Source organism: Nerophis lumbriciformis, linkage group LG01, assembly GCF_033978685.3.
Source record: "Nerophis lumbriciformis linkage group LG01, RoL_Nlum_v2.1, whole genome shotgun sequence".
Classification (NCBI taxonomy): domain Eukaryota; kingdom Metazoa; phylum Chordata; class Actinopteri; order Syngnathiformes; family Syngnathidae; genus Nerophis; species Nerophis lumbriciformis.
This window is the reverse complement of record NC_084548.2, coordinates 36,289,108-36,417,895: the sequence shown is the minus strand read 5'-3', so window position 1 is coordinate 36,417,895 and position 128,788 is coordinate 36,289,108. Positions and strand designations below refer to the sequence as shown.

Sequence of the window (128,788 nt, the reverse complement as noted above, 5' to 3'; positions counted from 1 at the left end):
TAGGTTGATTGGCAACACTAAATTGGCCCTAGTGTGTGAATGTGAGTGTGAATGTTGTCTGTCTATCTGTGTTGGCCCTGTCATGAGGTGGCAACTTGTCCAGCTGCCTTCCGCCTAAATGCAGCTGAGATAGGCTGCAGCACCCCCCGCGACCCCGAAAGGGACAAGCGATATAAAATGGAAGGATGGATGGATGTTTTATATTCTAGTTTCTTCAAAATTGTCACCCTTTGCTCTGATTACTGCTTTGCACACTCTTGGCATTCTCTCAATGAGCTTCAAGAGGGGGTGATAGGGTTTTCACTTCACAGGAGTCATAGTTTTGATGCCTTCAGTGACAATCTACAATCAATCAATTAATCATTCAATGTTTATTTATATAGCCCTGAATCACAAGTGTCTCAAAGGGCTGCACAAGCCACAACGACACCCTCGGTACAGAGCCCACATAAGGGCAAGGAAAAACTCACCCCAGTGGGACGTCGATGTGAATGACTATGAGAAACTTTGGAGAGGACCACATATGTGGGTAACCCCCCCCCCCCCCTCTAGGGGAGACCGAATGCAATGGATGTCGAGCGGGTCTGACATAATATTGTGAGAGTCCAGTCCATAGTGGATCCAACATAATAGTGAGAGTCCAGTCCATAGTGGGGCCAGCAGGAAACCATCCCGAGCGGAGACGGGTCAGCAGCGCAGAGATGTTCCCAACCGATGCACAGGCGAGCGGTCCACCCCAGGTCCCGACTCTGGACAGTCAGCACTTCATCCATGGCCACTGGACCTGTGTCTCCCCCTCCACAGGGGAGAGGGGAGCAGAGGAGAAAAGAAAAGAAACGGCAGATCAACTGGTCTAAAAAAGGGGGGCTATTTAAAGGCTAGAGTATACAAATGAGTTTTAAGATTGGACTTAAATGCTTCTACTGAGGTAAAATCTCTAACTGTTACCGGGAGAGCATTCCATAGTACTGGAGCCCGAATAGAAAACGCTCTATAGCCCGCAGACTTTTTTTGGGCTCTGGGAATCACTAATCACAATGTAAATAGTCATGAAAATAAAGACAACGCATTGAAATGAGAAGGTGTGTCCACTTTTAGCCTGTACTGTGTGTATGTATATATATATATATATATATATATATATATAGGAGTCTTTGCTTGGCTGATAGAAGACTTTTCTTTAACAATAGTATTGATCGAGGCTCGAACCAAACAAACTAACATGAACAGAACACCAACCAGATTTATAGTGTCAAAGATGAAAGCTCTGAGAAAAGAAGGAGCTAAGAAATGAACTAAAGTAGCCACTTCCTTCACAGTGAGGCATGCTTGGAACAAAGAAGTAGAGGGGAATGTTATAGTGGCTCCCCCCAGTGCCGCTACAATATTGATTCTGTGCGCAGAGAAAAATATCTTGATGATCCATTTATTACATCCCAAATAATTGTGATGATTATAAGATCACATTAAGTATCTCATAATTATTTGTCATTCTGAATATGTTTAAGTATCAAAGTATTTGTTCAACACTCTCTTTCTGAAAAAAACTCCCAAAATAATATATTTTTAAGAACATTCCGATTTATTGAGATGCATCTGTGAAAACAGCCACATTTAGTTATTTATTTGCATGTTTCAATGTTTATTGTGACCATTTCTGTTTGCATATGTTTGTAAATTTGGTGTACAGTTATATGTGTGTGTTTTTTCTGCCATATGTTGATTTTTAACAAACACTTGCAGATTTCCACAATACTGGAGTTGGTAATAGAAAAAAAGTGCATGTATTTGCATCTGTCAAAATAATGCTCTTATAGAATACGATCAGGTATTAACCATGAGGCAATCTGTAGACATAAAGTCGCAAACTAGTCTGAAGTGATTACATAACATTTTTGTCAATACTAGTACCATACCATACCATACCAACTTTATTTATAAAGTCCATTAAAAACAACCACAGTTGAAGAACAAAGGGCTGTACACCACAAAGAAATACAGGCAAAGGACAGACTAAAAATAAAATCTAAAGCAGAGGTAAAATACACATTGAAAAAGCAAATACAAATTATCTTAAGAACAATTTGTTATATAAAAACAGTTTAAAAAAAAGTTAAAAACAGTTTAAAGTCTACTGTATGTTCCTATAAACTTCAGAACAACTTGTACAACATTTGTCATTGTCATATATAAATAATTTAATATCGTGGTAATATTGTGGCACATAAAGAAACAAGCATGATACTGTAATTAGTCCAAAGTGTGGAAAGATTTTGTCAGATCTAATTCTAATGACATCTGTGTGCTTGTGGTCAAACTAAATTGTAAAGGGTCTTGCATTGGATCAGCAAACGCGTACGTACTTCTTGCATAAAATGTTTTAATGTTCTTTAACTAGTATACAGTATTTAATTTGTAAGTGTTTGAACTTTATCTGATCATTAGCCTACATTTGCTGTATTGTCAGAATCTCTGAAACTTTGTCTTGATTATAAATGAAAACCCAAGCATTGACTGTACTAAGAGACTCTATTAGGTATATAAAAATTTAAAATTATCGCTTTCACGTGATTCCAAGTATCAAGACCTTTTACCTTATTTTTTCTGGGATAGTATTTTTTTCGACACCTTGTACAAATACACAGGAAGATGGTAGAGCTAATATTTTATTCTGAAAACTGCAATCGTGGAAAAAATAATGCATTTAAGCCGTCGTCATAAATGATTAAAGAGCAATAAATGTTATTGTCCTTTTACATTTACTGGACAGCTCCAGATCCCTCTTCAGGAATGACTAAAAAAAAACAGTTTTCAAATAAGTGCTGTAGTATTTTGAAGTAACTGCAGGGAGCAGTCCATCTTTTGTTCAATGAAAATTATAAACCCACATAATGTGCATATTAAGATCCATAAAGAGATGTTTGTTCAGGATTTCAAACACTTTTTTTAAACACTGCACCAATACAGTAGGTACATCCCTTGAATAAAACATCATAAAGCATCAGAACATATGCCTTTCTGTCTTCTAAATATAGATTGCTTCGCTTTCTATTCTTCACAGTCATCAAACTGAGGTTAATTCAATCTAACTACTGGGAGTGTAAATCCAACTACCATAATTTGCATTCTTTTATTAGACAAAATGGCTCAATTAAATAATAATCCAATTATATACAGAAGCTCAATCCAATCATATACAGAAGCCCATGGGCATACCCCGAACAAAAACAAAACAAAAAACAAAATAGTTTATCGTTTAGCGTAATAGGTTCTTGAAGTTTACAAAGTGACCAAACTTGACTGCAACACTGCTGTCCACTCCACAGTAGCCAACAGAGTTATTACTCCTCTGTTGTCCTCTGTGTTTTTAAAATTTTGATTTCTATTTACTGTTTTATTTGGTTTTACCCTTTAAAATCGTTTTTAATCATATTTATTTTATATTGGTTTTTATATTGGTTTTATATGTATTTATTTTTTGTTTTTATTCAGTCATTGGTGGAGCTAAGGATAACATTTGAATATTGTTTTTAATATTGTTGTGCAGCACTTTGGTAACATTTTGTTGTTTAAATGTGCTATATAAAAAAAGTGGATTGGATTGATTGGATTACTTGTGGAGGTTGCCCTCCAGGGGGTTCTTCGGACCACCGATCATCATCATGAGAGCCCGGATCAGGGTTATAATACAATTTTATTTTTCTAGTTCAGCGGGTTGCTTTTCAGCAATTGTCTTTTGTCCGGGGTCCGTCACGCTCTCACTCCAGCTCCAACAACGTTTCTCCTCCCGGTTGCTGCTTATACAGAGCGACAGGTGATTAGATAACAAGGCCCAGGTGGACCATCTACGCACCTGTCACTGACTTCGAGGCCGGTCCTGGCTCACCCCGCTTCACTGCAGGCCCCCAGGCCAAGCCCCCCCCCACATTACTATACACAAAGTATATGTACTATACTATAGATAGTACATGTCAACATGAACACACAGGCCTTGCAAGAGTCAAGTCAGTGTCTTCTAAACGCTTTTATTTTGATTCACACACGTTCAGATAGATTGTACGCCAGGTTCCCATGCACCTCCCTGAAAAAACCTTACAACCAGGCAAAACATAAAACATTCCTTTATCCATTGTGCCGGAGGATGAGACTCTCCATAAAAAGCAGTGGGTTATGGGTTAGGGAGGGTGGGTCACCTTTTCTAAATACCCCGGCCATGCAAGAAGCCAACACAGCTCTACACTGACTTCCACATGAAGGAAAGGGTGCCGTAATGCTCCCTGGCTCCAGAAACACTCCATTGTTTCTCATGCACACATGCATTCTTTTACTTTATTTTTCCTTTGGCAGAGGTTACCTTCTTAGAATAGTTCCTGCCTTTGTCACCCAGGTAGATGTCACACACTAGTGAAAGTTGGAATATTAAACAGCATACTTGCCAACCCTCCCGGATTTTCCGGGAGACTCCCGAAATTCAGCGCCTCTCCCGAAAACCCCCCGGGACAAATTTTCTCCCGAAAATCTCCCAAAATTCAGGCGGAGCTGGAGTCCACGCCCCCTCCAGCTCCATGCGGACCTGAGTGACGTGTCGACAGCCTGTTTTCACGTCCGCTTTCCCACAATATAAACAGCGTGCCTGCCCAATCACGTTATAACTGTAGAATGATCGAGGGCGAGTTATTGGTTTCTTATGTGAGTTTATTGTTAGGCAGTTTCATTAACGTCCTCCCAGCGCAATAACAACACACAACAACAGCAGTCACGTTTTCGTCTACCATAAAGCAGTTCGTCTGCCGTAAACAGCAATGTTGTGACACTCTTAAACGGGACAATACTGCCATCTACTGTACATGCATATGTGACAATAACATCTACGGCTTTTAGAGAGTGCAGTGCACAACTGCGCACACAACAAGGAGACGAAGCAGAAGAACGAGGAAGATACAGCCGTGGCGACGACGAGTAAGATGAAGAAATACGCTTGTAAGTTCCAAGCCGCAGCTGCGATTGGACCTGGATAGCCTCCGGGAAGAAGTAGTGGACTACCAAGTGCTTGGCAGTGAAGATCTTCCTCAGGAAGCAAAGATTGACCGGTTTTGGGCCATGCTAGGGAGAGATGGAAGATTCCAGACTCTAGGGCATTTGATGAAAGCACTTTTGTGCGTGCCACACCGCAATGCATCATCAGAGAGGGTGTTCAGCATGGTTAGAAAAATAGTGACAGAGAATAGAACAAGGATGGACAATTCAACCCTTAACTCAACAATGAGTAGATGAGTGTTATGTGAGTGTATATGTGTAAATAAATGAACACTGAAATTCAAGTATTTCTCTTATTTATACATATATATATATATATATATATATATATATATATATATATATACACATATATATACATACACACACACATATACACACACATATATATATATATATATATATATATATATATATGTGAAATACTTGACTTGGTGAATTCTAGCTGGAAATATACTCCTCTCCAAGGTCAATACCGCACATTATTAGTGCATTACTTCATGAAACTACCATAGTTGTTTATACCAGATGGTGAAGCCATGATTCCCACTTCCATGTGTTGCCATGCTGTGGTGTACTCGGCTGTTGTCATGCAGAGCTGGATGTCCTGGAAGTAGGCCTTGACCAGGGTTGGGAGAGCTGCTGGGACCCTGAAGTAGTCGAAGGCTGTCCACAGGAGGTTGTGAGGGACTGAGCCAAAGGCATTGGCGAGATCCAGGAAAACCACGTAAAGGTCTGTTCTCTCCTTCTTGGTAACCTGGATCTGATGCCAGTTGACGCTCGCATGTTCCATGCAACCGGGGAAGTCTGAGATGCCTGCTTTCTGGATTGATGTGTCAATTAGGTTGTTTCTTTGTAGGTATCTTGCCAGCCTGTGAGCAACCACGCTGAAGAAGATTTTTCCCTCGACATTTAGAAGGCTGATCTGGCGGAATTGGCCGATTTCTGATGAGTCCTTTCCCTTAGGGATAAGGATTCCACCGGCTCTTCGCCAGGAAGTTGGTATCTCCTTCTTTTGCCACACGACTCTCATCAGCTTCCAGAGGAAGCGCAGGACATTTGGTGCGTTTTTGTAGAGCCTGTATGGAACTCCGTTGGGACCTGGAGCTGGGTTTAATATATAAATTCAGCCCATTTTTGGATGGTCCCCTCGCCCACGAAAGTGGTGATGCAGTACCGGTATTCCTGCAGGATCCCTTTTATTCTGTTCTTTGATATTCTACAACGCATTTGAGCAATAAGCTAATGGTTTGCTTAGTTTAGTGAGTTTTGTTTTCTCTACTCATGTCATTTCCTGAAATAAATGATCAATTTTATGTACAGTGGTACCTCAATTTAAGAATGCCCCAAAGTAAGAGTGTTTTAATATAAGGGCTGTCTCTCGGCAAACTACTGTGCTTTACGTTGCTAGCAACATTTGAGATACAAGCATACCCGCCATTAGTTGGCATAGCAAATGCCACAATTGAAACGAAAAAAATATTGGTAATATAACTTTGTTTTTCAACCACTGGAACGAAGAGAGTGAGTGTGAAGGGCAGTGCTGGGAAGAAGAAAAAGTGGATGATCTTCATTGAATCAAAGAAAGAAATCATCTAAAACAAACCTGAGTGTTTAGTGGACTTGACAAAGCACTACTGCACCGTACTGATGCAGGAGAAGTTTAATGCAAGCCAGGGACGTTAAAATAATATCCAAACGGCTGACATTTATTCATGACAATGTCAAGAAGCTGCTGATGGTGTGTTTGACAGAGAAACAGCTCGAAGGAACTACCATAGAAGTCCACTCTCCAAGGTAAATGTTTTACATTGTCATTACATTATTCTATAAAACTACTGTGGTTGTTTCTAGTTCATTCCATTGTATTGTTTTTCATTAAATATGTATTATCTTAAAGTAAGGTTTTATTCTTGGAAGGCATGTTAAATTATGCTGTTTACCAAAGACTGATTAAATTCATTAATTAATTTCGGTAGGCGAGGTTGATTGGAGATACAAGCGTTTTGAGTTAAGAGCTCTGTCACAAAACAAGTAACGGTTGTAAGTTGAGGTACTTGTGTGCATATTTTTCTTTTTTCTTTCCTCCTGACCTTGAATATGCTTATCAGGCTGACCTCCTTTGTGGCATATTCATGAGCCAACATTTCAGCAGAGAAGGTAGCTACTTCCCCAGCAAGGGCATTAAGCCTAATTGCTTTATTGTGTTTATTGGTCCAGCGCCCCTGGCAGTGAAACTTTATATTGCACCTGAAGTTTGGATGCAGTGCACGCCACACATAATAAAATATACTTCCAGAGAGCTCTTAAAATCTATTCTGATGGCTTCAATTGAGACACATAGAAACATCCATTGAGATGTGGAGAAAAATACTGTCCAAAAATCTAAATGCACATCATTGTCTCATGATTGCTTGAGTGGAAGAGAAGAAGAGTCCGACTACGGCCCACAAATATAATGTTTAGTATATCAATTGATTCGATTGGGTTTTCCACAATTAATATTAAACTGTCAGCTGCCACGCTCCCACTTGCAAATGCATGCACACAAAGAAATACCAACAGGTGTGTAAGCCAATCCTGACACGAAACATGTGTACTAAACAGAACTACTGCTCACTAGTGTTACCATATCTGAGTTATTTTGCAGAAATATGGGGAAATAACTACGAGTGTGTACTTCAGTCACTAACTGTGTTACACAAAAACAATTAAAATAATACATAATGTTGGATATAGAGAACATACAAACCCTTTATTTATTGAATAAAAAATATTGAAACTCAACGACTTGGTGCCTTTGCAAACAGTTAAAATTATGTACAATGCAAACTATAACTTGCTACACAACAATGTTCAACAATTCTTCTCAACAAAAAGAGGAGAAATATAACCTTAGGGGAAATTCTAATTTAAAACATTTGTATGCTCGTACAACACTTAAAATATTCAGCATATGAGTATGGGGAATTAAATCATGGAATGGATTAAGCAAAGAAATCTAACAAAGCACCAATATGATTCAGTTTAAGAGACTGTTCAAACTACAAGTGTTCACAAAGTATAAAGAAGAATTATGACAAACATCTTGAACCTTTAAAAAAAGAGTGATAATGATTGTTTATGTACAAAACCCAAAAGTAGTGAAGTTGGCACGTTATGTAAACCGTAAATAAAACCAGAATACAATTATTTGCAAATCCTTTTCAACCTATATTCAATTGAATGGACTGCAAAGACAAGATACTTAAAGTTCGAACTGGTAAACTTGGTAATTTTTTGCAAATATTTGCTCATTTGGAATTTGATGCCTGCAACATGATTCAATAAAGCTGGCACAAGTGGCAAAAAAGACTGAGAAACTTATTTGGAACATCCCACAGGTGAACAGGCTAATTGGGAACAGGTGGGTGCCATGATTGGGTATAAAAGCAGCTTCCATGAAATGCTCAGTCATTCACAAACAAGGATGGGGCGAGGGTCACCACTTTGTCAACAAATGCGTGAGCAAATTGTCAAACAGTTTAAGAACAACATTTCTCAACGAGCTATTACAAGGAATTTAGGGATTTCACCATCTACGGTCTGTAATATCATCAAAAGGTTCAGAGAATCTGGAGAAATCACTGCACGTAAGCAACAAGGCTGAAAACCAACATTGAATGCCTGTGACCTTCAATTCCTCAGGCGGTACTGCATCAAAAACTAACATCATTGTGTAAAGGATATCACCACATGGGCTCAGGAACACTTCAGAAAACCACTGTCAGTAACTACAGTTCATTGCTACATCTGTAAGTGCAAGTTAAAACTCTACTGTGCAAAGCGAAAGCCATTTATCAACAACAACCTGAAACGCCGCCGGCTTCGCTGGGCCCGAGCTCATCTAAGCTAGACTGATGCAATGTGGAAAAGTGTTCTGTGGTCTGACGAGTCCACATTTCTAATTGTTTTTGGTAACTGTGGACGTGGTGTCCTTTGGACCAAAGAGGAAAAGAACCATCCGGACTGTTCTAGACGCAAAGTTCAAAAGCCAGCATCTGTGATGGTATGGGGGTGTATTAGTGCCCAAGGCATGGGTAACTTACACATCTGTGAAGGCACCATTAATGCTGAACGGTACACATATGTTGCCATCCAAGCTACGTCTTTTTCATGGACGCCCCTGCTTATTTCAGCAAGATAATGCCAAGCCACATTCTGCACGTGTTACAACAGTGCGATTTTGTAGTAAAAGAGTGCGGGTACTAGACTGGCCTGCCTGTAGTCCAGACCTGTCTCCCATTGAAAATGTGTGGCGTATTATGAAGCGTAAAATACGACAACGTAGACCCCGGACTGTTGAACAACTTAAGCTGTACATCAAGCAAGAATGGGAAAGAATTCCACTTGAAAAGCTTCAAAAATTGGTCTCCTCAGTTCCCAAACGTTTACTGAGTGTTGTTAAAAGGAAAGGCCATGTAACACAGTGGTAAAAATGCCCCTGTACCAACTTTTTTGCAATGTGTTGCTGCCATTAAATTCAAAGTTAATGATTTGCAAAAAAATTACGTTTCTCAGTTCAAACGTTAAATATCTTGTCTTTGCAGTCTATTCAATTGGATAGAAGTTGAAAAAGATTTGCAAATCATTGTATTCTGTTTTTATTTACGATTTACACAATGTGCCAACTTCACTGGTTTTGGGTTTGGTATTTAATATTTGTTTACTAACTTATGGTATATTTATTTATATTTTATTTATTTATTCACTGTTCTGTTACAAACCGCGAACAAAGAAATGGGATAAAATTGCTATTATATGAAAAGGGGTAGGATTAAATAAGCTCTGCTTCTTCCTACTCCTTTTCACACGTGCTGTAATGAAACCACTGGAAATGTGTAATTGTATGCATGTTCGTCTATTTGGGATCATTTCATCCAGTGGAACAACGGAAACAGCTTTACTTAAGCTTTACTTTGCTGAAAATAATCATCAATACAACCATGGGAACACAATTCAGGATGTAAAAACCTGCCTGAAAAGTACACCCTTTACAGTTGTCAGCATAAATATCCAAGATGAATATGGTGCTTATTTTTTTCTACAGCATCATACACTGACGACCAGATGCCGGGTGCAGGTGGAGCATCTTACCCGTTTCTGTGCATGACTTTCTCCCATTCCTTGTCTTTCTTGAAGGACGTGTTTCTAAGTGCCTTTAAAAAACCATGGCTGAATCTATTTCAAGCCTTTCTAAAAGTAATGCAAATAACTATTACATTTTGTTTATCAATTTATTTCACATTAATGGCTGTTGTAATGTATAGCAGTACCTCAACTTACGCGCTTAATTGGCTATGTGACAGAGATCCTAACTTAAACTCAAATAAACATCTCCCGTTGAAATGAATCGAAATCAATTTAATCGGTGCTTGCCCCCCTGGCCCCAAAACAGCACAATTATAACATGCAACACCCATTCAACCATTTTCTACCGCTTGTCCCTTTCAGGGTCGCAGGGTGAGCTGAAGCCTATACTCAGCTGCATTCGGGTGGAAGTCGGGGTACACCCTGGACAAGTCGCCACCTCATCACGTTTTTAAAAAAGAAATTAACTTTTAGATGTGAAATATAGCAAAAAAAACAATAATATTTATTACTAACAACTACAGTAGTTTTATGAAGGAATGTAATAATAATGTAGAGCATTTACCTTGGGGAGGGGACTTCTGCGGTATTTCCTTCAAGCTGCTTCTCTGTCAAACACACAATCGGCAGCTTTTCCATATTTTTGTGGATATATGTCCTCCATTTAGTTGTTATTTTAACATTGTTGGCTGAGGTTACACTTATTCTGCTTCTGTATGGTGCATACTAGGTGAATACAGAAAGAGCCCTTGCAGCAAGTGCTGGATGGTGAAATTAAATCAGTTAGAACAGTGGTTCTCAAAACTTTTTTCTTAACAAAGTACCACCTCAGAAAACTTGTCTTTCTAAGTACCACCAATAAAATACAGTACCGTAGTAGCCCTAAGTATTCATTAAAACAAGGCAGTGGTTTTATTTAACAAGTATATTAAATATTTTTACACAGTTTTTGTACAGTAAAACTGTGTTTGAATATAGGAAAATAAAACACTATACTTGAATGAAGTGATTATTTGGCTTAGCATACCACTAGTGGTATCCCGTACCAGTTTGAAAAAACACTGAGTTAGGACTTTAAAAAGCACAGGGGAGGACATACCACTACCTTTAGATGAAGAGTTGACCTGTAAATTGTGGGAAGTTTTATTAGAATTTGTCAAATGCCAGTTGAAGTTTGTAATTGCATACATGCATTACAGATTGTTACTCTCATAAAAATGTCTCAGAAGAAGCAAGATTGCTACTTAAATTGCACTAACTATTTTTTTTGGCAAATAAAACGTTTAAGTAATTCCTTGCCGTTATGCCCAGACAACTCCCTGGATGGTATATTATCAAACAAGGTGTACTTGTGTTTCTCGGTTCATGGTCTGCTGTGTTGTAGTATGTATGAAATGTGTCTGTGTGCAAACAGTTGTGCAGGATGTAACCACCAAGCTGCAATGTCCCAACTGCCACTGACCAGTCACATGACACTGTGTTGCACTTTCAAAATGAAACCATGTCAAATAAAATATTTTTCTCCTCTGCAGTATCATTTTTGGGTGGGACAAATGTGTCTGTCTCCCAGTGACGTGCGGTCACTGGAGGCAGGTGAGGCAGGGCCTCACCTGCCATCATGGAAAGAAAAAAAATGTAAAAAGAAAAAAAAAGTATTAAATTGTTATATGTATTCAGTGATTATACTATAAAGTTATTTTCCATTTAACTTCACCAGTTTTAGATTATTTTTATTCAAAATCGCTGAATTTTCACATTTGCCGTTCAAATACTGAGAAGATCAGCAGCCAGTTGAGGCACGTCACTCAGTTGTGCCTCAACATGGATTGCGGACTCGGCTAACTGCTGGCCTGCTGTGCAGTGAGACCGTATTGCTATATGAATTATATTATACATTTCCATAGTTTAGTTAGCTGAGGTATATAATGTACAGTGTATTTTGTCAACAACTGTATGTGTGTAAGTATTTCTTGTGCTGAGCAATCATAAAACTGCTGCGAAGACGCACTGGCTGAGGCTCGCAGTAATCCTGCAACTGGTGGAAAATGCACCCCCCGACGGGAGCGCCACACCAACCAAAGCCCACACCCAAACTCTCCACGTGCAAGACCGAATCCACCCAAAAAAAGTCACTTAACAAGAAGCCAAAAAGTGCAAAAACAACAATGCTCGCGCCGGAGGAGCCGTGAACGACTGCAGGGACATAACATTAGGTACACCTGCAGACTGCAGCACGGATTTCATATTTCATTCATTCACAACTCCTCCAACACGAACACCACTGTTCCCGCACTTATAAGTAAAGGTAAGACCATAATAACCTTTTTTTTAATTAAATGTGCTTTTTTGTGTACTACAGTTTGTATGTGTAAAGTTAAAGTTAAGTTAAAGTACCAATGATTGTCTCACACACACTAGGTGTGGTGAAATTTGTCCTCTGCATTTGACCCATCCCCTTGATCACTCCCTGGGAAGTGAGGGGAGCAGTGGGCAGCAGCGGCGCCGCGCCCGGGAATCATTTTTGGTGATTTAACCCCCAATTCCAAACCTTGATGCTGAGTGCCAAGCAGGGAAGAATGCTGGTATGAGCTTTTAAACATAACCCGTTAACTGCTGCCTATCAAATGGTGAATAAGATAATCTTCAGGGTTCATATGTTTGTAAATCTGACTGTGATGAAGTCAGTGCCTCACCAGCCATGAACCTCACCGCACGTCACTGCTGTCTCCAATATGTGTAATGGACCCACAGACAGCAACGAATGTAGTTATAAAATATTCATGCTTTACGGACCAACATCATTCTGTATAATCGTGCACTACTCTTATCCAGTCTTGATCTTTGCACCTATTTGTATTTGAGATCTTTTTGAACTAAGGGACACTTTTCTAAATAAGCTCCATTCATGGTGCGAGTTGGCTGTGATTTGAAAACAGAGTTAATGTTCACATTTTCCTCACCAGTGTGGCATTCAGTTTAGGTTTTCTACTGTAAATCAAACTGCTGCCGATAGTAGTCTAAACACAGTCTCTAACAAGTTGCAGTAAACACCATAATGGGACTGAAGCAGTAGAAAATTTTATTCAGTATTACAACATGACAAGCTCCATTATCAGTCTAAACATGATTAATCCAGCATGTTACAAAAAAAAGCACATCCATACGAGCACAATTGATATCCACACATTTTAACTACAATCTCACAGTATTTGATGGACATTACTCTTTTTAAAACTATCTGTACATGATTTCTTCCTCCAGTGAAAAATCATAACCCGGGACAGAGAATCAAGTGTTTCACAGCGGCAAAATAAAAACATAACCATATAGTTCACACCTTGTCAAAAGAGTCATTTGCTCCTATTTCGACTTCCTTCGTTTGGCCTGTGTGGGGCTGGCTCCAGTTTCTGTTGGAGTTTAGATAATACACGTGTGTTGACCATCATACGAATGTAGCAGTCCCCATTCAGATGGCCGTTTATTTATTACAGTATATGGTACCTTTTACAGCAGCATTTGTCCCTGGCCGGGCTGATCTCTTCCGAACACCGCTGTCGGCAATTGGCTCCTCCTCCACTTCTTTCTCTGCGCGGGAGCTGCGTCTGCTCGGCCCCTTGGGTTTCTCCACAGCAGCTCTAGGAATAGCAGGTACAAGAAATGCAAACAAGAGAAAGAAAGCAATAAAACACAGCATTATTAAAGAGGAGGCCAGTTCAACTCAGCGCTACTCAGGAAGATAAAAATACCGCGCAGGACTCTGCTGTTTTTCCTCATCTACCACAGATATTGTCCATCTTCATCCTGACAGTACCACTACGTCAACATGAACACTGCTTGTGTCTTTGCAGCGCAAACATGTTCAAATACATACCTTGGTACTAAGTTGATGGGCGTCTTTCTTTTCTTTGCCCATCTGTGATATAAGTGGAAAAACAGCTGTAAACTATCAACTGTGCTGAACAAACATGGCTTCACTTCCAAACCATATTAAAACAATTTCCAGAAAAAGAGATGAGGCCATGAAAGTCAGTGGAGTTGTACACTTTCTTGATAATAGGCTGAAATGATACTTAACCTGAGACATGCATTAGTATGAGTCGTTTGTCGCATGCTAATCATACATACCATGTGCTGAAGCCACGAGGCTCATTGATTTCACCATGTACACCCTTGGCCAACCACATAGTCTCCCCCAGTTTCAGTAGTTCGAAATGTCTAAGCATTTCTTCTTCAAGAGCGCAAGTCTTAAGGACAGGCCAACGTTTAAGATATCAATAATAAGGAACACCTCAATAAATCCCTTTTGTAGTTAAATCCAGCTAGTTGTAAAACAGTAAAACAACAATACTTAAGGTATAATAAATCTTACCCCTGATCAGGACCTGTCAAGGCCTCTTCACCTGAACAAGACAGAAAAGATGTCCGTGTCAACTCGTATTAACAGTAGATCTTGAGAAAGTTTTATTTTAGGAGCGTAATGACACACTCACTTGTCTTCTCACTGACAACAGGCTCTTCTGAAGCTTCTGGATGGATAGAATCTAAGGGAAGAAAGGAGTCAATACACATTCAGCTAGAATAAACAGAAAATAACCTATTACTCAGCTTGTGATACAAATAAATCAATGCCCATTATAAAACAATGTACAAAGGAACAGAACACAACATACATGAGTTAACATTTTACAGTGGGTACAGAAAGTATTCAATTAAAGTATTTACATTTTTCACAGTTTCATTGCAGCCATTTGCTAAAATCCAAAAGGTTAATTTTATTTCTCATTAATATACACTCAGCACACCATCTTGACAGAAAAAAACAAATGTAAAATTTTAGGAAAAACCCCTCAAAAATCACATGTACATAAGTATTCAGACCCTTTGCTCAATACTTTGTTGATGCACCTTTAGCATGTTCTCCCTGTGACTGCGTGGGTTCCCTCCGGGTACTCCGGCTTCCTCCCACCTCCAAAGACATGCACCTGGGGATAGGCTGATTGGCAACACTAAATTGTCCCTAGTGTGTGAATGTTGTCTGTCTATCTGTGTTGGCCCTGTGATGAGGTGGCGACTTGTCCAGGGTGTACCCCGCCTTCCGCCCAAATGCAGCTGAGATAGGCTCCAGCACCCCCCGTGACCCCGAAAGGGACAAGCGGTAGAAAATGGATGGATCTCAGTCTAGTCAGGGAAGTGACCAAGAACCCGATGGTCACTCTGTCAGAGCTACAGCATTCCTCTTTGGAGAGAGGAAGACCTTCAAGAAGGACAACCATCTCTGCAGCAATCAAGCCTGTATGGTAGAGTGGCCAGACAGAAGCCAGTTCTCAGTAAAGAAGTTTACCAAAATGCACCTGCAAGACTCTCAGACCATGAGAAACAAACTAATTTGGTCTGATGAGACAAAGATTGAACTCTTTAGCGTAAATGCCAGGCATCATGTTTGGAGGGAACCAGGCACCGCTCATCACCAGGACAATACCATCCATACAGTGAAGCATGGTGGTGGTAGCATCATGCTGTGGGGATGGTTTTCAGCGGCAGGAACTGGCAACTGCAGCAATGTACAGAGACATCCTGAATGAAAACCAACACTTCTCATCCAATCTGATGTAGCTTGAGAGGTGCTGCAAAGATAGGTTTGGGAAGTTTGTGGCATCGTATTAAAAAAGACTTGAGGCTGTAATTGCTTGTAAAGGTGCATCAAAAAAGTATTGAGCAAAGAGTTTGAATACTTATGTGCAGGTGATTTGAGTTTTTTTTTATTTTTAATGATTTGCAAAAAATTCTGTCAAAATGGGGTGCTGAGTGTACATTGAGAAAAAAAATTAACTTTTTTAATTTTAGCAAATGGTTGCAATTAAATAAAGAGTGAAAAATTTAAAGGGATCTGAGTACTTTCCTTATCCACTGTATATACTATTATTTAGGGATTCTTAACCTTTTTGACTTCGGGGACCAACTTTTCTACTGCAGAGGGGCATAGGGCTCACTTAAATGATGAATCAGTCATCTAATTCTTGATTTTCAATAATTATATCTAACCTACATACAGTTAACCTTTACGAATTATATGAAACAATGTGTTAATCACAAATATTATTTAATTTAACACATAAACCTTGGGCTTAAGTCAGGCTAGTTAGAAAAATAAGTACTAACCAAATATAGTGCATAAGAAGGGACTCCTATATAACTGGCGAAAAATTAATATACCGTATTTTCCGGGCTACAGAGCACACCAGTGTATAAGCTGCACCCACACAATTCCACAATAACATTTATTTTTCTATATATTAGCCGCACCGTTTTTTGTATAATTAGTTATTTACTCAGAAATGTTTGTAAATCTTTATTTACATACCATAATTGTTTCCAAACGGTGCCTGTAACACGGCAGTAAAACAAACAGAAGTCATCGTCATGGACCCACAAGCTGCGGAAGCTAGCTCTCCATACAGCTAAACAGACACAATAACTCCACGGTGACATTTTGGTGAAATTACAAAACTGGAACAATACAAACAGAATGCCTTTGTAAGTTAATAATACTAACACAGACACTCATAAACGTGTTAGCATATTAGCTAATGCTACGACGTTAGTTTCATTACTTTACGATAGCACGTACAAGTATGCAATAAAAAACTCCTACAGACATCACACATGCAACGGTTTAAAATATGAAAAGTTTTAGTTGTATTGTAAAACTTAAAAACGTTGCTTGAGTGATGAATGAAGAATCCATACCAGTAGAACGCTATGGATGACTATAAGACAGAATGGCACTTGTACTTCCGGTTTAAAAGGACTAAACAGAAGGAAATACTGTAGAAGTTCAACCCGCAGCACCTGCAGTGAGCAAACTCCTCCAAAAGATGGCGCCATAGCCGAAACAATAACACACCTTTATCGTGTCTGTTGAAAACTATCTGTTGAATTTAAAACAAAAAAAATCCATAAACCCGCTGAACCGTTTTATAAACCTCAGGGATCAAAGCATAAGAAAAAAGTAGCGGCTTACACATCCGGAATGAACGGTATATACAATTATGTTGAGCTAAAATGGACTAAGTGAATAATTAATGTTTCTTAACTAAAATGTCAATAACATTTTAGTGCAGATGAAAATACAGCTTCACCACTTTAGTCATATTTATTTTGCTAAAGAAACTTCTCTATGACTATGTTTACAATGCAGGCCAAAATGGCCACAATCAGATTTTTCAAAATCTGATTTTTTTCCAGCAGGTTCAGAGAATCTGGAGAAATCACTGCACATAAGCAGCAAGGCTGAAAACCAACATTGAATGCCCGTGACCTTCGGTCCCTCAGGCGGTACTGCATTAAAAACAGACATCAGTGTGTAAAGGATATCACCACATGGGCTCAGGAACACTTCAGAAAACCACTGTCAGTAACTACAGTTTGTCGCTACATCTGTAAGTGCAAGTTAAAACTCTACTATGCAAAGCAAAAGCCATTTATCAACAACACCCAGAAACGCTGCCGGCTTCGCTGGAAGTGTAAAAGTGTTCTGTGGTCTGACGAGTCCACATTTCAAATTGTTTTTTGGAAACTGTGGACATTGTGTCCTCCGGACCAAAGATGAAAAGAACCATCCGGATTGTTATAGGCACAAAGTTCAAAAGCCAGCATCTGTGATGGTGTGGGGGTGTATTAGTGCCCAAGGGCGTGGGTAACTTACACATCTGTGAAGGCACCATTGATGCAACATATGTTGCCATCCAAGCAACGTTATCATGGACACTCCTGCTTATTTCAGCAAGACAATGCCAAGCCATGTGTTACAACAGCGTGGCTTCATAGTAAAAGAGTGTAGGTACTAGACTGGCCTGCCTGTAGTCCATACCTATCTCCCATTGAAAAAGTGTGGCGCAATATGATGCCTAAAATACACAACGAAGACCCCGGACTGTTGAACAACTTAAGCTGTACATCAAGCAAGAATGGGAAAGAATTCCAACTGAAAAGCTTCAAAAATTGGTCTTCTCAGTTCCCAAACGTTTACTGAGTGTTGTTAAAAGGAAAGGCCATGCAACACAGTGGTAAAAATGCCCCTGTGCCAACTTTTTTGCACTGTGTTGCTGCCATTAAATTCTAAGTTAATGATTATTTGCAAAATAAAATTAAGTTAGTTAAGTCTATTCAATTGAATATAAGTTGAAAAGGATGTGCAAATCATTGTATTCTGTTTTTATTTAAGAATTACACAACTTGCCAACTTTACTGGTTTTGGGTTTTGTATTTTTTGGCGGCACTATATTTAGGAAACACTGCTGTAAATGGCCCTAATTGGACCAAAATGTACACCAAATTGTAAGGATTAAGAGAGGTTTACCTGGTATGGTATTTATAGTTTCAGCAGGAGTCACCACTTGTGTAATGGTAGGCTCAAAAGACAGAGGTCCAGCCTGAGAAAGAGGAACTCCACTGACACTAGCAAGAGGAGATGAATTTGTAGGTGGGGCATCCTGAATAGATCCAGGCACAGCAACAATTGGAGCAACAGATGGTACTGGATTTTGAACAGGGGTGACTGTAGAGAGTAAGGTGGCTGAGGAGACTGCAGTGGTCACACCAACTACAGTGACAAGGGGATTCTGAGAAGTCACAGCGTGTGTGAGATTTGAGACCGAAGCTGAAGTACTAGGCAAGGAAGCCTGGGTAGGAACAGAAATCTGACCAGGAACTGTCATATAGGAGGAGACTGCTTGTGTAGTAATGTTTGGCCCAGCAACAGTGGTGTGAGCCACTACAGGCATGACATGGGGTGGAGCTGCCACAACGGAGGACTGGGCAGGTATCTGGGAATCAGCTGTTGTAGAGAGAGCTGTGGTTACCTGTGTCAGCTTACTTTTCAATTGGGCAGTGAAAGAATGAGACATGGGGCCCTTTCTAAGTGTGCTTGGACTTGAGCAGGGAGGAGGAGAGACAATGGTAGGCTGAAAGGATGATGATGCTGAAGGGCTCGAATATGATTGCTGACTGGCTGGGGGACTTGACTTCTGAGCAGAAGTTGCTTCACTTCGATTCTCTATTTTAAGAGTCCCATGAGTGATTTGCTGAGGAACTGAGGGGGCACCAATTGGGGTGGATGAGGACACACTAGTTGGAAGCTGTCCAACAGTGCTTCGGGCAAGAGGAGAGGTGGTTATGTTCCCTCCTAAAGACTGTGAGGCGCTTGGGGCAGTAGAAAGTTGGATATTAGTAGTAGACATTTGGATAGGTCCCACCATGGTGACTGACTGAGATACTACTGTGGAATTGGATGACACAGTCGGTACTTGAAAAATCGGGTTAATAAAAACAGGGGTAGTGGTGATAAACTGAGGTGGTCGAGGGACAGGTGCCTGATGCCGGATATCCTGTGGCCGAATATTCTTGTTTGGGAGTGCTACCATTGTGGGGACCTTAGATGCAGCAACTTGAGATGTTGTGGCAGAAGTGATGGGGTTAGGTGTAACAAATACAGTGATCTGGTTTGGAGAAATAGAACTAGACGAAGCAGGAATTTGTATAACCGAGTGAACACTTGTTATAGGTTTAGGGCCCATGCCAGGTTTGAGAGTCACACTGGTTTGGCTAAGGCTAGAATTGACGTTCGAACTGGCACTAACTGCTAAAGAAAGATTGGTGTGAGTTGAAGTAATTGGGCTGGTGCTTACACTCTGGGCAACATTAGTGTTACTAAAGTTTGGAGAAAGGGTGGTATTTACATTTAGATTGGAAGTGACACCAGGAGAGGACAAAGGGTTTGGCGTACGACTGTGAGTGCTATTGAAAGTCATGTTTGTACTCGGATTCATGTTGTGACTGTGAAAAGGGGTTGAAACAGCAGGTTTAAGTTTAGCTTCCGATTCATTAAGAGGTGCAGAAGGAGCAGAGGCTTGCATGTCTGCACTCTGAATATTACTGTGAAGTTGTCTATCTGAATTCACAGACAACTTGGAACTGTCTTTTCCAAGAACATCCCTAACTGTACTGCCATGCACAGGCCGGTGGAGCATACTGTTGTCCAATAGCTGGTTGAGGGAAGTAGGAGCAGATCTGACAGAAATTGATCCCTCAGAGTCTTGCAAAGGTGCTTTGTGTGTTGGCTGTCTATCTACTGCCCCAGCCTGCAGCTCCAAGTCAGATTTAGGCTGCTGAACAGTGGGGAGACGAGGACTTGTCATTCTAGGAGCTGATAGATCCCTCACAGGCTGAGACTGAGACATTGGACGTTGGTCTGCTGTTGTCGTTAAGTTACTTTCTCTGACTCCCTCAGGTAAACCATGGAAGGTACTCTGAGTCTGATGTGTCTCCATGCTACCACTCAATTGTGAAGCTAAAGATACTGCATTTGGGGTTACTGAGGTAGGGCTTAGCATCATAGTTTGCCCCTGAGGGCTGACCAGTTGTTGAGGTTGTGGAGGGCAGGTGATGGTTACTTTTGTCCCCTTTTGTCTTCCAGGACTTGGTGTAGCTGACTTACGACTAGAAGCTGGACTTGACCTACGACTGTTGCTTGGACTTGCCCTTTTACTTTGTCCTCCAGACTGTTTGTCCTGTTTAGTGCCTCCTCCAGTACCAGTAAGAAAAGGCTGAGTACTGTTAGCGTTGTTTCCACCACTTACATTGTTGCTGTTGTTGCCTGGTAAATTTAAGTTTGGAGGTGCCTGTCCAATGGCTTTCAAAGTTGTTGGGTTAAGCCCTTGCTGATCAAACCCTCTGTTTAAGTTAGACTGCCTAGGAGGCAGAGGAATGTTTATTTTAGGCGGAAATAGCCCAGCAATTGAAGCATTGAGCCTTTCTGGGGAAAGATTGATTTCAGAGGGCTCAGTGCTAGGGGGACGATTAGTTGGGGTGAGGGGGTGATGGTATGGTCTGGGGCTGGCCCTGTTGGGAGTTTTTGGTCTGGAACTTTGGGAAGTTGTGGGGACATTGGGGAAATGAATGCCAGACATAGGTCCTCCTTGTTGAGGCTGAGTCGGTAACTGTTGTTGGGGACTGGCCCCAGTGTGCTGGGCCACTGACGGTGCAACAGGGCCTTGCTTCGTCACATGTGAGGTGGGACCCTGGTTAGCAATCATCTGTTGGGCCCCATTTCCAGGCTGCATGCCAATTTCGGGACCACTTGGCCTGTCCGGTTTTTGGTGGATCCCAGAAGCGGTCTCCTCAGAACCTGTTCCTTGGGGGCCCTGTGCTGAATCAGGAAGTGACATTCTCCGTGCAGCACTCGCAAGCTAAAAGACAATACACAGTACAACCGATTCAACAAAAAAAAGTCAGTAAACTCAAAATACAATTTAAGTAGCTCAAAATACAAAGTCGATTAAAAAAATCCATCCTACTAGATAGCGTTTTTTACAGATTATCTAGTAACTGTGGTCAAGCAGGCATACATCGTGGGAAGATACCCAATCACAGACTACTCCTTTGTGGGATTTATTTTATCCTAGCAGTTTTTGGTACCCACACAAGCACAGAGAGAAAATCTCATTTTGATGGCAATGCATATTGTAACATGTTTAGAGTTACTATATTATTTCCCAGAACTAAAACATTATTAAAATGTTTCATATAGTCAGCACACGCCCTTACCTGAGGATTTATGATCAGGGGCATCCCTCTAGCTTTATCAGGCGATTGTGCTAATCCTGCATGTCCTTGAAGGCTGATCATTGCAGGCAAGTTCCCTTGCTGTGACACAGGAAGTCTCTGCGCGTCAGGTTGATTGCCAATGCCACGAGGAGGGAGCTGACCTCCTGGGGCGATGGACATGCGATTTTTCTGCTCTTGCTGCATCTTAAGCATCATCAGCATCTGCTGTTGTAGTTTGTGGTTTAAATTCAGTAGAATATTGTAAAGTCTTGCGTCACTTCAAATAAATGTAATTAAGGTAAAGTATTGTGACACAATAAAATTACCTGTTGTTGCAGATGTTGTTGCTGACCTTGCTGCTGCGGCTGCAGCTGATGAGGGTGTATTTGGGGTTGGCCTTGACCTGTAGCTTGAGGTCCTGTCATCCCTTGAGCATTCTGAAGGCCTTGCATCTGCAACTGTTGCATCTGCTGTTGCATCTGCTGCTGCTGTTGTAGTTGCTGCTGCTGTTGCTGTTGTAATTGCTGCTGCTGTTGAAATTGCTGCTGCTGTTGTTGTTGCATTTGTTGTTGTTGCATGTGCTGCATTTGTTGTTGCTGCTGCTGCTGTTGCAGCTGCTGTTGATGTTGTTGTTGTTGTTGTTGCAGCTGCTGTTGCATAAACTGCATTGGTACCTGCTGTAATACTCTTTGATCACCAGGTTGGCCAGGAAAACCTTGAATCAAACACATACCAAATAGAAGCATGTTAACATTAAAAATACAAGCAATGTTGCTACAAAATTAAGACAACTGCCTACATAATCAGTAAAAATATTTCTATTGTCCCTAACTTTTGTTTGCCTGACACTCACTTTCATCCCAAAAATGTGGTATTACAACTGCCTACATGATCAGTAAAAATCTTACTATTGTCCCTAACTTTCATTTCCCTGACACTCTCACCCCAAAAATGTGGAATTACTGTAATGGCCATTTTTTGACAACTTTTGACATTTGCAATCAAGCCATTTACTATCGTATTACTTCAAGATGTCTAGGGCTTCTCGGTTTAGGCTTCTTCCCCGGGACTCAACCCCAGATAAGTGGAAGAAGATGGATGGATGACTACTTCAATATGCTGCAAAAATTCTGATATCATCCAAGCGTGATTCATCTAGAGCTGCAGCTATCGAATATTTTAGTAATCGAGTATTCTATCAAATATCCCGATCGATTAATGGAGTAATCAAATAAATCATATTTTTGCGTAATTTTTTTATTTTTTTGTCCAGTCCAGCTTTTCAGACAAATCATATTGTTGATGTAGATGCCCATATCGGTTGTACAGATGTACCTTACAAAAGAGAAGTGTGGGATACTTCTCTTGTTGCCTTATTTGTATTTTGACTTTATTAAATGGATTTATATTATTATTGGTGCAGCCGGGCCGCAGCAATATTTTTGCTTAATTAAGGTTTAATTATACATGTTAAGATGTGCCCTCAATTATTGGGTTTGGCCTAATTGTCCTTTATTTCCTAAACGCCTGTTTTCATTATTGAAGGCTGACACGCACGGCTGAAATGCGTCCGTCGTTGATTGTGCCAATTTGTGTGTGCTAATAAAAACAGGTGCGCTCACAGCCCTATGTGCAGTGTGGTGTGACCGCATAAACGAAGTTCTTGTCTCTCGTGCGTTTTTAATTGATTTCTCCACGCAAATCCGCAGAGCTGTTTTCAACCTGCCAACAATACATAAACAATATAAAAAGACAAACCGCTTAATAATGACGACAACAGTTTTAAATTTTAAGAATGCAATACAGTTCATTGCATTCTTTGCATGCAAAATAGTAACCAATGCTCATTTTGCCATCATAATCTGTTTGAGATGAAAACACATATATATAAAATTAGTTCAAAATGAATATTCCGAGAAAGTTAAAATAAAACTATATTCTCAGTATCAAAAATAAAGCAATAAGAACAGTTTTCATTATATCAATCATAAAAAGTGGATTAGGTAGTGCCTTTAATACTGCATTTGAAATGTGCAACCAGTGATGAGTCACCACCAAGCAAAAACCGCACATGCTCAGAAAAGTAGCGTCAGATTTACTGCCTGTACGATCACTCACTGGCAGAAATGTTGATAATGTTATTTATGGGCGTATGTCCGTGTGTAACCTGTGAGTGAAGGTGCACAGCGACAAGTGATGCCGATTATCCCAGAGACGCTAAAAAGAGAAAAGTTGATGACGAATGCCGTGTTTTAAACAAGACATAGACTGCCAAGTATTTCTTTACAGAAATTAAAGGTAAAGCTGTGTGCTTAATTTGTGGTACACAGGTTGCTGTGTTTAAAGAATATAGTGTAACGACCTGCTGAAGTTGATGTTGTGTTCTTGAGTGAGTGATATTCAGAATTCCCATTGTTGTGAACGTAGCACGCCTGTAAGGTGATTGGCAAAGAAGGAGGAAGCGTTGTTGCGGAAATGAGGAGTGAGGATAGACGTGCGTGTGGAAGGATAGAGATAAGTTGAACTGTGTAAGTACAGGTTGCTCAATAAAAGTTTAAAAAGAGCGTCAGACTTGGTGTGCACTTCTTCTGGACGCTACAATTGGTGTCAGAAGTAAAACTTTGTGGATACTGCCGCTGCTTGTGTGCGCATACTGCCGCTGCTTGTGTGCACATACTGCCGCTGCTTGTGTGCACATACTGCCGCTGCTTGTGTGCTCAGCCTGCTACGTCATCGGGAGGTACGTGCCATAATGTTTCCTGGCGACTTTTTCAAGATTGAACGGGAGGGGAAGGACACTGAGTGGGGACTTAAGGTGCCGGCAGCGACTGCAGATGTCTGTGTGAAAGAGAAAGAGAAAAAGAAAGAAAGAGAAAAAGAAAGAAAGAGAAAAAGACAGACAGAGAGAGAGAGAGAGAGAGGAAGGAAAGAGGCAGCGTCGGCATGGGGGAATTCCGCCCTCAATGAAGACTCCCAGGTTTGATGGCAAGGCGAACTGGGAGGCATTTCATCCCACTTCTGACACCAAATGTAGCGTCCAGAAGAAGTGCACACCAAGTCTGACGCTCTTTTTAAACTTTTATTGTGCAACATATACTACCATGAATTGATTTACGTGGACCCCGACTTAAACAAGTTAAAAAACTTATTCGGGTGTTACCATTTAGTGGTCAATTGTACGGAATATGTACTGTACTGTGCAATCTACTAATAAAAGTTTAAATCAATCAATCAATCAATCAAAAACACAGCTCAACTTATCTCTTCTGACACCAATTGTAGCGTCCAGAAGAAGTGCACACCAAGTCTGACGCTCTTTTTAAACTTTTATTGAGCAACCTACACTAACACAGCTCAACTTATCTTGTTCCTTCCACACGCAAATCTATCCTCACTCCTCATTTCCGCAACAACAACGCTTCCTCCTTCTTCGCCAATCACCTTACAGGCGTGCTACGTTCACAACAATGGGAATTCTGAATATCACTCACTCAAGAACACAACATCAACTTCAGCAAGTCGTTACAATAATTTTAATCGCCACTACACGACGAAGCACGAGGAAAAATACCGGAATCTGTCTGATGAAGCGTGCGCAAGGGAGGCTGATGCGTTGATGGTAAAAGTGCAAACCCAACAAGGACTTTTTGCCAAATTTCACCCCCCCAGAGATGCAGCCATCAGGACAAGTTTCGTCATTTCTCACAAAATCGCCAGAAAAAGTAAGAGGTTTTCTGACGGAGAGTTTATTAAGGAGTGCTTATTGGACTCTGTTGCGCTGATATGCCCGGAGAAGAGGGGCGCATTTGAGAACGTGTCACTCTCCCGACGCACTGTAACGAGGCGGGTTGAGACCATCGCTGGAAACTTGGAGCTTCAGCTGAAGAACAGAACTTTAACTGTTTTTCGCTGGCTTTGGATGACATCTGCAATGTACGTAACACCGCCCAGCTGCTCATCTTCTTATGTGGGGTAACTGCAGACTTTCAAATCAAGGAGGAGCTGGCAGCCATGCAGTCAATTATAGACACAACCACAGGTAATGACTTGTTCACATAGGTAAATGCGTGTTTGGACATGTTAGGACTGAAAAGGGACAAGCTGGCAGGTGTGACAACAGATGGTTGTCCAAATCTGACGGGGAAAAATGTTGGACTTTTAAAGAGAATGCAGGATAAAGTGACAGAAATTGACATTTTTGCATTGTATTATACATCAGGAAGTGTTGTGTAAGACAGTGTTAAAAATAAAACCATCAAAAGCAATCTGCTTTTGTATAAAGTTAAGTTAGGTTAAATTAAATTATTATTATTTATCTTACGGTATATCAAAAATAATTTGAGCATAATTTAATTGAAATATTGTCGGTGTGGCCCTCCAGCAGTGCTCAGGTTGCTCATGCGGCCCCCGGTAAAAATTAATTGCCCACCCCTGCTATAGTGGGTGCAAGTGCAAGCCATTCAAGTAGCATGTGGTTGCATGACTTGAATAACCCGTATAACTTTGCACAAATACTTTCGCGTGGTTACTAATTGAACACGACAGCTTGGATAGGGTTGTTAGTTTTCAACACCTTTTAGCAGCATTTAATGACATCGTGAAAGAACACATCCTGGTTATCATAATGAATAACATTTATTTTACTAACACAACTTTGGACGTCCCTCAAATCGGATGCTTTCTTGACAGGTGCTACAGCATCAAACTTGTGCTATTGTGGTATGCGAGCTCCACTTTGTAATGTTTGCATACTACTGCGTTTTCCTTCGATTTTAGTGTGAAGAGTTCCCACATTTTAAGAAGCGACAAAAGTTGTTTAATTCCCTCGTTTTGCTATGGCTCTTGTCCTCTGCTTTCTGCGGCGTCTGCCATTACGAGTTATGAGGGCGAAAAGGTTTTCTAAACTCATGCGTATTTAAAAGAGCGGTGTTGTGCAGTGCAGGGGGCGTATGATCTGTGACGTGAACACGCTGTGCAATACCTAAACAGTCCGTGCAAAACGTGAGCTTTGACTATTGTTTACTAAACGAGGCACAATGCCGTAAAAAAAACTTAACGACGCCTCGAGGCAGCAAAAATTCCTCGAATACATTTTGTAATCGAATTAGTCGAGGAAACGTTTCAGCTGTAGATTCATCTGTGCATCTACAATTATGCAGCAGAGATTGGCTCACGTTACATGTAAAATCTTATTCAAATGAACCTTTAATAATTGTATTTAAAAGTGTAACATTTTATAATCGTTATTATATTGTATATAGCAGAACAAACGAACAAAGCAATTTTTAAATACCTGCAGGCCTATTGTGGCCCGAGTTATCCAGGCCCAAACTCTGTTCACCACCTAAATTTTGCAGTTCAGAATCCTCCATAGTACCAGTCACATCAAGACCACTGGAAAATAAAGGGAATAAATTTAATATTTTTTTAATTTAGTTATAATGTTAGCATACATTGATCTGGTTCTGCAAAAATGCAACTAGGAAAGCACATACAATTAGCAAATGCTTACCCTAGCGCCTCTCCTTGCTGGGGTCCTTCTCCATCTTTGGGCTTCTTCTTTCGTGCAGGTTTCTTCTTTTTCGGTTTGACCTGGTTACCCCCACCTGCTTTTCCACCTGGTCCAAACTGGCTGGCTGAGATATCACTCTGCAGTAGATTTACCAACAGCGGGCTTGTCAATGTTACATCTTTACTGACAGGAAAACCACCTGTCTGTGCACAAGGTCCCCCCAATGGAACCTGACCCGGGAATTGTGAGTTAAAGTTCATGCCATGACCTGCAAAGTGTCCATTTCCCATTTGCATTTGCTGTGGGCCCCCCATCATGCCTTGTGGCTGCTGTACCTGCATATCAGGGACCATCTGTTGGACCCCCAAATCGCCAGTTCCGCTATTGGGATCTCCCAACGGATGTGGTTGAGAAGCCTGTTGCTGCTGCTGCATCACCACTTGCTGCTGCTGTTTTTGCTGCTGCTGTAACTGCTGCTGTTGCAACTGCTGTTGAATAAGAGGGTGACCAGCAGGGAGCCTCATTTGTTGTCCATGCATGCCCATTACTTGATTAGGATTGCCAGTAAGTGGCACCTGCTGAGGCTGCTGCTGGTTCATCTGCTGGTGGTGGTGGTGTTGCTGCTGAATCTGTTGCTGATGTTGTAATTGATGCTGCTGTTGCTGTTGTAACTGCTGCTGTTGAAGATGAGCCATTTGCTGCTGCTGTTGTGGAGTCATCTGCTGCGGGCCAACCTGGCCCTGAAACTGAGCCATGTTTCCTGGAACATTTGGTGAGGGACCACGCATCATCTGGCCAGGCATGACCCCAGGAGGCATTTTCCCTACAAACGCCTGTTTGTTGCCTTGCATTTGACTTGCAACCATTTGTTCCATCATGGAATTTTGCTGTTGCTGCTGCTGTTGTTGCTGCTGATGCAGGACCATTGCCTGATGCCCTTGACCTCCAACCATCTGACCCTGCCCATGAATCACCCCCTGGCCTTGCTGAGGCATCATTTGCTTGGGTGGGGTCATCCCTCCCCTCTGCCCTTGACTGAGAGGCCTTGAGAGGACAGTCTGACCTCCACCCTGGCCTTGAACCACCTGGCTGGGGGACGAGGACACGGGTTGGGCCTGATGCTGGAGGCCCATCATTTGATTCTGAAGGCCTGGCTGCTGCTGCTGGGTCATGCTAGGCCCAGTAGCTGTGCCAGGGGACTGACCTGCCATGCCACTTTGTACGCCCATAACATTGGGTTGGACATGTGGTGGGCCTTGCATTGAATTTGGTGTCGAAGAGGACTGCTGAACTCCTGATGCAAACAGACAGGGAAAATGGGCAGTTTACACATATGAAGTTAACATAAGTGACATTGCTACCTTCAGCTACTTGACTGTGTGTATTATAATTAGGCTGAATCATGAACAAAGTTGAACTCGATAAAACAAGTGAAAGTATGTGTATCACAAAGTGTGTAAACACTTGAATTACATTGTCATAACCCAAAGCTAAATTTGACACTAAATGTTATTGTGAACATGGATACAGTCTTCACTCACCACATCATGCTTCAAATATTGCGGTTTCACTTCATCACAGATTTTTTAAAGCATATTCTACATATCTTTGGCCTAAATTAAGTGCTAAATTGAGTCTTAATACGTCTTATATGTCTTACAGTGCCCACAGTCCTAGGGAGGATAAGCGGCATAGAAAATCGATGGATGGATGTATCACAGCGCAGTCTTATTTTGTAATATTGGCGATCGATAAAGATAGTCACCAAGTGCGACTTTCGTTACTGGTAAAGGGTGACATATGGAACACGGCAGCGATTAGACGCCATCTTTTCCACGACAATCAACTTGAATAACTTTTTGATGCACTTTATCTTCGACTCCTGGTTCATCAAAACACATCTCCATATTGGTGAGCCTTTGAGGTGAGCAACAGCGGGACGTAGCAAGACTCAATGGGATTTGGCACACCACTTAATGCTAAAAATACTTCTATCAGCAGTTGTCCAAGCTATGTTAAGTTGAGATGATCTTTGCTGATTAAGGATGCACTTCACCTTCGACAGCAATAACCACATGACATTGGTGAGCCTTGTGAGCAATGTGGAATGACAAAGCACGACACGTAATGCTAACAACACAGCTAATGGACGAGGCTATCTTAGGTGCAACTGTCAAGTTGACTAAGTTTTTGCAGAACAACACAGCTATAGTTTCACCATAACAAATCCCAATTATGAAAGTAATATTGTAGCAAGATTATTTGCAAATGCATATCTCAATCTGTGCGTTTATAATCCAATTCACGTGTCTGTGTACTTATGTGTGTGTCTGTATGTCAGAGTGTGTGCGTGATCAGAGCTGTGTGTTTTAAGTTTTTTGTCTGTATTGTTTTGTCGGTGCATGGGTAAAAAAAATCAGTTACAGACAAACAACTCTTTTTACAAGTTTGGATAGCTGCACGGCCGGACAACTCTTACACGGCAGAAGTGTCGCAAAAGTCACGTGTAAAAAGACGGCCAGTCAGGGTTCCTGCTTCACACAAATCTGATTACAGACACACAAATATTTTTATGCGCACACAACTCTTAGACTCAGATTGCATTGCACATACACACATCTGAATACGCGCACACGATTATGATTACGCACACACAACTCTTTCACGGCAGAAATGTAGCAAAAAGTCACGTGTAAAAAGACAGCCAAACGGGGAATTACCGGAATAATTTTTTTTTTACCCACAAAAATCAATACGGACAGACAACTTAAAACACGCACAAGCGGATCTGATTACACACACACACACACACACACACGCACGCACGCACGGACGCAGGCAGAGATACAGACACAAACAATACAGACACGTGAATTGGATTACAGACACACATATTGAGATACCCATTTGCAAGTCATTTTGCCAGAATAATACTTTGATACTCAATTCAAACTTAGAGAATGTGACAAAGTACTTCCACGTACTGGCCGTGTTGGTTATAGCAATGATACTTGGAGGATCATTGGGCTACTGGTAAGTACTGTAATCTACAGTAGAACGCACCCAATAATGTTAAAAAAACATTTTTAGAAGGTTGTAAACCGTTCATATACTCCAACTATGAAAATATTCGACTTATTAATAATAATCATACTTTGTGGAAATTTGTTTACCATTGTCAGGCCTGGAACCAATTACCAGTTAATAACCGATGGACAATTGTAACACACAATGTCAATGATTACATTTAAGACGCCAATCATTAATTCAAACTTAAAAATATGGTTTGGTGACAGAATCCGTGTATCATTTGTTTTTCCACGTGAAACCAACACTAAACAGAAATCTACATGTTTCTCATAAGTCATTTTGCAAGTAAAACAATGTGTCATGTTTTTTTGTACATATATTGATTAAATCAAATATTAAAAAAATATTAAGTCCATAAACGTAATTTTTTTAAATCCATTTAAAACGCTGAGTTCACCAGGAAGCGGTTTGACATGGTAAATTTGGAGGCTTTTGCTGACATAATTACACTTTTGGAAAGCGACAAAACACAATCCGAAATATAGACCACTTTGACGTAAAGGTGTCGGTGAACGCGTCTATCAAACAGATTCGCAAATATTGAATTTTTAACGCCTGTTATCATTTGCTCAATTTTCAATTTGATAGATGATGAATTCGTAAAAACGAGAAGATATACATTTTTAGTCTTTGTTTAAAAAGTGAAAGTGAAAAAGTGATGTTTTTGTTTTTCTAATGTTGGTTTAAAAAAAACAAAAAAAAAAACAAGAGCTACTAAGGGCATTTTACCTGTGTGTGTCAATGTTTGGCTACTCTGTAGCTGCTGACTGGATCCTTGACTGGGGGTTCCTGGAGTATTAGCGCTCACCTGACCTTGAGAAAAGTTTGGGTTTGGGAAGCCCATAGGCCGCTTTGGCATACCTGTAATTAGTACTCATTGACTTAGTCATGTAAGCTATCAAGTGTTTTCTCATAAATAACATGTTGTATATAGGGTTTGGTTATTTTAAGTGTGCAATGTCATTCACAACAAAAAAATGTTACTGACCAGGATGAACTTGTGTTCCAGGTTGTCCATGTTGGGGCATTCCTATAAATCCTTGTTGCATGGTACCTTGTTGGTTGAGGGCTGCTCTTCCTGGTGAGCCAATACCCTGAGGAAAACCCTGTGGTGTTGTAGGCCTCTGAGCCATCATGGGGGGAGTACCAGGAGAACTCTGCTGAAAAGGAGATGATGAGGACCCTGGGGACTTGGCAGTGAGATTTCCCTGTTGGCCAGATGTCGGTGGAAGGGTTGGAGGAGGTCGAGGTGGCCCAACAATACCTCCAGGGCCAACCTGTGGTACTTTAGGCTGGGGGGCAGCAAACTGACCCATTCCTGCCTGCTGTTGCTGCTGCAACTGCCCCTGTCCAATTGCATTAAATACCTGACCTGCCTGCTGGCTACCAAATGGATAAGGTGGTGGAGGGTGACTGGGCGTCTGAACTGTGACAAGAGAAGGAGGTCTTTGAACCATCTGGGCTTGAGGTGGAGGCTTCCTCCAGCCAGGGCCTCCTTGGGCAGCTGGTGTCTGAAGCATTCCAGAGGGGGTCCAACCAGGAGGCATTGCCATCTGGCCCGATGGATTGAATGGATGTCTGGGTCCAAGTTGAGAGAGCTGTGCTTGCTGTTGAGCTTGTTGCTGTTGATGATGTTGTTGCTGAAGCTGTTGCAAAGCAGCAGGGTTGATTGGTCTTCCAGCCTGCATATGATGGGCAGCCTGGGGAGGAATGGGACCAAGGGGACCAGCCTGTTGGTGTTGAAGTTGTTGCTGCTGAACTGACATGCCTGGCATCATTGGATCCATGACATCTAAATTAGAATGTAAATTTGATGATATGATACAGTTCTTTGGAGTACACAACAGTAAAATATCTATAAGGGCTGTCAAAGTTGTGAGTTATCACCGGAGTTCGTAGCTGCTAGCAGCCATAGTGTTGCAAAGTTTTCCTTAAAGGGGAACTGCACTTTTTTCGGGAAATTTGCCTATCATTCACAATTCTTATGTGAGACAAGCAAATATTTTTTTATAATGCATTCAAAAAATATGTACCGCATTCTGATAAACATTGACAAAAGTCAGCTAACAATGGCAGTCATGGGATTTGTTCTATCCGCCTATTAAGCGCTCTAAAAAAGCTATCACATGTAATATTTACAAATGTTGGTCATTTCAAGCATACAACGGCGTATTAATTTCAAGAATGCATCCCATCCAACGTTCGATATTTCTTTCAACAACAACTACTAATCATTGCAGACTTCATGAGAGCCAACAACGACTACTTTGGGACAACTGATAACCCAGAGACTTATATTTTTGAGCCAGAATATATGGAAGATGAGCTACAAGTTTTAGAAGTTAAGTGATAAGCAGATCCAGCAAGTAGGACAATTGCTGAAAGTTAAACAAGAAATACAAGCTACGAACATAATAAAACAATGTCTGCTCTGAGTGGGATGCCGACTGATGGGATGTTTATATCTTCCTGTTTAGATGAAGAATTAATCATAATTCTCAAGAAGGTAAAAGAAAAAAGAAAAATAAATGAGTGTCTTTTTGTATCTTTCTCATCACCTCTGGGTCTAAGTAAAATGTCAAAATTGACCAACTTCTCAGTGTATAGCCACAACCTTCTAATATACAAGTGAGAGGCATGATTTATAATCTAGAATTAACGTTTACCAACTCAGAGGCGATGCAGCAGCTCACCAGCTCAGTATGTCAATAGCTGCATAAGCTACTTACCTCTCTGATCACGGCGCCGCTAAAAGTAGTTTTTGTTTTTTTTAACAATATCGCTAAAACTTGGTTAATATTCAGGTTACCAGATGTACATGGAGTATTGTTGGCGGTTTTTGGATGATTTTTAGAGGGCTTTATGGGCGCAACACTGTATATTACTTCCATTAGCTGCATTGTTAGCCTCCTCTGTAGATTACGAATTACAATGCATAAAAAAAGAAAAACATATGTGTTCTTGTTGAACATAAGGATTGTGAATGATAGGCAAAATTCCCAAAAAGTGCAGTTCCCCTTTAAGTCTCTTGCAAAGTTTCTGAGTTGCGGGTTGTGACTTTTGGCGGCTTGTTTTTTAATGTGTGGTTGCTTATATAGACTCTCTTTTCTGTCCTCACAATAAAGCAAACCTTGAGTGTAGGGCTGGGCGATATATCGATATACTCGATATATCGATATACTCGATATATCGCGGGTTTGTCTCTGTGCGATATAGAAAATTACTATATCCTGATATTCGAGTATACGTTCTTACGCAGTTGCTTTTAGCTGCAGGCATTACACTACAGGCTCTTCTCACTCTTTGTCTGTCCTTCTCACAGACAACAAGCGCACCTTCTTACATACGTCACATACGTATACGCCCTCGCAGAGCAGAGAGGTAGCAGCATGGCTAAAGTTAGCTGTGGTGCGAGTGGTAATACGAGAGAAAGAAGGTGCGAATCTGGTAACAAATGAAGGGAGAATTAATTCCCAAGAAAAACAGCAGGTTTGGCGGTGGTTTGGCTTCAAGAGGAAATATGTCGAACAGACAACCGGAATTTGTGGGGAAAAAGCATTGCTACAAAAAGTAGCATTACTGCTAATATGTAGCATCATTTGAAAAGTCACCTGCTAGAGAATGAAGAGTGCTTACTCCGCATGTCAACATCTCCATTCGGTGCCACACGCCCACACCATCAAAATTCCAGATCAACACCGTATGTACCGGTAGATTAACTACGATCAAAGTATTGGACAGGACGTCGAAAATGTGTAATAAAGTTGTACTTTATATAAGAAAAAAATGGCATACAAAATGATCCTTATATCTGGTTATCTGTCATTCATTCACCCGAAGGCTTGTAATCCTCAATCTCAACAACCACAATGCACCTGCTCCCGGTCTTTTTAACATCCGGTTTGCCGCAATGAATTGTGGAACATGCAGTATTTTAGTTAACCCTTTGTTAAGCTATGAAGTAGAAAACAACTCAATTCAATGTCAGTTTTTCTCAAATAATCAATATCAAATACATGTATAAATCAAATAAATTCTCTATTAACTCTTTTTAGCTGTAAATAATAATAGATCAATTTATCAGCAATTAAATCAAGCATGCAAATTATGAATGATCATCACACATGAACTACAGTATATAACCCATAAGTTACAACACCGTATGAAAAAACAGTCAACAAAAGGAGACAACGTCCGCAGGAACCTACCACATAGCGAAGGACGTACAGTCGTACACAATTTGATTTCCTATTATGCAGCTAATTTTTATTTGACAGTTATTGAAATATCTTGTGTGACATCATGCACAAACGTGCACTTTATTTGTTTTAAACTATTGTAGTGGTGTTCTGTACAAAAAGTGCACTTTAATTTAGTGTTGTTATACGTCATCTTAGTGACATCATGCACAAAAGTGCACTAATAGCTTGTTTTAAAATGTCTCTGACAATTTTGCACTTTCTGTTTTGGAAATGCCACTGCTTAATAACTGTTTAATAAATACTGTGTTGGTCAATTTACTTAGTTGTGATTTCCCTCTCTGCCTGAAAGTTTAAAATGAGCATATATTAATGCAGTATGAACAAGAATGTTTTAATGTAGACACATAGAAACATCATACTGCTGTGATTATATGTATGAAGTGTTCATTCAAGGCTAAGGCAAAATATCGAGATATATATCGTGTATCGCGATATGGCCTAAAAAGATCGAGATATTAAAAAAAGGCCATATCGCCGAGCCCTACTTGAGTGTATTAGTAGTGAACCCTAATCCTACACAACTTTTCCTGGTTGTGGTGCCCCCAGTCACTTTGGCCTGCCCCCAAAATGTACCAACATGTCAGATTACAACCTCGCCCTTCAGCTATCGAGGTGAGAGGCATGATTTATGATCTGCAATAAACTTTCACGAGCAAAGGAAGCAGCTTACCACCCCATGATGTAAACATAGACAAATATGCAAGTGGTCACGGTGCCGCTATGAATTGTTTGTGTGCGTTCGCGTTTATAATAACAATACCACTAATACTTGATTAATATTCAAATCACAAAATGTAAATTGAGTATTGTTGGTACTTTTTGGATGTTTTTATACTTTTATTTATGAGTTACAATTCAATAAAAAAATACATCTGTCCTTATGTTTTTCATATTGATTGTGAACAATAGGCAAAATTCCCCCCAAAAAGTGCAGTTCCCCTAGACTGGATTAGACCTCATGTTAAAAGATTCTTATGTCTGTTCTGTGTGCATCTGTGTCTGTGTCCATTTTGTTAAAAAAACAATTAATGAACAAACATTTGCATAAATTAAACAAATTGTCCAGTCTAAGGTTGGATGTACATTTAAATAAGGTGCACCTATTAAAAATGAAAAACTATTATATGCGATTATTCGCAATTAAATATTTTAATCGTTTGACAGCCCTAATATATATATAAGTACTGTACTTGTTTAAAGTATTTACCTGTTTGTGATGACGGTCTTGAAAGACGTGGATGCATCTGTCCACTGCCACCTGGTACTAGTGCCTGACCTGGCATCGCTGGGCTTGGGGGGACCATCGAAGGATTGGTCATCCTCATTCCTATTTGTGGAAAAATGCATTATTCATTTATGTTGCCAAACAATAAAAAATTATTGTGATTATCTTGAGGTGGGCAATTCCATTACTGAGTACTCCTGTACCAACGGAAACAAATAGATATTCAAGCATTGTTTCATTGTAGCAGTGAAAGACCAAATATACCTGGACCAGGCTGTCCTGGAAAACCAACATCCATTCTCATCTGGCCAGGTGCTCCAATTGGTCCGTTAACTCTAACTTCTTGCCCACGATTTGGTCCCCCTGCAACATTGATGGCCCCCTCTCCTAAAGAATAGTGGGACCAGTGCAAGTTACATCAAGAGCCATTCTCATCTTTGGTTTGTGGTTTGTTAAAATTGTTTTAAATGGAATCATCATATACAACAAATGACTACGGCAACAAAATTGCAATGACATGCCATGAAGATATAATACACCATATGTTAAAGGCCTACTGAAACCCACTACTACCGACCACGCAGTCTGATAGTTTATATATCAATGATGAAATCTTAACATTGCAACACATGCCAATACGGCCGGGTTAGCTTACTAAAGTGCAATTTTAAACTTCGTGCAAAATATCCTGCTGAAAACATCTCGGTATAATGACGTCAGCGCGTGACGTCACGGATTGTGGAGGACATTTTGGGACAGCATGGTGGCCAGCTATTAAGTCGTCGGTTTTCATCGCAAAATTCCACAGTATTCTGGACATCTGTGTTGATGAATCTTTTGCAATTTGTTCAATGAACAATGGAGACAGCAAAGAAGAAAGCTATAGGTGGGAAGCGGTAAATTGCGGCCGACTGCAGCAACACAAACACAGCCGGTGTTTCATTGTTTACATTCCCGGAAGATGACAGTCAAGCTTTACCATTGGCCTGTGGAGAACTGGGACAAGAGAGACTCTTACCAGGAGGACTTTGAGTTGGATGCGCAGACGCGGTACCGTGAGTACGCATGCAGCTGCGGCTTCCAAACATTTGATCGCTTGCCCGTACGTGCGTGCCGCTATGTGCATGTCACGTACGTAACTTTGGGGACTTTGGGGAAATATATGTGCTGTATGAACTTTGGGGAGGTGAACGGTACTTTGGACTGTGGGATTGAGTGTGTTGTGCAGGTGTTTGAGTTGTATTGGCGGGTTATATGGACGGGAGGGGGGAGGTGTTTGTTATGCCGGATTAATTAGTGGCATATTAAATATAAGCCTGGTTGTGTTGTGGCTAATAGAGTATATATATGTCTTGTGTTTATTTACTGTTTTAGTCATTCCCAGCTGAATATCAGGTCCCACTAGCCTCTCACAGCATCTTCCCTATCTGAATCGCTCCCACTGCCCTCTAGTCCTTCACTCTCACTTTCCTCATCCACGAATCTTTCATCCTCGCTCAAATTAATGGGGAAATCGTCGCTTTCTCGGTCCGAATCGCTCTCGCTGCTGGTGGCCATGATTGTAAACAATGTGCAGATGTGAGGAGCTCCACAACCTGTGACGTCACGCGCATATCGTCTGCTACTTCCGGTACAGGCAAGGCTTTTTTTATCAGCGACCAAAAGTTGCGAACTTTATCGTCGATGTTCTCTACTAAATCCTTTCAGCAAAAATATGGCAATATCGCGAAATGATCAAGTATGACACATAGAATGGACCTGCTATCCCCGTTTAAATAAGAAAATCGCATTTCAGTAGGCCTTTAAGTGGTCACAGAATTAAATAAAATTCAAAACTGTATCCACCTTCAATCTGCACAGAAAGAATCCCCAGGTCTCTGAGCTGCTGCTGGTTGTTCTGAGCCAGCAGCCTAAGTCTTTCAGCAGCATCCCGTGGAATGTTGAAAGTAACGCGCACACTGTTCCACGGCTCCACGTGCTGTGGATGCAATTTATTGGATTCTAAAAAAGAGCAGAATTTACAATTTCAGTGTACAGGTAAAACTAAATTAAAAAAAATAAATTTTGTGCAAAAGCTTATGGTCATCAATTCAACTTGAAATGTGAAACTAAAATATGGAATAAATTCATTACATGTCAAGTGTGAGATATGTCAAGCCTTTATTTCTTATGATTATCATGGCTTGCAGTTTTTTAAAACCCAAGTTTAAAAAAAAAAAAATTCACTTTGAGGTTTTCATAAGCTATAAACCATAATCATCAAAATTATATAAAATGAAGGCTTGAAATATCTTGAGTTGGATTTTATTATTCTATGCGTTTTATAAGCCTAACAAACACACTGATCTGTGGTGTCCATGTTTTCTCGTGTAGTAGCGACTTACTTTCATTTACGTAATCCGGTATTCTGTTGACATGAGCTGCTTCATCGAAAAAAGCTACCACCGGTGTCAACTAATTTACACTGCAGTCGCATCAAAAAATTATACCGCAGGTTTTGAAACTCTGATTTATATATCAAATAAAATATATACTAAAATAATCACTTACTTGAAGCGCCAGTGACAAGTCAACTCTTCATCTACAAGAGGGAGCTCAATTCGACAGATCACAGACACATTTTTTGTTTACACTTAATCCAACTGCTCAAAGAAGTGACGTCACGGCCACATTGGAGCCACATTGGGGCCTGAGCACAGCCAATCCCTGAGGACCTGTTCAGAGATGCCTGGTTGGCAGGATCCTGGAAGCAGTCGTAGGAGACGGCTTGGCCTTCCCATATCCAACAATAAATCTGGGACCCAGGAGGCAGGGTAAAAGGAGAAGACTTGCCACGCCAACTATGCCCTGCTGAACCGCTTGCGCACTTGATTCAAGTAATCTCTGAAGAAGTGGTGCCTTTCAGCGAGTGCGGCATGCGAGTGTGGCGAGCCTGAGCAGACTGCCGAACACGTCATCACCAGCTGCCCCCTAAGCAGCCTACCCTCAGAAGCCGACATTTTCCCACTTAGAACCAGAGACGAGGGCGTAGCTACATGACACTGAGTAGGCCATCTGATGGTATACGGAAACAAAAGGGGCCTATGCGCGTTTATACTGGAGTCTGTTAAAGATCACATTTTACTTGCAGTGTAAACAGACAGCTGGGAAAAATCGGATTTTGAAAAATTCGGATTTGGTCTACTTTGGCCTGCAGTGTAAACGTAGTCTATTTCATTAATAAATTCCACCTTGTAAATCTAATTGCTGGAATAAAAGAACTTTGCATGTTATGCACATTTTTTTGAGTTTCATCTATATACAAAATAGAAATCCGATTAAAAGAATGTTAATAAATCACACAGTCATGTAATACTGAGATCAATGATGATGCTATGGTGAAAATACAAATGTACTTCCAGACATACAGTTAACATGTTGCAAGGCCATTCATACCAATAATGTGTTTATAATGCAAGGACAGAATGGTGTATGGTTAACATACTAACCCATATCAAGCATGTTAGGTAGACCGCTTAAAACCGTGTCCAGCTTATTCATGAAGTCTTCATCTTCCATATTCCCTTGAAAGGCAACAAAAACGGTAAAGTCTTCTTCCCCCCGATGTCTTTCTTCCGTGTCATATTGATGGCTGTCTCCATCCTGGACATTCACAGGGCTTCCATGGCAACTCTCAGCATCATCACCAACACCAGAATCCCTGTCGGAGTCATCATCTTGCTCCGGGTCCTCCGTCCTGTGGGACAGCTGAGGGGAAGTGCCTCTGTGCGCCATGCTCCTCTTTCTAGGAGAGGCGTTGGGAGCCGTTTTATGCTAAAATTGCGCACAGAAACACAGGAGATCATGTCTGATGTGGATCACTGTCATTGTCAGGAGTGATGGCTGTGTCTCGCCATCACACTAACAACACATCACATGGTAATTATTCTCACAAATATAAGAAAGTGTACACTGTGCAGGATTCAAGCATAGAAAGTCTGCAATTCAATTCAATTACGTCAAAACGCGAACGTCACTTGGACGTTATGCCTTGGGTTAGTCACACTAAACCCAAAATAATGCGTACAACAAATGTCTTGTTTTGGCACCGAATGGGGTGCAGGTGATGTCTTAACTACAAAAAGGATGACATTATTGTTTCATAATAGGAGTTAAATATTATATCTCCATGTAGCGTGGATGACATGGCCCAGCAGTAGCGGGCCTAAACGCAAGCGTCTGTACAAGTTAAACAGCCAGTCTAGTAAAAACAACACATGTATTCAGCATTAAAAACATATGTGCGTTTTGCATTGCTTACTAAAATGCTTATTATTTAATGTACTTAGAGAATGGACAAAATCCGTGACCAGGCGGATCCTTAGCATCTACGCAAGCGTCAATTAGCAAGCGCTAGCGACATGCAGGTAATTCACCGCGGATGTATTAAAACGACAAATGATAGCGTCTCAGTTTCTAAAGGTTAACATGTGAGCTGCATATTATTTACGGTCGGTTACAATGTGATTTGAAAACGTCTTACCGCACATATTCCTCTGAAAATGTAAGCGACCTATCGACATCTGCTAGCTAAATTGGCTAACAAACACGGATCACGAACTAGCCAGCTAAGCACTTCCGGTGAGGCTTTTAAAAATAAAACAAGCAGCATGAAGTATTCAGTACAGTAAACTTTTACAATTCAAATGTACTTAATGTTTATCTTTTATACATTATGCAATTATATTTTAATGTCATGATAAATAAAGTGTTCTAATGTTATCTCATCATTATTATATTAATCCAACTGTATTCTGGAATACCAATTAGCACGGTGGAATAGGGGTTAGTGCATGTGCCTCATGGGCTCGGGATCTTTCTGTGTGGAGTTTGCATGTTCTCCCCGTGACTGCGTGGGTTCCCTCCGGGTACTGCGGCTTCCTCCCACCTCCAAAAACATGCACCTGGGGATAGATTAATTGGCAACACTCAATGGTGAATATTGTCTGTCTATCTGTGTTGGCCCTGCGATGAGATGGTGACTTGTCCAGGGTGTACCCCGCCTTCCGCCCGAATGCAGCTGCGATAGGCTCCAGCACCCCCTGCAACCCCGAAAGGGACAAGCGGTAGAATATGGATGGATGGATGGGCAATTAATAATCTAAGAACATAAAACAGTTGGTTGCTAAAATTAACATTCAAAATAATAGTACAGCAGACTCACATTGTACTATTTGTGGAAGAGTTGATTATGTTTATTTTCAAAACAATAACAATCACATGAAATCAAACATCAAATATTGTGCAAATGTGCGCATGACCATCTACAGAACACACAACCAGCATAAAAATCTATATTGCATCCTCACTCACAAGAAGAAGAAGTTCATTTTGGATTAGGAGCAGTCTGGAATAACATAAAACCACTTTAGAAAACTTCACAATCTATATTGGTTTTACATAACTTCACAAAGTTCACAAAAACAGTATGGTATGGTGTATTTGTTTCTGACGTCTCTTAACAGGTCACATTGAGGTGCATCACCTTTACGCTCCCACAAATCAACACGTCCAAAAAGAAATGTACAACTTTTCTACAAACTTGTGGTGATAGAAAACTTAATGTCAACAACCATATATTTATTATAAAAATAGACAGATTGTAGTAAATTCACAAATAATGCTTCAATGCCAGTTACAAAACACCCCCAGCAACTGTAAACACAAGAAGTATACAGTATCTCTGAAATTACTGTACATCTACATATATACACACACAATCAGTGTTGGGACTACAGCTTTACCTATGTTTCAAGAAAGATGATGTGCCTTCTTACATTGCACTTAAGTTGTTTTTTATTAATGGTCATTGGTCCAAGTTTAAAGAAAGGAGAATGCCTTTTTATGTTGCACTGTTTTTCAATAATTATGTTAAAAGAAGATAAAAATGCATGTCAAGTTGATCAACAGATTGTATTATTCTCCAGTGCAATAACAGTATTGAAACGAAGGCTAAAAGGGCATTAATGGGAGCTTTAAAAAAAAAGAAGAAAAAAATAAGTAACTAAAAAGTTACTTTTCACAGTAACGTATTACTTTTTGGTGTAAGTAACTGAGCTAGTACCTGAGTTACTTTTGAAATAAAGTAACTAGTAACTGTAACTAGTTACTGGTTTTCAGTAACTAACCCAACACTGCACACAATTGACCATTAACATTCCATTTTCATCTATATTTCTCCACTCGTTTGTGTGAATGACATGTCAATATTTCACAGCAAATACGTACTTTTGTAAGTGGGACAATTATCATCTAACCATTTTAAATATCAGTTTGATTTTTATGAACAGTTACGAGTGCAACAATAATAAATCACTTGCATGAATAGTATCTTCTTAAAATGCTCAACATGCCACAAAGCATTGTACAGCATGGATGCTGGCTATACATTAACTTTTTATATCAGCACAAACATACCCATAATTACATTTTTATTTAAAAAAATAATTTCAGCTGAACTGGAATGCACCAGATCTGAATTGGAAAATCAATTTTGTGGCTTTATATACCTGTTAATATGCTCAACAAACAATGATGAATGACATTGTGTGGGGAAGAGTATAGTATTTTAACTACTATATACCTTAGAAGCTGAACTATCATAAATAAATAAAAATCTGTCAGTCTCAGCAACAGATAATAATTATTTAAAATTGCACATAGTTGTGAGAACAGACTATCGCTATTTGTTCAGTGCCCAAATTATTAAGTGGTATTTTAAGACTACAGTACTAAGTCTTGTACATGGTCAGGGCTGAGGCATCAGCACTACGGGGGTCCGTCACACCAATGATGATATCATTAGTTCTCCGGGTGCCTTCCACCAATGACAAAACTTCTATCCTTTCAACTTTGTGACCCTTGGCCTGAAGCAGCTCAACATCTTCATCTAGAAATTCAGCTGTAAAAGAGGATGAGTAAGTCAGAGAGGGATTTGTTGAAATAATCAATTAATATAGTCTTGTCTGACTTATATATGTTGTTACAATGGTGGATACTCATGTTAAACAATGTGAGATCATAAAATTTTGGCGTGAGCTCCCACGCTGTTTTTGATGCCTCGCTATCCTGCCTCAGTCTGGATACCCTGTGACGTCACCGTAAAGTGGAAGAACTTATTTCGACATTAAGTCAAGCTCTCAGCCAGAGGTGAAAGACCTCTTTGCCCTGTACTTTAGGCCATGAGGAAATACAAAAAAGGTAAACTAAAGTACCGTATTTTTCGGACTATAAGTCGCAGTTTTTTTCATAGTTTGGCCGGGGGTGCGACTTATACTCAGGAGCGACTTATGTGTGAAATTATTAACACATTACCGTAAAATATCAAATAATATTATTTAGCTCATTCACATAAGAGACTAGACCAGTGGTTCTTAACCTGGGTTCGATGGAACCCTAGGGGTTCGGTGAGTCAGGCTCAGGGGTTCGGCGGAGGTCAAAACACACCCGACTCATCGTGTAAATACAAACTTCTACTTATCAGCGTATTACGGATATGGCAACAGCTGACTGATTTGCAGGTGTGTAATTTGTTGTGAGTTTATGCACTGTGTTGGTTTTGTTGTTTGAACAAGGTGATGTTCATGCACACTTCATTTTGTGCACCAGTAAAAAAAAACATGGTAACACTTTAGTATGGGGAACATATTCACCATTAATTAGTTGCTTATTAACATACAAATTAGTAACATATTGGCTCTTAACTAGTCATTATTAAGTACTTATTAATGCCTTATTCGGCATTAGAGGGTTATAACCCTAACCCTCTAACCCTGACCCTAACCCTAACCAAATAACTCTAAATTAATTCTTTATTACTTAGAATATGTTTCCCTAGTGTCCAAAAAACTCTAAATTAAGTCTTTGTTACGGTACTTAGAATATGTTCCCCATACTAAAGTGCTACCAACAACATATAACTTTGTCTTGAATTTGAAAAAAAAAAACATTTTATTTTTCACTAAAGAAGGGTTCGGTGAATGCGCATATGAAACTGGTGGGGTTCGGTACCTCCAACAAGGTTAAGAATCACTGGACTAGACGTATAAGATTTCATTGGATAGGAGTGACATATTGTTTGGTAAATGTATAGCATGTTCTATATGTTATAGTTATTTGAATGACTCTTACCATAATATGTTACGTTAACATACCACGCACGTTCTCAGTTGGTTATTTATGCCTCATATAACGTACACTTATTCAGCCTGTTGTTCACTATTCTTTATTTATTTTAAATTGCCTTTCAAATAAATTTCCCCCAAAAATGCGACTTATACTCCAGTGCGACTTATATATGTTTTTTCCCTTCTTTACTATGCATTTTCGGCCGGTGCGACTTATACTCCGAAGAATACGGTACTACTTTCATCTAATCGTGGCATGCACAAAATAACAGACATGCAAATTTGCAGTCTGATAAATGCTCGTAAAATAATTTTTTTTATGGATATCCAATTGTATTTACAATCCACAAAGTATATGAAAATACCTTCTAAACATCACAAAATGTCACAAATTCGGTCAGCCATCTTAAACATCACGCTCTGAATATCTTTGGCAATTTCCGTAGATTGTACATCACCTGAGTAACGCTTCTGCACTCTGACCATGTATATCAGATCAGTCATACTAGATATATGCAAACATTATAAAGAGATGTGCTGTCTATCATTCACAATCCTGATGTAAGACAAGAACACATACGTTTGGCTTTTTTTATTCATTCAAATCGTAAATAAATACCGTAGTTAACAATTGAGTCAACAGATCGAGCGTCCTCTGTTGCGCTCATTATAACCTCTCTAAAAACATCCAGAAACCGCCAACAATACGCCATTATCATGTCATGACCTGAAAATGAACCAAATATGAGCGATATTGTTATTATAAGTGCCAACGCAGCGGCACAATGATAGCAGTGAGCTAATGCTTACGCTGCTATTGTTGACACACTGCTTCTGCTTAATTTCAAACTTACTAAAAGTTAATTCTAGATTATAATTATTGCATCTCTCATCTGGTAGTAGACAGATGTGGCCATGGACCTAGAGGTTGGTCGACTTTCACATCCGACGAGGTGATGGAAAAGACGCTTGTTGCTGAAACGTTTTTTAACCCTTAGTGAAGATTGTGATTGAATCTTCATCTAAACTGAATTTTGTGAGCGTCCTGTCGGTTGGCATCCCAGCAAAAGTTTAAATATTACAGTAAGTCTTTTATTTATTATGGTTTATTATCGTTAGTGTGTACGTTTAGCACCTAGCCAGCTGTTGGTGCTAGAGTTTTTCAATAAAGCTGCATCTGTTTAGCACTCGGCTTCTAAAACTTATTACCCATCCTCTTTGTGTTTGGGCTCAAAAATATAAGATTCTGGATCATCATTTTACCCAAAGTAATCGTTGGCTCTCACAAAGTCTGCTTGATTAGCATTGTTGTTGTTGTTGTGGTTGCTACTTCCACGACACGGGTCACGTGACTAGCTTGCTCATTATCTCTCAAAATGGCTAGGGAATCTCTGTGAGATTAATACTATTTTGATCATATTTTACTTTTGCTGTCATAAATCAGATATTTATTTGATAATAGCTTCCATATAGAGGCAACTTGTTTTTCCACTTTACTGGTAATTTAAAGGCGCCATATGCAAGAATTGCATGTCAAGTCATCATTAAATGGCCCTGATATGTCAAAAGGCAAGAATAAATCATGTTCTTTTCGAATACCTCTATACTTCATAACAGTAGTTCAGCCGGGATATGCTCATTTCAAAATTAGATTTACAGCCCCGAAATCTTATTATTGTTTTCATTTCGATGTACTGCCCTCCACCGTTTTAACCAATTAGAAAGTCTGTGAATGTGTTACATCCAGGTTGCCAGTTACGTACTGCCATCATTCGTCTAGCTACTGCCACTGGTAAAGTTACTAAACATGTCAGACCTTAGTACATCTAAAAGGCCTCATTACGATTCTCAAGTTATTCATGACAAAGCCAGGAACGAAACAGGGATTTGTATCGGGGATGCCTTTGAAAGTAGGAGACGATTGAAGGCGGAGAAGAGATTTTCATCTGATGCCAAACTTGCTCATTTCCTCCTTGATAGGTAAGTAAGGCGTTTACATTTTCTTATTACTTGTAATAAATGGAAATGGACATTTTGTATGTAAACTATATTGTCCAATACAGTCTATAAACTTGTCTAACAGAGCTAGTATGTTCGTGCAACGAATGCTTAGCATGCTAGCCCGGTCGATGGGAGCATACGTATAGCCCAGTTCGATGACCCATCGACATATAGGTTAACAGGGGAAATAAATGCCCGTTAGCCTGTATGTCGATGTGTAATCGAACTGACAGGGCAAAATATTTTTCAACAAAAAAAACAACTATGTGGATATGGGTAGTGTCAGTGCCTATTTTGTTGTCAATATGCTGATACGCTGAGGAAATGGGTTCCAACATTAGCACGGCTGTCATGGCAATGTGAAACGTTCGGAGACAGCCAAATCACATAATAAAGTAATTCCTCATTCGTGTTTGCATATTGTGGACTACATGTACCAAATTATAATGCAATCTGCAACGTTTGAAACAGTAGCCTATAGGCATACCTTGGTGAAATGTCTCCTCTTTAGTTTTGGGCGTACATAAGGCTGCTAAGCATGTTCTACTTATTTTCACCAGTATAACCATTGCTAGCGTTGGTTGTAGTTCGTTTTAGTCTTTGTTTTCTGATGGTATTGACAATCGCTTGCCATTTGAAGTTCCTTGGAGTAGCCCAGTCGATCGAGCTGGGTTCGGCTGCGTATCTGGCAACCTACGTCCGGGAGAGGCGGAGGGGACTACAGAAATTTGACCGTGATTGCAGTACCATTTCTGGCCAGATCCTTTCAAATTTCCACCAAAGCATATCCAGTACATTTTATCTACAACACATGGGAGTGTTTTAAATGTAGATTAAAATAATCAATTGTCCCCTTTAAATGAAATAAAAACACCAATTCAAGCAGCAAATGTGAAAACCAGGTCATAAAATATGGCTTAACTTGAGTCCAAAATAGTGATTGTTAAGGGAGAAAGACTTACAGTCCACTAGAAGAGTTTCTTGCTGCAGCTGTGGGTGGAGTCTACCATACGCTAAACTGTCGCTCATGTTTTTACGTGAGGAGAGAACATTTAGCAGCACCTGTGAAGAAGAAAGGATCAATGTGATTACATGAACAAAAGCACAACATCTGTCTGCAGGAACATTTATTTCCTCCCTGGTTTAAATACCACCATTAATCATAAAACCTTAAAACCTTCTTATGCAAGCTAATGACCTGTGTGATGCCACTAAGAGCTTTTGCTCCATTGGAGGATCCAACCGCAACGTAGGTACCGCACAACCCGATGGCTGGCCTCACTGCTGTGGGCATCAGGAAGGACAATGGCCTCTTCCCAGGCTGGAGGCTGTTATGCTAATGACAAAATCATGACAAGGAATAAAAAAAACAACATTGTAAAACACAACTTACTAACAAAATGAATACTCACAGGGTTAGGTTTGGGGCTTTGGGTTTTATTAGGCCAAGAAAAGGCCAATATTTGGCTGTTGAAAATGATCCCAGAAGGAGTCACTATCCCACTTCCAAATGGTTTATTCAGGGAGCTAATACACCAAAATCAAAACATAGTATGTAAGAATTGTATCTTAACTGCCACGCAAACAAACGGTTGCGTGAAAGCATACCTTACGAAGGAGACAATGTGGTCATCTGGGCCCATGACCATGACCTGGGCAGCTACTGCACCTTCCTCCAAACTAAATGATGGCACGTAATGGCTGGCAGGAAACGCCTGAGAGTCATTGATCATTTGGCGGAGTAAGGACGCCTGTGGCTTGCTTTGACATAGCAAAAGGCATCGCTCAAGCAAAAACACAACATTGTAATGCAGTAAATGTGATTTGTATATACCTCAACATCTTGTTGACCGTCTCTGAGACTGAAGTGTCAAACATGGGGTCTCCCAGGCCACTCACCAGTGCCAGAGCTATCTTCACAGACTAGAGGACAACAGAACATCAATTACTGTTCTTTGAACATTCTTTTAAATTTAGGGTGTGTGGATCCCTATACTACCTCTGCAGTCCAATGATAAGTGCTGTTTCTGGGCACCTGGTTGGTGATGTTGTAACCTTCCAGGATGTTAAGGGCAGTGATCAGGCCGATACCTGCATGAGGGGCTGGAGCCACCATCACATGGTGTCCTTCAAAAAGATCCACAAAGAACACGTCAATAATTTTTGCGTGTTTGTGTGGTTAAAAAAATAACCTGTTAAAATGTTTATTTTGAATAATTACACTACTTAATATCATTGAGACAATTTACTGTAACTGCAGAGCTTCCATTTTACAATTAATAACAATAAAGTTACAACTAAATGCTATAACTTCACAGTTTGAATTGTATAGTTAATTTCAATAAAATTACACCTAAATGTTATAACTTCAGAATTGTGGTTTTATTGTTTATTACTCTCTCGGTTTAACAGCATACTGCCACCTCTTGTACAAGAGTGTGCAATGTAGTCTACGGAACGCCTGAAAGTACCAGTAGAATGGAAAAACAAGTTGCCTCTATATTGAAGCTATTTTCAAATATAAATCTCACAGAGATTCCTGAGACATTAAAAACTAATTTGTATACTCTAGCCTTTAAATAGACCGCTTTTTAGACGAGTCTCTCTTTTCTGCTCTGCCCCCTTGTCCTGCCCTGATAAGTTATCAGGTGACCACTTATCAGCCTCCACGGATGATATGCTAGCTGTTCCAAGTCGAGACCCAGGATGGACCACTCCTCTTTGCATCAGTTGGTGACGTCTATATAAGGGCTATATAAATAAACTTTGATTGATTGATTGATTGATTTTGAGAGATAATGAGCCCGCCAGTCACATGATCTATGACGCAGCGGTCGGAACCACAGATCCCTTCATCACCAACAACAATGAAAATCATGCAGACTTTGTGAGAGCCAACAACAATTACTTTGGGACAAATGATGATCTAGAAAATTATATTTTTGATCCTGAATATAAGGAAGGTGAGCTACAAGTTTTAAAAGCTGTGTGCTAAACAAATCCAGCTTTCATTAAACATTTAACATCATGTTATAGCAGTATTGCTAAGTGCTAAACAAGAAATACGAACTACAAACATAATAAAACAATAAAACGATCAGTCACTCTGGTCTCGCTGCGATGACAACTGACAGGATGTCCATATCTTCCCGTTTAGATGAAGAATTAATCATAATCTACACGAAGGGTTAGCAAGGAAAAGTTGCTCCCTGCAGACACCATCTTCGGTTGTGTGTGTTTGTCTCCATGTCCGAGTATAAATTGAATGTCACAGATGAACAACTTCTAGATATATGGCTAAATCCTCTTATTATCCACATGAGACACTTGTTTTATAAGAATAGAATAACAAGAATAACTTTGACGAGCCGAGACGCGATGATGCAGTAGCAAAACATCGGCCAGCTCAAAGTAAAGCAGCAGACGGCATTTAGCTGTCTGTTATCGATGTGCCACTAAAAATGTTTGTCTGTGTTAGCACTTATAATAACAACATTGCTAATATTTGGTTACTAGTCTGGTCACAATATGCATATAGACTATTGCTGGTGGGTTTTGGATGGTTATTTAGAAGGTTTTGTAGTTGAAATAGAAAATTCGCTGACTTTTTATCTATTTATTTATTTACAACTTAGAGTACATAAAAAAAGAAAAAATATATATCTAGAGCAGGGGTCCCCAAACTACGGACCCCAGCGTCCAAAATCAGGCCCGCGGGAAGTCCCAAGTATTAAAAAAAAAAAAATTCTGTCTTTTCTTATCCTCTTTGTACCGCTTGCTACTCACGGTGTCTCCTAGCCGCTCAGGCAAATCATATTGTCTAAAATGCATTTTCTCATCGATAACGTGACATCATATATACATATAAATATATATATATATATATATATATATATATATATATATATGTATGTGTGGGGGAAAAAAATCACAAGACTATTTCATCTCTCTGAGATGAAATAGTCTTGTGATTTATTTTTTTCCCCACACATACATATATTGCGCTCTACTACGGTATCGAGCACTATTTTTTGGATAACCTTATTAAGACATATATATATATATATATATATATATATATGCGGCCCCCGAGTCAAAAAGTTTGGGGACCCCTGATCTAGAGGTTGTGAATGATAGACAGCACATCTCATTCAAATGTTTGCATATCTGATAATATGGTCAGAGTGCAGTAGCGCTCCCATCGTGACGTCAATCTACGGAAATTGCCGAAGACATTCGGAGCGGAATATTTAAAATGGCCGCCTAAAATTGTGGTATTTTGTGATGTTTAAACGGTATTTTAACATACTCTGTGGCTTGTAAATACAATTGGATATAGTTTAATGGATACAATGAAACACAATTAGGCATTTAATGTCAACTTATTTTCCCCCTCTACTGGTACTTTAAAAGACAAATTAGTTTGGTTTTACAGTAATTTATTGTGAAATAAACAGTTAATTGCAGTTAAATATAACGTATCATAATTTTTACCGTCATTTGATGTAATGTTACAGTACATTTTGATTGTAGTATTTTACTTTAAAACATACTGTTAAATGCTGTGAAATCCTGGTCAGTACAGTGTACAAAATGGAGAATGAAAGGTGTGTTTACCCTGATAGTTGATGTGGGCTGGTTGCTGTAGGACAGTGCTGTAGTTACCAAAGTCATCTTCTGTGAGCACTCCACCACTTGCTTGCACCTTTGAAAAATTAGTAGTAATAACTATGCAATATACTATCACCAACAACCGAGAAATGTAATAAACATTACTAAATCAGGTCTCTCAATTTAATGTACCGGTAATCACCTATTAGCGCTAAAAAAAACTTTTACCGGTACATCAAAAAACGACGTGTTTTAAACTTTAGATAACTTTAGTTGATATGTTATATCAAACATTTTATTACAAAATCTTAAGGTTTTTTTGGTCTAATGTCTTATGACCATTAACGTGAATCCTTATGCAATCATCTTTAATCTTCATAATCATATTTCAGAGATGGATGAAATCCTTCTTACCGCAGCAGCCATTTCCTGCGTCAAGTTCCCACTGTAGAATTCCGATATCCCTCTGACTGCAACAGCATCTAAGATGCTCGCTAAATCAGGGCGTCTGCTCAGCAACCCAGAGAGTGGAGCCTGGCCATTAGGGAGGAAGAGATCCCGAAATGCAGCCGAAATGTTCTGGTCTTTAATATTAGCGAGCGCTTCAGCTAGAGATACATAATGAAAGCACATGTCAACCCTAATTTCCAACAGCGACTTAAATGCGCCACACCTTACCTAAGTCATGTGTGATATTGAATCCATTTCTGGCCACATCCGCTGCCATGGTAACCACGTCTTTCCACTGTAATCTGGGAAAGAAACGTTGACAAACATTGATATTTTTAATACACATTTTGTAAATGTCTTTTAGCTCTTTTGTCATGCAAACATAGGTTTTTGTCCTCAAAAACAGAGCTTCTGCAAGAGTAAATATTTTTTTAAACTGGCTTGACTAATTTATATATAAAACTGAGCTTTTTGGCATGTGCCATAAAAAAACGTGACATTATCACATAGGTGAAACTCAAAAAATCTGAATATTGTGTAAAAGTCCATTTATTTTTAGTAATTCAATTTCAAATGGGAAACTAATGTGTATTAAAATACAGTAGTGTAGTAGGCCTACATATTCATTAAAAACAAGTCAGCATATTTTTTAACAAGTGTATTTAATATTTATGGCCACTGTAACATTACCCACAGTTTGAACAGTAACACTGTGTTTGAATATTTAATTAAGTGAATGTTGGCATACCACTAGTTGGAGCCCGCGTACCACCACAAATTGAGAATCACTGGTCGAGAACATATTTTGCTTTATTCATAATTTAAGTATTTCTTGCCACCCTATGTTGTATATTTTTATATGAGATTTCAAGTTCATACTATCATCTATTATTACACCTAGCAATTGAGTTTATTTGACCCTTTTAATGTCTACGCTGCTATTTGTATTTGTGTTTGACTTCTGTTTATTTCAAACATGTAGACAATGTCAGCATGTTACATCACATATTATACATTTTCATTCCTTCTCTCTTACTGTTACAAAATAGCAGTATTTTAGTTTTTCTGAGATTCAAGGATAGTCTGTTTTCATCAAACCATCTCGATAAATTGTTATTTCTTCTGTTATCATTTTTATTAGCTTCTTTTTTGTGTTCTCTCTTGAACGTACGGTCTACAAATAGTACTAACTTTAAGTCCTTTGTAACTTTGAAAATGTCATTAATATAGAGATGGAACAATTTTGGTCCCAGTATTGATCCCTGGGGTACACCCAGTGTTGGGACTAACGCGTTACAAAGTAACGTGTTACTGTAACGCCATTAGTTTCGGCGGTAACTAGTAATCTAACGCGTTATTTTTTATATTCAGTAACTCAGTTACCGTTACTACATGATGCGTTACTGCGTTATTTTACGTTATTTTTTATGTAGTATCGGCTAGAAACTGAGGATCTGAGTGTGTTCTATTGCAGCGAAGCAGAGACGTGCTTCTGATTCTTCCTCTGCGCTCTCTGTGTGTGTGTGTGTGTGTCTGGGTGTGGGAAGGGGAGGGGAGGGGGGTGCGCAATACAACGTAAACCGTTGGCCAACCAAAAAGTAACCACAGAACACTATACGACTATACGGTATAGTGTTCTGCGGTTACTTTTTGGTTGGCCAAGCGGATGTGACGACAGGCTGTCCCCACTCAGATCCGCACGGACCGGGAGGGGGCGTGCCTTAAGTCCGGCTGGAAATCGGGAGAAATTTGGAGAATGGTTGTCCCAGGGAGAGGCACTGAAATTCGGGAGGGTTGGCAAGTATGAGATATTCTCACTTCTTTTCTTTTGTCGAGCACAAAGAAAAGAACATTTTAGTTAAATGTAAGTTGTGTCTTGGATCAAAGATCCCGTCTCCTGCCCAAAACAACAATTCAAATATGCCTGGTTAGGCTTTGTGTATGTCACATGTGCCTTCCTTAGGTGAAGCCAGGTTTAGAGCTATGTTGTTGATTGATTGATTGATTGAAACTTTTGTTAGTAGATTCCGTACAATTGACCACTAAATGGTAACACCCAAATAAGTTTTTTTACTTGTTTAAGTCGGGGTCCACTTAAATTGATTCATGATACAGATATATACTATCATCATAATACAGTCATCACACAAGATAATCATCAGGGTATATACATTGAATTATTTACATTATTTACAATCCGGGGTGTGGGATATGGAGGGAGGGTGGGAGGGGGTTAGGTTTGGTTGGTATCAACACTTCAGTCATCAACAATTGCATCATCAGAGAAATGGACATTGAAACAGTGTAGGACTGACTTGGTATGATATGTACAGCAAGTAGTGGACACAGAGAGAGAGATCAGAAAGTATAAGAAAAAGTGTCTACATTTGATTATTTACAATCCGAAGAGGTATTATGTGGAAGGGAGGGTGTTAGTTTAGGGTTGTAGTTGCCTGGAGGTGTTCTTTTAGTGCGGTTTTGAAGGAGGATAGAGATGCCCTTTCTTTTACACCTGTTGGGAGTGCATTCCATATTGAAGTGGCATAGAAAGAGAATGAGTTAAGACCTTTGTTAGTTCGGAATCTGGGTTTAACGTGGTTAGTGTTAGTGTTAGTGTTATTATGCTGTTTGTTACTTATGTATGTTATGTTGCAGCTATTTAAAATAGTTTTGTCAATTTGTTCTGGCCTGAAATAAATTGGCCCTTTGAAACATATCTTTGTGTGTTGTATGTAGAGCACATTGCTTAGCAGAGTTCAGTGATGCAAATGTATGTCAAGTTGATCAACAGATTGTATTATTCTCCAGTGCAATAACAATACTGAAATGAAGGCTAAAAGGGCATTAATGGGAGCTTTAAAAAAAAAAAGTAGAAGAAGTAACTAAATAGTTACTTTTCACAGTAACGCATTACTTTTTGGTGTAAGTAACTGAGTTAGTAACTGAGTTACTTTTGAAATAAAGTAACTAGTAACTGTAACTAGTTACTGGTTTTCAGTAACTAACCCAACACTGGGTACACCGTAAGATACAGTATATTTAGAGCTGCAGACGTGTTTTCGCCTAGCTGCACGTATTGCTTCCTATTGGTAAAAAACTCTCTGATGCCATTCTGTTCTAATGTGTTAATTAAGATATTATGGCTAATTGTGTCAGATGCTTTTGTTAGGTCCACAAAACCTCCAGCTGCCCACTGTTTACGATGAATTGCATTGGTGATTTCCTCCATTATTTAGATCAGTGCCATCAATGTCGAAATGCTATCTCTGTATCCATGGTTGTGGGCAAGCATTAAATGTTTGTTCATGAATGTGTCCAACCTTTTGTGAAATAATTTAATAATTTTTCAATGACTTTAGAAAATTGTCTAGGTAAGGAAACAGGTCTGTAGTTTATAAACTTGTGTTTGTCAACAGTCTTATAAATTAGTACTACCAGTACTTTGTTATTTTAATTTTGTTTGGGAATTTAACTGTTTAAAATTATAATTTGCTGATGTATGGAAATGGTACTCAGATCTCTTTAATAACCTTTTTTTTAAAATCATTTCTATATCAATTCCAATCAAATTACCTTGATTTTTCAGACTTACATGTTTTCACAATTTCCATTATTTACTGTGTCAGGTCAGTGACAAAGGATTTGGAATTTTGTCTTACAAATGTGGTCCAATATTTACAAAGTAGTTATCAAACTTTTACTTAAAGTGGAACTGAACCTAGTTTTTTTTAATTTGCCTATCGTTCACAATCATTATGGAAGACATGATGACAAATGTTTAAAAAAAAAAAGTATTCTACATATTAAATCAATGTAAATACAAAATCCGCTGTTAGGGATGGTGTTCCTGGGATTAAAGGCCTCACCTTTTCTCCTCCAAACATATTGCTGGGTATTGTGTAATTTTTGTTTCATCTGACATCACATGGACAAAGATAAGACCTTCTGGAGGAAAATTCTGTGGTCAGATGAAACATAAATTAAGCTGTTTGGCCACAATACCCAGCAATATGTTTGGAGGAGAAAAGGTGAGGCCTTTAATCCCAGGAGCAGCATGCCTACCGTCAAGCATGGTGGTGGTAGTATTATGCTCTGGGCCTGTTTTGCTGCCAATGGAACTGGTGCTTTACATAGAGTAAATGGGACAATGAAAAAGGAGGATTACCTCCAAATTATTCAGGAGAACCTAAAATCATCAGCCCGGAGGTTGGGTCTTGGGCGCAGTTGGGTCTTCCAACAGGACAATGACCCCAAACACACGTCAAAAGTGGTAAATGACTGGCTAAATCAGGCTAGAATTAAGGTTTTAGAATGGCCTTCCCGATGTCCTGACTTAAACGTGTAGACAATGCTGAAGAAACAAATCCATGTCAGAAAACCCAACAAATTTAGCTGAACTGCACCAATTTTGTCAAGAGGAGTGGTCAAAAATTCAACCAGAAGCTTTTGGATGGCTACCAAAAGCGCCTCATTGCAGTGAAACTTGCCAAAGGACATGTAACCAACTATTAACATTGCTGTATGTATACTTTTGACCCAGCAAATTTTGGTCACATTTTCAGTAGAACCATAATAAATTCATAAAAGAACCAAACTTCATGAATGTTTTTGTGACCAACAAGTATGTGCTCCAATCACTCTATCACAAAAAAATAAGAGTTGCAGAAATGATTGGAAACTCAAGACAGCCATGACATTATGTTCTTTACAAGTGTATGTAAACTTTTGACCAAGACTGTACATGCACATGCACATGCATACTAAAATCCTCCCTTGTAGCGTACCTTATGTTTGTCAGTAGAAAAAAAATTAAGTAAAAAGAGAGACTTGGCCTGGAGGAGGGCTTTGGCACGTAAATAAGACCGCCCACTAGGGATGTAACAATATAAACATTTCATATCACGGTTATTGTGAATAAAATGATCACGGTCATAATTAATATCGCGGTATTGTTGAATGAGCTCCAAAAGTAGTTATACACACACTGAAATCTTTTAACAATTTTTTTTTAAATAATTAATGAAAATAGACAGTATACTATATAGGCAGAATAAACATTAAATGTTGTTTTGGCTTGATAAGAGACATATTATTTTTATTTGCGTATTCAAAGGGGAACTGCACTTTTTTGTGGAATTTTGTTTAACAGCCTCCTCTCTGAGCTGCCACCTTAACGTGGTAGAGGAGTTTGCGTGTCCCAATGATCCTAGGAGCTATGTTGTCCGGGGGATTTATGCCCCCTGGTAGGGTCTCCCAAGACAAACTGGTCCTAGGTGAGGGATCAGACAAAGAGCGGCTCGAAGACCTCCATGAATAATAAAAAACAAGGACCCAGATTTCCCTCGCCCGGACGCGGGTCACCGGGGCCCCCCTCTGGAGCCAGGCCCGGAGGTGGGGCACGATGGCGAGCGCCTGGTGGCCGGGCCTGTCCCCATGGGGCCCGGCCGGGCACAGCCCGAAGAGGCAACGTGGGTCCCCCCTCCAATGGGCTCACCACCCATAGCAGGGGTCATAGAGGTCGGGTGCGATGTGAGCTGGGCGGAAGCCCAAGGCAGGGCACTTGGCGGTCCGATCCTCGGCTACAGAAGCTAGCTCTTGGGACGTGGAACGTCACCTCGCTGGGGGGGAAGGAGCCTGAGCTAGTGCGCGAAGTGGAGAAGTTCCGGCTAGATATAGTCGGACTCACTTCGACGCACAGCAAGGGCTCTGGAACCAGTTCTCTCGAGAGGGGCTGGACTCTCTTCCACTCTGGCGTTGCCGGCAGTGAGAGGCGACGGGCTGGGGTGGCAATTCTTGTTTCCCCCAGACTCAGAGCCTGTACGTTGGAGTTCAACCCGGTGGACGAGAGGGTAGCTTCCCTCCGCCTTCGGGTGGGGGAACGGGTCCTGACTGTGGTTTGCGCTTACGCGCCAAACCGCAGCTCAGAGTACCCACCCTTTTTGGATTCACTCGAGGGAGTACTTGAGAGTGCTCCCCCGGGTGATTCCCTCGTGCTACTGGGGGACTTCAATGCTCATGTTGGCAACGACAGTGAAACCTGGAGAGGCGTGATTGGGAAGAATGGCTGCCCGGATCTGAACCCGAGCGGTGTTTTGTTATTGGACTTTTGTGCCCGTCACAGATTGTCCATAACGAACACCATGTTCAAACATAAGGGTGTCCATATGTGCACTTGGCACCAGGACACCCTAGGCCGCAGTTCCATGATCGACTTTGTAGTTGTGTCATCGGATTTGCGGCCTCATGTTTTGGACACTCGGGTGAAGAGAGGGGCGGAGCTTTCTACCGATCACCACCTGGTGGTGAGTTGGCTGCGATGGTGGGGGAGGATGCCAGACAGACCTGGCAGGCCCAAACGCATTGTGAGGGTTTGCTGGGAACGTCTGGCAGAGTCTCCTGTCAGAGAGAGTTTCAATTCCCACCTCCGGAAGAACTTTGAACATGTCACGAGGGAGGTGCTGGACATTGAGTCCGAATGGACCATGTTCCGCGCCTCTATTGTCGAGGCGGCCGATTGGAGCTGTGGCCGCAAGGTAGTTGGTGCTTGTCGTGGCGGTAATCCTAGGACCCGTTGGTGGACACCGGCGGTGAGGGATGCCGCCAAGCTGAAGAAGGAGTCCTATCGGGTTCTTTTGGCTCATAGGACTCCTGAGGCAGCGGACAGGTACCGACAGGCCAAGCGGTGTGCGGCTTCAGCGGTCGCAGAGGCAAAAACTCGGACATGGGAGGAGTTCGGGGAAGCCATGGAAAACGACTTCCGGACGGCTTCGAAGCATTTCTGGACCACCATCCGCCGCCTCAGGAAGGGGAGGCAGTGCACTATCAACACCGTGTATGGCGGGGATGGTGTTCTGCTGACCTCGACTGCGGATGTTGTGGATCGGTGGAGGGAATACTTCGAAGACCTCCTCAATCCCACCAACACGTCTTCTTATGAGGAAGCAGTGCCTGGGGAGTCTGTGGTGGGCTCTCCTATTTCTGGGGCTGAGGTTGCTGAGGTAGTTAAAAAGCTCCTCGGTGGCAAGGCCCCAGGGGTAGATGAGATCCGCCCGGAGTTCCTTAAGGCTCTGGATGCTGTGGGGCTGTCTTGGTTGACAAGACTCTGCAGCATCGCGTGGACATCGGGGGCGGTACCTCTGGATTGGCAGACCGGGGTGGTGGTTCCTCTCTTTAAGAAGGGGAACCGGAGGGTGTGCTCTAACTATCGTGGGATCACACTCCTCAGCCTTCCCAGTAAGGTCTATTCAGGTGTACTGGAGAGGAGGCTACGCCGGATAGTCGAACCTCGGATTCAGGAGGAACAGTGTGGTTTTCGTCCTGGTCGTGGAACTGTGGACCAGCTCTATGCTCTCGGCAGGGTCCTTGAGGGTGCATGGGAGTTTGCCCAACCAGTCTACATGTGTTTTGTGGACTTGGAGACGGCATTCGACCGTGTCCCTCGGGAAGTCCTGTGGGGGGTGCTCGGAGAGTATGGGGTATCGGACTGTCTGATTGTGGCAGTCCGCTCCCTGTATGCTCAGTGCCAGAGCTTGGTCCGCATTGCCGGCAGTAAGTCGGACACGTTTCCAGTGAGGGTTGGACTCCGCCAAGGCTGCCCTTTGTCACCGATTCTGTTCATAACTTTTATGGACAGAATTTCTAGGCGCAGTCAAGGCGTTGAGGGGATCTGGTTTGGTGGCTGCAGGATTAGGTCTCTGCTTTTTGCAGATGATGTGGTCCTGATGGCTTCATCTGGCCAGGATCTTCAGCTCTCACTGGATCGGTTCGCAGCCGAGTGTGAAGTGACTGGGATGAGAATCAGCACCTCCAAGTCCGAGTCCATGGTTCTCGCCCGGAAAAGGGTGGAGTGCCATCTCCGGGTTGGGGAGGAGATCTTGCCCCAAGTGGAGGAGTTCAAGTACCTCGGAGTCTTGTTCACGAGTGAGGGAAGAGTGGATCGTGAGATCGACAGGCGGATCGGTGCGGCGTCTTCAGTAATGCGGACGCTGTATCGATCCGTTGTGGTGAAGAAGGAGCTGAGCCGGAAGGCAAAGCTCTCAATTTACCGGTCGATCTACGTTCCCATCTTCACCTATGGTCATGAGCTTTGGGTTATGACCGAAAGGACAAGATCACGGGTACAAGCGGCCGAAATGAGTTTCCTCCGCCGGGTGGCGGGGCTCTCCCTTAGAGATAGGGTGAGAAGCTCTGCCATCCGGGGGGAGCTCAAAGTAAAGCCGCTGCTCCTCCACATCGAGAGGAGCCAGATGAGGGGGTTCGGGCATCTGGTCAGGATGCCACCCGAACGCCTCCCTAGGGAGGTGTTTAGGGCACGTCCGACCGGTAGGAGGCCGCGGGGAAGACCCAGGACACGTTGGGAAGACTGTGTCTCCCGGCTGGCCTGGGAACGCCTCGGGGTCCCACAGGAAGAGCTGGACGAAGTGGCTGGGGAGAGGGAAGTCTGGGCTTCCCTGCTCAGGCTGCTGCCCCCGCGACCCGACCTCGGATAAGCGGAAGAAGATGGATGGATGGATGGATTTGTTTAACAGCCACAATCCTTATGAGAGATAAGAACACACGTCTTGTCTATGAATGTTCTCATTCATCCAGGTCGTTGTAATCTCAGGGCATTCAATCGATCGCAACTGGACAGTTTGGTTAGAAGATGTTTTGCCTCTCATCAGAGTATGCTTCATCAGTTTGTGCTCATAGACTTAGATTGGTCAGATTTAATCCAGCGGCTGGTGCCAAAACCCCAATTATTTATACTCCAAAATCAGGTGGGTGTGCCTGGGAAAGGATTGTTTCGCCCTATCGTAGTGAGAAAAACAACTGTTTTGATGCAAACGAGCAATCCTACAGTCAAAGCCAAACGACAGTTGTTGAAGTGTAATTTTCCCTCGCTAGCAGTATTGAACGATCGCTGTGGATCGACTACTACCGGTCCAAAATAGTTGGAATCCCCCATGTTAGAATTCCATTCAGTTGTAAACAAATGGCATTCTGGTCACCTTCTGTGACCAAAGCATGAACTGATGAAACATACTGAGGTATTGGCACAAGCCACGAGACTAAATGTGACCAATCTTCCTCTATGAGCATGAACTGATGAAGCCTACTCGGATGAGAGGCGAAACATCTTCTAACCAAACAGTCCAGTTGCGATCGAGTGAATGCTCTGAGAACACATATTTTTTTTTAGGATTCTGATGACCAAAAAAAACGCTTGCAAGATGCGGCTAATGCGAGTCACCATTATAGACTTCAAATTGTTGGCGCAAACGGAAGCCGAGAGAGTCAGGACTAGCGTGACGTGATGCTGCAAATGTGGTGCTTGAAGCAAAGCTATGGCAACAGAAATTAATTGCTTACCCAAAATTAACAGGGAAAAAACTTCCCTGGCCAGCTTGACCAAACGGACAACTAGTCATCGAGTAAGTCATTACAATAATACAGTATTTTTCGGATTATAATTCACAGTTTTTTTCATAGTTTGGCCGTGGGTGCGACATATACTCCGGAGCGATTTATGTGTGAAATTATTAACACATTACCGTAAAATATCAAATAATATTATTTATCTTATTCGCGTAAGAGACGAAGCAAATGGCAGCAATCTTCACACACACATCAGTAATCGTCACTCACACGTCAACCAATAAGAATTCAGCGGGGGAGGGTCATGGCAGAAGTGCATTGTGGGTCATGGGATGCTAACTGCTATATGCTATATGCTACTGCCGTAGCTATTAAAATGGATCACATCAACATTGGCAGTAACTTATAAAAACTGAGAAGGGCTAAACTAAAATGGCACCAAAAAGGAAATCATATACTGCAGATTACAAGCTGGACGCAGTGAAATATGCAGTAGAGAACGGCAATCGAGCAGCAGAAAGAAAGGACATACCAGAGGCGACACCGGGGAGGAAGATTTCATCAGATTTAGCGATCTGGAGTGACAGATTGTTTGGTAAACGTTCTATATGTTATAGTTATTTGAATGACTCTTGCCATGATGTGGTGCGTTAACATACCAGGCACGTTCTCAGTTGGTCATTTGTGCGTCATATGGCGTACACTTATTCAGGTTGTTGTTCACTATTCTTTATTTATTTTAAATTGCCTTTCAAATATCTATTCTTGGTGTTGGATTGTATCAAATAAATTTCCCCCAAAAATGCGATTTACACTCCAGTGTGAAGTATATATGTTTTTTTCCTTCTTTATTGTGCATTTTCGGCCGGTGCGACGTATACTCCGGAGCGATTTATAGTCCAAAAAATACGGTAGTCAAGATAAATGCAGCACATCAAAATAATTCATTTTATTTATATAGCGCTTTTAAAAGGCACTCAAACACACTTACACAATAATCAAAATAAAACATGATTATATATATAAAAGCACATACAGTATAATAATAAAACAACCAGTAAAAATAAAATGTTCAAATTGAAAAATAACTTTGTTATGAGATGGTATGTCCAGTTCTAAAAGCAATTTTGAAAAGGTGGGTTTTTAATAGTCTTTTGAACATTGTGGGATTATGACATGAACGGATGGAAAGGGGATGAGCGTTCCAGAGGGTGGGGGCAGCGATGGAGAAGGCACGGTCCCCCCAGGTTTGGTGCTGGGTTCTATGAGGAGGGGACAGCGGGGCATTGTTGGTGGAACGCAGGTTTCTAACAGGTATGTGAGGGGTGAGGAAGTCAGAGAGGTAGAACGGGGCCATGCTGTGGAGGGCTTTATGGGTGCTATGCGTGTTATTACAACTACATACACTGTCGAGCTCGCTGTGCACACACAAAATATGAAATGTGGGCTTTACACATACTGTAATATGATTGTTCATGTTTTTCAGTCAGTAGACATTGATGTCCTATTGCATTGTATTGCGCATTTTAAACTTAAAAAATTCAAAAACCATTCAGCTGATGAGGCAGAAGCAGTGTTGGGACACATCACCGAAAGTTTCGGCGGTAACTAGTAATCTAACGCGTTATTTTTTATATTCAGTAACTCAGTTACCATTACTACATGATGCGTTACTGCGTTATTTTACGTTATTTTTTTATGTAGTATCGGTTAGAAACAGAAAATCTGAGTGTGTTTTATTGGAGCGCTGCAGTGTCGTCCTTCTGATTCTTCTCGTGTCGCAAGCCGGAGAAGAGAGACGTGCGCTCTGTGTGTGGGTGTGGGTGTGGGGAGGCAGGGGAGGAAGGGGAGGGAGGGGAGGGGGGGCGTGTCTGATCATGGCGGAGATGCAGTCGAGTTTGTTAACATGTAGATATTCCCACTAATTTTCTTTTGTCGAGCACAAAGATAATAACATTTTAGTTAAATGTAAGTTGTGTCTTGGATCAAAGATCCGATCTACTGCCCAAAACAGCAACTCAAATCTGCTGAAACAGCTACAAAAGCAACATGCTTCGACAAAGCTAGTAAAGAGAGACACAGACTCCGATGCCACTTCACCTCCACCACCACCACTTAAGGATTAACTCTGCCTCTGTTCATCGTTCAGCACTGAAGGTACACAGACTCTGTCAATTCTCTTATATACTTTTTCATTCTAGACTTCTAGAGTGTTTGATTATCACATCACTCTAAATGTATAGACTATAAAGTTCACAAACATAAAGAGGGATCCTAGTGGGCCAGGCCAATCTTTCCTTTTCTCTAAACTAAAACTGCGGAATTGCGTAGAGTGTTCTGGGCTTCAGACAGGATTTTATTTCAGAATTCCTTGAGAAAAAAACGCCTGGTTAGGCTTTGTGTATGTAGTGTGTGCCTTCCTTGCTTTACAGCTATGTTGTTATTATGCTGTTTGTTACTTATGTATGTTATGTTGCAGCTATTTAAAATAGTTTTGTCAATTTGTTCTGGCCTGAAATAAATTGGCCCTTTGAAACATATCTTTGTCTTTGTGTGTTGTATGTAGACCACATTGCTTAGCAGAGTTCAGTGATGCAAATGCATGTCAAGTTGATCAACAGATTGTATTATTTTCCAGTGCAATAACAGTACTGAAATGAAGGCTAAAAGGGCATTATGGGAGCTATAAAAAAAAAAGAAGAAGTAACTAAATAGTTACTTTTCACAGTAACGCATTACTTTTTGGTGTAAGTAACTGAGTTACTTTTGAAATAAAGTAACTAGTAACTGTAATTAGTTACTGGTTTTCAGTGACTAACCCAACACTGGTTACTACGCTAGAAAAACAGTACCTCAGTGTTTGCTCTGACAATAACAATGTCACTACAGTTTGGTTAATATACAGGATATGGAACAAAAATGAAATATTGTTGGCAGTATTTGGATGCATGTTTAGAGCGATTTAGAGGCAGAATGGATCGCTCCCATTAGCTGCATTGCTAGCTACCGAGAATGAGCCAATTATTACATATTCGAATGCAAAAAAAGAAAACAACATAATAATACCTGGGATTTATATAGCGCTTTTCTAAGTACCCAAAGTCGCTTTACATGTAGAAGAGGGTGGGGGCAACCAACATGTCTTCTTGTCTTTTTTAAGGCTTGTGAATGATAGACAAAATTCCAAAAATGTGCAGTGTCTATTTAAATATGTTAATATTAATTCATTTTAATTTTTTTTTAATAAATCAAATTGTGTGTTCACTTTGCTTCACTTTTAAGGTTATGTGACGTCACGCAAGTACACTTCCTGTTGACACCTCTGTTGGTGTCGAGTATAGATTTGTGGCTCGGTTGGTAGAGCGGCGGTGCCACCAACTAGGGGGTTCCAGGTTCGATCCCCGCTACCGCCATCCCAGTCACTGTCTTTGTGTATTTGGGCAAGACACTTTACCCACCTGCTCCCAGTGCCACCCACAGTGGTTTAATCGTAGCTTAAAGATGTAGATAATGGATTTCACTATGTAAAGCCCTTTGAGTCTCTAGAGAAAAGCGTTATATAATTATAATTGACAAAATTCACAGATTGAATATTTTGTGCTAATCTGACTATTTTAGCTGTTCAGTTTTTTATGCAGGGTTAGGTTGGTGTATGGCGTTTCTTAATAGGGAAAGACGTTAATGACTCAAGTGTTCATGTTAGCATCTAAAATAGCTAGAAAGCTAACGCCAATCACGGTTTTTCGATCATTTCAATGTAATTTGGTAACTGTTGGGAGTTTTACCACGGTTATCATTATCATTGCTACGTCCCTACCGCCCACAAAGAAAGAGTCAAAAAAGCAGCTCGAAGATGGTCTATACAACAAAATCTTTGCAAAATTTTGACCAAAGCACCACCTTTACATGTTATGTAGACCCAATGGAAGTGTTTTAAATGTAGAAAAAAAGTCACAATATGAATTATTCAAGCAAATGAAGATACGTGAAGACACAGCACAAAGATTGAATTAAAGGCCTTAAATCATATTACATACCTGCCATAAAGCTGGTGTGCCTGATGCATCCCGCTGAGTAAACCTGGTACTCCAACAAGCAAACCTGGCTGAAAGAGGCATTAACTACAGTATTAAACAAACTTTACAAGGGGGTGAGAAAGGAGTATATGAGGGAAAATTTCTCACATTCTGCTCAATGTTTGTCTGTAGTAGCTCTTCCCGAATGGCAGATGGCGCTGTCTCTCGGAAGTCAATGACCCGTGTCTCATTCTTCCAGATGTCATGCACCAACATAACTCCCCCACTGAATAGAGCAGACAGAAACTATGTATGCTGGCTCATGTAATTACATAATTACATACCGTATTTTTTGGATTATAAATCGCTCCAGAGTATACGTCGCACCGGTCGAAAATGCATAATAAAGAAGGAAAAAAACATATATAAGTCGCACTGGAGTATAAGTCGCATTTTTGGGGGAAATTTATTTGATAAAACCCAACACCAAGAATAGACATTTGAAAGGCAATTTAAAATAAATAAAGAATAGTGAACAACAGGCTGAATAAGTGTACGTTATATGACGCATAAATAACCAACTGAGAATGTGCCTAGTATGTTAACGTAACATATTATGGTAAGAGTCATTCAAATAACTATAACATATAGAACATGCTATACGTTTACCAAACAATTTGTCACTCCTGATCGCTAAATCCAATGAAATCTTCTTCCTTGTTGTCGCTCCTGGTATGCGCCGCTAGGGTCCTTTCTTTCTGCTGCTCAATCGCCGTTTTCTGCTGCATATTTCACTACGTCCAGCTTGTAATCTGCAGTATATGATTTCCTTTTCGGTGCCATTTTTGTTCAGCCCTTCTCAGTTTTTTTTTTAAATGATCTATTTTCATAGCTACGGCAGTAGCATATAGCATATAGCAGTTAGCATCCCATGACCCACAATGCACTTCTGCCATGACCCTCCCCTGCCGAATTCTTATTGGTTGACCTTAGGGATGTCCGATAATGGCTTTTTGCCGATATCCTATATTATCCAACTCTTAATTACCGATACTGATATCAACCGATACCGATATCAACCGATACCGCTATATATACAGTCGTGGAATTAACACATTATTATGCCTAATTTGGACAACCAGGTATGGAAAAGATAAGGTCCTTTTTAAAAAATTAATAAAGTAAAATAAGATGAATAAATTAAAAACATTTTAATGTAAATATATATATATATATATAAAATAAATATATATATATATTATATAATATAAAAAAAGTTACATAGAAACTAGTAATTAATGAAAATGAGTAAAATTAACTGTTAAAGGTTAGTACTATTAGTGGACCAGCAATATCGACCTGATCTCTAGTTGACGTGTGTGTGACGATTGCTGACATTTGCTTCGTCTCTTCCGTGAATTAGATAAATAATATTATTTGATATTTTACGGTAATGTGTTAATAATTTCACACATAAATCGCTCCGGAGTATATGCCGCACCCACGGCCAAACTATGAAAAAAACTGCGATTTATAATCCGAAAAATACGGTAATACTGTAAATGCGTTCTTGCAACGTTACCCTCCTAAACCAGAGGTGTGAGGGTGGACGATCCCCAAACAGAGCGCAGCCGTGATAGCAGCATCAACGCTGGACCCTTGCTTCCCTAAAACTTCAAACCCAAGGGATGTACACCGAGCCACATCTGTCACCACTGCTCCTTGGTGAAAAACCTGGCAAAAAAACGGTCAAGTGCCAATAGGAACTGGTTACATCACTTATAATTCCATAATCCTTTAAAAAAACAACATTGCAACTTACCTGGGGTTCTCCAAAGTAGATCTGCATGACGAGAGCTACAGTGACTCCTATGGCGAAGGTGAGACATGCAGTGATGATGACGGTCAGTCCATCCCGCTGGCAGGCACAATCTTGAGTAAAAGGGTCGCTAGTGGTTTCCCTCAGAGATACAGCATCATGGTAGGCCAGGTCAGAAGCTGAGGATGGGAGACGCCGGAGACGAGCAGACTTTAAAAATCCATCTGGGTCTGTAACATAAGACATATGAAGTACACTATTATTTCACAAGAGAACATTGGATAGGTTCCTTACACATAAATGCACTTTGTATAGCTAGACAACCAAACCCACTCCGACCAACCTGTCTCTTGGTCGCCCAAGATGTTGTCCTCATCTTTGCGAGATTTTGCGGCGTTGTCGCAAGACACCATCTCGTCCTCTGGCAGTCTGGGAAAGCTTGTGATGCTCATATAGTCCACCGGAGAGTAGGCGCCCCCCAATGCTGTCTCTGAAGTAGCATCTTTATCCACAACAAGTCCAGCAGGGTGTCCCGCCACTATTTCGGGGGTGGGGTTGTTCATGGCTATTCTTCTTGACCCTTGGTGTTACACAGTCTTTTACAGTATTTTCATTCAAAGGACAATATAGTCATACTTCTAGTCACATCTGAGAGTTGCCTAGGGTGATTAGCTGTGTCTTTTCCAGGTGAAAAATGTGTAGCCTACTGCATATCAAAGACAGGGCCGTTCCTACCTATAGGCAAAACATGTGCTGTGTGTAGGGTCCCACGAGCCCCCATTTTGCATCAAAAAGCGCATGTAAAATGTCAATTGATATGAAATTTTACCGTAAACGTATTCCCGCTCTGTCGTTGATAGGGATATAATGGCAAACTTTTCCAAACAATTTAGTTGTCTTCTGTAGCCGTGTTAGTACTGAGATGGTAATTTGTTGTTCTACATAGTTTGAATCAAGTCAATATTAATATGTGCAAATAGTCAATATTTGCACAAGGAGCATGTGCAATATTACGTTAAAGTTGCTATTTTGAACAATGTATTTCCCACAAATTTGTTTTAATACAAAATATACGTCCAAATAAATTATAGTTTGATTTAAAACATATGAAAATTAACAATTTAGATTTAAATTTGCATAGATAACTTCTGTCTAAACTTAAAATTAAATTGGGGATTTATTTAGCAATAAATCCAGTTTTTCCTTACAAGTTAGGAAACACTTCTACCTGACCACTTTCATGCTTTTGCTAGATAATGGAGACTTGCATTTTATGAATGGAACCCACACTGACTTGAATAAACTGGATACTGTATACACCTGTGCCTTACGTTTCATTAATGGTTGCAGCAACCATGTCCACCATTGCACTTTGTATGCTAAGGCAAACTGTCCATCTTTGTCTGTTCGCAGATATTCTTAATATAAATCACTTCTTAGGCTGCTTCCCACTAATTTGTGTTCTTATGTGTTTAGAGATTCCAGTCGCTACAGTTTACAGTCACAGGACATCCTTTGCATGTTGATTTTTCGAGGCCAACACAGATCTTGGTAAAAAAAAAAAAGCCTTCAGATATGCTGCTTTTCTTGGAATGGCCTACAGAAGGATCTGAGGCTACCTGAACTGATCACTTTGGAGGGAATTTCAGTCTATTTTTAAGGATCGAGAACGTTTAGGCATTGTACTTGTTTTTAAATTGTTTTTCACTATAATAGTTCATATTATTTTGTATTAATGTTTTAAGCAATTTGTATTTTAACTATAATGTGTGACTGCAGCTGTTTTGTTGTTTTCAGTAATTTAGTTTTGCTGCCCTTTCGGCCAGGTCCCTCTTGAAAAAGAGATTTCAGACTCAATGAGTTTTTACCTGGTGAAATTAGGGATAGTGATGAACTGATAGATTTAAAAAAGTGAGAACAATTTTACAATGGTGGAGAGGGCCTCAACATAAAATTAGAGGGGCCAAAATTATCCAAGGACCAGTTTGTAGCTGATAATTAGTCACTATCTTGACACCAATTTGGACAATTGTTATGCTAAGAAGTGGGCTTGTAGTTCCTATGATTATGCAATTTTTGCAGTTGTGCAGACAGAAACCTTGTTGTTGGCTTCTATTATTTTTAACATTGTATGCTAATTGTCAATAGCTTATGGCAACACTATTTGCATGATTTCCGGCACGGAGAGTCAAGCAGTACAAACCTAAAAAAATAGAACAATGGACGTGATTATTATACCCATCCATTCATTTTCTACCGCTTGTCCCCTTCGGGGTCGCGGGGGGTGCTGGAGCCTATCTTAGCTGCATTCGGGCGGAACCCAATATGAATAATTCGACGAAGAGTCGATGTGTTATTGTGGAACATGACGTTTACTTCACCTGCCAGGCGAGTTTAGTGCGCTCAGTCACGGCTCAAACGAGCTAGCTAGCGCGCACCGGCTAATTCCAATACAATCATTGGCCTCATAATAATAATATTATTATCAATAACAATAATGACTAAAACAAACATTTCAAGTTCACTCGTGAGTAATGAAATAGGAAGTATTATTTGCGGGGTTATTTTTTGTTATGAAGGAGACATGGCGGGGTTGCGCTTGCCTTGGCCATAAAGACGACTAGCTAGGATGCCACAGCAATATAGATGCTTATAGAATCCAAAATAATCCACCAATAATCTACACGAACATATTTTTTATAACTGGCTGACTGGTTTAGACACATATCTTACTATACCACGCGATGTACGTGTTTAGCTCAATGTATGGTTCTCCAATTACAGGTTGCGAATATCGATTGAAGTAAACAGAAGGAGTGTGGTAGACTTACTTGAGACGGCATTGATTGATGGTGATGGTCACATTTAAGAGCTGGATTTTTGTTTTTATTTTGAAATCCGTACAGTCGAAGTCTTCATCAAGGTGTGAGAAAGAACAAGGTAGGCCACCAAACAGGATTGTTTAGCTGCAAAGCTCAGCTATCCTCTGTCTGTCCCTCCCTCCCTTCACTGTGCTCTGGGCGGCAGTAAAGGGAGATCTTCAACACTCCAGATTCTAGACACTTCCATGTCTTGTCTACCTTTTCAAGTTTGATGCGCAGAAGTCAAGCTATGTTGCACCAAAGCTGTTATTTGACAGTACAATTGAATAAAATATATATTTTTTTAAATCAATACATTTTATATAATACATTATAGGAGCAAAATTATTTGTGCAGACTAAGTATTTAGACAATGCTTTATTTAGCAGTGGTTCTCAAACTTGTTTCACCAAGTACAACCTCAGAAAACACTTGGCTCTCCAAGTAAAGTTAAAGTGAATGAATGTCACACACACACTGGGTGTGGTGAAATGCGTCCTCTGCATTTGACCCATCCCCTTGTTCACCCCTTGGGAGGTGAGGGAAGCAGTGAGCAGCACCGGTGGCCACGCCCGGGAATCATTTTTGTTGATTTCACCCCCAATTCCAACCCTTGATGCTGAGTGCCAAGCAGGGAGGTAATGGGTCCCATTTTTGCAGTCGTTGGTATGACCCAGCCGGGGTTTGAACTTACAACATACCGATCTCAGGGCGGACACTCTAACTCAGTGGTTCTTAACCTGGGTTCGATCGAACCCTAGGGGTTCGGTGAGTCGGCCTCAGGGGTTCGGCGGAGGTCAAGATACACCCGACTCATCGTGTAAATAAAAACTTCTCCCTATCGGCGTATTACGGATACGGCAACAGCAGAAGTCAGACTGATTTGCAGGTGTGTAATTTGTTGTGGGTTTATGCACTGTGTTGGTTTTGTTGTTTGAACAAGGTGATGCTCATGCACGGTTCATTTTGTGCACCAGTAAAAAAAACATGGTAACACTTTAGTATGGGGAACATATTCACCATTAATTAGTTGCTTATTAACATGCAAGTTAGTAACATATTGGCTCTTAACTAATCATTATTAAGTACTTATTAATACCTTATTCGGCATGGTCTTATTATAACCCTAACCTTCTAACCCTAACCATAACCAAATAACTCTAAATTAAGTCTTTGTTACTTAGAATATGTTCCCCATACTAAAGTGTCACCAAAAACATATAACTTTGTCTTGAATTTGTAAAAAAAAAAAAACATTTTATTTTTCACTAAAGAAGGGTTCGGTGAATGCACATATGAAACTGGTGGGGTTCGGTACATCCAACAAGGTTAAGAACCACTGCTCTAACTACTAGGCCACTGAGCACCACCATAGTACCACCATAATGACCAACATTAAAATACAGTAGCGTAGTAGGCATAAATATCCATTAAAAACAAGGCAGAGATTTTATTTAACAAGTATATTTATTATTTTTGGCAACTGTAACGTTACACACAGTTTGAACAGTAAGACTGTGTTTGGATATTTAATTAAGTGATTATTTGATGTACCACTAGCTCCACCCAGGGGCGCCGCTAGGGATTTTGGGCCCCATGAAAAGAATCTTTACAGGGCCCCCAACACAGTGTCATTCTTTTTTCTGTATTATAATTTCATCATCATTAGGGGCCTCTCTGGGCCCCCCTCCATCATGGGCCCCTAGAGTCCGTCCCCTTTACCCCCCCTTTTCGGTGCCCCTGGCTCCACCTACACAGTTCTACCACAGTTTGAGAATCACTGGTCTATAGGGTTCAAGAGTGTGAGGTGTAAATATAGAAAATAATATAAAAATAATACAAAATAAAAATAAAAATTCTAATCAAGGACACAATTACTGGTAGCAGTTATGAGATAAGACATGAATCAAAATAACTTAAATGTACACTAAAATTAATTTATTGGTGGGAATACTTTTTAAATATTGACTACAATTTTATATTAGCTTTTTTATTGTTAATATTCCTTATAGTTTGTGCCGTATCTGCATGCTTTGACTGTGGCATCACTATTTAGAATTTTCTCTCACCCAAAAAACTTTGTAGAATAAAAGCATGTTAACTATACAAAAAATAAAAAGTAGGAACAAAATGTATGTATGTTTATAAAAAGTCATAATAAAAGCAGAATAAAAATGATAAAATATGAATATTTACATATTCATATTTTTTTAAAATAATTTTTATATATACATATATGCATATATATGCATATATACACACACACATATATATATATATATATATATATATATATATATATATATATATACATATATATATATATATGTGTGTATATGCATATGTAGACACACACACAGTATATATATACACAGTATATACACAGTATATATCAGTATATATGTATATATCGTACACACACACACACACAAATATGTTGTCCATTTTCTACCGTTTGTTGCCTTATATATATATATATACACACGTAAAAAATACATGAAACATAAAAAAAGAAAATTAAAGCTGCAAACAGCATTGAACAAACCCCCATGTTCAGGCAGCAAATGCACTTTTTTTTGCTATTTCACTCAGTCAAAAGTGACCAGTGAATAGCCAAAGCAAAATAGCGGATCTTATTTTTTTTTTGCAAACGTGAGTTCTTAAAACGTTTTTGTGTGTCCTGTCAAAACATCCATCCATTTCCCGCCGCTTATCTGAGTCCGGGACGCGGGGGCAGCAGTCTAAGCAGAGAAGCCCAGACTTCCCTGTCCCCGGCCACCTCCTCTAGTTCTACGGGGGGATACTGAGGCGTTCTCAAGCCAGCTGAGGGACATAGTCCCTCCAACCTGTCCTAGGTCTACCCTGAGGTCATCTCCCGGCTGGACATGCCCGAAACACCTCAACAGGGAGGCGTCCAGGAGGCATCCGTAGTAGATGCTCGAGCCATCTCAGCTGGCTCCTCTCGAATTTAAGGAGCAGCGGTTCTACTCTGAGTCTCTCCCGGATGACCGAGCTCTTCACCCTATCTCTGAAGGTGATCCCGGACATCCTGCGTAGGAAACTAATTTCTGCCGCATGTATTCGCGACCTTGTTCTTTCGGTCATTACCCAAAGTTCATGACCACAGGTGAGGGTAGTAACGTAGACCGACCTGTAAATCGAGAGCTTCGCCTTCTGGCTCAGCTCCTTCTTCACCACAACAGACCGGTGCGCTCACTGACAAGCCCCTGCCCTGGGCCTGGCTCCTGAGTGTCACCACATTTGGTGACAATCAGTGAAACAAGTGGCAGGGGCTGCTTTTGAAATCGTCTATGTAGGAGGGGTAAAGAGTACATTTTAGATGTTAGTGTCTAGACCCCTGAAACATCAAAAACGCATACAAACTTTACTAAGTTTTCATGGATGCCAAGGCCCCCCCAAATGCACAACCACAGAATAATAACATGCAGTTCCAACAGGGCCGTAATGATGAGTATTTTTCAATATTCTCTAGCATGTTTTCTTCTTACACCAGAAGAAACCCATTCAACCAACAGAAAAAACCCCCACAAAAATCATTATGCAGGGTATAAATAAAAAATTGTCTTTAAAGAAAAATACAGGATGTTTTTTGTTTATATTATTTCATTTATAGGTAGTAGTTCAGATCTCCAGTCTATCGCTTTTTGTCATTGGACCTCCAGTGGGGATTCAACCAAAGAAATCCACCTATTAATACCACCACTATCATATCACAATCGTACAAACCATCAGTAGTTATCAAAAATGCAATATAACAAAGTGTGGCATTACAGAGTGAGAGAGAAATTTTATTGCAAATTCAAAATAAGCGATCAATGTCCATAAATGAAATCTGATTAGCATTGAAGCTTAGTTATAAGCAAGCTATGTTCTTATTTTCATTTAATGTTAATGTTAGGCAGCAGGTTATTTCAATTCATACACTGATTTGAAGTGACCAATATATAATAAATCAGCAAAAGTAAAAAAAAACTAAATGTTCTTTTGGCATTATATTTAGACTACTATATAAAATAAATGGTAAGGTTAATCCATCCATCCATCCATCCATCTTCTTCCGCTTATCCGAGGTCGGGTCGCGGGGGCAGCAGCCTAAGCAGGGAAGCCCAGACTTCCCTCTCCCCAGCCACTTCGTCCAGCTCTTCCTGTGGGACCCCGAGGCGTTCCCAGGCCAGCCGGGAGACATAGTCTTCCCAACGTGTCCTGGGTCTTCCCCGCGGCCTCCTACCAGTCGGACGTGCCCTAAACACCTCCCTAGGGAGGCGTTCGGGTGGCATCCTGACCAGATGCCCGAACCACCTCATCTGGCTCCTCTCGATGTGGAGGAGCAGCGGCTTTACTTTGAGCTCCTCCCGGATGGCAGAGCTTCTCACCCTATCTCTAATGGAGAGCCCCGCCACCCGGCGGAGGAAACTCATTTCGGCCGCTTGTACCCGTGATCTTGTCCTTTCGGTCATAACCCAAAGCTCATGACCATAGGTGAGGATGGGAACGTAGATCGACCGGTAAATTGAGAGCTTTGCCTTCCGGCTCAGCTCCTTCTTCACCACAACGGATCGATACAGCGTCCGCATTACTGAATACGCCGCACCGATCCGCCTGTCGATCTCACGATCCACTCTTCCCTCACTCGTGAACAAGACTCCGAGGTACTTGAACTCCTCCACTTGGGGCAAGATCTCCTCCTCAACCCGGAGATGGCACTCCACCCTTTTCCGGGCGAGAACCATGGACTCGGACTTGGAGGTGCTGATTCTCATCCCAGTCGCTTCACACTCAGCTGCAAACCGATCCAGTGAGAGCTGAAGATCCTGGCCAGATGAAGCCATCAGGACCACATCATCTGCAAAAAGCAGATGATGGTAAGGTTGTAATGATGATGATGGTAAGGTTGGTAAGGTTGTTTTACAAATACGGCCGAAAAATCTTTCACAATGCCGATATTCAAAATAATCTAAATTAACAGTTAGCTCTAAGGAATTTTGAATGGAAATAGCTGTGATATTGTTAAACCATAAGGAAAACAATTGCAAAAGGACAGGTTAACTCCCTGACTAAATGTTTGCATAGGTGCAGTTCAGGTCAATTCAGTTGATCAAAGCAGATAAAGCAAACACTTGCAGAGCACTGCAGCCACACCCAAACATTTTGCTACATAGGATCCGCCCGGAGTTCCTTAAGGCTCTGGATGTTGTGGGGCTGTCTTGGTTGACAAGACTCTGCAACATCGCGTGGACATCGGGGGCGGTACCTCTGGATTGGCAGACCGGGGTGGTGGTTCCTCTCTTTAAGAAGGGGAACCGGAGGGTGTGTTCCAACTATCGTGGGATCACACTCCTCAGCCTTCCCGGTAAGGTCTATTCAGGTGTACTGGAGAGGAGGCTACGCCGGATAGTCGAACCTCGGATTCAGGAGGAACAGTGTGGTTTTCGTCCTGGTCGTGGAACTGTGGACCAGCTCTATACTCTCGGCAGGGTCCTTGAGGGTGCATGGGAGTTTGCCCAACCAGTCTACATGTGCTTTGTGGACTTGGAGAAGGCATTCGACCGTGTACCCCGGGAAGTCCTGTGGGGAATGCTCAGAGAGTATGGGGTAACGGACTGTCTTATTGTGGCGGTTCGCTCCCTGTATAATCGGTGTCAGAGCTTGGTCCGCATTGCCGGTAGTAAGTCGGACACGTTTCCAGTGAGGGTTGGACTCCGCCAGGGCTGCCCTTTGTCACCGATTCTGTTCATAACCTTTATGGACAGAATTTCTAGGCGCAGTCAGGGCGTTGAGGGTATCTGGTTTGGTGGCTGCAGGATTAGGTCTCTGCTTTTTGCAGATGATGTGGTCCTGATGGCTTCATCTGGCCAAGATCTTCAGCTCTCACTGGATCGGTTCGCAGCCGAGTGTGAAGCGACTGGGATGAGAATCAGCACCTCCAAATCCGAGTCCATGGTTCTCGCCCGGAAAAGGGTGGAGTGCCATCTCCGGGTTGGGGAGGAGATCTTGCCCCAAGTGGAGGAGTTCAAGTACCTCGGAGTCTTGTTCACGAGTGAGGGAAGAGTGGATCGTGAGATCGACAGGCGGATCGGTGCGGCATCTTCAGTAATGCGGACGCTGTATCGATCCGTTGTGGTGAAGAAGGAGCTGAGCCAGAAGGCAAAGCTCTCGATTTACCGGTCGATCTACGTTCCCATCCTCACCTATGGTCATGAGCTTTGGGTCATGACCGAAAGGACAAGATCACGGGTACAAGCGGCCGAAATGAGTTTCCTCCGCCGGGTGGCGGGGCTCTCCCTTAGAGATAGGGTGAGAAGCTCTGTCATTCGGGGGGAGCTCAAAGTAAAGCCGCTGCTCCTCCATATCGAGAGGAGCCAGATGAGGTGGTTCGGGCATCTGGTCAGGATGCCACCCGAACGCCTCCCTCGGGAGGTGTTTCGGGCACGTCCGACCGGTAGGAGGCCACGGGGAAGACCCAGGACACGTTGGGAAGACTATGTCTCCCGGCTGGCCTGGGAACGCCTCGGGATCCACCGGGAGGAGCTGGACGAAGTGGCTGGGGAGAGGGAAGTCTGGGCTTCCCTGCTTAGGCTGCTGCCCCCGCGACCCGACCTCGGATAAGCGGAAGAAGATGGATGGATGGATGGAGGAAGGTAACACTTGGAGAAACAGGCTTCCGTAGCTTGTCAGCACACAAACTGCCCAACAGAGGCTGGCCCAAGAGAACAAATTCAACAGTCAATCTTGTTTTCCCAAGACTTTAGGGACTAGATGTTTTTTTTTCAATTTCTTTCCATTAAATATCGCATTTGTTAAATGTTTGCAATACACCCCTTGCCACGCCCTCGCTGCACACTGGGCCAGCCCCCGACCCGGGTTCACAGCCACACAGATAGTCAGACATCACAAACTTCAACATTATACATAACCGCCAGGTCACTACAATATTATTCTAGTAAAATGACAAAAACATTTGAAAAAAAGTAAATCACACTAACTCATAAGCACGTCCCTGAAAGTGGTGATCAATATTATATATATGTATTGTATATATTATATAAAAAATATAGTATAATATAATAATATAATATAACAGTATATATTATATAGTGTGTTTATAATATGTAAATATTACATATGTTATATTTTATATTACTTCTATGGTACATTTTTGTCTACTTTATACCTGCATTATCCTTTCCATCCTTTATAACTGAGCTACTGTGTGGAACTATTTCCCTTGTGGATCAATAAAGTTTGTCTAAGTCTAAATCCTTTCCCACACTGGCACAAGATAGCTAGCCTTTGGAATCTGATTAGATAAAGAAACAGCCACATCGCTATTATCGTCTTTTTAAATGACATCCGCCTGCACTCCTAACTCTGCAGGCTCTTGGCAGATTACAGTGACGTGGCAACACACTGAAATCTGATTGGACAAATAATCTAACTGGAAACAGTGCATCCAAGAGACATGCTACTAAATCAAGATAATAGACTACATACTGTATTAATACTTTTTCATGGAACAAATACTCAAGTTTAAGTTGTAAATTTAGGTCAGTGTTTAGGCCTGCAGAGAGACCTTGCTGGCTCTGACTGACCACCACTTGGTCCTCACTGACATTTATTTCTCCATGAGTGTATGCCCCCTGGGATTTTTAGCATTTGTTGTTTGTCTGTTTAACATGTTCCATATGCAGTAAAAAGTATAAACAATAGAGATGGAATTTGTGGCTCTTTAAAAGGAGCTCTTGAGTAGCCATTCCCTTCAAAGAGCTGTTCACAAGTCTTTTCATTATTATTATTTTTTTAATCAAGCAAGCATTTACTGGTAGCCGTAATTTACACCAACACAGTGCATACGGAAAGTATTCACAGCCTTTCCCTTTTTTGGTTGTTACATAAAGCCTTATTCCAAAATGGAATACACACATTTTCGTCCCCAAAATTCTACAGACAAAATCCCAAAATGACAATGGGAAACCATTTCTTTTTAAATTGCAAAAAAATTTTTTTTTAAATAAATAAAAAATAAACACATGAACAAAGGTATTCACAGCCTTTGCTCAATATTTTTGTGATGCACCTTCGGCAGCAATTACAGCCTCAAGTCTTTTTGAATACGACGCCACAAGCTTGGCACAGCTATCATTAGGCGGTTTCGCCCATTCCTCTTTGCAGCATCTCTCAAGCTCCATCAGTTTGGATGGGAAGTGTTGGTTTTCATCCATGATGTTTACGATTGTTGCATTCATTTTAGGCACTGTTTATACTGCACACCCAATCAGATTGTTTCCCCCTCAAGTGACACAGATCTGATTTTTGGCCAGTCTAAACGCTCCAAAGTGCCTCAAATCTGATCTTTTGGCATCAGATTCTGGCCACATCAAGAGGGAGTCCTGAATCAGATTGAAATCTAGTCTTTTCAAATGTGACTTCAGCCTAAACGCAATCCAACCTGTATGTGACTTCAATCAATCTGTTTTTTCGTCAGCTTTGGGTAAGCTACGTCACTCGTGTGCGTGGGGAAAGACGCAGTCGCAAGAGGAAATTGATATTTCATCACAACACCCGGTTTCGGTTTCTATTTAAGACAACCTGCATCACTCGTCAATAGTGCGCAAATAATAGGTTGTATGTAATATATGAATATATTTTTATTCCGAAAAAACGACCGGAATTTATGCTGTGGCGAATTTGCCTACAGGCGAGTGGAAAAATAAAGCGCCCATAGATCCACGCTGATGTCCGTGTCTCCTCTATTTAACAGCCATAAAAATATTACGACCCTCGACCCCCAAAAGGGACAAGCGGTATAGAAAATGGATGGATGTATGGACATCCATTCCTACATTATAATACTTTCATTTATCTTTACGTTAAAAACTAATTTTGAAGGTGTTGCCACTTTTATTTTATTTTGTAGTAGTAGCGACTTCCTCCCGGTCAACTTCCTTTATTTTCACTTTATAGAAATGCGCATGCAAGTGACGTCGGGCCACATTGGGGCCACGTCGGAGCCACATTCGAGCCTGTGCTCGTTTACACTGGAGTCTGATAAAAATCACATTTTACTTGCAGTGTAAACAGTCAGCCGGAAAAAATTTGATCTAAAAAAATCTGATTTGGGCCACTTTGGCCTGCAGTGTAAACGTAGTCTAATCACCAGGCCAGTACCATCCCTACAGTGAAGCATGGTGGTGGCAGCATCATTCTGCAGGGATGGTTTTCAGCGGCAGAAACTGGGGGACTGGTCAGGATAGAGGGAAAGATAAATGCAGCAATGTACAGAGACATCCTGGATGAAAACAAAAGCTTCCCATCCAACTTGATGGAACTCGAGAGGATCTGCAAAGAGGAATTGGCGAACTTGCCCAAAGATAGGTGTGCCAAGCTTGTGACATCGTATTCAAAAAGATTTGAAGGCTGTAATTGCTGCCAAAGGTGCATCAACAAAGTATTGATCAAAAACTGTGAATACTTATATAAAAGTGATTTTTTTTACTTGTATTTTTTTTGCAATTAAAAAAAACAAAAAACCTTTTCACATTGTCATTATGAGGTCATGTCTGTAGAAATTCAAGGACAAAATATAATTTATTCCATTTAGAAATAAGGCTGTAACATAAAATGTGGAATAAGTGAAGCGCTGTGAATACTTTTAGGATGCACTGTATATATTACTCTATTTGTGAGGATTATTTTGAAATATTGACAATAATTTCATTTTTGTTGCGTTTTCAGTGTAAGCTTTCTGTGAGGTGGTGCCATATTCCCATGCTTTGGCCGTGACATCACTCGTAAGAATTTTCCCTCACCTATAAAACACGTACAGTATATATAAAACTAATACAAAAATGAACTACCCTACATCCACAGCCAAAAAAATTGACAACAAAAGTGAATAAAAAAAGAAATTAAAAAAATTAAAATTATTTCATTATCTAGTGTAGTCATGGTAGTATTGGCAAATGCAGAGAAAGGCTCTCAACTGCGAATCAGTTCTATTCATTCACTTAAAAAGTGCCGCATTTGATTAATTTGTGAACGTCACATCACTAGTAAACAATACATTTCTGCCAGGGAGACTCAAGTCTTGAATAATTGTTCTCAAGCGCGCTCCCAAAATAATGACACAAGATTCAGGCATTAACCTGAGCATTTATTGTTTTTTTTGGGATTGTGTGTGGGTACCTGTGTTTTTCTGAATCGCTGCTGGAATACCCATCAGCTCATTTTGCATAGGTTTTGCCTGTCCGTGGACAAGTGTCCACATAACGGATTAATAAATCATTACATAACAAAAAACATGCAGAAAAAGTGAAAGGCACAATCACCATAAATATCAGATACACAACATTTTATGTGTCTAAATATTTAATTTCATCGGGGAGGAGTGGACTACTTGAGATGCAACATGGGCCAATTTCCATGTGTTGGTAAGCTGCCATCATTTCAGGGCAAAAAATAAACATCAGAAACTCCCCAGACATTCAATGTTTTTCATATAAACACCCTATCTCTAATTACTATACAGGAAAATACAAGCATATTTTGTTATTATGATACATACACATTTTTTTTTTCATTTCTTTAAATATAAACTATGTATCCTGCCTTGTCATGTACCTTTCCACTCACATCACATCATAGAAGTTCAACATATAGTATGCACTCCCTTACCACATTTTTGGATGTCTTTTACTCTTGACCGCACACTTCTGAATGATCACACAACACACTGACAGCACATTTCCTTCTTACATGACAAAAGTGAGGCAAAAAAAGACACACAGTTTTTCCACACTCACACACATTGATCTGTGTTTTCTCATTAAGTGTGTGTCTATCCCCCGTAAGAGATACAAAAGCAGTTAACGGAAAAAAAAATCTGAAATTAATGTAATACTTTATTATAGTATTTTTATGAAATTACTAGAAGAACAAAAAGCTATTTTGGTATGTTATTAAAAAAAAGGACTTTAATAGACAATTTCAAAAGGAAACACTCTTCCCCTTTCCAAAGATTGTAAATGCATCACCAGTTTGCCACTCTGTCTTTTCCACACAGCAGTACAGATTGTATTGCAACCATGTCAGTGTCCTCACCAGAGTACACGATCGGCAAGTACTCTGCTTAGTGGAGCCTCTGGGAGGCACTGTGAGCCTATGGCACATCAACCCTGAGCTTATAGAGCGATTTTTATTGTGCTCCTCCTCAGCAAGATGTAACTCAAACTGGGGGTGGGGTCCTGTGATTAGGAGCACCGAGCTGAGGCAAAAGAGGATTTACCTCACTCCCATTGAACTCAACATTGCGGACTCGGGTCTTTAGAGCAGTGGTTCTTAACCTGGGTTCGATGGAACCCTAGGGGTTCGGTGAGTCGGGCTCAGGGGTTCGGCGGAGGTCAAGACACACCCGACTCATCGTGTAAATAAAAACTTCTTCATATCGGCGTATTACGGATACGGCAACAGCAGAAGTCAGACTGATTTGCAGGTGTGTAATTTGTTGTGAGTTTATGCACTGTGTTGGTTTTGTTCTTTGAACAAGGTAAAGTTCATGCATGCTTCATTTTGTGCACCAGTAAAAAAAAACATGGTAACACTAGTATGGGGAACATATTCACCATTAATTAGTTGCTTATTAACATGCAAATTAGTAACATATTGGCTCTTAACTAGTCATTATTAAGTATTTATTAATGCCTTATTCGACATGGCCTTATTATAACCCTAACCCTCTAACCCTGGCCCTAACCCTCTAACCCTAACCCTAACCCTAACCAAATAACTCTGAATTAAGTCTTTGTTACTTAGAATATGTTCCCCATACTAAAGTGTTACCAAAAACATATAACTTTGTCTTGAATTAGAAAAAAAAAAAACATTTTATTTTTCACTAAAGAAGGGTTCGGTGAATGCACATATGAAACTGCTGGGGTTCGGTACCTCCAACAAGGTTAAGAACCACTGCTTTAGAGGCTTTGACATCTAACAGAGTGCTATAAATTGCTTTAGAATATTTACAAGAGTAATAAAGGACTATCATAATGTATATTTTAGGAGATTTTAACTTTCTCACACACAAAAAAGAAGGGGTGGGGAGGTCTCAAAAGTAAAACACAAGCACACAGCACACTGCTAAAACGTTTGACCCACAGAAATGTATGACAGTGCAAACTTACATCCATGTTTCGAATAATTTACAAACATTAGTATACATATCAGCACCATTGTTTACTATTGTTGTTGAATACATGTCTTTAAGCTCAGCTTCTAAGTAAACCATGTTAAGAGTTTGGTGTGCATACAAGGAGACAGCAATGTTCAGACAAACTGATGGAACTTTTCCCCATTTCTTCAAATCTGACTCCTTAGCAGCCAGGGATATTTTTTTTTAAATAATTAAAGCAACTAATGTATACAATGTGATGTATAATGTGAAGAATCGCAGTACACACTGTGTCTGGTGTGTGCTGGGCCCTTGGCTTCAGGTAGAAGATGACAACATTGAGTCATGCTGCAAGTGCAGCAAGTTTTAATTCATTTTGTTTAATCAAATGTCCACTTTCTCTTCATATGAATGTTGATATTGGTGGAACCTTGCAAACTTTACAATGAACAACAACAACAAAAAGAGTTGTAAGCCATTTTTATCGTTCTACACTTACAATATTCTGCCATTCTCTTTGACCCAACGCCGAAGCTTGTATCTCATCATCTTGCTTACATTTATGAGCATTTAAATATTCAACTTTTTATATTGATAGTTAACCATTGCCTAACATAAAAAGTGAAAGGAAATGATGCTCTCTTATGTGAGAAAAAAACAAGAGTGCTTTGGAGGGTCACGTCCCACTTACCTATTCTTTATCACACGCCATTGTACTAATTCACTGCATCATTGATTCTTTAGTCTGTTTTGGTCATCCTCCCACCATCTCTTTCTTGCTCTCAACCTTCGCAATGTAGTGAGGAATAAATCGCACAACGTTTATTTTCTATGATGAAATTGTTTGCCACAATGCAAACATATATTTTTGTGCTTGTCATCACAACAGTCCTCACCCAGAATATCCATCTACAAAAATAAAACTGGACGGTGGCTATAACTCAAAATTAAACTTTAAGGAAATGATGGCTTTTTTTCCCCTGCAAATAAGGTTCAGCCATTTTTTATCTGTGATGCAAGGTTCCCTCAATTATCTTCTGTTCAGTCAGAGAAAATCACTTATGAACATAAAATTATTTTATGGTTGTATTGATATAAAAAATGCTTGGGGTGAGAGTGAAAGGAAGACTATGAAGAAGAAATCAATATAGCTAAACTTAATTTTTTTCTTTAAATTATTAAAACCTAAACTTTTTTTGTTTGGATGCTGCAGTAAGGATTTTAAGTTCTACTCTATGAGCTACTCTGAGGGCGAGTATTTCTTACGAGCAAAATAGGGCAGCAGAAGACTACAGAATGCAACATTTTTGAACGACTGCGCCAAAATGAAAGCAGACATGTTAAATGCACTAAATGTGTATAAAGTTGACTCGGCTCCTTTAATGCCCTCAGAGTAAACAGCGCTTGGAGGTTTAGTGGCAGAAGTTACGCTTGCTAGGCTGGTGAAGGAAGGTGTTGCGAGCGTGGCTTGCGTGACGAGGAACCTGCTCTCTGGTGCGGTTTTGGCGTTGGATGCGATTGCGGCTCAGGTGGCGCCTCTCGATGCGGGCTTTGCCACGCTGGACCCTGGCCACTTGGGCCAACTTAGGCTGGACGTAAGGTCCAAAAGTCCCCCTGAATGGCCCCGGGGTGTGGGTGGCCGGAGCTGCAGCTGGCTCAGCCACTCTGCTGCAGTGGTGGAGATGAAAACAAAAAGATGTCGAGACACTCGGGATGGTGCTGAGGAGAAGTGTGTTGCGTTTCTCACCTAACACTGCTTGCCAGGCTCACAATGCTTTCCTCGCCCACCACGGAGAGGTTGCTGTTGGAGACGATGGAGAGGTTGTTTGGGGAGACGTACACTGACATGCTGGGGTGCTCGATGAGCAGGTCCTCCATTGGGCTTGCTTCCGCAGTCGCTCCTTCTGCAGTGAAACAGGGGGGAGGGGTGACAAACCAGCTCTCATCCATGCAGCCTCTCTCTGAGCCTGCTCTACTGCTTTCCCCACTGCCCCCACACTCGCTCCCAGGAGGAGAAGTTGACTGGGCGGAGGAGGCCGTGGACAGTCTGGCCCGCCTTGGGCAAGATAATGATTCTGATGATGCTACTGCCCCTTGCGTCTGACTTTTACGTGTCCTACGGCGCTTGATTGGAGGGCGGGGAATGGATGTTTGGCATTCAGTCCGTGTCTCAGTGTCTTTGTGATTTGATTGGTTACTGTCCAGGATTGGATGTGCGATAAGTTGGGCTCGTGTCTCATCCTCAGCCGGCATCATGCAGACAGATTTGTCTAAACGTTTGGCACAAATGAGATCACGGTGGGGAAGCCAATAAAGATGGAGGTGGTAAGGATTTGATGCAGATGAGGTAGATATTCAAAATGTCATGCAGGTTGAAGGGGTATTTTTAAAATATGTTTTAGATCACATACGCACGCGCACGCATACCAGTGTGGGGGTTGTAAGGGTGTGTACAAAATTGGAGGGAGGAGGAGAGGGGGCAAGGAAACACAAAACATAAAAGAGTCACATCATTAGTTGTGTTGACCCTCTTGGGTTTTGGTGCTTTCTCCTATGTTTTAGTTTCATTGGCTTCTGAAGACACACATTGATTGGGATCATAAATGAGGATTATATTCAGTTTAGTGGCATCCCGTCCAAATCAAATCCTAACTACAACCGGTCACCACCCTTCAATACCTCTTTACTTCACTGCCGTTTGGTCATTACAACTTATTTAACAGATATAGTTTAGCTCTTAAAAGCAACATTCAGTCCACTCACTATAAATGAGACTCACCAGGCAAGTTGACAAGCATCCATCCTTCCTCGTCAGCCTCTGTAACACAGGGCTTGGGTCCCTTCAGCTCAGCTGCCACCTCTTCCACCTCCCCAAACAGCAGGTTGCTCAGACGTTGAAACATGACTGCTTGGTATGTCAAGTGTTGACTTGCAGGCTTTTTGTCAAACAAAAAAAGCTGTAGCTGCCTTTGAATGGTATTCACTTTTGAATATAACTTAAAGTCATATACTATTATTTTTTTTTTTTCACTTAAAGCCCTTGCTGGTTCTTGAATTGGGGCTTCAGTAGTGCAAATATAAGGTTTCACTTGGTTTATAGCAAAGGCCTGTAAGAGAACAAAAACATGATAGTATTAGAAAATTGTGTTATTCACTGTCAATATACATTTCATCAATATACGCCAATTATGTGTTTCAGTAGTAAATGGAGGTTGGAATGTTGTATTTTCCTAAAAACAACAAAAAACTGCACCAAGTAAAATTTTGCGTTCGAGCTGTATTTTTGATTTCTAATCTAGTTCCAATCTGCCAAAAATGAAGCCGATGTATAGCTTTAGATGTTCCAAGTAACTTTTCTTCTGATAAAAACCACAATATCCCGATATTCGTGAATAACTGAAATGCAACACTTTAAATTCCGGTCGGAGGACTGACTCTATTATGCTGTGTTTGTTCCTGCCTTACGTAATACAATCTCATAAATCCTGTAATGATAAACATGTTTTAGTCTTGCTGTTTTTGAGCTTTAGTATCAGTTAGTGATGTGTAGCTTTTACATTTGAATCGATACCGGTACTCAACGGTACACAATTTCAGGGCTTTTGTGTGTGTGTGTGTGTTGTGCATCAAATGTGTTAATAAATGTTAATTGTTTATTCATAAAATCTATTTTTTTTATTTTAACCCTTAACTGACTGTGCTGTCCAGTTTTTAACTTGTTTTTTTTTACACCTCTGTGTCTCATTTGCAAGTACTGTACTGGATTATATAGAAGACTTTACATGCAGTTGCAATTTTAAGACATTTGATGGCACTACAGAGTGTTTGCCATTAAGTTGAAGGAGCCAGTCTTTTCTTTTGTTGAGTCCTGCAAAGTATGTATTGTGTTTATTACACACCAGCTGTTTAATTGTAACGAGCCTCTTGTAGTTTTCATTACCAAAATATGGAGGTGTTGAAATCGCCATGCAAAATCGCTAATACTGAACGGTAGCATGTCTACGACAAATCCGAGGTAAATTAACATTGAGCTTGCATATTTCGAAAAATGGAGCCTCATTGTACTTTTAAGCGCCTTTCTCATGTTTTATTGAAAATTGGAACACTACCTACCTCGAGGCAGTCCGACTGAATACGCTCTGAGTGCTTGACGGCTTGTTTACCTGCCAAGTTCAACCGGACGTGACGTCACGAGCAATAGGTATCGGAATATGGCACCGTTTAATTTTACGTGACTCGTTACCCCGTGGTACTGACGGAATTCGGACAGTACCTATAAAAGTACACAACGCTACTCATCCCGAGTATCAGTTGAGTCTTAAAACTTTTTTCCAATTCCACCTAATCGCATAATCACCGCATGCATTAGCAGTTGTTGCTAATGAGCTAATTTGCTTTGATCCCTATTGATAATTAGACACATGCCAGCTAAATTAAACGTCATACTTTACTTTTGTTTGTGCCGAATTAGTTTATTTGAATTGTGCTTTGATGGGGATTAACATGAGTGTCGCTTTTATTGGAACTCTTTAAGTGTTCTTTGTAAGTATAATAGCTCTAGATGACACTCAGCATCAAGGGTTGGAATTGGGGGTTAAATCACCAAAAATGATTCCCGGGCACATCCCCCACTGCTGTTCACTGCTCCCCTCACCTCATCATCAAGAGTGATGGGTCAAATGCAGAGAATCATTTCGCCACACCTAGTGTGTGTGTGTGTGACAAGCATGTAAGCTGTAACTTTAATATGATCACTGAATTTGTGTCTGATGAGTGATACATTCAGCTTGGACTTTAAACAAACCTAGGATAACAGCTAAAACATACTTTTCTTAACCATTAGGCATACACAGGTTGTGTAACTTAAAACTAAAGATCTCGCATTCAAACTCTCTTTTTTCCACCAGTCACACACTTCTGGCCTTCACATTAACAGCTTCATGCACTAACAAAATAATGATCTCTTAAAATGGCTGACTTTTGATTAAATGTTAATAAATGTTCCTATCAGTTACAGAACAAGTGTTAGGATCAGTGATACTTATTGGCTCGTCAAGCTTTTTGCAGTTCAATACAGTGCAAATAACACATTTTTCCGTCGTAAGAAAAACTCAGCATTACTTGGCCCTCAATAGTGACTCCATTGGTTACTACGTAGGCAGCCTAGATAAACACATGAATGATCACATTAAAATCACACTCCCATAATGAAAATTTAGTTTTAAAAATGTCTTAAAAATTTAAGTCTGCCAAAAGTACAGATGAGTGAGGCATGGGAACCGTGAAAGGAAGACATTAATTATACAGTACATTGAGTTAAAAGTGTACTTTCAAAGCCTTAAATGCCTTATAGCGTTAGATAAAATGTCTTGTCGACACGAGATGTTGTGTTTGTATTGTCAACACAGGAAGACTGCATGACAAATAAAAGAGGCAAACAGACCTCGGGGCTGCTGTGTTTATCTTTCATAATGGCCTGGTTATTGATACCAATAATAATGTATGTGTCTTTAAAGCTATTTCATCCGTAATATTCGATAGGTGTTCGTTTTAGTTGTATAATGCCAACATTATACCTTTAAAACACAGTTAAACGCTTAAAAGTGAAGCGGTGTCTGTCGGGGCGGGGTTTAGAGACAAGGGCGGGGACTAAGAATAAAAACAAGACGCGGTGACGTCACTGCCTGGCCACTGTCACTGACGCTGGCTCCAGCCTATTTTATAGCGAAACGTCGAGTGTGAGCTGCAAATAAATAAACGATGTCGATAGCTGTGTAGTAAGAAGGTGTTTATCTACTGCAGTCACCATGTCGCGAATGTTGACACGGTGGTCAATTCCTGTTCAAATCCGATGTTAATACCGTCAAAATACGTCGATGCACGGATGTCTAATATGTACAGTACACGAACTGGTGAAACTGGACGGGAAAATATGGAGGCAGACTTCCGGTGGGGAATCCGGGCTACAGATGAATTATCCGTGTAAATCCTCCCAGCTGAAGGGTCAGAGCAATGACAGTCGTGGCTCAACAAGACGTCGACTAGCTGACGCTGACAATGCAGTGGCAACAGAAGCACATTTAAAGAAGAACTACCCAGGTCTTACCTCCAAGACAATATCCGCCATCGCCTCCACATCAGCAATTAGTGCAATTTGAACAACAACATCGCAGAATGGTATCATTTTCGGTGCAAATTAAGGGCGTCGAAATACTTGATCTAACGCCTTAATTCGGACGTTCACGTATGTGAATAACCTTTGAGGCCATACATTAAACTTAGAGCAGCAGGTTTTGCCAAAAAGGGTTGTTCATTATATATGAGTTGATGATGGTTGACATGTTATATGAGTAATGATGCGTTCAAGGACCGACAAAAACAAAACAGCATCACATTCAAATCAATGTAAAGAGCTGCTTACCTGCCTTTGCGATATTATTCAAGTTGTAAACGAGATCACACACAGTAGAATCGAAAATTCTTAAAGCATAGCTTTAAATAGCCTTTAGTGAGGTAGCTAAAACACCATCATATAAAAATAAAAGGCTTTCTTCTCAGAAGAAGGTCTTCGTGTAAAATATTACACTGTTTCAGATCATAACATCTGCAGCTTTTCGCTCCTTTCCTATCCTTTTTTCACCCCCGCTGCAGATGTCCCTCTTGTTTATTGCTGCCTCCAGCTGATCCTTAGATCAGTATGTAGAACGTACAAAACAGCTGATTGTGAGATCACAATACATAGGAACACGCCTCTGGTCCCGCCCACACCGAACAAACCAGCCAATCGGAATATTACACAAGCCACAAGACGAGGCTGGAGGGAAAGAGGCGGATGGGGGCTGGGCGAGAGAGCTGTCAAGCTGCTCGCAGAGAGAAAAGCTGATCCCGAATCAGCTGCTGCTTTCCCGCAGCCTATGTTTCTAACGAAAGTCGGGGGGATGGTAAACTGACCTCGAGTCTGTGCTTAGATGCCGTTTTACAACTAGGAACCTTACTGTGTAACAGTTGAAATCAAATGGCACATACTGCCAGCTTGCTGCCAAATAGTCCAGATACATCTAGCTTTTCAACCTTATTAGGTTGACATAATTTGATAGTTTGTATTGCATAAGCAACGATCGTGTTTCAAGTCTTTATATTGTACATATGACAAAACAATATCCAGAAACAAATGTCGATGCTGCTGTTGTTTCGTTTAAAACAGTTTGTAAATGGACTACCCCTCATTCGACCTTCTCCTCTATGCTCTCTCTTAGTGCCACTCAATATTCCCCAGCCAATCAGATGTGTATTCTCTGAATGCAGCATTGGAGGAACCAATGAGTTGCAAGGAGGATTTTTAAAGACAACCCTGGTGGTGACTTTTGCACTTTGCAGTCGGTCACTGCCTTTATGAAACAGATGACTAATGAAATACATATGCTAGTTTGCATGTATTGCAGTCAATGGATTTGTCTGTTTGTTATGGTTAAAGGGGAGGTTCCTCTTTTTAAAAACCTTGCCTATCATTCAAAATCCTTATGTAAGACACAAACACATAAGTTGTTCTTTCCCCCCCCCCACTCTAATTAGTAAACAAATGCAAGCAAAAGTCAGCTTAAAATGGAGCTGATGGGAGTCGCTTTACCCTGCCTATTAAGCGCTTAAAAACATCTAAACACCTCCATCAAGGTTATATGTACCGGTACATGACGTAACTATATATGTAATGTAGTATCAGGTACATTAAAGGGGAACATTATCACAATTTCAGAAGGGTTAAAAGCATTAAAAATCAGTTCCCAGTGACTTATTTTATTTTTCGAAGTTTTTTTCAAAATTTTACCCATCACGCAATATCCCTAAAAAAAGCTTCAAAGTGCCTGATTTTAACCATCGTTATATACACCCGTCCATTTTCCTGTGACGTCACATAGTGATACAAACAAACATGGCGGATAGAACAGCAAGTTTATAGCGACATTAGCTCGGATTCAGACTCGGATTTCAGCAGCTTAAGCGATTCAACAGATTACGCATGTATTGAAACGGATGGTTGTAGTGTGGAGGCAGGTAGCGAAAACGAAATTGAAGAAGAAACTGAAGCTATTGAGCCATATCGGTTTGAACCGTATGCAAGCGAAACCGAGGAAAACGACACGACAGCCAGCGACACGGGAGAAAGCGAGGACGAATTCGGCGATCACCTTCTAACCAACGATTGGTATGTGTTTGTTTGGCATTAAAGGCAACTAACAACTGTGAACTAGGTTTACAGCATATGAAATACATTTGGCAACAACATGCACTTTGAGAGTGCAGACAGCCCAGTTTTCATCAATTAATATATTCTGTAGACATACCCTCCTCCGCTCTCTTTTCCTGGGGGTCTGGCGGCAGATTTCTTTGACTTTATCGTTGGAAATGCATCTGCTTTGAGTGTCGCAGGATATCCACACATTCTTGCCATCTCTGTCGTAGCATAGCTTTCGTCGGTAAAGTGTGCGGAGCAAACGTCCAATTTCTTGCCACTTTTGCATCTTTGGGCCACTTTTGCAACTTGAATCCATCCCTGTTCGTGTTGTTACACCCTCCGACAACACACCGACGAGGCATGATGTCTCCAAGGTACGGAAAACAGTCGAAAAAACGGAAAATAACAGAGCTGATTTGACTCGGTGTTTGCAATGTGTTTGAGAAAATGGCGGATTGCTTCCCGATGTGACGTCACGTTGTGACGTCATCGCTCCAAGAACGAATAATAGAAAGGCGTTTAATTCGCCAAAATTCACCCATTTAGAGTTCGGAAATCGGTTAAAAAAATATATGGTCTTTTTTCTGCAACATCAAGGTATATATTGACTCTTACATAGGTCTGGTGATAATGTTCCCCTTTAATAACAACATGTAACATGTAAACGTATTTTGCTCATTTTAAGCATACGGCGGCACATTCATTTCAATGCATCACTTTTTCCTTCGACAACACCACTGATTATTACTCACTGCACACTTCATGAGAGACAACAAACATAATAAAACATCACTTACTGTACAATGTCTGCTGTTACTGGGATGGCGACTGTTAGGATGTTGATATATTCCCGTTTAGATAAAGAATGACTCATAATCCTCGCGAAGAAAAAAGTGGGGTGGAACCAAGCGTCTTTTTTTTTTTCCGCCTTTTCCGGGTCTAAGTTGGATGCCAAAGTTGACCAACAATTCAGTTTATGTCCACATCATTTTACTATCCAGGTGAGAAGCATGATTTATAATCTAGAATTAACTTTCATGCGTTTCAAGGCGAGAAAGCACCAGCTGATGATGTCAATACAACAGCATAAAAAAGTTACCTCTCTCTGATCAATGCACCGCTAATAATATTATCGCTAATACTGGGTTAATATTCAGGTCAGAAAATGTAAATGCTGGTGCTTTTTGGATGGTTATTTATTGGGTTTTATGGTCAGAATAAACGCAATGACGTCATGGCTCCCATTGGCTCCATTGTAAGCAAACTTTTATTTACGTTTGTTCACGAGTTGGAATGCATTAAAACAGGACATATGTCTTCTTGTCTTTCATAAGGATTGTGAATTATAGGCAAAATTCCCCAAAAAGATGCAGTTCCCCTAAGTTACTCTTCTGGTCATAGTGAATTATGTCATTCATGTTTTTTCAGATCATATTGTTCACTAAAATGTAAAATGTGTACTCGCTGAAACTCCAGTACAGGGACTTATTAAGTAATTTGGGGGCCTGAGGCAAACCTAGTTATTTGGGTTTGCCAATAAATGATAATTGAGACAATTATCATTTATTAATAAATAAATAAATGATAAATAAATGATAAATGGGTTGTACTTGTATAGCGCTTTTCTACCTTCAAGGTACTCAAAGCGCTTTGACACTACTTCCACATTTACCCATTCACACACACATTCACACACTGATGGAGGGAGCTGCCATGCAAGGCGCTAACCAGCACCCATCAGGAGCAAGGGTGAAGTGTCTTGCTCAGGACACAACGGACATGACGAGGTTGGTACTAGGTGGGGATTGAACCAGGGACCCTTGGGTTGCGCACTGCCACTCTCCCACTGCGCCACGCCGTCCCATGATAATTTATTAATTAAATAATCATGTTTATTTAATAAATAAATAAACATGATTGATTTGGGCCCTTCACATGAAAAAAACAACATGGTAATGTTGTTAGAAACTACCATGGGAACTGCACATTAAAGCTTGGCGAGCCGCACAATGAGCATAACTGATCCCAACACTTTTTACTGTAATGCATAGGAACATTAATTAACATTTAATCAAAAATAATCAATTTTTTGGATATCATTATTTTGTTAGCGCAGTTGGACCGGATGTGACGCATAATGCTGTTATTAAAAAGGCCAGAAGTGTGTGACTGGTGGGAAAAAGAGTTTGAACAACATTGTTTTCTTTATGCTATGCCACCTAATGTTATAAGTCCATCCCTGCTTTAGGATAATCATTTTTAAATGTGTTTTCTCATAGTGACATATTTAACTACTACTGATACTTCCTGGCAAAATAGGAAACAAATAAAAGCTAAACGGTAAGAGGCTGTTACTAAGGCACATTTGGCACAAGACTTATAATTTGTCATGTTGTGTGAAAAGGACCTATAAAAGTGTCTAAGTAATTATACCAGTCTATCTTCCATTCCCCATTTTGTCATGTTTCTATCTCTTTGCTGAGAGATAATAGTAAGGGTTCAGTACAGCTTGAGCTTTATAAAAGCAAGATGATAAGGTTTCAGCCTATAAGGTTACCAGGTGCTAGGCAACTCACGCAGACACACAAGCAAACACATTCACCTTGTCCATGATTGTGTGTTACAACAAGTGTTGTACAAGAACAGTTTCTGTGGCTCTGCTTGGCTGCTGTTTTTGTTCAGATGTCACACGTCTGGTGCAACATGTTATCTCAACAAATACCGGTACTGCAAAATCCCCATCTAACTGATAAGATGAAAAGTTCTGTTGTTGTTGTAACCCAGCAGGCACAAGAGATTGATACAACGTTGATTATACATACATGTCCATGGAACAACGTTGCAAAATAGTTGTATTTGTAAATTGAGACAATGTTGATGTCTGAACGTTGGATCCACATTGTTGGTTGGGAAATTATCAAATTTCAATGTCAATCAACGTCACTAATGGTAAATTGGTTATACTTGTATAGGGCTTTTCTACCTTCAAGGTACTCAAAGCGCTTTGACACTATTTCCACATTCACACACGCACACACATTCACACACTGATGGCGTGAGCCATGCAAGGCGCTAAACACAACCCATCAGGAGCAAGGGTGAAGTGTCTTGCTCAAGGACACAACGGACGTGAGTAGGGTGGTAGAAGCTGGGTTGCTGGCACGGCCACTCTACCAACCGCGCCACGCCGTCTCCACACGCAATGTCACGACCTGACATTGATTAAATGTCGTCATAAAGCATGTTGTTCCAACGTTAGGTTTGAGTTGCTCAACGTCAAGACCTAATTCAACAAGTTCTCAACCTTGTTTAAATGTCTTATGCCTGCTGGGAAGTCTTATTCATTAGACATGAACGAACACGATGAGAAGGGTGACTCTGGGCATTCCAGCATCGCCCTATTGCGTCTCCCTCCCGTTTGCTGCTGCTTTTTTTAGTCTCTACTACACAAAGAAGCCAGCGCTTTCATAGGATTCCCACAGTTTCCTCGAGCCTGTCGGAGAAATAGGTGAAAGGTTAGAGCCGGGCCTCTCTCCTCATGCGCAAGTTCAAGTTCACGAATGTAACGTGTCGTTCCAAATTACCAGCATGCCTGTCATTGCCCCAGCTGCAGAAACGGCATCAAAACACAAAACACAGCACGTGCTTAAATGTTGAGGCGTTATTAGTGGAGACGTTGAGGCAGACCTCTGACGTGTTTCATGTTGACACTTGTATCACTACGGACATGTCTGCTGATGTGGTGGTGTATTTTGGAAAAACAAAAAAACATTTGGCAACGTGGAAATGAAAAAAAGCGAGGTGCAACCCCTTTGTAAGCTATGTTATGCAACACCTTGTTATGTGTTTTGATTCCACCTCTTGCCTTTATTTTTGGTCCCTCGACCAGGCCTCTCTGCTGCAGCATGCTGGCTGTGTGCATATGATAAAACAAGATAAATGGGACCTGGTCCCAGAGCTATAAAAGGGCCTGATATCATGTCATTGACCCTGTCTGTGACATCATTTTGAAGGTACACAGTCAAAGGGTTTTAATACTTTTCCACCACTTGCCAGACACAACATATCAAAGGTCTGATGTTCTTATTATGTCACAGGCAAATGAGACAGATGTACTACAATATTAATGAAATAGTGTATAACATTTCAGCTTTTTTTTCAAGGCGACAGCCAACATATGCCCCGCACTGCTCTCGTTACATACAGCTGGCGTGTAAAAGTTAACCTCAACTGCACTCCCAAGATAAACCCTAAACACACGTAACACTTACTCAGCACAGACACAACATGATAGCTTCCTGTCCCCCATCCAAATTACACAACCAAGGCAAGTGGACCCTTCCCTTATTCTGGGAGATGTCTTTGCAGTTCATTTTGCAGATAGAAGGGGACTAATGTCAAATCCTCTCCCACCTTCTCTCCTTTCCTTCTTCTTAGCCCTTCTAGAGCTTTCCCACAGCCCGAATGACATGCACGCATCCACCACTTTGGTCTGTCCCTACAAGGCCAGAGCCGAAAAGGTCTAGAGGTGTCCTTGGCGAGGGTGAGCTGATAAACAGAGCAAAAGTGAGGACAGGCTGTGCAGAGCCCCCTGGACCCCCACCCCCACGAGGATACGAGGAATCTTCACAAGGGAGTTATTTTAAAGGGGAACTGCACTATTTTGGGAATTTTACCCATCATTCAAAATCTCTATGTATGACAAGAACACATTTGTTTTTCGTTTTTTTAATGCATTCTAATTTGTAATATACAACATTTATAAGACCTCTTAAAACATCCAAAACCACCAACAACACTCCATTTACATCTTGTGGCCTGAATATTAACCAAGTATTAAAAATATTGTTGTTATAAGCGCCAACGCGGAGAAACTACTTTTAGTGGTGCTGTGATCACAGAGAGGTAACTAGCTTATGCAGCTATTGACATACTGAGCCGGTGAGCTGCTGCATTGCCTCTGAGTTGGTAAAAGTTCATTCTAGATTATAAATTAGGCCTCTCACTTGTATAGCACACACTAAAAAGTAATGACTTAACCCAACGAGAAGAATTGAGACAACCCTCTCCGTTAGTTTTTTACATTGTATCAACTGAAGTAATATTGTCTTCAACTGATTGCTTCTTTTAATTTTAGGCAACTTGATTTTCTCAACAGTAAAACTTTTTGATAGCTGAATGCATACTCAATAAATATGTGCATTGATCTACATTTTCCAGTTGATTGCTTACTAATTTGAGTTGCTTCCATTAACATTATGTTGCAAGTTTAACCCATTTTCAAATGTTAATTTGAATTTCTTTGTTGTATTTTATGTATATATAACTTTATCTTGTATTCTAACATTTTTTGTTACATTTTACAAATAATTATCACAAACAAATATATGATAACAAACTGTGGATTTATTCTGTGCTTCAGTGTGTACATCAACATTTTTAGACAATTCAAATTGAACTACATTGCCTGACAACTTATAAAAACATTTATAAAACCACTGTATCACTGGTAACATTGCTTAATCTGTTAAAAAGGACCTTGCAAAAATGTATGCTTTTCTTGGTTAAGTCGAGAGATGTCCGATAATATCGGCTTGCGTTAAAATATAATATCGGAAATGATCGGCATCGGCTTTTTTATTATCGGTATCGGTTTTTCTTTTTCTTTTTTAATTTTTTTAATTTTTTTTATTAAATCAACATAAAAAACACAAGATACACTTACAATTAGTGCACCAACCCAAAAAACTACCTCCCCCATTCACACTCATTCACACAAAAGGGTTGTTTCTTTCTGTTATTAATATTCTGGTTCCTACATTATATATCAATATATATCAATACAGTCTGCAAGGGATATAGTCCGTAAGCACACATGATTGTGCGTGCTGCTGGTCCACCAATAGTACTAACCTTTAACAGTTAATTTGACTAACTAACTAACTTTTAATTTATTTATCTTATTTTTAGGGCAGCACGGTGGAAGAGGGGTTAGTGCGTCTGCCTCACAATACAAAGGTCCTGACTCTGAGTAGTCCTGGGTTGAATCCCGGGCTCGGGATCTTTCTGTGTGGAGTTTGCATGTTCTCCCCGTGACTGCGTGGGTTCCCTCCGGGTACTCCGGCTTCCTCCCACCTCCAAAGACATGCACCTGGGGATAGGTTGATTGGCAACACTAAATTGGCCCTAGTGTGTGAATGTGAGTGTGAATGTTGTCTGTCTATCTGTGTTGGCCCTGCGATGAGGTGGCGACTTGTCCAGGGTGTACCCCGCCTTCCGCCCGATTGTAGCTGAGATAGGCTCCAGCGCCCCCCGCGACCCCGAGGGGAATAAGCGGTAGAAAATGGATGGATGGATGGATGGATATCTTATTTTATTTTATACATTTTTTTTTAAAGTACCTTATCTTCACCATACCTGGTTGTCCAAATTAGGCATTATAATGTGTTAATTCCACGACTGTATATATCGGTTGATATCGGTATCGGTTGATATCGGTATAGGTAATTAAAGAGTTGGACAATATCGGAATATCGGATATCGGCAAAAAGCCATTATCGGACATCCCTAGTTAAGTCTTTAATATATTTAAGACTTCAGAACATTTTTTATATTACATGGTATGTCAGTATAATTTAACATTAGAAACTGGACTTAACAACATAAACAATTGTTGCAGTACACAATTACAGTATGTTTCTTACACTGTAACAAGATTTCAGTATTGAACAATGTTATATCCAAGGACACACGGACTCGACTGTGTGCTAATACGACTGTTTATTATCATTTGCGACACTTCCAACAAGCGTGGGTCAAACTGCTTTACGGCATCACACTTCTCTGTTGTAACACACCAACACCAGCACATAGCATAGACTGTATGCTGCAAACAATAAACTAGTAAAGTTAAAGTTAAAGTACCAATGATTGTCACACACACACTAGGTGTGGTGAAATGTGTCCTCTGCATTTGACCCATCCCCTTGTTCACCTCTTGGGAGGTGAGGGGAGCAGTGAGCAGCAGCAGTGGCCGCGCCCGGGAATCATTTTGGTGACTTAACCCCCAATTCCAACCCTTGATGCTGAGTGCCAAGCAGGGAGGTAATGGGTCCCATTTTTTATAGTTTTTGGTATGAACTCAGGGCGGACACTCTAATGAAATAACTTGGTCTGCATTTAGGTTACTTTGCTAAATTATGTCTCTTAAATTATTCACATTAGACCACCAAAATCATGTGAAGTGAATCCTTTGGAAGTCATTATGAAGTCATTTTCACACAATATCCCCTTAAAAATGTAGCTTCACAACGTTTTTTTCTCCTTTGTGAGAAAGTCAGACATGGTCAAGGACAGTGCAGCCATTTTGGACTTGCCCAGATGTGTCTAGTGGGTGGGTCACTATAGTTGTTTTAATGACAAAATGTCCCTCTTAACAAGGGTGTATTTTAACCTAATTCAACATGAGTTGAGTTTTTCAGTCAAGCGAAAGCTTAAAATTGCCACTAAAGCACAGACAAGTAAGCTCTAACAAAAGCAAATGTTGTACTTCCAGTAACACAATAATACAAGTCATTGCAACAGATCCCATGGATGACTTACTAGAGTGTAGAAGGTTGTGGCCATAAACAGAGAAGTTAGTCAACTTTGACGTTCTACTTAGAGATGGCGAAAAAGACAGGAAAAGACGCTCGATTGCGGCTACCTTTTTTTTTTTTTTTTAACCTGCGTGAGGATTGTGATTAATTCTTCATCTAAACGGGACGATATGAACATCCCAACAGTCGGCATCCCAGTGAGAGCAGACATTCTACAGTAAGTGATTGTTTTATTATGGTCATGGTTTGTATTTCATCTTTAGCACTTACCAATTGTGCTGCTGGCTGGATCTGCTTATCACATTGCTTCTAAAATTTGTAGCTCATCCTCATTATATTAAGGCTACAGAATATGAAGTTCTGGATCATCATTGGCCCTAAAGTAGCTGTTGTTGGCTCTCATGAAGTCTGCCATGATTAGTAGTTGTTGTTGTAGTAAATAGCGAATATTGCAATGCGTCTGTGAAATTAATATGCCGCTGTATGCTTAAAAGGACCAAAGTACGTTAATATTATATGTTACTATTCATATGCCTGTTATTACATTAAATCAGGGGTCACCAACGCGGTGCCCGCGGGCACCAGGTAGCCCGTAAGGACCAGATGAGTAGCCCGCTGGCCTGTTCTAAAAATAGCTCAAATAGCAGCACTTACCAGTGAGCTGCCTCTATTTTTTAAATTTTATTTATTTACTAGCAAGCTGGTCTCGCTTTGCTTGAAATTTTTAATTCTAAGAGAGACAAAACTCAAATAGAATTTGAAAATCCAAGAAAATATTTTAAAGACTTGGTCTTCACTAACTGACAAAGAAACAGATAACAGATTTGGTGTCCAGTTCAAAGTGTGACATGATTTATTTAAAAATTTGAGAGTTGACTTTTGTATTTTACATGAGTTATTATTTGTACAAACATGGTGCAAAGTAATTCATGATTTGTTAAAAAATGTTAGTGGCTCGCTAGTTAAAATGGGATATTGTGATTTCACAAGACTGTCTTAGAAGTGATCATTTGAAAATGTTCAATTTGAAAAATGTGCACTTAGAGAAAATATAAAAATAAAGTGTTGCATATCGATATTTATCTGTTTCTATATATATTTATTGTGAGAAATCGTTAAGCTGATCAGTGTTTCCACAAAGATAAATATCATTAATTATTAATAATAACATAGAGTTAAAGGTAAATTGAGCAAATTGGCTATCCATCCATCCATCCATTTCCTACCGCTTATTCCCTTCGGGGTCGCGGGGGCGCTGGAGCCTATCTCAGCTACAATCGGGCGGAAGGCGGGGTACACCCTGGACAAGTCGCCACCTCATATTTCTGGCAATTTATTTAAGTGTGTATCAAACTGGTAGCCCCTGCGATGAGATGGCGACTTGTCCAGGGTGTACACCGCCTTCCGCCCGATTGTAGCTGAGATAGGCTCCAGCGCCCCCCATCACCCCAAAGGGAATAAGCGGTAGAAAATGGATGGATGGAAACTGGTAGCCCTTCGCATTAATCAGTACCCAAGAAGTAGCTCTTGGTTTCAAAAAGGTTGGTGACCCCTGCATTAAATATATACTTACAGTGTGTATATAAAACCTTGATGGAGGTTTTCGGATGTTTTTTAGAGCGCTCTATAAGCGGAATAGAGTGAATCCATTACCTCCATTGTTAGCAGACTTTTGCTAATGTTTACTTACGAGTTAGAATGCATAAAAAAAGAAAAACATGCGCGCTTATCTCAGATAAAGATTGGGAATGATGGACAAAATGAATGAAAAGTAAAGTTCCCTTTTAAATTACCCAAAGGATTAGGCCCTTTGGCTAAACTAGAAGCAACACGTCAACCACTGAAAATACAAGATTAAGATTGTGCTTCTTTTTGTCATGAATAAATCGAATTAGTAATTTTTCTTCCATAATGTTAGGTGGTGATGTGCATTCCTCCGTTATACATGCATCCATCCATTTTCTACGGCATGTCCCTCACGGGGTCGCGGGGGTGGCTGGAGCCTATCCCAGCTGCATTCGGGCAGAAGGCGGGGTACACCCTGGACAAGTCGCCACCTCATCACAGGGCCAACACAGATAGACAGACAACATTCACACTCACATTCACATACTAGGGAGAATTTAGTGTTTCCAATAAGTCTATCCCCAGGTGCATGTCTTTGGAGGTGGGAGGAAGCTGGAGTACCCGGAGGGAACCCACACAGTCACAGACACACACACACAGAAAGACAGAGATTGTGAGGTACCAGCACTAACCCCTGTGCCACCGTAAAATACCACAAACCAACAATATCTCCTCAAGCAGGAATTTTCAACTGGCGAACCGTGGACTCATTTCAGCCCCAAAATGCCGGCCCGCAAATTCACTTCAAACTGGGAGAGACTAACATTTTTGCAGCAGATTACTAAAAACTGTAAAAGAAATCTCTAGATTTTATAGTAATAAAACTGGTACCTCAGTTAACAACATTTTAGTATAAAATGTATAGTGATTTTACACCTACTTTTTGTAAATTGAAACGCAATATAACTGTTATTTTTACAGTAAAATTCCGGCAAGTGAGCTGTGAAGTTGTTGTTTTTTAACAGTAAAATCTATGATCTTAGTTTTTACTAGGGATGTCCGATAAATGTGTTAAAATGTAATATCGGAAATGATCGGTATCGTTTTTTTTGGGTTTTTTTTATGAAATCAACATAAAAAACACAAGATACACTTACAATTAGTGCACCAACCCCAACAAACTCCCTCCCCCATTTACACTCATTCACACAAAAGGGTTGTTTCTTTCTGTTATTAATATTCTGGTTCCTACATTATATATCAATATATATCAATACAGTCTGCAAGGGATACAGTCCGTAAGCACACATGATTGTGCGTGCTGCTGGTCCACTAATAGTACTAACCTTTAACAGTTAATTTGACTAATTTTCATTAATTACTAGTTTCTATGTAACTGTTTTTATATTGTTTTACCTTCTTTTTTATTCAAGAAAATGTTTTTAATTTATTTATCTTATTTTATTAATTTAAAAAAAAAGTACCTTATGTTCACCATACCTGGTTGTCCAAATTAGGCATAATAATGTGTTAATTCCACGACTGTATATATCGGTATCGGTAATTAAAGAGCTGGACAATATCGGAATATCGGATATCGGCAAAAAGACATTATCGGACATCCCTAGTTTTTACAGTGCATTACTTACTGTAAATCAAAAAATTGTACCACTTTTATTTTTATGTTAAAATACTGGTAGCTCAATCGCCAGAATCTACTGACATGTTTAAGCCGTGTAGTACACTGTCCTACAGATAAGGGGTGTCCAAACTTCAATCGAAGTTTATCAATCAAAGTTTATTTATATAGCCCTAAATCACAAGTGTCTCAAAGGGCTGCACAAGCCACAACGACATCCTCGGCTCAGATCCCACATCAGGGCAAGGAAAAACTCAACACAATGGGCTACAATGAGAAACCTTAGAGGGGACCGCAGATGTGGTGCATCTGTGCATACTGAAAAGTCAAAAATATGCAGGGGCCATTTTGATATATTTTTATAATGTAAAAAATGCTTAAAAAAGACATTTAATATATTTATAGTCAAAGATATGTGTCATATGTGACACAATTCAATATTATTAGTTATTAATAGAGATGTCCGATATATCGGCCGATAAATGCGTTAAAATGTAATATCAGAAATTATCGGTATCGTTTTTTTTATTATTATCGGTATCGTTTTTACTTTTTTTTTTATTAAATCAACATAAAAAACACAAGATACACTTACAATTAGTGCACCAACTCAAAAAACCTTCCTCCCCCATTTACACTCATTCACACTCATTCACACAAAAGGGTTGTTTCTTAATTTCTGTTATTAATATTCTGGTTCCTACATTATATATCAATATATATCAATACAGTCTGCGAGGGATACAATCCGTAAGCACACATGATTGTGCGTGCTGCTGGTCCACTAATAGTACTAACCTTTAACAGTTAATTTGACTAATTTTCATTAATTACTAGTTTCAATGTAACTGTTTTATATTGTTTTACTTTCTTTTTTTATTCAAGAAAATGTTTTTAATTTATTTATCTTATTTTTTTTTTTTTTTTTTTTTTTTTTAAAGTACCTTATCTTCACCATACCTGGTTGTCCAAATTAGGCATAATAATGTGTTAATATCCACGAATGTATATATCGGTTGATATCGGTATCGGTAATTAAAGAGTTGGACAATATCGGAATATCGGATATCGGCAAAAAGCCATTATCGGACATCCCTAGTTATTAATACCAAAAGTTCAGCTTTTTCTTAATTACATTGTCTTTTTTGTTACTTGTTTACTTTGTTTTTTTACATTATGCTGCGGGCCAGCAAAAATCTTTGACTAGCTTTTATTCAGTTGGTCCTTAAAGACAACAGAGCATGACTTCTGTTGCACTGACCCAAAAAAAAAATTAAATTTTTTTTTATTTCCAATGGAAAAGGACGCTTTTTTTCCCAGAAGAGACAAAATGAATATTTTAGTGTAGTCCAGATCCCCGGGTGCTGCTGTATGTTTATGTTTAGCGTCACAGTGGATGTGCACTATGTTCATAAACATAATGATTGGTGACTACATACGACGACAAGACAGAGAAAAGGGTCCAAGTATTTTTACTGTGCCTTCCAACATTACCTGAAAGTTACATTAATCAACTACGCTCTCTAGTGGCAGCGATAGTGATTACAAAGACTGTTTGATATAATCGAGCACTGACAACTTACTCTTATGTACCACAGATTAGTCCAAAAATAGATTTAGCATTTTGCAAAAAGAACGAAAATATTTTTGAATAATAGACACACGCGTAAATGTGTGTTTAAATAAGCCAAATACTACAGGTAGTTTTCGTCAGGGGATGTAGCTCAGTGGTAGAGCGCATGCTTTGCATGTATGAGGCCCCGGGTTCAATCCCCGGCATCTCCACTTTTCTCACCTGGACTTTTTTTTCGTTGTTTTACCCTCTGCCAAACTAAGCATACTTAGAAAAAACACTTTATTACGTTCGTTTTATACAGTCTATTAATTATTGTGCATCCAAGATACTACTGCAGAGCCGGCCCAAGGCATAAGCGTACTAAGCGCTTGCTTAGGGCCCCGCAGCCACCAGGGGGCCCCCAAAAGCAATTAACAAAAAAATATTTTTTATTTTTTGCATGTACGAGTCTGACTGATGATTTCTAAATGATCAAAGATATATTATTGTACAAAAACACAATTTTAGGTCAACATTTTTGCACATTGCTGTTTCAGGTTTTTGTTACCAAAAATAATAAAGTGAATCAGAATCAGCTTTATTGTCCAGTTATGTTTAACACACATGGAATTTAACTTCAGTAGACTGCGCTCTCTTTGTACAAAGTAAACATTAAATATGAACAATTAACTAAAAATATAAACTAGTAATTAAAGACTAATATGTACAAGACTGATGAGACAAGATGACACTTTTACTGTAAATACAAAGCTTTATCACTTGGACTGTTCAACCCCAGGCCACTCTTGTAGCTGAATGTTTTCTACATTTTAAGATTAGGAACCATATGTGGCACTCTGGACATCATTCGTTCATTCATTGGTATTATTTATGTTCTTAACTGGGCCACCCCCATATCTTTATAAATGGCATGTCATTTGTAAAGACATGCCAGGCTGACAATAGGATAATGTAAACAACACTGCCAGAGCCGCAATGAGTTTATAATAGGTGTGTGAATGATCAATCAATATTATTGGCAGAAATAGAGGGCTCCAAAATCAAATTTTGCTTAGGGCCCCATGGAGGCTTGGGCCGGCACTGCACTACTGTTACACCAGAATTGGAAAAAATACACACACTATGAACTAAAAATGTATAGCCTGGTCAAATGAAACTATTTTGATTGGTACTTTCAGCAATGCTTATTAGTGTAAAATCAGATTTAGTTATTTACACCTCTTGCGCTGGATCTAAATTCCATTATTTTGCAGTACCCCCACTTAACATATTTAGGAAAAATAAGCAAACGGCATTTGTCAACACACTATGAAAGTGAACAAACAAAGCACACTTTTACATATGCTGTATTCATCTGGGTGTGACAAGATATACATGTAAAAATACATGCATTCCATATAGAAGACATACAGTTATTGACTTTGTGTCACATGACCACAATAAAATCTGGTAATTTGCACTTTTAAACATAAACATCTTTATGTTGTGATGTGTCACCTGCCTATTTATTTACATTTACAGAGGGGGGAAACGGTATCAACCCCTTGTTGATTTTATACCCCTTTACAAAGACATAAATAATCCGTCATTTTTACGATATATTTATTTCAACATAGGGAGGATATCAACAAAAATAATCATGTGAGCAAAACATTTTTTTTTCAGTTGGAGGAGAAAGCCTTGTTGGACAGATGGGACTTTTTTTTTTTTAAAGTTGGTCAAAATGGTTGCAAACATCTCAGGAGGGACATTGGTCCAACCCTCTGTACAGATACTTTCCAAATTCTGAAGCTTTTGAGGCTTTCACTTGGCAACTCAAAATTTCAGCTCCTTTAAACGATTGTTATTGGAATTAAGGTCTGGCAGTAGGCCATATAGGGTCAAATACCTATTTCCCTCAATCAAATACAAATTAATTCATAAGCGTTTTTCTCCACATGGATATATTCGATCTCTCTCCAAATAAAATCCTTATGTAAAAATATGGACTTTACATGTCTCTATGAGGGAGTAGAATATACATAATCAGTAGTAGGTCAAATAAAAAATACCCCCCACCCCCGGTCAGGGTTGATTCCTGTAAGATATCTTCTAGAGATAATAAAACCAGGCAGTCTCATAAAATGCACATGATTTTGTAACACCACTTCAAATCAGTGGATGCAGCAGGATTAAGGATACACTATCTGCCATGAAACAAGACCACATCAAAGGTTGTGACCGAGCATCTATTATACAGACTTGCTTAACCTGCATGCATGCACCATGTACACGCCGATCTAAAAATATATGTTAGGAATGATCATTGCATAATTGTCACATTGCCATAGGCTACTGAAGAAGGAAACTCAGCACATGACTGCCAGCTGTGCTCTAGCCTGGAGCTCCAGGTCATACTCACAATGAACACAAACTCAACGAATTAGATAAGATTATAATTATTGTACAAAATAATGACATCCATCTGAGTTACGTATAGACATTTTTGGCAACACTTGTAATTTATTGGTATTTGACTGCTATCTTGTGGCACGTTTGATATTTGTTTCTGTCGACGTGATACACATTTTGAACACGGAGGAGCGACACTTCCATTGGCTGTGGTGAATCAGACATTTAAAAAAAATAATTAAGAAAAGAAAGCATACAAATGAAACAAACCGTTGCTGTTCAAAACTACATTGACAATTGTGTTTTGTGTATTCATAGCCCATTTTTCTACATCCATCCATCCATTTTGTACCGCTTGTCCCTCATATTGTTTTGAATCTATGTCCAAATGCATGTGCATTTCAATTAAGTATCCAATTTCAGTAGTTCAATAAACTATTGCTTTGTATAGATTCTTTACAAAAAAATTTGAATTATTTTATATTTTTAATCATTTTGGTGGTTGAACTAATTCAGTGACTCACAACATTTAACATACTCATTGAATGAACTTTCTCAACCTTTAATTGGTCTCTTTGTCTAAATTGAACTCCTAATTCAAATCAATAAACTTTTAAACAATATTGTGATTTATTGAGAGGCACCTGTGTGTGTGTAGATACATAAATATATGGGTGTGTGTGTGTGTGTGTATATATATATATATATATATATATATATATATATATATATACACACACACACACACACACACACACACACACACACACATATATACACACACAAACCTATACACACACAAACACACATTAATAAACACATATGTATACCATACCCTATCAACTTTATTTATGAAGCCCTTTAAAAACAACCACAGTTGAAGAACAAAGGGCTGTACACCACAAAAAAAATACAGGCAAAGCACAGACTAAAAAATAACATTTAAAACAGAAATAAAATACACATTGAAAAAGCAAATACAAATGTTCCTTAGAACAATTTGTTAGATAAAATGCAGTTAAAAAAGTTAAAAACAGTTTAAAGTCTCATGCTGGGTTAAAAACCAGTGAATAAAAATGGGTTTTAAGAAGGGTCTTAAAAGCAGCCAAAGAAGGGGCCTGTCTCACATGGAGAGGGAGATCATTCCAAAGTTTGGGACACGCAACAGAGAAGGCTCTGTCCCCTCGAAGCTTGCGCTTTGATTTGGGTACCTCCAGGATCAGCTGATCAGCTGACCTGAGGGACCGGGTGGGGGCATAGAGGTGGAGCAGCTCAGAGAGGAAAGGTGGGGCAAGACCACGTAAGGATTTAAAAACGAGTAAAATAATTTTAAAATGGACTCCAAAAGACACTGGCAGCCAGTGGAGGAAGGCTAAAACAGGAGTAATGTGCTCTCTTTTTCTTGTGTTAGTTTATATGTATCAGTGATGGTTTGGGGTGCCATGTCATCTGCTGGTGTCGGTCCACTCTGTTTCCTGAGATCCAGGGTCAACGCAGCCGTCTACCAGCAAGTTTTAGAGCACTTCATGCTTCCTGCTGCTGACCTGCTCTATGGAGATGGAGATTTCAAGTTCCAACAGGACTTGGCGCCTGCACACAGCGCAAAATCTACCCGTGCCTGGTTTACGGACCATGGTATTTCTGTTCTAAATTGGCCCGCCAACTCCCCTGACCTTAGCCCCATAGAAAATCTGTGGGGTATTGTGAAAAGGAAGATGCAGAATGCCAGACCCAAAAACGCAGAAGAGTTGAAGGCCACTATCAGAGCAACCTGGGCTCTCATAACACCTGAGCAGTGCCAGAAACTCATCGACTCCATGCCACGCCGCATTAACGCAGTAATTGAGGCAAAAGGAGCTCCAACCAAGTATTGAGTATTGTACATGCTCATATTTTTCATTTTCATACTTTTCAGTTGGCCAACATTTCTAAAAATCCCTTTTTTGTATTAGCCTTAAGTAATATTCTAATTTTGTGACACACGGAATTTGGGATTTTCATTTGTTGCCACTTCAAATCATCAAAATTAAATGAAATAAACATTTGAATGCATCAGTCTGTGTGCAATGAATAAATATAATGTACAAGTTACACCTTTTGAATGCAATTACTGAAAAAAATCAAGTTTGTCAAAATATTCTAATTTACTGGCTTTTACCTGTATATATATATATATATTCTGTCCTTTCTGATCCTTTTTCTACCGTGTGTTACTCTTGGGGTCTCCTAGCCACTCAGGCAAATCATATTGTCTGAAAATGCATTTTCCCATCGATAACATGACATCATCGCGCTCATGCAACTCTCTTAGGAAAATTAAAATTCCAGCAGCTGTGTACAGAATTGAGATAGAATTTAAAATAATTTAAAAAGTAAACAATGGAGGTATAAAGGGAAATATAACAATACAAATACAAATAAAAAGTAACAATAGGAATAAAAACATCACAGTAAAAATAAGAATATAACAAGAGAAACTAGACAGTAGTGACCATGTTAAGAAAATAAAAAAATTAAGAAAAACGGTAACACTGTCGATTATATGAAAGATGTGATGTGATGTATATTGCACCTTTAAAATGTATTGCACTGTTATTACTGTTTATTGCACTGTTGTTTGTTGCAGTTTATTTCAGTATTATTATTGCTTTGCGTCCCCTGTCATCCTAGTACCCCTCCCCTCCCCCCAGAGAGGAGTTGTACAGTCTGATGGCGTGTGGGACAAAGGAGTTTTTGAGTCTGTTAGTCCTGCACTTGGGATGAAGCAGTCTAGCACTGAACAGGCTCCTCTGGCTACTGATAACGATATGCAGAGGGTGACTGGCATCATCCATGATGCTCAGTAGTTTTTCCACAGTCCTCTTCTCTGCCACCGTCACCAGAGAGTCCAGTTTTATTCCGATCGTAAAGCCGGCCCGCCTGATCAGTTTCATTAGTCTGGAGCTGTCCTTCTTAGATGTACTGCACCCCCAGCACACTGCGATATAGAACAAAACACTGGCAACCCCAGACTGGTAGTACATCCGCAAGAGTTTCTTACAAATGTACATTTTATATATATATATATATATATATATATATATATATATATATATATATATATATATATATATATATATATATATATATATACACATCCATACATACATATATATATATATATATATATATATATATATATATATATATATATATATACTGTATATGATATAAAATATATATATATATAGATATACATATACACCCCGGCCAAAATGTTTTTAACCCAATGCGGCCCCCCAGTCAAAAAGTTTGGGGACCGCTGGTCTAAACGCGCCAAAGGTCTTCAAATCTGATCTTTTGGCATTAGATTCGTACATCAGGAAGTAGTCCTGAATCCGATTGGAATTTGACCTTTTCAAATGTGACTTCAGTCTAAACGCAATCCGACCTGTATGTGACCTGAATGTGATTTTTTTCGTCAGCTTTGGGCAAGCTACGTCACTCGTGTCGCCAGCGGAAATGGATATTTCATCACAATACCCGGTTTCGGTTTCTATTTAAGACGACCGATTTTTCTGTGCATCACTTGTCAAAGTGCTCAAATAATAGCTTATATGTCATACATTATATTACTTTCATTTACTTTCACGTAAAAAAACACTAATTTTAATGTTTTGCGACTTTAATTTTATTTTTTAGGAGTAGCGACTTCTTCCCGGTCAACTTCCTTTGTTTTCACGTGATCGAAGTGCGCATGCAAGTGACGTTGATGCCACATTGGGTCCACATTGGGGCCTGTGCGCGTTTACACTGGAGTCTGAAAAAAAATCACATTTTACTTGCAGTGTAAACAGTCAGCCGGAAAAAATCAGATCTCCAAAAAATCTGATTTGGGCCACTTTGGCGTGCAGTGTAAACATAGTCATAGTGGAGGCAGTGTTATGGCATTGACATGTATAGCTGCTAATCAAACAGTGTTGTTTAATGATAGAAGTAACAACATTCAGACAAATGTTACACAACTGATAGAGTTTAACAGTTTTGATGGATTAGGACCCTAAATATTCTGCGAAAAACAACATTTTGACAGCCAAGTCAGCGGCCTGATCCACCCAAAAGAGCAGAGGAATCCAAACTGCATTAAAATCAGATGAATGTGTCCAAAACGTTTATACTCTTTATATTTTAGTTTATAAAACACACAAAAATCAATCCAAAGCAGTTATATATAGTTCAAAAAGTTAGATAACAAGCCAACATTTTAGCTTTATGTTTTTGCATTTGTATGACACTGAATATTTCAGTATTTGTTCATGTATTTTTTGTTTGGTCCAACTATCTAATATTTTAAATTAATCAAATTATTTATTTCGGATAGAACAAAACAACAATATTTTCATCTTTAATACAATATTCCATCCATCCATCCATTTTCTACCGATTATTCCCCTTTTCACATTTCTTTTTAAATTAAGTGATGTTCTTGCTTTGTTTGATTTCCTCATTCAACTGATTCCACTAAGTCACCCCACAAACTGACATGCACATATACTTTTAAGGGTTAATACAAGACTGCTACAAATTAAATTTGTCCCTCGAATTATATTTTTTATCGCTGAACATTTTTAAAATATTTGGTGGCAGTAGATTATTTCGATTTTTTGGAATAAACCGTGGGCCAATAACAATTGAGTTGTCGGCCATTAACAGTCACTGGGTGGGGTTGTGTAAACCCCTGCAATAGAGCACATACTGAAAACTTACTTACACACTTACTGAAAACAAAAATGAAGGCAGCAAAACACAACATGAAAGTGATTGGCAAAGTGTCATTGACAGTTATTGACTGGAAAGGATATCATCCAAGTATTATTCTATTTTAAATTTGAACTAATTTCACTTTGTCTAAGTATTATTTAGGGATGGGCAATATGACCTGCAATCTATATTGCGATAGAAATTGCAGCCTCCTGCGATAACTATGTATATCACATTATATTATTTGGCAAATATACTGTATATGGGAAATAGAACCATTTCAAATCAGGTTACCAAGTATCTAATTTAGCTGCTGATGTATGCAGTAACATATTACTTTATTTCCAGTTGTATTATTTTATCAATTCAAAACTAATTATATTTTTATCTACATGTTAATTTACTGTTAATATCAGGTTATGATATAAAGTATTTTGTGATAATAAAAAATATTAATCTAATTATCATAATATCAACCACATATTGATACTATACCAAATACTGTTACTGTCGATATTTGTATCAATCTGCCCACCTTTGTTTACATTCAAAAGCTCTAGCTCAGCCGTTAGCATGGCTTCTTGTATCTTCCTATGGTTTGTGGTGCAGCATGTTCAGCAATTCCTTGTCCTCTATTCCTCCAATTATAATGGTATTTGTAAGAAACATGTTCTTTTACCACCATGCAGGTAGGAATTAGTTAGCCGCTAGCTCAATATTTAAGAAATGTCCGTTTGCTTTTCACAGTCAAATTTGTGTGACACAACAAGAATAGAATGTGTCATCAACATGCATTACCACAATATGATGATAGTATGAAAAGCTCTATCATTGGCCAAATGTATATTATTTATATCGTCTATATTGCACAACCCCACCGTAGTATTAATAAATTCCTGAAAACGGAGGAACTCTGTAACTCAATATTTCCTGAATGATAAATACCTTGCTTGTTGTATGATTGCGCAGTAGATACAATTCTTAGTCGACATATGTCAGGTGGCATCCAACTGAACTGAAGCTGGAGAAGACACCACAAACAGGAAGATTTCAGACTCAAAAGTGAAAAGTCTGCAGATTAAAAACAGTTCAATTTAAGCAATTTAAGCAGCCACTTTCGTATTGTTTGTTTTCTTTCACATTCAATGAGGCAATCACTTGGCATTATGTGTGAGTACACGGCACAAAGAACTAAACTTTTTTTTTTGTCCTTCCACAGGCTTAGAAACAAGATGTGAAATGTAAATGATGCGGAGTGACCGTTACCTATCTCTGAATGGTAACAATGCACTTGATTATTCATCAACCATCTTTGTTTTTACATGTAAAACATCATCTATTTGAACTGACCTGCGACTTTGCAAGCTGGACACAAACATTTGTCCCTCGGTTTAGAGGAATCAAATCAAATCAAATCAACTTTATTTATAGAGATGACATTAAATGCATATTTGTAATGGCATGTAAATGTCGGGGTTTGATGGCACAGTCATCTACTCCTTTAACACACATTTATTTTACTTGAATAAGCACCACCCGCGACCCCGAAAGGGACAAGCGGTAATAAAATGGATTGGATCTGAAGCTTGGCAGTTTTCCGTATTTACCATCAAGGTGTTTGCAAAGTGCAAAACATGAAACACTTCAATTAACATTTGAGGGAAAACACATCGAGGGCTGCAACTAACAACTAATTTGATAATCGATTAATCTGTCGATTATTACTTCGATTAATCGATTAATAATCGGATAAAAGAGAAACTACATTTCTATCCTTTCCAGTATTTTATTGAGAAAAAAAACAGCATACTGGCACCATACTGATTTTGATTATTGTTTCTCAGCTGTTAGTAAATGTTGCAGTTTATAAATAAAGGTTTATAAAAAAAAAAATTAAATAATAATAATAATTTTTTTTTTTTAAAGTAGCGTCTGCGCATGCGCATAGCATAGATCCAACGAATCGATGACTAAATTAATCGCCAACTATTTTTATAATCGATTTTAATCGATTAGTTGTTGCAGCCCTAAACACATCCCATTCATGGTTTATAAGTCAGAGTGAAATGCACATTTTAGCACATCGTGTAAGAACACTGTCAGGTTTAATCCTCGGGGCTAAGGATTCAAACATCTGTTCTGAGTTGAAAACTTAAAGTCTTCATGTCTTCCGAGGTTCAGGAGGTCACTTTGACATGATTGCAACACAAATTGTCCGCCCTGCAGAAAAACACTGCTCTCCTCAAAGTGTGTCATCAGCTGTTTTCCCTGCACATGCTAGTCAGGTGGATGTTCTATTGGGTCATTTTTTTTCTATTTTTGATCACACATTTTTGTTTTTCTCACGAAAACACACATTATTGGCTGGTATCCATTACTTTAAAGACCATTTGTCTGAAGTTCTTAACAACTGGGATTACTTTCACGTGTGCCTTTGCTATTTACTTTTTGTTTTTATTAGCGTGCTCCCCTCTGACCCCCAGTCTATGTGGCGTCGGCGTCAACAAGCGTCTAACGACGTGTGAACTTTTGGGCATGCCGTGACAATGGCGCCCATAGACAGGTGCATGCACCCCCTCCTCACACTTGGCCTGCCACTGCTGGGCTCTCTTTCCCTTTGCAATGGTAAACAGGCCCACTGACGATGGGGCACCTGATTGCAGGCCAATTGACAATGGTGATACCTCTACGCACAATTACGCACGGCAAAATACGCATGAATCTGCCCTGTGGGAAGTGTATTAAGCGCCTTCATATTGGAAAAAAACAACGCATCATCTTCCTCACCGCTGGGAAATGCGCCAGGATGTTAGAAGTTTGACTGCCGGTTGTTGTATTGTCTTCCACACCTTCTTCACTAAAGTCTTCTCATTAAAAGAGCCCCAAGCAACAAGCACACACATTATTCATCAAACACGCGTTTAAAAACAACGTCTACGCCAACAGAGGGCGCGCTAACTGCTACGTATCAAACTATGTGTTGTCTATCCATCCATCCTCTTATCTAGCAAAAATACTGGTTTATTTTGTCAAGTCACTCACTACGGTGGCCGACGCGTTGCAACGTCCAAAACACATGAAATACGGATAAAACCCAAAAATTATCTACGGAAAGTCAAACGGGACGGAATTAAATAACTGAGTACATAGTTAAATAAGTACCTAAAAGTGTCATTAACATATTATCATTGGAATTGAATAGACACGTGTTATCAAATGTGTCAATAACATATATGATGTGAAATCACATTAAATTTTTTAATTAATTATCGATTTCAAAATGTAATAATCATTGTTTCACGATTTAATGTTTAATATAGTGATGACACTTTTAAATAACCATTATTTGTTTTTTAAATCTAATTAATTGTATCCCATTTGGCCCTCCGTAGTTAGCGTACTATTAGGATGTTGCGCCATGTTGACATAAATACAAATACATGAACGGCATGCCCAGAAGAAAATTGATGGAGTGAAAAAGGTACATTTTATTTATTTAATAAACTGTTTTTAAACCAATATTTGAGAGCTGCTAATTTATTGAGCTGTGTTTCACCGGTGTTTGCGTGTTTTGAATGTTGCCGTTCGTACCGTAACTAATACTTTTTAGATGCAATTGCTCAATTGAATCCCCGAGGGCGACATAAAAAGGGGGAATTGCATTAAAAAGATTTGCGACTCACGCACCGACATTGCACGGGCACCTGTGGCGAATGTCGCCGGTGGCGCCCAGAAGACACGCTGGGTGTGTCTCTGGGCGGGGAAGTAGTGCCCACCCACCCCGCTGCGTCTCCTTCCTGACGACTATATGAGGAGGTGTCCGTGCAGCACACTTTTGAGCCTCATCTGTGCATGCTGCGTTGCCTTTCCGTCTCAACAAGAAGAAACAACTCGCACCTGTGGGAATTACTTTTAGACCTCAAGATGCCTAGGTCGTTCCTTGTCAAGAAGTATTTTTCCAGCAAGAAGCCACCATGCTATAGGGATAGCCACCTGGAGAGCCAAACTGGTATGTTGATGTGTGAACTTTTGCAGTGCAAAGAGTGTCAGAAGATTATGCTTTTACATTGAAAATCCCTCCTAATTTGCTTCCTTGTGTTTTGGCAGCTTTGGTCCCAGAAAGTTTCCCACGGGCTGATCTTCCGACCCAGAACTCTGCCCTGACCTGCTACCCCTCAGACCTTTTCAGCAGCATGGACAAACTGCCTGCACCCCTCTCTCCAATCGCCTCAGCGTCCCTCCCGCCATCACCACTTGGACCTCTGGACCTCAGCAGTTCTCCCTTCAGCAGCAGCGGTGAGGAAGAGGAAGACGGGGGCCGTTCTTCGGACCCCCCCAGCCCGGATGTCATCCAGCCCGACTACCACTGCGTGTACTGCAGTAAGAGCTACGCCAGCCTCTCCGCACTGTCCCACCACCAGACATCCCACCACCATCAGCTCCCGGTCAGCTCTCCGTCACCGCCCACTGATGTGTCGGCGTCACGGCCGGCCTTCCATTGCAAACATTGCCCCAAGGAGTACACCAGCCTGGGCGCCCTGAAGATGCACATCCGCTCCCACACGTTGCCATGTGTGTGTCCCACCTGCGGAAAGGCCTTCTCCAGACCGTGGTTGCTAAGGGGACACATTCGCACACACACAGGTTGGTCTTTTTATTCTCTACTTGAGTTTGTGATTTCAACATGCATGAAGCTCACACTTCCCTTCTTCTGTCAGGTGAACGTCCGTTCGCTTGTCAACATTGTAACCGGGCCTTTGCCGACCGCTCCAACCTCCGTGCACACCTGCAGACACACTCCGAAGTGAAGAAGTACCAATGTGGCTCCTGCTCGCGGACCTTCAGTCGCATGTCTCTGCTGCACAAACACAACGCCTCCGGATGCAGCCCTGCCTCGTAGCTCCGTTGGTGCCACACCCACCTGAGGGACTTTGCCTTGAGTGCCTTTTTTTAAATTGCTGGACAGTCTGTTTTTCCATTTAAAATTGGTGTCTGCAGCAGCCTATAGACTTATGTATGACACAACAGCAGCTGGACATGCAGTTAAATCCCAGGAAACCCCAATTGGTGCCGGCCGGTCCGGGACTCTGGCCATGTTGCAGCTGCTTGGGTGTGTTTTTTGTGTACCGTATGTGGGGATGCCATTCCTTATTATACATGCATGATGTGTGCGTGTTGAGACAGCTGCCTGAGAAGGTGGGTAACAGGTGACCCTCCACTCACCCATTCAGGAGCCCCACAGGGTGTCCCCGCATATGAACAGACCACTTTAGCTTGACCAAATGACCCAGTTTGCTTTCACCACTATTTCTCTAGTGTCTTAATGGCGTGTGTGTCTTTTTTAAAGTTGTTTATGAACTATTTTGATCATCACATGCCTTGTTTGTGCATTTTTTCCCCTGCCACATGTAAATAAAAGCTTTTTTGTAGAAAAAAAAACCTTCCTACAGTTGTTTTCATCCACACTTTTTTTTTTACACCACTTGTCGTCAGAGTCACGGGAAAGCTGCAGTCTATCCCAGTTGACCTGAAATGTGTAGAAAAATAGGCATGCACACTCACCATTTTGACAATTTAGAGCTGGGGTGTCAAACCTGGTATTACTTAGGGCCACGTTGTAGTATTGGCTGCCCTCAAAGGGCCGTTTGTTACACTGAATAATATATAAATGTATAAGGATTAATTCACCCCATGATGCTATTATACAATTGCCTGCATTTGAGTACATACTGTAAACATTTTACAGCCTATTACTGTAATTAGATAAACTGTAACAGTTTTTTTAATAGTAAAATTCTGGCGACTGAACAGCCAGTGTTTTACTGTAAATTATTTTGTATTTTTTAGAGTACAATTTGATGTGTAACTGTCAAGACTTAAGTTTTTTATTTTTATTTTTTTTTCCGTAAAATCTATGGTGTATTTCTTTATATGGAAAAACAGTACTACAGTTTTTTTACGCTAAGATTCGGGTGACTTAGTTGCCAGTTGTTTACAATAAAATCTATTATAATTTTTACAGTGTACAAATTGATGGATAACTTGCTTTAAAATCCTAACTGTCGAAGAGGATATTAAACAATTTATTTTTTATTTAACAAAAAAGTGTTTGGAATGTATGATAATATATTTGTGCATTATTACATACTGTTATAGTTTAAAAGATATGCAGTTCATGCAGTTTTTTCTTTTTAAAACAGAAATAACGAATCCATTTAGTAAGAAAAGACAAAGTACTTTATTGATGCATATTATTACCAGGCCATATAGGCAAGGCAAGTTTATTTATAGAGCACAATTCGTACACAAGGCAATTCAAAGTGCTTTACAGAAAATAACAAGAAAGCAATCATCCATCCTTCCATTTTCTACCGCTTGTCCCTCTCGGGGTCGCAGGGGTGGCTGGAACCTATACCAGCTGCACTTGGGCGGAAGGTAGGGTACATCCAGGACAAGGGAATCATAAGGAGAACATGCAAACTCCACACATAAAGACCCCGGGGATCAAACCCAGGACCTTTTTATTGTGAGGCACACACACTAAGCCCTGTGTCACTGTGCTGCCCAAGAGATAAAACCTAATCATACAACTAATGATTAGTTGATCATTTTAAATTGCGATCCTATTTTATAATCTTGATTTGAATTATGATTAGTTACTAATCATAATTCAAATTAGATTTAAAGAGCGTACATTAAATGCTTTCAGTTGTCATATGCACAATTATATGAAAGTGTTTTCAACCTAAACATTGCTAACCTTGAGGCTTGGCTACCATCTTCTGGGAGACTTTTCCAGATTTTAGGAGCATACAACTGAAATGCAGCCTCACCATGTTTGGCCCTGACTCTAGGCACCAGCAGGAGATCACTCCCTGAGGTTCTCAGAGCTCGAGATGGTTCATATGGTTCTAACATGTCAGAGATGTACTTTGGCACAAGACCATGAAAAGACTTGTACACAAGCCGAGATGTTTTAAAGTCTATTCTCTGAGCAACAGGAAGCCAGTGCATTGACCTAATCACTGGACTAATATGGTCATATTTCCTGGTTCCAGTCAGTACTCCATCAGTAGCATTTTGGATGTACAGCAGTTGCTTTACAGGTCATTTAGAGAGTCCAGTGAGAAAGTCATCACAGTAGTCTCACCTGCTGGAGATAAAAGTTATTAGTCTTTCTAAGTCTGCTTTAGACATTATTCCTCTGATTTTGGCAATTATTTTCAAGTGTTAAAAAGCTTTTGATATTATTGACTTAATGTAGCTGTTAAAGTTCAAGTCTGAGTCCATTATTACACCTAGATTTTTTTTACCTGACTATTAGGTTTCCGGTAGAGGGTCTCCATGTGACTAATAATAGTTTTTTTTTGCTTTTGTGGGCCACAGACAATTATTTTCGTTTTGTCTGAGTTTAACTGAAAAAGAATGTTTTGTACCCACACACTGATCTGTTCGATGTAGCGACAAAGTGAATCAACAGGCTGATGTTCACCTGCCGTCAGTGACACGTAGATCTGAATGTCATCTGCATAGTTGTGGTAGGACACATTAAAACGTCGTTTTAGGTGGCCTAGTGGCAGCATGTGCAAGATGAACAAAGGATGTGGCTGGCCAGATCTGGCCCCTTGACATCGAGTTTGACACCTGTGATGTAGAGTCTCCAATTAGCCTAGCATACACATATTTGGGATGTTGGAAGAAGCTGGAGTCTGTTTACAAAACCAATGCAAGCACAAGACAACACACAAACTCCACATATTGCATCCAGGTTTGAACCCAGTGCGGCCAACATGCTAAACACTAGTCCACCCTGCCGCCCCTTGTGGTTGTTTCAACATGCTCCAATATTAAACCTTTCAACAGGCATTGTATTCACCTACAAGACCAAATGAGTTCATCAGGACAGATGTGACATGCTGTGAATGAGAAGATGGAGTTGTGTGCGTTAGAGGGGTTTGTGTGATGCTGAGTGATTGGAGGAACACCTGCACACACCTGCCGTGCTGTCAGCCTGCACTTTATATGCGCACATTGACAACTCAAACTCAAGAGGGGAGTAAAGGAGAAGTTGAATTTGTGAGTAAACATGCATGAAAAGTACTTTTTTGCATACAGTGTGTGAATGTTACTGATCCAGTTGCTAAAAGATGGCCTTGTTGGAGAGGTTGCCTCTTTATGGGAGCAAGGCTGGCACGGGTCCAGTCAGTCTGTGCAGACATCTGCCACACAAACTCCTGTGTTACCTCAGAGGAACCTTCGTAGGAAGTGTGTGCTTACTGCTGAGAGTGAACATGCAGGGCACACATATGGCAGCAATGTGTCTACAATACCCCCCTCCCCCTGCTGCCCTCCTGACCCACACACTCTGACGCCAGCGTGTCTTGGTGAGGTAACAGCGTGTTTCCTGCAATAGCTCCCTGTGTTGAGAGGTGGATACACATTTTGGTGTGTGTGTATGTGTGCGAGAGAGGGGAGGGGGAGATTGGCACTTACAGAGTCGCATCTCAGATTGCGTGACTTGGCTTGCCCAACGTAAACAGCCCCAGAGAGACGACACACATGCAGACAGGCGCATGCACACACTCGCAGCTGCATGCGAGGAGCCCGTGAATAAAGTGGGCTTGTGGCTATTTTTCTTTCTTCTTACTTTATCAAAGCCTTCTCTTTCACAAAAGAATACCGCACTATTTTTTTCGGCTGTTTTGAAATACAACTCTCACATCTTGATGCATTGCGCTGTGTAGGCGGCAGTCTATCACTTTGTGGCTTAGGGGCAATGAGATCACTGGACTTGCCACCTCTTCCCTGTGTGGATGTGCAATGTGTGTGCGTGCGCGTATGCACGTTTGTAATATCATATTGGTTGCCTCAAAGTGCTTTCGTGTTGGCAGTGTCATACATGCAACCCCTGACTAATGTGACATTCCTAAGCCATTAGTGACAGACACACAATACTGCTGTGTCACTGGGAGGCTGCGACTCCTTTTGCTGCTCTTAAGTCAAAGCAATAATGTGCTTTTCCTCAAATATGAAATCATATCATACTAAAAAAATGGGGATTGCCATTCATTTGTGTTATTTTCCAAGGGAAAAATGCAATATCACCATAAGTTATTCATTTTTGATCACTTATACACTTTGGATTGGTCACCTGCCAATCCCAGCGTTCATATAAACCATCCACGCTTGCATTTTTGTGTATACATAATTTAGATCTCCAATTGAAGAATCACACGTAGAGCCACTGTGCTGCAAGTGTGACCATCATAGCTCTAAAAGTGTAATAGCCTCATTCATATTCTTATCATGTGCAGCCTTATAGGTTCCTACATTGGAGCCTATACTGGCTGGATGGGTGGGTGAGAAGGGATCACTTGTCAGTCAAATAAATTACATCAAATTATCCTAAAACATTTGAGTATTGTGCGAAAGTGAATTTATTTCAGGAGTACCATTCAGATTCAAGTCCAAACATTTTTTTGTCTACTAATTTGAGAAACAAAACATCTTTGAATGTCCATTGCCAAGGCTCAGGAACAGTTAATGGGCTGTTTGCAACGTTTATGCTGATGCCTCGAGAGTGCTAATTTTCCAATGTGCTCTAAAGAGGACCTATGATGATTTTCCTCTTTTCTGACTTATTAATGTTACAATGTTAGATACTGGTGTTAAACGATGCCAAAGCATCAAATCATAAGGTGCATGCATATGGGCATCAGCTTGCATGCAGTTTTGCAAGCCTCTGAACGCTGTGTTTTGGAGTATTTTATTAATAGTGGCAACAGAGTGACATCACAGTCTGGTAGACGTACTTATTGAGGCCATGTCTACACTAAGTCGTTTAACCCCTTAAACGAATAATTCTTTAGCCTAAGCCACATAGCGTTTAAGGTCCCCCTCCTCGGACAAATTTGTACTCGGGTGAGTCAGTCGTGTATTGCTTGAATCTCCGGCACTTAGCTTTGTATGGACTCATTGATCGTTTACAAACTGAGTTCGGAAAGGAAGTGACGCCACACAGGAAGTGACGCCAGAAAGTCCGCGCCCCCACACATCAGAAAGAACGTGCCAAAGCCAGCTTCATAACAAAGATGGAGATGGATCATGCAGACATCTCCTTCTTGTAAATGTACAGGCGCTTTTGGAAATCACAAATCAATACCTTAAGAGAAGGTAACGGGCGATTGCAGCTATTTCGGATACTACACATCTCGACGGCAAGAGAACTTTCGAACTTTCGAACCATCAGCTGTGAGTCTACTTACCGGAAAACTTGGTCCCTTCCTCCCGTGGATGTGATCGTGATAGGCAGTGTGTGACTACAAATATTGCTTAATGGATGTGACTGTGAAATGGCCAGGCAGTGTGCATGATCTTCGCTAACTCCGCCATTAGCGCAGCTGAAAGATGGAACCATCCCCTCGTGTCCCAAACTGTTTATCGCATTGTCTACTTTCTCATGTCGATTAAAGATTTGATTAATTTACGATGGCTCAGGTGTGATTCACTACAATAGGGCCCCACAGCACACTGGATTCTAGTTAATTGAAATACCACAACACTGGATATTGTTCAAAGGAGATACATTTTAATTTAAAAACTTGCACACAAAACACAGCAAACAAATGTAAAATGCACAGCAAACAATTTACAATATAGCTCTTTTAAATAACAACTTCACAGTGAAGTAAAGTCATCTACTGGAAAGCTTGGAGCAGATGGACACTTTTTTTTCCCCGCGCATGCGTACTAGGTCGCGTTGCGCCGGCGGACGGAGGGGTGCGGGGGTCTTAAACGGTGGCTATGTTGTGTGTGGACACGGATAAGGTTAGGTGTGATTTACCCTGGATAACCTTATCCGGCTTAGTGTAAACGGGGCCTTAGACATTTAGTATCTGCTGTCGGCCAGCCTCATCCTCTGCTTCAGGATCTTAGAATGTTATGGCTGCTGCCTGGAGTCATGGTGTTAGTCCTTCTCTCCTCATGCCCTCCTGCCTGCTCTGATGTCTGTGAAATAAATACTTACTAGTTTATTTGTCCACAACTTTTTACACGGGACGGTTTTGTCATGATGGCACACAATGAAATTGGATTAGCAGGAAAAGATTGTTCCATTGCGACATTGCTACTTGGTTTGAGGGATCAGTGGAAAAGGTAGGAAAAGTATTATTTTCATCTAATCTCGGCATGTGCACAATAACACCGACATGCGACATGAAGTGACATAAATGCTGGTAAAAGCATAATTTTGATGGAGCTCTGTATCAATCTAAGATTAGGGAGGCGTACTGAATGCTTTGACTTTTATGAAGTTTTTTTTCTCGAATGTGTCTGAAGAAAAATTGTGATGATGTTTATCTTCAAGATACATATTCATCAGTGCACATATTCAAAAGATTAATTATGATACTTTTTAGAGATGGTGGGAAGTTATTTCATTCGCTTCAAAAGGGAACACCTCCACAAACGAACCGTTTGCAGAAAGACTCATACAATGGGTTGTAAATGTGACTGTGGAGCAAGATTTACGCAGAATTTACGCAGAATTTACACCAAAGCATATCCAATATATATTATCTTGCTGCATTCATCTTTCCCTCTGTCCTGGCTAGTCTTCGAGTTCCTACCGCTGAAAACCATCCCCACAGCATGATGCTGCCACTACCATGCTTCACTATAGGGATTGTATTGTCCTGGTGATGAGCGGAGCCTGGTTTCCTCCAAACATGACGCCTGGCATTCACGCCAAAGAGTTCAATCTTTATCTCATCACACCAGAGAATTTTGTTTCACATGGTCTGGGTCTTTCAGATGCATTTTGGCAAACATTGGTTGTCCTTCTGGAAGGTTCTCCTCTCTCCACAGAGGAATGCTGTAGCTCTAACAGAGTGACTATCGGGTTCTTGGACACCTCCCTCATGAGACTATGATGAATACAGCAAAGCACAGAGACATCCTGGATGAAAACAAACGCTTTCATCCAATCCGATGGAGCCTGGGAGGTGCTAGTCTGCTATGTTTTAATGTTGGTGTTGTTGGTTTAGACCCCAGGATACAGAGCAAGGAAGCTCAAGTACAGGCAAGAAGTCCATTTAATTGGAAAACACAAGTAGTGCAAAATATACAATGCAGCATAGAAGTGCACATAAGAAAAACACAAGGTACAAAGCAAGAAGCAAACTGATCCAGCACCAGCAAGGACCAACAGGTGAAACTAAATAGGCGAAAGTAACTAATGAAAAACATGTCTACTGTCAGGAAACAGAGTAGAAAGTGAAGGTGCAGCAAAACAAGGAATCCAACATGAAGTAGAACCAAAATAAGAGCGCTTGGATAAAACACAGGAAAAGAGCAAACAAAGTTAAAACTGTCATGTGGGATCATGTCATAGGTGGTTTTCTTGTTATATTTGTTATTATTATTTTTTTTTACCATGAGCCAGCAACCAGTTTAATTTGTTAATTAGCGTGTAGCACAAGCAGTTTGTTTACGTTGTAATATTCACCTTTTTTCTGAATTTGCTGATATACTGAATTGTATTTTTTTAATTAGCTGTAGGCTATAATCTTCAAAATCATAGATGTTATTTTCACTTCGTGTGTAGTTAATCCACATAATGTATGAATTCCACTTTTTGATTTGAACTACGGAAATAAATAAACTTTTGCACGACATTCAGATTGACTGAGATGCAGACAGACAAGACAAACATCCAGTCACACCAAATTAGCCTTCAATGAACTTCCACAAGGGAACTCACACAAGCATGCAACTTAAACCCAGAAGGATTCAAGAAGGAATTTCATAACACTTTTTTCCCGACTTTGTTTAGTCGTGGTGCTGCGTCATATAAATATGTGCCTTGTCCCAGCTGTAGTACTTAAACAAGCTTCTCATGTGCACCACATCAACTCCAATGAAACAAACTTGCTGAGTATTCATACTTTGTCGCAATGTTTTGGACACAGGAAGTGGCCTGTCAGTGTTGTTTAAACGCAACACTTCCCCCCCAAAAAAGTGCTGATGTGAAGCATATGGGTGCGGATACACCGCTGTATGCGTGTGCATGTACTGGGTTAGGTACTTTTTTCAGGTTTATCCTGTTGAGAGTTCAGCATATTTATCACATAGGCATATGCTATTTGCTCTTCTCTTGGGAATAACTGACGAGAAGACAATAGCTGGAAAAAAGTGAGGCAATTGGTCTAGGTTAGGCTCAGCGGGAAGATGAGGATGGACGTCTGATTAAGAATGAGCAGTTACGCTGAGTTGAGTTGAGTTGAGTTTGAGTTTATTTCGAACATGCATGCATACCACATGATACATCACAATTTCCAGTTTCTCTATTCAACATGTTCGAAAAAGAGTAGGAATAAGCAGAGTTTATTTAATCCTACCCCTTTTCCTTTACATAGCAGTTGCTAAAACTTTTGTTCACTTCATGATCTCAATTTATTCACAATATACTCCATAAGTAATAAAAATAAAAATAAATAAATAAAATAATAATTGGTAAAGTAAGTTATATTACATATGGTGAGATGAGTAAGATTATCCTGAAAATGAATTGATGGATGAGATACATTCAGAATGTTTATCATGGTTCTTCTTCTTTGTACTTTGTAAACACTTTAAGTTTGAAGAGTTTCTTGAAGTGGATCATTGTGTGATTCCTTTGCTTAATCCATTCCATAATTTAATTCCACATACTGATATACTGAAGGTCTTAAGTGTTGTACGTGCGTACAAAGGTTTTAAATTAAACATTTCTCTAAGATTATATTTCTCCTCTTTTGTTGAGAAGAATTGTTGTATATTCTTGGGTAGCAGGTTATAGTTTGCTTTGTGTATAATTGTAGCTCTTTGCAAATTCACTATGTTGTGGAATTTCAGTATTTTTGATTCAATAAATAAAGGATTTGTATGTTCTCTATATCCAACATTATGCATTATTTTAACTGATCTTTTTTGTAACACCGTTAATGAATGAACTGTACTTTTGTAGTTATTTCCCCATATTTCTGCACAATAACTCAGATATGGTAACAATAGCGAGCAGTAGACGTTTGTGAAGTAAGGAGTAGAATTGGCTGAGAAAAGCCGCACGGTGCAGTGTGCACGTGATCAATGACATGTGCTGCGAGGACTCACTTTGCTCGTGACAGTGCGGACCAATTCTGGACTTGATAAATTGTCAACATTGATGACGATGCTGACATGTGTTCAACTGTGTGAACTGGAATCTCGGATCAGTTCTGCCCAAGCACAGGATACAGCCTCCTGGAGGGGGTACATGCCATTTCCTGTCCACCTCTGCACTCCTGCTGTCCCCTTCAATGGGCCGTGTGTGTGTTTCCCTCTCAATAAAGACCTTTTCTGTCCCACAGGGTCAGAGGGTAGAGGATGAGCCATAAAAGGGACATGATGGTAAACAGATGATATGTGTGAAAAGGGGGACTCCTGTGTCACTGCAACCAACAACCAAAGCCACACTACACTGCAACAATACATGGACAAAAGTATTGAGACACAGCTCTAAATAATGGTATGGTATTATTATTTGTTTCAGACACTAGCTTAATGTTTACAGTTGCACAATTGAAAAAGGTGTTTAAAAGTCAAAAAAATAAATAAATACAAAATTGGAGTTGAAAACCTGGCAGAATATAGCTTGTGCAGCGATGAAGGAAAAGAAAATTCTAATAAACGGTGATAAAAAATAAGGTCATAAAATAAATGAACAATTACAATTATTCTCATTTGCTTTGACGGAATTCCTGGAACAATTAACCATTTTCTCAAATGGTCAAACATAATTCTAAAAACTCACACCCAACAGTGCATTGTAAAAAGTTAATTGTAAATTCACAGCAAATTTCTGGTAAATAATTGCATTACTTGCAGCAACATTATTAGTAATTTACTGTGACTTTGTACATAAATTTACTGTAACTGCATAGCTGTGATTTTATGGTTGATTAAAATAGGTACAACTAAATGCTTCAACATAATAATTGAAATTTTATGATTCATTACAACAAAATTACAATTATGCTGTAACTTCACAATTGTATTAACATTTTGTATCCAGGGTGTACCCCGCCTTCCGCCCGATTGTAGCTGAGATAGGCTCCAGCGCCCCCCGCGACCCCAAAAGGGAATAAGCGGTAGGAAATGGATGGATGGATATAGTTATTTACCATCTCGTTTTAACAGCGTACCGCCATTTACTGTGCAAGAGTGTGCAACATATTCTATGGCTCCCCTTAAGAGACAAAACAGTTTAAATTTACAGCAATTTATTGTAATATTACAGTACATTTTAATTACCGGTACAGAATATTACTGTGAAACACTGCTGTAAAATGCTGTGAAATCCTGGTAATTTGTAATAGTGTACAAACATCTATACCTCTGAGTCCCACTCAGGTTTTACCCTCAGACTATACACATAGTATATATATATATATATATATATATATATACATATATATACCGTATTTTCCGCATCATAAGGCGCCCTGGGTTAAAAGCCGCGCCTTCAATGAACGGCATATTTCAAAACTTTGTCCACCAATAAGCCGCCCCGTGTTGTAAGCCGCATCTAACTGCGCTAAAGGAATGTCAAAAAAACAGTCAGATAGGTCAGTCAAACTTTAATAATATATTAAAAACCAGCGTTCTAACAACTCTGTTCACTCCCAAAATGTACGCAAATGTGCAATCACAAACATACGTATATCAACATGGACAGAGCTGCGTGAAAAAAGCCACCCGGCCTCTTCGCGTAAACGTAAATTTACCTTAACCACTCGCTCATCTTTTCTTCATCCATCCCTTCGAGTTAGCTTTTATGATGACGCCGGCTGGAAAGGTCTCTTTTGGCAAGGTCTTCCTTTTGAATATCACCATGGGTGGAAGTTAGCATGGCAAGCTAGAACCACAGTGAAGGATGACTTCTCATTCCCTGTGGTGCGAATATTCACCGTACGTGCTCCCGTTCCACAGTGCGGTTCACAGGAATATCAGTTGCTGTGAAATACGGTAGTAATCCGTGTGCGGATGGAGAGATTGCGTCTTTTCATGAACCGGGTCCTTGTCGCTTAGTAGGAGCCATTTTGTGGTCTTTACAGATGTAAACAGGAAATGAAACGTACGGTGATATCCGCGCGTTTTTTCTTCTTCTTCCGGGGGCGGGTGGTTGCTTACAGTAGAAGAAGAAGCGCTTCCTGTTCTATGGGGGCGGGTGCTTACCTTGGCGGTTGCTTGCGTAGAAGAAGAAGCGCTTCCTGTTCTACCGGGAAAAAAGATGGCGGCTGTTTACCTAAGTTGCGAGATCGAAACTTTATGAAAATGAATCTTAATATTTATCCATATATAAAGCGCACCGGGTTAAAAGCCGCACTGTCAGCTTTTGAGTAAATTTGTGGTTTTTAGGTGCGGCTAATGGTGCGGAAAATACGGTATATATATATATATATACAGTTGTGCTCATAAGTTTACATATCCTGGGACAATTTATAATTTCTTGGCCATTCTTCAGAGAATATGAATGATAACACAAAAACCTTTCTTCCACTCATGCTTAATGGTTGTGTGAAGCTATTTATTGGCAAACAACTGTGTTTACTCTTTTTAAATCAAAATGACAAAAGAAAGTACCCAAATGACCCTGATCAAAAGTTTACATACCCCAGTGACTTTGATCTGATAACATGCACAAAAGTTGACACAAACAGGTTTGAATGGCTAATCAAGGTTCCAATCCTCACCTGTGACCTGTTTGTTTGTAATTAATGTGTGTGTATAAAAGGTCAGTGAGTTTCTGGGCTTCTGACAGAGCATTGCATCTTTCATCCAGTGCTGCACAGATGTTTCTGGATTCTGAGTCCTGGGGAAGGCAAAATAATTGTCAAAGGATCTGCGAGAAAAAGTAATTGAACTGCATAAAACAGGAAAGGGGTATACAAAGATATCCAAGGAATTGAGAATGCCAATTAGCAGTGTTCAAACGCTGATTAAGAAGTGGAAAATTATGTTATTTTTTGCAAATATTAGCTCAATTGGAATTTGATGCCTGCAACATGTTTCAAAAAAGCTGGCACAAGTGGCAAAAAAGACTAATAAAGTTGAGGAATGCTCATCAAACACTGATTTGGAACATCCCACAGGTGAACAGGCTAATTGGGAACAGGTGGGTGCCATGATTGGGTATAAAAACAGCTTCCATGAAATGCTCAGTCATTCACAAATAAGGATGGGGCGAGGGTCACCACTTTGTGAACAAATACATGAGCAAATTGTCCAACAGTTTAAGAACAACATTTGTCAACAAGCTGTTGCACGGAATTAAGGGATTTCACCATCTACGGTCTGTAATATCATCAAAAGGTTCAGAGAATCTGGAGAAATCACTACACGTAAGCGGCAAACCCATGACTTTCGATCCCTCAGGCGGTACTGCATCAAAAAGTCAGTGTCTAAAGGATATCACCACATGGGCTAAGGAACACTTAAAAAAACCCACTGTCAGTAACTTTAGTTTCTTTTCTTTCTTTCTTTCTTTAGTTTATTTCGAACATGAACACACTTACATCATAATACATCACACAATTTCATATCATTTCATTTTACATCATGCCCGAAAAGGAGTAGGAAGAAGCAAAGCTTATTTAATCCTACCCCTTTCCCACTTCAAGCGTTTACAAATATATAGAATCATTTACTGACCTTTTTATATAATAAAATAACATCTATGAATTAGTATACAACAGTTTTGTAATATGTAATTAATTTATTAATTCAGTCATTATTAACATACTGAGATGAAGAATATCTTATTTTCAATAAGGTTGAAAGTATTTCTCATAATTCTTCTTTTTTGTACTCTGTAAGCACTATTATTTTGAACAACCTCTTAAACTGGATCATATCAGTACAATTTTTAACTTCTTTACTTAATCCATTCCATAATTTAATTCCACATACTGATATGCTAAAAGTTCAAAGTGTTGTACGTGCATATAAATGTTTTAAATTATTTTTTCCTCTAAGGTTATATTTCTCCTCTTTAGTTGAGAAGAATTGTTGTACATTCTTTGGTAGCAGGTTATAGTTTGCTTTGTACATCATTTTAGCTGTTTGCAATTTTACCAAATCACCAAACTTTAATATTTCTGACTTAATAAATAAAGGGTTTGTGTGTTCTCTATATCCAACATTATGTATTATTCTAACTGATCTTTTTTGTAACACGGTTAGCGAATGTAGCGCACATTTGTAGTTATTTCCCCATATTTCTGCACAATAACTCAGATATGGTAACACTAGCGAGCAGTAGAGAATATGTAGTGATTTTTGGCCCAGGACATATTTTGCTTTATTCATTATTGAAATGTTTTTTGCCACCTTATGTTGTATGTTTTGTATATGAGATTTCCAGTTCATTTGATCATCTATTAATACTCCCAAAAATCTACCGTATTTTCCGCACTATAAGGCGCACCTAAAAACCACAATTTTTCTCAAAAGCTGACAGTGCGCCTAATAACCCGGTGCGCTTTATTACGATTCATTTTCATAAAGTTTCGGTCTCGCAACTTCGGTAAACAGCCGCCATCTTTTTTCCCGGTAGAACAGGAAGCGCTTCTTCTTCTACGCAAGCAACCGCCAAGGAAAGCACCCGCCCCCATAGAACAGGAAGCGCTTCACCCGCCCCCATAGAACAGGAAGCGCTTCACCCGCCCCCGGAAGAAGAAGAAAAAACGCGCGGATATCACCGTACGTTTCATTTCCTGTTTACATCTGTAAAGACCACAAAATGGCTCCTACTACGCGACAAGGATCCGGATCATAAAAAGACGCAATCTCTCCATCCGCACACGGATTACTACCGTATTTCACAGCAACTGATATTCCTGTGAACTGCACTGTGGAACGGGAGCACGTACGGTGAATATTCGCACCACAGGGAATGAGGAGTCATCCTTCACTGTGGTTCTAGCTTGCCATGCTAACTTCCACCCATCCAAAAGAGACCTTTCCAGCCGGCGTCATCATAAAAGCTAACTCGAAGGGATGGATGGATGAAGAAAAGATGAGCGAGTGGTTAAGGGAAGTTTACGCGAAGAGGCCGGGTGGCTTTTTTCACACAGCTCCGAAGGCGAACACACCTTCACTAAGACGGGCAGATAGCGCCGGTCGACATACGCCAACATCTGCCAGTGGATCGTAAATGCCTGGGCAGATAGTTTCGGTCACAACTGTGGTCCGAGCTTTCCGGAAGGCAGGATTCACAGAACTGCTGCACAACAACAGCGACACTGACTCCCGATGACTTCTACGAGACGGAACCGGCCATTTTTGGATCCCACGCTTGCGCAACTTTTCAATTCGGACACCGAAGACGAAGAATTCGAAGGATTTACGAATGAAGAATAACTTCAGAAGGTGAGCGCTATGTTTATTTTGTGTGTTGTGACATTAACGTTCGAGCAACATTATGTTGCTATTTATTGCTCTACACCATTTTGAATTTTACTATGTTTGTGATTGCACATTTGCGTACATTTTGGGACAGAGTTGTTAGAACGCTGGTTTTCAATATATTATTAAAGTTTGACTGAACTATCTGACTGTTTTTTTGACATTCACTTTAGCGCAGCGTTTTTTTGACATTCACTTTAGCGCAGCGTAGGCGCGGCTTTTAGTCCGGGGCGGCT

At 40.2% G+C, this 128,788-nt stretch overlaps 4 protein-coding genes, 1 long non-coding RNA gene and 1 other non-coding gene across 11 annotated transcripts; 2 read left to right on the top strand and 4 right to left on the bottom strand.

Moving 5' to 3' along the window:
- Positions 1-13,220: 13,220 nt before the first annotated feature.
- Positions 13,221-40,472, bottom strand: ncoa6 (nuclear receptor coactivator 6). Of its 3 annotated transcripts, none has more exons than XM_061980546.1 (17): positions 40,383-40,471; positions 39,349-39,673; positions 37,706-37,861; positions 36,125-36,247; positions 35,843-35,962; positions 31,362-32,165; positions 31,103-31,234; positions 27,284-28,577; positions 27,065-27,165; positions 22,098-22,486; positions 21,772-21,996; positions 18,527-21,413; positions 14,658-14,708; positions 14,537-14,567; positions 14,039-14,080; positions 13,669-13,802; positions 13,221-13,574 (listed from the first exon to the last, which is right to left on the bottom strand). In XM_061980546.1, exons 2-17 carry the CDS (start codon positions 39,632-39,634, stop codon positions 13,528-13,530), a joined length of 6,822 nt encoding a protein of 2,273 aa, XP_061836530.1. In that variant the 5' UTR covers positions 39,635-39,673; positions 40,383-40,471; the 3' UTR covers positions 13,221-13,527. The 3 variants fall into 3 exon arrangements, with proteins under 3 accessions (XP_061836530.1, XP_061836535.1, XP_061836542.1); XM_061980551.1 differs by having other exon boundaries at positions 21,772-21,993; XM_061980558.1 differs by lacking the exon at positions 14,039-14,080 and having other exon boundaries at positions 40,383-40,472.
- Positions 40,473-40,674: 202 nt separating this feature from the next.
- On the bottom strand, positions 40,675-69,288 carry LOC133619507 (glutathione hydrolase 7). Of its 2 annotated transcripts, none has more exons than XM_061980575.2 (16): positions 69,111-69,288; positions 66,623-66,859; positions 66,283-66,509; positions 66,043-66,194; positions 64,629-64,746; positions 64,482-64,549; positions 51,316-51,389; positions 51,052-51,245; positions 50,644-50,731; positions 48,026-48,153; positions 47,861-47,949; positions 47,635-47,787; positions 47,439-47,553; positions 47,225-47,362; positions 46,989-47,088; positions 40,675-40,941 (listed from the first exon to the last, which is right to left on the bottom strand). In XM_061980575.2, exons 2-16 carry the CDS (start codon positions 66,840-66,842, stop codon positions 40,850-40,852), a joined length of 1,956 nt encoding a protein of 651 aa, XP_061836559.1. In that variant the 5' UTR covers positions 66,843-66,859; positions 69,111-69,288; the 3' UTR covers positions 40,675-40,849. The 2 variants fall into 2 exon arrangements, with proteins under 2 accessions (XP_061836559.1, XP_061836552.1); XM_061980568.1 differs by lacking the exon at positions 40,675-40,941 and adding an exon at positions 41,014-42,800.
- A 10,002-nt stretch (positions 69,289-79,290) lies between these two features.
- tp53inp2b (tumor protein p53-inducible nuclear protein 2) lies at positions 79,291-88,024 on the bottom strand. 3 transcript variants are annotated; one of them, XM_061980526.1, is made up of 4 exons: positions 87,746-88,024; positions 84,104-84,431; positions 83,072-83,594; positions 79,291-82,992 (listed from the first exon to the last, which is right to left on the bottom strand). In XM_061980526.1, exons 2-4 carry the CDS (start codon positions 84,225-84,227, stop codon positions 82,737-82,739), a joined length of 903 nt encoding a protein of 300 aa, XP_061836510.1. In that variant the 5' UTR covers positions 84,228-84,431; positions 87,746-88,024; the 3' UTR covers positions 79,291-82,736. The 3 variants fall into 3 exon arrangements, with proteins under 3 accessions (XP_061836510.1, XP_061836517.1, XP_072769458.1); XM_061980533.1 differs by having other exon boundaries at positions 83,072-83,228; XM_072913357.1 differs by having other exon boundaries at positions 87,750-88,024.
- Positions 88,025-102,073: 14,049 nt separating this feature from the next.
- On the top strand, positions 102,074-102,145 carry trnaa-ugc (transfer RNA alanine (anticodon UGC)). Its single transcript has one exon. It is a non-coding gene; the product is annotated as a tRNA-Ala (tRNA).
- A 5,840-nt stretch (positions 102,146-107,985) lies between these two features.
- Positions 107,986-112,091, bottom strand: LOC140679052 (uncharacterized). The gene is made up of 3 exons (XR_012050640.1): positions 111,855-112,091; positions 110,013-110,088; positions 107,986-108,126 (listed from the first exon to the last, which is right to left on the bottom strand). It is a non-coding gene; the product is annotated as an uncharacterized lncRNA (long non-coding RNA).
- A 460-nt stretch (positions 112,092-112,551) lies between these two features.
- Positions 112,552-114,513, top strand: snai1b (snail family zinc finger 1b). The gene is made up of 3 exons (XM_061971205.1): positions 112,552-113,076; positions 113,175-113,711; positions 113,786-114,513. The coding sequence occupies exons 1-3, from the start codon at positions 112,920-112,922 to the stop codon at positions 113,965-113,967; spliced, it is 876 nt and encodes a 291-aa protein (XP_061827189.1). The 5' UTR covers positions 112,552-112,919; the 3' UTR covers positions 113,968-114,513.
- The last annotated feature ends 14,275 nt before the right edge of the window (positions 114,514-128,788 follow it).

Excerpts from the sequence above, each read along its gene's own strand:
- ncoa6 (XM_061980546.1), bottom strand. The coding sequence starts at position 39,634 with ATGGCGCACAGAGGCACTTCCCCTCAGCTGTCCCACAGGACGGAGGAC. Across the intron at positions 32,166-35,842 it reads AAGACCGTCATCACAAACAG|ATGTCATGGATCCAATGATG; the intron begins GTAAATACTTTA and ends ATTCTAATTTAG. Across the intron at positions 22,487-27,064 it reads GGGCCACAATAGGCCTGCAG|GTTTTCCTGGCCAACCTGGT; the intron begins GTATTTAAAAAT and ends GTTTGATTCAAG.
- LOC133619507 (XM_061980568.1), bottom strand. The coding sequence starts at position 66,842 with ATGAACAACCCCACCCCCGAAATAGTGGCGGGACACCCTGCTGGACTT. Across the intron at positions 66,195-66,282 it reads TCTACTTTGGAGAACCCCAG|GTTTTTCACCAAGGAGCAGT; the intron begins GTAAGTTGCAAT and ends TTTTTTTGCCAG. Across the intron at positions 48,154-50,643 it reads AGCCCACATCAACTATCAGG|GACACCATGTGATGGTGGCT; the intron begins GTAAACACACCT and ends ATCTTTTTGAAG.
- tp53inp2b (XM_061980526.1), bottom strand. The coding sequence starts at position 84,227 with ATGTTTCAACGTCTGAGCAACCTGCTGTTTGGGGAGGTGGAAGAGGTG. Across the intron at positions 83,595-84,103 it reads GATGCTTGTCAACTTGCCTG|ACAAATCTGTCTGCATGATG; the intron begins GTGAGTCTCATT and ends CCAAACGTTTAG. Across the intron at positions 82,993-83,071 it reads AGCCTGGCAAGCAGTGTTAG|CAGAGTGGCTGAGCCAGCTG; the intron begins GTGAGAAACGCA and ends CCACCACTGCAG.
- snai1b (XM_061971205.1), top strand. The coding sequence starts at position 112,920 with ATGCTGCGTTGCCTTTCCGTCTCAACAAGAAGAAACAACTCGCACCTG. Across the intron at positions 113,077-113,174 it reads CCACCTGGAGAGCCAAACTG|CTTTGGTCCCAGAAAGTTTC; the intron begins GTATGTTGATGT and ends GTGTTTTGGCAG. Across the intron at positions 113,712-113,785 it reads ACACATTCGCACACACACAG|GTGAACGTCCGTTCGCTTGT; the intron begins GTTGGTCTTTTT and ends TTCTTCTGTCAG.